The sequence below is a fragment of the Rana temporaria genome, chromosome 2 (assembly GCF_905171775.1).
Source record: "Rana temporaria chromosome 2, aRanTem1.1, whole genome shotgun sequence".
NCBI lineage: Eukaryota > Metazoa > Chordata > Amphibia > Anura > Ranidae > Rana > Rana temporaria.
Genome location: NC_053490.1, coordinates 240,588,993 through 240,733,171, shown reverse-complemented (window position 1 = coordinate 240,733,171; position 144,179 = coordinate 240,588,993). Strand labels below are relative to the sequence as shown.

The window sequence follows — 144,179 nt, the reverse complement described above, 5'->3', positions numbered from 1 at the left end:
GGGGAAAAGAGGGGGGGGCCTGGCGGTGATCCACAAGACTCACCTCTCGATCACCAAACCAGTCCGTCAAAACTCGCTTCCATTCATGGAAACCCTCACTCTGCAGCTGCAAACAAATCCCCAAGATACGGTCCATATGCTACTTTGCTATAGACCACCAGGCCCAAAAACGCACCTTCTCACGTCGTTGACGGAATTCATCTCCACATATAGCCTAAACATCAAACACCTTTTGGTGCTTGGGGATTTCAACCTCTGGGCCAACTCCTCGCTGGACCCCGTAGCCGACGCCTGCATCGACCATCTGGAAGGATTAGGTCTGCAGCAACTAATACAAGGCCCCACTCATGCCTCAGGCCTATACGCTCGATCTCATTTTCAAACAAGATTTGGAAATTGACGTCCTGGAAAATGAGCCGCAACCATGGACCGATCACCATGCCATCAAATTCACAATCACCAAAAACGCCAGCCCAAAAAAAACGACAAAACCGGTGACAACTCACTGGACTAGATCTCAGAAGAAGCTCCACTCGGAACTCTTCAAAACAACACTAGGGAACAAAATAAAAACAGCCACAGAAACACTTGACGCCATCAACAAGGCGCTACTGCAGTCAGCTGACTTAGTAGCACCAAAATGCAAAACTTGCATCCAGAAAAACAACTCCAGCTGGTTTAATGACCAGCTGACGTTGCTAAAGCAAGAGCGTAGAAGAGCATAAGCTGCGTGGAAAAGGTGCTCTTCAGATAAAATCCACACCATTTACAAGATAATAACAAAGAAATATCACAAAGAAATCTTCACGGCCAAAAAAAATCATTTCTCCAACATCATCGCAAATGCCCTTAACCGCCCCCGAGAACTCTTCAAGCTAGTCACTCAGACTATGAATCCTGCTTGTTTAGAGGCCCCCAATTCTGATTCACAAGAATTTTGCAATGAATTATCGGATTATTTCATTAATAAAATTGAAAAAATCTGTGAAAGTATTCAGCAAAATGGAACCGTCACCAACTCCCCCCCAAATCACAAACCTAATACCCACATAAATCCGCCGCAATCAACAAAATTCACTCTAAAACCCATTTCCATCGATGCCACTAAAAATATAATCAGGACTTTGTGTAATAGCACAGCACCCAATGATATCATCCCCATTAAACTGCTGAAAGAAAGTGCCGATATACTGGAACCAGCTATCACGCAGCTCATAAACCAATCATTCAAGGAGGGCATGGTGCCCACCTTGCTGAAACAAGGTACAATAAAACCAATTAAAAAAAAAACTACCCTTGACCCCAAAGACCCAAACAACCGGAGGCCCATAACAGCTCTAAATGTCTTCTCCAAGGTAATGGAGAAAGTAGTTGTACAACAGCTGCAACTGCATTTAGACACCCATAAATTACTCGATCCGTTTCAATCAGGCTTCCGTCCGGGTCACGGAACAGAAACAGCGCTGCTCAAAACATGGGATGACGCTCTAGAGCAGGGGTCTCCAAACATTCTAAACAAAGGGCCAGTTTTTGTCCTTCAGACTCTTGGAGGGCCGGACTTTGGCCAGTGGGGTTGGAAATTTTCCTGGCATTAGTGGAACTAAACATCTGGTATTAGGGGTATCATAGGGAGGAATAGTGCCCCATTAGTGGTGTTAGTGGGAGAAATGGTGGTCCACTGTCGGTGTCAGATGGCAGAATAGTGTCTTGTATCAGTGGGAGGGATAGTGCCCCAAGGGCCAGATAAAGGCAAGTAAAGGGCCGCATCCGGCCCTCGGGCCGCAGTTTGGAGACCACTGCTCTAGAGGCTGCAGACGAAGGAGAATCTTGTCTCCTGATACTGCTGGACCTAAGCGCGGCTTTTGACACTGTAGACCACGGACTACTACTGGCTAGGCTAGCTGAAGTAGCCGGAGTCGCTGAAGGTGTTTTACCCTGGTTCTCCTCCTTCTTGGAAAACCGATCACAAATAGTGAAACTATTTTCACTTCTGAAAAACATACGGTGTCATGCGGAGTCCCTTAGGGATCTCCCTTATTGCCCGTATTGTTTAATATCTATCTTCGCCCTCTCTTTAAAATCATCAGTAACCAGAAGTTACTTTACCACTCCTATGCAGACGACACACAATCTGCAACAAAAAGGATAATTCTCTTGGACTAGAGCAGGGATATGCAATTAGCGGACCTCCAGCTGTTGCAGAACTACAAGTCCCATGAGGCAGAGCAAGACTCTGACAGCCACAAGCATGACACCCAGAGGCAGAGGCATGATGGACCCCTAGCACCAAAGTCAAAAGTCTCTGAGTCATTTTCGATACCTACATGACAATGGATGCACAAATAGGGTCAGTAGTCAGCGGATCCCACCATCTGCTGCGCCTACTACGCAGACTCACGCCCTTTATCCCGAAAAAGAACATTGCAGTCGTGGTGGGAACAATCATCAATTCCAGACTCGACTACGCAAATGCCCTCTATCTAGGACTCCCCAAATACCAAATCACTCGTCTGCAAGTCGTTCAAAATACGGCCGCTCGACTAGTGACTGGGAAAAAACCATGGGAATCAATCTCACCTTCACTGAGATCCCTTCATTGGTTGCCAGTAAAAGACAGAATCACTTTCAAGGCACTCTGTCGAATACAGGCGTCTCAAACTGGCGGCCCTCCAGCTGTTGCAAAACTACAAGTCCAATGAGGCATTGCAAGAATGACAGTTACCAGCATGACTCCCACAGGCAGAGGCATGATGGGACTTGTAGTTTTACAACAGCTGGAGGGCAACCAGTTTGAGACCCTTGGTCTAATACATAAGTGTATTCAAGGCAACGCCCCCCAATATCTATGCGAAAAAATAAAAGCCCATAACCCCAATCGCATTCTGCGATCCAGCAATCAAAACCTCCTCCAGATACCCAAAGCCAGATACAAGTCCAAAGGAGATCGAAGATTTGCAGTCCAAGGACCCTGTCTGTGGAATGCACTACCAACCACCATCCGACTGGAGTCGGACCACTTGGCCTTCAGGAGAAAGATTAAAACCCATCTCTTCTGAGGTCAAGGGGTTCCTTACCCATGGAATGGATACAGCGCCCAGAGGCGATTCAGTTCGCATGTGTTGCGCTTTACAAGTCTCTCACTCACTCACTCGCTCACTCACTCACTCAGGGGGAGAACTCCAGCTTGTATTAGTAATCAGTGGGGGAATGAGGCATTATTTTCCTTTTGATTGCAAGCTCCACGAGCAGGGCCGTCCTATTCCTTCTGTATTGAACTGTATTGTAATTGTACTTTCCCCCTTTTTATTGTAAAGCACTGCATAAACTGTTGGCTCTCTATTAGACATGTGCACAACACAAAAAATATATATATATATTTTTTTTTTTCGTCTCGTTCCGTAGATTTGTAAAGATTCGTAATTTCGTAGGATGCAAGTTTTCCTATTTGGACCCGTTCGTATTTCGTAAGACGCAAGTTTTCCTATTCGGACCAGTTCGTATTTTAGTAACAGTTTTATTTTCGATGATACTGAATGATTCGTAATTCTGTCTAATTTATTTTCGTTGATTCGAAATTCATAATTTTGTTAGATAAAAATTTTCGTTTAATGGATTCGTAATTTTGTACTTTGCGGAAATACATCGTGGCGCGGTCATTTGCAATCTTGTATATTAGTTTCATTTTCAACACGCGGCTAATCCATATTAAGATAGACTTTCTTTTAAGCCCCGTACACACAGTCAGACTTTTTGCCAACAAACTTCAAAATGAGCACGTTTTCCAAAAAATCGGACCATGTGTACACTCCGTCGGACAAACTTTTTCTGTTTTCTTCGGACAAAAGTTTGCGCTGCAAACAGACAAACTTTTCGGCAACAAAAGTCCAGCCAACTTCTTTCGGACGAAAATCCACGGAAAAGTTTGTCCGATCGCGTGTACGAGGCCTTACACTGTCCAATGGGACTCAGCACAAAAGAGATAAGCTGATTGGCTAAGATATTAAGTAAGATACATCACTCACTAACTAAACTGCCCAGTGCCCATTCGAAAGAACGATTCGAGTACACAAATTTACGAACAGACAAAGAAACGGATTTAAAAAATACACAAATGAAAATACGAATATACGAATGAAAATACGAGTATGCAAAATTACTAACAGACAAAGGATTTAAAATATGGAATGCAAATCATTTGTTATAGATGTCATTCGTTCATTTGCTGTTTTCTTTGTTTCGTAATTTAGTAAGTTTGTCCAAACGTATGTTCGTATTTTCGCTTGTTCGTTATTTTGCTTATTCGTAATTCTGTCATTTTCGTATTTTAGTACTTTCAGCTATTCAAATGTTCGAATTGATCCGAATGTACGAATACAAAAAAATTTGTACTAAAATCCATTTGTTATGAACGGAATCGCACATGTCTACTCTCTATAAATCCTGTATAATAATAATACTAATTCTCAAAGTGATGCCAATGCAAGCCAGGACATTTTTCTCCCACCAATGTAATTGAAAGATTTTATTACATTAGTGGTATGTGAGAGAATATTACATCCTAGTTTAGTGTTGGTGAGCTTGAAAATATTTTCCGATTCCTCCAATGACTATCCATGTACTTTATGTGGGCACTACCGTATTTTCTTTTGACCACTAATCTAATAGGGGTATTATTTTTCCACTAACCACTTATGAAATTAGCAAAATCTGTGTCAGTTTTACGTTTATGGTCTTGTATAACTTACTTTTTACAGTACTGCTGCCATGCCACAAAAAGGAATGATAACTTTTTCCTACAATTGTTCGAGTGATACTCCGGCTGCCAGGTCAGTGAGAGAGGCCTGTCCGGGTACGCTAGTCCCACTCAAGCAGGAGTGGCACAGAGAAGTGTTACATGTGGGAGCAGGACTGTTTCCCTATTGCTACGCCTGAATTTGCTATTCTCTTTTCCTTCTTCAACTTTACTTTCCTCACCACAAGTTTTATTATTTTTACCCGGCTGGGTAATAAAGAGCACAGCAAAGAGCACCTGTTGCGGACATTCCTTTACTTCTACTATATGCACCATGCACCCCTAGGAATTCGGAAGAGCCACGAGGTAAATGTGCCACCCAAAACAACCAGCAGCTCCTCTGGGGGTAATGCTACATATTTATAAAGAATAACCTATCACTTGCAAAGAATTAAAAAAAAACAGCATTTTTGCGCACACATGACTAGATGGTGGAAGTCAACAGAATTTTGCTGTATTCACTAGACAGTGACACTGTATATCACTTAATGGGAAAGAACTTTCATCAGATTCTTACTCATCCTGTTGTGGGAAGATGACTCATGTGAAAGCACCCAGAAGTACCAAGTGCAATCAACGTCAATTCCTCCGAAAGTATATCTATCTGCAATTACACTTAACCATGGCACTCGACGAATTTAGTCTTTATGCATATATGGAAGAACAGCAAAAAGGGTCAATTTGCATTCCACAATTTTCATTAACAGGATAGGGGCTAGGGGCATTTCTGGGATTGTGAAAGACCTGAAGCACCCTTGGGCACCCTGAGGAGCATGGTGAAACTTTACTAACAGGGCAAGATGGTTAAAGCGGAGTTCCACCCAAAAGTGGAACCTCCACTTATCTGCTTCCTCCCCCCACCGGTGCCACACTTGACACCTTTCAGGGGGGAGCAGGTGCCTGTTTTTGACGGGTACCCTTCCCCACTTTCAGGAGACTCTGCCACTGCGCCATCCCTCGGAAGTTCGACCCGCCTCCTCTTTCCTTCGTCCCGGGGCCAGTAAGAAAGTGCAGGGTGCTTTGCACATGCGCAGTACGGAACCAGCTGTGAAGCTTCATTGCTGGGTTCCCTTACTATGAATGGCGGTGTCCCTTACTATGAATTTTTGGTATAGGGTGAATTATCGAAATCTGGAAGCCCCCTTCTCCCCTCTGGGGCCCCAGATCCTGCCCCCCCCCCATGTGAATAAGTGTAAGAAAAAGTGTAAAAAGTAAATAAAAACTCAACAACCTTTTTTGATGTTATCCTTTATTAAAAAACAAAAAATAAAGGAATGTCCCCTGAAGTAGATCCAACATCAGTCACAATGCCCGCCTCTACTGCCGACCTTAAAAAAAAAAAGAGTTCTGCACCCAACAAAGGCTTCTGCTAGGCCGTCTGACAGTTCTTAAATAACTAAGGGGCGGAGGCAGCCCCATGGCATCATTGGATGACCCCGCCCCTTGTGACATCAACGACCCATCATGTCAATGGCGTTACAGTGGGGGGGGGTTTCTTCCCCCTCCCCCATTACACTTCCTACTCAAGGACTTGCACAACCAAATACCTTTGTATGCAACTAGATTTAATACAGATGTGAAGGGGTATTAATAGTTTGCACTTAAAAAATATGTATTTCGAGTCTGCAAAAATCAAACAGAATGCAAAAAAGCAATCAACTTTTTATTTCAACATTAGTATAAACATGTTGTACAAGGTAATCAATGCAGATGTACAGTGGAAGGCCTGAGAGCCAGTGAACAACCTGTTTCTGGCATATGCCATCTGTTTTGAAGGCTGGGTATCACTGATTACTAACAGCATGCTGAGAGATAAACAGCTGTCATTTTGTGGGTTTTTAGTTTGGTAAGAGGCTGCAATTAGTGCTGGTGGGGAAATGTTAAGGCTGATTAGGGTCCTTGCCCATGGAAAACATATGACACAATTTGCAATGGTGGTGGAACTATCCTACAAATAAATTGTACATTTAGAAATAATTTAGGTAAGACCTGAGTCAGGAGTTATGCCGCGTACACACACATTTTAAATGACGTTTTTAAAAACGTTTTTTTTTTTCATGCCGAAAAATGATCGTGTGTACGCGGCATTATTTTTAACAACATAGGGAGAACAGACAACTTCTCTACATGAAGTAGCATGTTGTCAGTACTAGGATCCCTTTATGACCCAACAAAACTCACCTGACACAGACAGGGCCCGCGCAAGTTTGTGAATCGGTGTTAGTATGCAATTTGCATACTATACACAGATCACAATGGGAGCGCCCCCTAGCGGTTTTCGCTAGAATGCAGCCTAAAATCTGCGTGGCATAAGAGCCTTATGCCGCGCAGATTTTAGGTTGCAGTCGGCGTAGCGATGTTCCTGAATCAGGAGCATTCGCTACGCCGGAGCAAGTAAGCAATTGCGCCGTGTAACCTATGGTTACACGGGCGCAATTGCTTCTTGAATCTGGCCCAGTGCCTGCAAAGCGTCCTGAAACAGCCGCTGCTGTCTCTCCAGTGTGAAAGCCCCGAGGGCTTTCACACTGGAGCTGTGCGCTAGCAGGACGGTAAAAAAAGTCCTCCACCGCTCCTGCCCATTGAAATCAATGGGCACCGCGTCTATACCGGCGGCAAAGTGCCTCTGCAGAGGCGCTTTGCGGTGGTTAACCCTTTCTCGGCTGCTGGGGGGGTTACAAAATAGCGGCCGACGCACCGACTGCTCCAGTGTGAAAGAGGCCTAAGAATTTCCCCATACAGTACACGTGTCCCCATCAGTGACTCCCTGCCCAGTTCTGTCCCCAACAGAGTCTCTCCATACATCTGTGTCACCATCAGAGACTCCCTGCCCATTTCTGTCCCCAGCAGAGTCTCTCCATACATCTGTGTCCCCATCAGAGTCTCCTTACACAATTGTGTCCTCTTCATTTGTGTCCCCATTTACAGCCACCCCCACACATTTGTGTCCACATCCCTGCCACACACTATCCTCAAAGCCACCTCCCCACACCCAATAAATCCCCTCCTGCCCATTTGTATCCCCATCAGAGCCCCCACACTTGTGTCCCAATCAGAGGCCCTCTGCACACTTATGTCCCCCATCAGATCCCCCCATCCTTGTGTCCCCTATTAGAATCCCCCTCCCACATTTGTATCCCCCACCAGAGACTCCCTGAACAACTGTGTCCCCATCATAATCCCCTCTGAATATGTGTCCGCATTAGAGGCCCCCAAAAACACTAGTGTCCCCTACCAGAGTCCCCTCCCCACATTTGTGTCCCCACCAGAGTCTCCCTGAAAAACTGTGTTCCCATCTTAATCCCTCCTGAATATGTGCCCCCATCAGAGTCCCCCCCAAACACTTGTGTCCTCTATCAGAGCCCTGTCCTGCACAAGTATGTCCCTCTCAGAAGCTCCCTTCACATGTGTCCTCCATTACAGCTCCCTCCCTCCAAACTTTTGTCCCCCATCACAGTCCCCACCTTCTCTTGCATCCCCACCAGAGCACATTTCTTTCTCCATAGGTCTCCCTGCACCATGCTATACTTCCCCTGTAGACCTATACGGTGTGGGGCTGGTCTCCGTCACCCACAAAACACGAGGTAAAGCAAACCTTATTTTTCCAGTCCAAACAAACAGAGCTCCGCCTCCTCTTACTCAGGATCCCTCCCGAGTCTCAAGCCAGAGCCCTGCCGTGCTCTCTTCCTGGACATTTATAGCTAGATTTAGGTAGGGCGGCTTAACTTTATGCGGGCGTAGCGTATGTTATTTACGTTGCGCCGCCGCAATTTAGAGAGGCAAGTGCAGTATTCACAAAGCACTTGCTCCGTAAGTTGCGGCGGCGTAGTGTAAATTGGTCGGCGTAAGCCCGCCTAATTCAAATGTGGAAGCGGTGGGTGTGTTTTATGTAAATTAATCGTGACCCCATGCACCGTCCGTGGACGTATCCCAGTGCGCATGCTCCAAATCACGTCTCAAATAGTCAATGCTTTCGACGTGAACGTAACCTACGCCCAGCCCTATTCTGAATCGACTTACGCAAACTATGCAAACGACGTGAAATTCGACGGCCGTTCCGACGTCCATACTTAACATTGGCTGCGCCATCTTTTTGGTGGTTTATCTTTAGGCCTGAAAACGCCTTACGTAAACGGCGTATCTTACATGCGACGGGCGAGCGTACTTTTGTGAATAGGCGTATCTTGCTGATTTACATATTCTCAGCGTAAATCAGCGTACACACCCCTAGCGGCCAGCGTAAATAGACAGCTAATATACGACGGCGTAGGAGACATACGCCGGTCGTATCTTAGCAACATTTAAGCGTATCTTAGTTTGAGCATACGCTTAAATATACGACGGCGCGGATTCGGAGTTACGACGGCGTATCTACTGATACGCCATCGTAACTGTACCTGAATCTAGCTATTAAAGTCCACCTGATTGTGGACTCCAGTGGACCAGAACATCCAGACCGGAACCCAGCCTGCCACAGTGGCTAGAAAAAAACGGGGCGGATTTCGGTTCAGTCCCTGAGAATGGAACGAATGCGAGGTGAAATATAGTGACCATCGTGTATCTCACCTCGCATACCGTCACAATATATGCAGGCAGAGTAGTCTGGAGCGTGTATCCAACTGAATTTAGAGGCTTGCATTATGTTATGCACAGAGTGCAAAGTGTGTAAGGCACAGAGCTCAGGGGCAAGGAGTTTGTAAGTCATATAGCTAGATTCAGAAAGAGTTAGGCTGGCGTATCATTAGATACGCCGACCTAACTCGGAATCTGCGCCGTCCTAAGTTTAAGTGTATTCTCAAACAGAGATACACTTAAACATATCTAAGATACAACGGCTTGCGCTGTCGTATCTTAGGGTGCAATATTTAGGCTGGCCGCTAGGTGGCGCTTCCGTTGAGTTCGGCGTAGAATATGTAAATGCATAGATACGCCTATTCACGAATGTACGTGCGCCCATCGCAAGTATGGTCGTTGTTCCCGCGTCGAAATTTGAAAATTTTACGCCGTTTGCGTAAGTCGTCCGTGAATAGGGCTGGACGTAATTTATGTCCACGTCTAAACCAATACGTCCTTGCGGCGTACTTTGCCGCAATGCACACTGGGATATGTACACAGATGGCGCATAAAACATACCCCTCACATCCTCATTTGAATTAGGCGCACTTACGCCGGCCACATTTACGCTACGCCGCCGTAAGTTAGGAGGCAAGTACTTTGTGAATACAGTACTTGCCTATCTAACTGAAGGTGGCGTAGCATAAATACGATACGCTACGCCGACTTAAAGTTGCGGCGGTCTGTTTGAATCCAGCTATTAAAGTGCAAGGGTGAGGGATTTGCAATGCACAGATTGCAGGGGTTAGGATAGGGTGACCAGACATGCCCAGTTTCCGGGGACAGTCCCTGGATTAAGGACACTGTCCCCAGAGCTAGTCTGTCCCTGGATTTGTCCCCGGATTGCAGTGGCATGGAAGGGGGGCATCTGGTACTTTCGCCCAGGGTGCAACATTTGGGGGGAGCGCAAACTCATTACGGTGCCCCCCAAGTGTGCTATGCTGCCCCCCCACCCAGGGACTCCTGTAGTCCAACCTATCCCCCATGATCCCTCTGGTGTGGGAGGCCCATGTGTGTGTGAGAACAGCGGAGAGGAGGGGTGGTGCAGAGCGTACAGTGGCTATTTGAGAAGCTCTTGGCAGGGGATACTGAGGAGTGGCTGGGTGTCAGGAACATTACCTGGTGCTGGGGAGAGCCCTGCTCCGATAGATTATCATGGAGGCCTTGTTGAACGTTCCAAAGCTGCACAAAGAAAGTTGGCAAAGTCCCCACTCTAACTGACTGAACCCAACCCCTCCCAAAAGTTCTACACAAAAGTTTATGTGGTTCTAGAGGAGCCAGGGGGAAAGGGGAAACCGGGAAAAATAAAGTTCAAACGGAGTGAGGGCAAAGTCCTCACCCAAAACTTCTGCAGAGTTAGTAAACCATGCAAAGTCCGCATGTTTCTCACTTGTAATAACAGGGGTCAGGCAACCAAACGGTGTCTCCTCTTGAGGTAGTAGACTGCACAGTGAAGGTCTGGTCTTTTTGTCTGGGGTACCTCAACACGACCCGATCTCGGTAAATGTGTCGACCCCAACTCCAATCTTGATAGCGTTTCTCAAATCCAACCTTCAGATGGGGCAGCCTTGCATCGGCACCCCCAAAGACATAAGGTGCCTTTAAATGCGACCAGACAGCCTCCTGGCACCAAGCTTCCCGCTCTCGATCAATCTGGTAGAGGAGAGGGGGCGGCACATATGGGTATTCCTTTCCGTATTCAGTGGCGACCCGTTGGGCCACCACACGCTGCAAGTAAGCCAACTTAGGCAGGATCTGCGGGTCTCTGCATCCCGGCAACACCAAAGCGTCTGGTGCCCTTTTCAAAATAGGAGCCACAAGGGACACAGGGGTAGTGAGTGCGATAACAGACACAAAACTTGACTCACCAAATCCCCAGGTCAGACGCGGGACATCCCCGGACGGCTGTGATGACCCGCTCGGTGTGCTCCGGCCTGAGCGCTTCTTCTCCCCTTGAGCACCATCCAAGGTACTGGATTCCTTGGGGCCCTGCTGCTCCGGAATATGGTCACAGTCATCAATCATGGGATCATCTGGCAGTAGGTTAAAGTCTGTTAGACGCCACTCCTCTGCTGACAAAGAACCGCAGGGTTTGGCTGTTGCGGAGTCTCCCGGCCATTCTGAGGGACACTGGACAAGTAGGCCTCGGGAGGGTGAAGTGAATCCTTCTCCGGTAAGGGCACTCCACACGGAGACCGCTGTGGAAGTTGCAGTCGTCTCTGAAGTGGTCTCGCCTTGAGTGCTTGTCACGTCCGATGAGCTTGTCACACTGGATAGGACACTTTCTAAGTCCGGGTTTTCCCCAAGGCTTACCTCCAATGAGGAAGGTGGCGAGGTAGCCGAAGGTAGAGTCAGGGTGGACGACACTGAAATCACATCGGGGTCCCGGACTTCTGGCTCCACGATTATCACCAACGGGGAGGGTTCTGGCCATACTACTTCTTGTGTGGGTGAAATTGCCACAAACAAGTAGGTGCGGCATCGCTCCTCCAGTAGACAGAAGGACGAACTGTCCCTGAGTGGACAGGCGGACGCCTGTATCAGTCACAGGCACTCCGGTCGGCATAAATGTGCTGGAGACCCCCGGTGAAGTGGTGGGGGGCCTCAATCTCTGAGCGGCAACGCCCGGTTGCCGGAAGGCAGACATCATCATGCGATTCTCTTTCCCTCTTTGGCACAAAATCACACTGCAGTCTCACGCAGGGGAGGGTGGCTCCGCCCACCTGGAAGAACTTATCCGGACACATTGCAGGCGCGTGCTAGGCCGCACGCACGCCCAAGCATAGCGATGCAAGGTCAACTCCCTTGTTGCCGGACAGTACTAGTACACAAACACTGGACACACTTTTCGCTCCTTAATACATAATCACCCACTTTCTGGTTGCCAATGGTAACAGCTGAATCCCGGACGAGCCCCCACGTGTAGCGCTACCCCCGCAGGAGCCGCTGGTTTGTTTTTGGGATCGGCATATTGAGTTACCATGATATGGCCCAGGGGTGCAGTGGCAAAGACAAACAGTGAGCGAAGGTCCAGACAGTGAATAAAGGTTTTCTCCAATGCTTTATTTTCCAGGCCAACACAGCCAACATCAACATAAATTGGGAAGGATGAGGTTGATGAAAAAAGAGAGAAAGAACCTTGCAGTATCAGGCCTGGATATTAAATGGAGCAGTCAGTACTGCTCTGTATAGTACCAATTTGTAACTTGTCGCCACTCCAACTGAGTGGGTAAAGTGCTCCCGGACAGACCCCTCTTTGCAAGCCTGGCAGCCGAGATGTCACTTAGGATTTCTGCATTGGTCATCAGATGACAGCAAACATACCTGTTAGTACTCTGGTCACCGGATCCCCAATTGGTTTGTTCAGGCTCTGTTGGACGACCTGCCTCCGGGTCCTCCTCAAACCGACTCCCCAATCGTATGGCACCCAGCCTGGGATCCTCTCAATAGAACCGGGAACCCAGCAAGTCACTGGGGTCCCCTTGTACCTCCGGATGAGGGTTTGTGTAGTCTGCGGTTTTGGCCAGGAGGGCCGCGCCGGCGGAATCCATGGATGCGCGCACCCTGAAGGTGGATGCCACACCTGGAACGGGGACCCCACGAAGATTTTAGAACACATGACACCTGTCACAGATATACCCCTCCCCAGCATGCCTTGCAAGGGAGAAACTCCTCTAATTGGCTGTTGAGGAAACTCACTCTGCCAGAACCCCACTGGCACCAACTGCCAGCCAGGGATGGCACCGCATCCCTTTACCGCAAACTGACCCAGTGGACATTTCTGGAATGACAGAAGTCCCGAAATTTAAACAATTTGTGAATGGGAGAAAAGTAACTCTCCCATTCCCCATTAACTTTAGCGTAGTGCCCATACTGAAAGTAAGGGGGGGGCTACACAGGTATGTCATTGTAATGGTCAGGTAGGTTAGTGTAGTGGTCAGGTAGGTCAGTGTAGTGGTCAATATAGGAATCGGGTTTTTTGGATCAGACTTCCGTTTCCGGGGGGGAAGTGAAGTGAGCATGGAGGAGTGAGCGCAGAGAAGGAGAGCCTAGCGAAGGTCCGTGGTGTACCTGGACAGGAGAGCAGCAAATAGGCCCATATTCACCCGCCCTCTATGTTCTACAGAAGGGAGCGTACAACCAGCAGTAGACGCAGCGGACGCTGCATCCGATGCCACGGAGAGGAAAGAGCACTGTGAGAAGTGCGGGAGGGTCTGTGCCTAGCCATTCATATATCACCCGGTATATGACGGTGAAGAGGAGCGACGCGAAGCAGGAGGACGCACGTGGAGGACACGCTACGAGGAGGGAGTCCCTAACAGAAAGCATCCGACAAGACGCTGCAGAGAGACTAGCGTCGGATACCTCAGCTACTACTACAGCTTCAGCGGCGACAGGAAAGGTGAGCGGTGGACAAAAGCCGCTAGTAAGAACAAGCCTGACGGCATTGACTGCCCCAGCAGATAAAGCGGGAGGGGCTATACCTAGGCTGGAGGTCCAGGACGGGACAAGAAGTATCCCCATATCCCTTGAGGGCCAGAGGACAGCAGAGCTGACGGAGCGGACGAGTGAGCCCCCCCAACGCACGGCTGAGGTATTGTTGTCGGCTTTATCTATATTTCCTAACATACCAGAAGCATCAAGGAGTTCAGGGGGATTTATAATAGAATCTACAGAGACATCTGCAGAACTATTGACAGCAAAGACACTAACACTAACAGAGACACCTCCCGTACTAACTATACCTGCTACTACACCTGTAACTATACTTGCTGCACCACCTATCTTAGCAGTTAAGGGGGGTAATAGCAATACAAGTTTTACAATGGCTAAAGTAAATGCATACCCACGAGAGGAGGGGGGAGTGCAGCGTGATACACAGATCCTCGGTGACACAAGGAATATACATGGGATAGAAGCGACACCGGATATTAGCCAGCTAAGCAGGCTCATCCAGGCTCTCCCGACTAAGGAAGATATTCAGAAAATGTTATCGGTTATCACCAATACTTTGAAGGAAGAGATGGAGGAGGTCCGTGCAAAAGTGGTGATGGGTGAACAGAAAATGTGTATCTTGGAGAGTCAGCAAGGGGTGGTAGATGGTAGGTTGGCAGCCCTTGAGGAGAAATGTGGCAAGCAGCAACAACAAATGATCAGATTACAGTTAAAAGCTGAAGAGGCAGATAACAGAAGTAGGAGGAATAACGTACGTATAAAAGGGATCCCTGAAAGTTTTGAAGGCATGGCCATTAGGGAAGCGGTCTTATCTATCCTCAATAAAATCTTAAAAAAAAATCCAGAATCCCCAATGGAGCTGGATAGGATTCATAGGATCCCTACATCTCGGAACCCCGAACAGACTAGCCCCCGTGATGTACTATGTCGGATACATTTCTTCAGAATAAAAGAAGAAATTCTTAGAGAGGCATGGAAAGAAGGAAAGGTGTTATGGGAAGGGGTGAACATACAGTTATTCCCTGATCTGTGCTGGCAAACCAAAGCAAGACGTCGGTTGCTAAGACCACTACTGGAACACATACGTAGTCAAGAGGCGGTATACAGTTGGGGCTATCCGTTATCCTTAAATATAAAAAGAGAAGGAAGAACTTTTAATTTAAGGGAGCCCTATCAGCTCCCAGCACTGTTTGAATTTTTGAGATCAACGCCAGTAGATGTCCCTAATTGGTTGGAGCTACCAGGTCCAGGGGAAAGAGACGCTAGATAAACAGATGGAAAGAGATGGAAAGAGATGGACAGAGAGCGGACATAGGCCATAAGCCCAAGAGATAGAATGACGGACAAAGGAAAAGAAGAGAGAAGAGAAATATTTTTTTTTGGGAGCAACAGGGTAGAGCGCCCCCCTTGTTCTCTAGAAGAGAGAAAATTGTATTATCAATAGCCTCCAAGTAGGAGGGAGTCACATATATCAACTTATAATCCATATCCTAAAAAAAAAGGGGAAGAAAGGATATGCCAGTCTCGCTCTCCTTCTCTTTTTGGCGCCCGTTTGTGTTTTTTTTTTTTTTGGGCCCCTGTGTTTTTGGTATTTTCTCCTTTTTTTTTTTTTTTTTGAGAACGGAGAATTGAGAAGAATTCCTTTTCAGATTTGGGTTAATAAACTTTCAGGGGCGGTTACAGGTGAAAGGTGCCAAAAGTATTACTCCCCTTTTTTTTTTTTTTTTTTTTAGGCCCTTCTTTTGGGGAAGTTCAAATGTTCACATGCCGTTATAGGTCTATATATTTTTTTTTTATATTGCTCCGTATTCTGGGTATTTGATCTGTTTTTTTTTATGTGTATGGATATATATATATATATGTACCGGAAGGGCTTGATGCTAGATAGAATCTGCAATGATCAGATACCTGCCCCCATTACAGGGAGGGACAGGGGTAGGGGGGGGGGGAGGGAGGGATATATGTGGGCGTGTTTTTTGGGGGGGGGGGTTTGAAGAATCGGGGGGGAAAGTGGGTTTGTGGGTTGGTGGGGGATTATGGGGGGGGGTAACTGAGGGGGTTGGTTATCACGGTAATATTATAACAACTAATGAGGTAATAATAAATAGAGATTGAATATTGTAAGGGGGGGGGAGGGAAGGGGTTTTTTGATATTTGAGTCCAATGTTTGACATTTTGGTTATTGGGGAGGATATATAAGAATAACGGAACACAATGTATCACTTGATATCACTTGATTTAATGACTAGTTAAAGTCACTTAATAGTATAATAAAATACGCACTAAGGGTCAACACATTTAGGTGTGTACAGGGTTAATTAGGTCTACTAAGGGAAGGTTAAGTTTAACGGGTGACACGGGAGGGAGGGAGGGGGGTAGTACGGGAGAAGGATAGGGGGTAAAGGGGGAAAGGGGGGAGGGGGTGGGGAGGGGTCTAGCAGAGTGCCAACAGGTTGACCGGTATGATAAGGAATGAGGATAAGGAATGATAAGGTACAGGGAAAAATCAGATTAAAAGTTCAGGGGTTAAGGAAGTAATGGGTGTAGAATAAATCAATATCAGAAAGAGGGAGCAAGGGGATACAGGCAGTGGGGGAGGGGATAGGGGGGATGAGAGAAATAATGTGTGAAAGATCTGGTAGTTGGTGCTCGGAGATAATACACAGAAATTACCTTTGCAGGCCCAATTATATTTTTAGGAGAAGGGGGAGAGAGGAAGGAAGGGGAACTGAAGGGAAGGAAGAGGTAATCCTTGCCCTCTATATGTACTCATTGGGCCTTCTGCTATGGTTCTCTCCCCATATTCTCTATCCTCTCTTATTCTTTTTTTTTTTTTTTTTTTTTTTTTCTCTCCTTTTTCTTTGAGAAGGGTTTAAGGGTTTAAGGGGAGGTGGTAAAGTGGAATAGAGAAAAAGATTATAAGGGCCAATTAACGGGGTACACCCGGACCGATAGAAAGGCGTGAATCTCCCTGGTGCTCATACACTTACCCCCATTAGAGCGCCTCTCCTCCGTGAGGAGGGAAGTCGGAGACGCTAAATAATTTTTTTTTTTTTTTTTTTTTTTTTTTTCCTCTCTCTTAGTCCTATCTGGGATCCTAGGGGACCTATCAGATTGGTACATAAATAGAGAGGAGGGGGCGGGAGGTCCTGCCCACCTTTTTGCGGGGTTATTTTCTCTTTTTTTTTTTTTTTTTGGTGTTTTTATCCCTTCTCTCTCCTCCACACTCCTTACTCCCTTATCGGCCCTATCCCCACACCAATTGAGGGTTGGACGGGGAAAATCTTAGCAAAGTATTAAAATGGCAAAGATATCGGTAATGTCCTACAACGTAAATGGGTTAAATAACCCGGAGAAAAGATCTAAGTTGATGGCAGAATTATGGAGATCAAAGGCGCAGGTAATATTCCTCCAGGAGACTCACTTCAAAAAAAATAAAATCCCAAAGTTGGGAAATCACAGATTCCCAACTGTGTATCATAGTTCCTCACTGACAACAAAAACAAAAGGAGTATCAATTATGTTTTCAAAAACGGTAATATGGAAAGAGTCAAGTGTAATGAGGGATGAGGAAGGACGCCTTCTTATTGTGAAAGGATACATAAATGATCAGAAGGTCACTCTGGTTAATGTGTATTTGCCTAACGAGGGACAGGTTGCAGCGCTGGAGAAATACACAGACAGGGTGCATCAGAATATGGAAGGTATCGTAATAATGGCAGGTGATTTAAATATTGCTTTAGACCCTATACTAGATACATCTAAGGGAAGCTCGCACATAGCATACAGAAAATTAAGTAAAGCAAATAAACTGTTACAAGAGATACAGGTGGTAGATTGCTGGAGGACTACCCATCCACACGAGCGGGACTACACTTTCTTTTCAGCTAAATATAGAACCTATTCCAGAATAGATTACATATTTATATCCCAAAACCTGGTACAGGGCATAGTAGAGGCTTCTATTGGGTCTTTCTCACTGTCGGATCACTCACCGATAAACTGCGTATTGGAATTGGGGAAACCCGTAGCACGTGAGTGGCACTGGAAAATCAACGAGTCCCTTTTAAAAGATCCAGAGTATGAGGGAAAGATAACACAGGAGTTGGAGATGTTTTTTTCTAATAATGAGGTGGGGGAGGTGACCCCAACTTGTATTTGGGAAACACATAAGTGTTATATCAGGGGAGTACTAATATCAATGGGAGCATATAGGAAACGCCAGATAGGAGCTCAGATAGAAGGATTGATGGGAGAAATCCGTAGATTGGAAAAAATACACAAAAAGTCATTGGCAATAGAGGCAGAGGAGAAGCTGAAGAAGGTCCGAGAGGAATTGAACTTGTTATTAACCGACAAGGTAAAAGCTGCATTAAAAAGAAGCAAACGTGCGTTTTATGAATATGGCAATAAGCCAAGTAGGATGCTAGCGAGAGCACTAGGAGAAACAAGGGCCCACAACCATATAGAGGGAATTAAAACAACAGGAGACAGGATAGTCAAGTCTTCACGAGAAATTGCGAAAATATTTAGAAATTACTATGAGAGTTTGTACCAATTGAAGGAGGAAAAGAATATAGCAAAGATACAGATGAAGGAGGAAAGGACGAAAAAGTATATAGAGGAATCAGGAATGCTGAGACTACCGGAGGAAATAGGGAGAAGTTTAGAAAACCCGATCACAGCAGAAGATTTCACAAATACACTCAAATTGTTAAAACCAGGTAAAGCTCCTGGTCCTGATGGATTCACTCTTCTCTACTATAAGACCTATGCAGATAAGTTGATGCCAAGATTTTTGGAAGCATATAATTCGATAAGAGAAGGGCGGGAGATGCCAGAAGAGGCCCTTATGGCACACATAGCGGTTATACAAAAAGAGGGGAAAGATCCAGCGCAGTGCGCAAATTATCGTCCAATATCTTTATTGAATACAGATCTAAAAATTTTCACAAAAATCTTGGCAAATAGACTACTACCATATATTCCAGGTCTGATACACCAGGACCAGGTAGGATCTATTCCAGGAAGAGAAGGTAGAGAAAATACGCAGCGGGTGATAAATGCAATCCACCTAGCTGTCAGGGCCAAAGCGCTGTACTTCCTCCTTTAACACACCAGCGTAGTAGATTGGCTTCCCGGCGGCTAACTGGGCACTTTAGGCGTGTGCGCATACGCATGTGACCTCTCGGGGCCAATCACCAGCGTGACTGCCCTATTTAAACCAGCTCCTGTCAGTAGACAGATTGCTGGTTTATCGTCAGCTACTTCCTGAACCTGTGTCTCTGGAAACCATTTCCTGTTGGAATTCCGTCCGACTCACCTCTCACCTGGAACCTGACTTCGGATTGCTTCACCACTCTATTGAACTCTTCTGACCCCGACCTCGGCTTGTGACCTGGACTCTGTTGTTGTTTCTCCTGCCCTTGAACCTCTTGGCTTGTGACCCGGATCTGCTGTCTTCTCTGCTCCCCGAACCTTGGCTTGCACCCCGGACTTTCCAGTTTGTTTCTTGGACTCTTTCAGTACCGGTTATCCGGCTTCAGTATCGTTTGTTCCTGTTTCCGTCTGCAGTCACCCAGAAGCACCTGTCATCTACAACCGTCACCGGTCAACGCTTCTCCACTGGCACCGGTACCGCCTCGTGCTTCCGCCACCTGTTCCAAAACTCAGTGGGCGGGCGCGCTTGGTCGTAAAGGTGAACCACCCTCGGCAGTTCGGTCTCGGTGAGTACTTGATTCCTGATAGTATAAACCAGCCCAAAAAAAAAAATGTCCGAGACCGACAGGGTGCGTTCACCTTTCGAGACACTTTGCCAGCAGGTGTCCGCGCTTACCGAGGCGGTGCAGAAACTTCAGGAGGGATATGTCCAAGTCGATGGCCGTCTACAACAGTTAACTGGGTCTCCTGGGGTAGCACCCCCACCTGCTGCATCTGCTGTCGGGACTTCCTCATCACAGTCCATTCCCAGTTCAGCTGTCGGATTGATCCACCCGGAACCTCGGGTCCCTCCTCCGGAGCGTTTTTCTGGCGAACGCCGAAAATACCGGGCGTTCAAAAACGCGTGTACTTTATACTTAGACCTCCAGCCTAGAACTTTTTTCTCCGAGGCCGTGAAAGTTGGATTTGTTATTTCCCTCTTGTCCGAAGAACCCCAGGCTTGGGCGCACAGCCTAATGGAAAAACGAAGTCCGATCCTAGATTCACTGGACTCTTTCTTTGATCATATGGCTCAGTTATATGATGACCCGCAGCGTATGGCTTCTGCTGAGACCGTCCTCCATAATCTAACCCAGGGGAGGCGTCCGGTAGAGGATTATACCGCGGAATTCCGCAAATGGTCAGCTGACACCGGCTGGAATGACGCAGCACTAAAATACCAATTCCGCCAGGGACTCTCAGAAACTCTCAAGGATGAGTTGGCAAGAACCGAGGCTCCCGCTTCGTTAGAGGCCTTGATCCAGTCCGCCACCCAGCTGGACCGACGTTTACGAGAACGACGCACTGAGCGCTTCCAGACTTCACGCCCTGCTTGGGTTCAACCCAGGGTAGTTTCAGCTGCATCCCCTCCTGTGGCTCCTCAACACGGCAGTCTTCCAGACCCGGAACCCATGCAACTCGGACTGGTTCGAACTCCTCTCACCAGTGAGGAAAGACTGCGTAGACGCCAGAATAACTTGTGTCTGTATTGCGGTGCCACCGGTCATTTTCTTCGCACCTGCCCCATAAGACCGAGTAAGTTCCCGATTCAACCCGTTTTCAACCTTCATGTCTCAAATAGTTCTCAAACTCATCTTGTACTCTTCGTCTCTTTACAGCTACCGGAAAAGACCATCCGCCTCCCGGCCATCCTTGATTCAGGTGCATGCAGTAATTTTCTGGACTCCAAATTAGCCCTTAAACTCCACATACCCCTTCGCAATAAGGATCAACGCCTGCAAATACATTTGGCCGATGGCTCTCTTCCTAAATCGGGACTAGTCTCACAGGAAACTGTGCCTCTTCTAGCCATTACCGATTCAGGTCATCAGGAATTTCTACAACTAGATCTCATTCCTTCACCGCTTTTTCCTATTATTTTAGGACTTCCCTGGTTGAAAACACATCAACCTTGCATCGATTGGCTGAAGAAAGAGGTCAACTTTACATCTTCCTTTTGTGCCCAAAACTGCTGCGCACCCACGGTAGCCACCTGTTCAACTGTGGTAACCTCACCTGAACTTCCACCTCACGTCCCCTCTGTTTACCATGAATTTAAAGACGTTTTTGATAAACAGCAGGCTGACTCTCTCCCTCCCCATCGGCCTTATGATTGCCCGATTGATCTCTTACCTGGCTCTGAAATACCTTTTGGCCGCATCTTCCCGTTATCTGAAACCGAGCTTGCGGCTCTTAAGGAATACATCGACGAAAACTTACAAAAGAACTTTATCCGACCTTCTTCTTCTCCAGCGGGGGCAGGTATCTTTTTCGTTCAAAAGAAAGACGGCTCGTTACGACCCTGTATCGACTACAGAGAACTTAACCGGATCACCATCAAAAATAGGTACCCGTTGCCTCTCATACCAGAGCTTTTTCAGAGATTTCGAGATGCCCAGGTGTTTTCCAAATTGGATCTGAGGGGTGCCTACAATCTTGTTAGAATCCGAGTCGGGGATGAATGGAAGACCGCCTTCAGGTCACGGTTCGGTCATTTTGAATATCTCGTCATGCCATTCGGGCTCTGCAATGCCCCGGCCACCTTTCAACATCTGGTCAATGATATCTTTCGTGAGTATTTGGACGATTTTTTAGTTGTATACCTGGACGACATCCTCATTTTTTCCCCTTCTCTTGAGCTTCATAGGCACCACGTCAAGAAAGTTCTTACTATCCTCAGGAAACACAAATTATTTTTGAAAGCCGAAAAATGCGAATTTGAAAGAACGACGATACAGTTTCTAGGTTTTGTCATCTCCACCGGCGGGGTCGCCATGGATCCCCAGAAGATCAAAGCCATCTTAGACTGGCCGACACCAGTGGATAAGAAGGCAGTGCAGCGGTTTATTGGCTTCGCCAATTTCTACCGGCGATTTATCGTCGGGTTTTCTGCCATCGTGATTCCTATCACCAAACTTACCCACCAAGGCAGCCATTTTCACTGGTCGCAGGAGGCTCAGGAAGCTTTTGAGAAACTAAAAAAGATTTTTTCTTCAGCACCTGTCTTACGGCACCCTGATCCAAAGTTGCCCTTTACTTTGGAAGTGGATGCCTCTGAGACAGCCCTAGGAGCCATTCTTTCACAAAGGCAAGGGTTAAAGTCCCTACTCCATCCCGTGGCCTTTGCCTCCAGGAAACTAACAACTCCAGAGAAGAATTATGACGTAGGGGACAGAGAACTCCTCGCTATCAAATTTGCCCTCGAGGAGTGGAGGTACTTGTTAGAAGGAGCAATTCACCCGATTATAATTTTTACAGACCATAAAAATCTCGAGTACTTGCGCTCCGCAAAACGTTTGAGACCTAGACAAGCTCGATGGGCTCTTTTTTTTTTACGATTTAATTTCCATATTACTTATAGGCCTGGTTCGAAAAATGGAAAGGCGGACGCACTTTCCAGGATGTTCCCAGAGACTCCTTGCACAGCGGAACCAAGTACCATCCTGCCTTCCCGGAATTTTCTCTTGGTTTCTGAAACTGATCTGTTAAATTCCATCAAAATTGCATCCAGACAAATCTCGGACCCAGTATCATCGTCACTAAAGGAGCGCGATGGCTTATTTTGGCTTCAAGACAGGATCTACGTTCCCACCGAGATCAGGCAATCAGTTCTGAGCACCTTCCACGACCGTAAGTTAGCCGGTCATTTTGGGGCAAGGAAGACCTCTGAACTACTTTCCCGTTATTTTTGGTGGCCAAAATGGAAACAAGACTGTAAAACTTACATTTCTTCATGTGCAATCTGTCAACGCAACAAGGGTCCTAAAACCAAGACCTGGGGGTTACTTAAGCCTCTGCCAGTTCCAGAACGTCCGTGGGCTGATATTGCTCTAGATTTCATCGTAGATTTACCTCCATCGGAGGGCTTCACGACAATCCTGGTAGTCGTGGATCGCCTGTCTAAAATGGCACATTTTCTACCCATGGTTGGAACCCCTTCTGCTGCCGAAACGGCGAAAATTTTCTTCAAAGAAATCGTTAGGCTTCACGGGGTCCCCAAAACCATTGTCTCAGACAGAGGGGTCCAATTTACCTCTAAATTTTGGAGAGAGCTTTTCAGATCCCTGGAAGTCAAAACATGTTTGTCATCGGCCTACCACCCGCAAAGCAACGGGCAAACGGAAAGGACGAACCAAACTCTTGAACAATACCTCAGATGTTTTTGTTCCGCCTCCCAAGATGATTGGTCATCTCTATTGCCCACCGCGGAGTTTGCCTACAATAATTCTGTTCACACTACCACCAACCAAACACCCTTTTGGGCTAATTGCGGTTTTCACCCGGCCTTCCTGCCAGACCCTCTCCCGGAGATACCTGTCCCAGCTGCCCAGGAACGTATAACCACCTTACAGTCTAACTTTCGGAAACTCAGGGATGTAATGCAGCAAGCCCAAGAGGATTATAAGAAATTCTATGATAAGGGAAGGAAGGACTGTCCCTCTTTTGAAATTGGGGAAGAGGTCTGGCTCTCCGCGGCTAATTTGAAGTTGCCAGTTTCTGCCCGGAAGCTAGGTCCGAGATTCATTGGCCCGTTTAGAATCAAACGCAAGATCAACGAAGTAGCTTTTGAACTTTCATTACCCAACTCTTATAGAATCCACCCGGTTTTTCATGCCTCCCTCCTAAAACCTACCATCCCCGACCCTTTTCAGGGAAGGGCAGCTCTTCCTGCACCACCAGTGGAGATTGATGGAGAAGAGGAGTTTGAGGTCGAGGCCATTTTGAGCTGTAGAAAAAAGGGGAGACAACTCCAATACCTGATCAAATGGAGGGGCTACCCTCCAGAAGACAACTCATGGGAACCTTCAAGAAATGTGCATGCCCCTCGGCTAATTCGTGTTTTTCACCAGGAGCATCCGGAGTTGATGGCCAGTTTAGGCGTCCGGAGTCCGCCCCTTGGGGGGGGGCACTGTCAGGGCCAAAGCGCTGTACTTCCTCCTTTAACACACCAGCGTAGTAGATTGGCTTCCCGGCGGCTAACTGGGCACTTTAGGCGTGTGCGCATACGCATGTGACCTCTCGGGGCCAATCACCAGCGTGACTGCCCTATTTAAACCAGCTCCTGTCAGTAGACAGATTGCTGGTTTATCGTCAGCTACTTCCTGAACCTGTGTCTCTGGAAACCATTTCCTGTTGGAATTCCGTCCGACTCACCTCTCACCTGGAACCTGACTTCGGATTGCTTCACCACTCTATTGAACTCTTCTGACCCCGACCTCGGCTTGTGACCTGGACTCTGTTGTTGTTTCTCCTGCCCTTGAACCTCTTGGCTTGTGACCCGGATCTGCTGTCTTCTCTGCTCCCCGAACCTTGGCTTGCACCCCGGACTTTCCAGTTTGTTTCTTGGACTCTTTCAGTACCGGTTATCCGGCTTCAGTATCGTTTGTTCCTGTTTCCGTCTGCAGTCACCCAGAAGCACCTGTCATCTACAACCGTCACCGGTCAACGCTTCTCCACTGGCACCGGTACCGCCTCGTGCTTCCGCCACCTGTTCCAAAACTCAGTGGGCGGGCGCGCTTGGTCGTAAAGGTGAACCACCCTCGGCAGTTCGGTCTCGGTGAGTACTTGATTCCTGATACTAGCGCAGTCCAAAAAAAAGCCTTTAGTACTGATATCTACCGACGCAGAAAAGGCGTTCGATAGGGTGGATTGGAAGTTCTTGAAAACAATCATACAACATATTGGACTGCGAGAGGGGATGCAAAGATGGATTATGAGTCTGTACTCCCGACCGAAAGCGAAAATTAAGATAAATGGTATTATGTCAGAGCCCCTCGATATACGCAATGGGACGCGCCAAGGATGCCCATTATCTCCACTTATTTTCGTCTTAACGCTAGAGCCTTTTTTAAGGACACTAAGGATGAGAACAGATATTAGAGGGATCAGCGTGAAAGGGGGGGAACACAAGCTTGCAGCATTCGCTGATGATCTGCTGTTTTTTGTAACGGAGCCGGCATTATCTCTGCCTCCATTGCTAGCAGAGATAGATAAGTATGGTGCACTATCAAACTTTAAAGTGAACTATGATAAATCGGAGGCAATGGGGGTAGAGATGAGCATGGTACAACAACAACAACTGACCAACTTTTTCTCATTTAAGTGGACAAACTCTCATATAGGATATCTGGGGACTAAAATTCCGAAGAAATTAAATAGAATTTTAGAATTAAACCTGGCCCCACTTGCAAGACAAATTAAAAGAGACTTACTGAAGTGGGATAAGGAGGTATTCACGTGGTTCGGGAGGATCAATATCATAAAAATGAATGCAATGCCAAGGTTATTATATATACTACAGACACTCCCAACCAGAATACCTCAGGGATTCCTGAAAGAAATTAGAGCAAAATTTGCGGGATTCATCTGGGCTGGGAAACCTGCCAGAGTGAGAAGAGATATACTAACACTATCAAAAGAAAAAGGGGGGGTGGGTCTACCAGACCCACTGACCTACTATGAGGCAGTGCACTTGTCTAGAGCATTAGACTGGTGCAGGGCCCAGAAGGACAAACCTTGGATTCTTTTAGAACAGGAAATGGCGGAGATCCCATTGGAAGGTCTAATTTGGCTCTCCAAATCAGTGATACCACAGACAGTCAAGAGACATCCAACGATAGGGACGACAATTAGTATAGTCAAAAAAATATTCAGAAATTCAGAAGGGAAAACAGAAGTAAACCCGATGACACCAATTTTGGGGAATCCAGCGTTTGTCCCGGGCCTGAGGGACTCGGCGTTTAGGAATTTAAAAAACCAGGGCAAAACCAGAGTGATACATTTTTCAAGAGAGAATCGAGTAATGTCAAATGAAGAAATAGAAAGAGAACTGTCCGAGGCTCTAGACCCATATAGGAGAAGACAGTTAAAGGGGTTTCTCCGATCAATCCAAGGACAAACAAGGGTGAGAGTAACATTGTCGGAATTTGAGAAATTGTGTCTTAAGGGAGAACCGGTTAGACACTCGCTCTCACTGTTTTATTCCATAATAAATGAATTAAAAGCCCCACAAGAGATAAGTTTCATCCAAGCGTGGGAAAGAGATCTAGGGGTAACTTTTACGGAAAACCAGAAGAAAAAAATATTTCAATTTAATCATAAAGCATCATTGGCATCTAAATTTCAGGAGGGAGGATACAAGATCTTGAGTAGGTGGTATAGGACACCGGAAGTTTTAAACCAGATTTTCCCAGAAGTGACCAATCTCTGTTGGCGTTGTCAAAAAGAAGAGGGAACCCTGTTACACATTTTTTGGAACTGTGAGAGAGTTAAAGATTTTTGGAAAATGATATCGGAAGTGATAGAAGAAATAACTGAGATGTCTCTAGGTGAGGATCCGGCGACGTACCTGTTGTTGGACATTCCGATATCAATAGAGAAGTATAAAAAATCCCTAGTAAGGCATTTACTGGTCACAGCTAGAGCATGTATTCCAGCCCTCTGGAAGAACACTTGCCCCCCAGGAAGACCACAATGGATGGCAAAAATTGCAGAGATGCAACTTATGGAGAACCTTACAGCGGCTCTGAGGGAACAAGAAGAAGAGGTGAGGGAGATATGGGCACCATATGTTAGATATAGGGAAAGAGAAGAATAGGAAGGGGGAGAGGGAGTGTGGGGCAGAGAGGGGAACCCACCTTTTTTTTTTTTTTTTTTTTTTTTTTTTTTTTTGATGTTTTTGTTTTTGTTCTGGGAGGCTGCTATTAATAGCAGGAAGGGAAGTTGGGAGGGTGGGAATGAATGAGAGGTTTTTTAGGAATAACTGGGGTATCAATGTCTCAAAGGAAAAGAGCACACGTACATTTCGTGGGATCTAAAAAGGAAGAAAGTCTAGATCCATTAGCAATGACTCTGAGGACTGTAAATAAAGGTAAAGATGGTCAGGATCAAGAGGTGGGTTTGACAGAGAGTGAAAAATGCAAACTATGAAGTTGATTGATGTATAAGATGTGTAGGATGTGATAATAACCGATGTATGAGGCAATGTGAAGTGTTTGAAAAATGGTAAAAAAAAAAAAAAAAAAAAGAATTTATAAAAAAAAAAAAAAAAATATAGGAATCGGGTAGGTCAGTGTAGGAATCAGATAGTTTAGTATAGTGGTCAGTATAGGAATCCGGTAGGTCAGTTTAGTGGTCAGTGTAGGGATCAGGTCAGTGTAGGAATCAGGTAGGTTAGTGTAGGAATCAGGTAGGTAAGTGTAGTGGTCAGTGTAGGAATCAGGTAGGTCAGTGTAGGCATAAGGTAGGTCAGTGTAGTGGTCAGGTAAATCAGTGTAGTGGTCAGTGTAGGAATCAGGTATGTCAGTGTAATGGTCAGGTAGGTCAGTGTAGTGGTCAGTATAGGAATCAGGTAGGTCAGTGTAGTGGTCATTGTAGGAATCAAGTTGGTCAGTACTACTGTACTAGTGGAAGGGACTCATGGAGTGCTAAAAGTCTGGCGTGTGTGTGAACATTTCTTGCCTTGTCCCAGGTGCTGACAACCCACGCTACACCACTGACTGCATATATGATTTGAGGAAAATATGCGTATAAAATAGTTTACCATTGGCCAATAAAAAACAATGGCCCGGATTCACGTAGCACTTACACCGACGTATCTTGAGATACGCCGCGTAAGTGTAAATGTGCGCCGTCGTATCTGTGCGCCGTGCCCACAGAACTAGATACGCCTGAAAATAGGCTTCCTATGACCGACGTACGTTTCCTACGCCGTCGTATCGTGGGCGCATATTTACGCTGGCCGGCCGCTCCCATTGATTTACAATTCGAATATGCAAATGAGTGAGATACGTCGATTCACGAACGTACTTGCGCCCGGCGTAAGGCTTACGTCCGGCGTATAGTTATTCCCCATCTATGAGGCGCAACTCATGCAAAGGTATGGACCAGGGAACAGCCGTCGTATTTTACATTGTTTACTTAGTAGTATGTGAATATGGATGGGCGTAGGTTACGTTCACGTCGTAGGCAGTGATTCGACGTATCTTAGGGAGTATTTTCGACGTGATTCTGAGCATGCGCACTGGGATGCGTCCACGGGACGAAGCATGCGCCGTTCGTTCGGCCCATCATTTGCATGGGGTCACGCTTCATTTAAATGGATCACGCCCACTTCCACCTACTTTGAATTAGGCTGGCTTAGGCCTACGAATTTACGTTACGCCGGCGCAACGTTGGGAGCATTTGCTTTGTGAATTCCATGCTTGCCTCTCTGCGTTGCGTCGGCGTAGCCTAAAAGAGATACGCCACGGCGGCATATATATGCGCCGATGTATGTGAATCCGGGCCATAGAGTGTAGGGGTTAGGATTTGTATGGTACAGAGTGGAGGATCAGGTGTGGTGTGTGAGGTACAGAATGTAGGGGTTAGGAGTGTGTAATGCAGAGAGCGCAGGGGGCTTGTGTGTTACATATTCTTGACATCATACAAAGTGCAGTGGTTTGAAATATGTAATGTACAGCACTGTGGCCAGGGTATGTAATGTCAGAGGGCTGCAGCTATGAGAATGTAACATACACCATAGCATATGTAACTTACAGTCCTGTGTACTGAGTGCAAAGTTCAAGTATATTCCCCCTGCATCTATTTAGTCATCCCAAACGCAAAATTGCCTCCCTCTCTCCTACCAGGAAAAAAGTTTAATGACAAAGCACAAATTCCTCAAACAAAAAAATACCCACTGTGACGGTATCGGTATGATATCCCCGTCAACGTTCCCTTCTTCCCATAACGAAAATCACCCCAATATTCCACGAGGAGGGATATCCCTGGAATCGCCCAGAAAGCCACACATGAGACCAGCTTACTGCTTGAACAACACAGACTTTAATGTTATAACACACAGCTTATATGTCATTTCCAAAACTGTTACAATGACAAATCTCCGCCCCCCTCACACTGGGGCTTCCATACAGATTATAGGTAGACACGACGGGGCCGATGCTGAAACACATTTTCTTTAGACAATGACATCAATGACGCTGAGCACTAGCTGTACTGAATACATCAACCAGACCGCTCGACCCCGCATATAGAGAGATAATTACCACAATGAAGCAATCAGAATAATTAACACAAGCCACTTAAACCCAGCTCTCCTTCACACAACACAATAGATCAATTAACCTTTAGAAATAGTGAGGGGACATTAGCACATCAATAACCTGGCTAGCAGGGAGCAGTAAACTGAGACATATAGGCAAATGTATCACAATGGCCCCCCTTTTGCTCCCTGCTCCGGCAAACCCGGTTGGACCTTCCCTGGTCCAGTAGGGTTGACGGGTTCAGAGCTATTAGTCAGAGGTTAACTCCGTTTGGCATGACTGACCTCCCTTGGCAACTGCTTCAGACTCCGGTATGTCACCGGGTCGTCAGATCACACGCCGGTCAGTCCCCAAGTCTTTGTGCGATCTGCAAAGTCACCAGAAGTCAGTGTGAAGACAGCGAATGGGTCTGTGCGCCGCCGTCTAGGTGTCCCGCTATGGGAGGGGGCAGGTTATGGCTCTGAAGTGACAATCCCAGGAGATTCATAAAAAGAAAAAGTTATATTTGTTGTAGCACTGGTGCTCAGAGTCCGGGGGGGGGGGGAGAGAGGGGACTCAGAGCCCCATAAGGTCAGCCACCCCCTGCTCCCTCCGCAGCCGCCGGTTCTCCTCTTGGAGCTTCTCCAGCTCCATCTCCAGTTCATGGAGCCTGGGGGGGTCAGCCTGCTGTGACCTCAGGTGGTTGTTCTCCTCCTCCATGCGGCTTATGCACTCCTCCAGCTCTATGTACTCACGGATCAGCTCCTGCTTGCTCATGTCCTGCAGGCTCTCCACGTGGTCCTTCATCATCAGGAACTGGGTGGTGGTGTAAGGGGCCACCGGTGGGCCCTTGGCGAACATCTCGGCACGCATCTGGGACGCCCGCTGCGACTCCCTCTCCTCCAGTCGCTTCTTCTCCTCCCAGGTCAGCTTGTTATACGGCTTCCAGGACCTCTTCTTCTTGAAGGGTGGCCGGCGGTGCCTCTTTCTGCCCAGCTCCCTCCAGGGCCCCTCCGGCTCAGGGCTGTCGCCCATGACCAGCTGACAATGGTGTTCCCTGTTGTCCGTAATAACAGATTGTACCATGAGGGCTTCGTAAGGGGTGCCCAATGGTTCTTCCTGACCCAGCTCCTTTGGATCCCAAGCCGAGTCTACACAATGGGCTGCTGCTGGTGGGCGGTACCCAGGTTGAGACCAATTTGACCTGGTGTTGTCATTCATGGGGCAATTCTGCTTGAAGTGACCCAGCTGTTTGCACCGGAAGCAGCGTTGTTCGTTGCCCTCCTGGCGATGATAGCGAGGGCTAGATGTCACCGGTCTGTTAGGAGGTTGGTATCTAGCGGTTGGTGGGTGTGAGGGCACCGTTTGTGGTGGAGGTTGTTCCTGTGGTGTGACCTGGTTCGTCTTGCGAGTATCTGCATATTCATCCGCCAACTTCGCGGCCTCTGGTAGAGTCATGGGCCTGCGATCTCTCACCCAATCCTTGACGTCCGTCTGGATGTGATTGTAAAATTGCTCCAGGAGCATTAGTTGCAAAATGTCCTCTGCGGTGGTGGCCTGGCTGCTGTTAGCCCAGTTAGAGGCCGACCGGGACAATTGGCATGCCCATTCCGCATAAGAGTCTTTCGTGGTTTTGCGTGAGTCCCTGAACTTCTGTCGGTGGGACTCTGGGGTTACTGCATAACGAGCCAGGAGCACTTCTTTAACCCGGGCGTAGCTATGGATATCCTGATCTGGCACGGTCCGGAAAGCATCAGAAGCTTTGCCTGACAGTTTGCCTGACAATATTGAAACCCAGTCTCCTCTAGCTATTCGGTGCAGGTTACATTGTCGCTCAAAATCCGCCAGGAAGTTATCAATCTCACAGTCCTTTTCATCAAAAGCTTTAAAAGCGCTAAACGGAATCTTCCTTGCGTCTGCTGTGCTGTACTCACTGTTCGTAGAAGGTGCGGCTGCTTGTTGGACTGCTGCCAGTTTTAACTGTAGCTCTGCGTCCCTTATTTGTTTATCCTTCTGTAGTTCTGCGTCCCTTATTTGTTTATCCTCCTGTAGCTCTGCGTCTCTTATTTGTTTATCCTTCTGTAGCTCTGCGTTTACTAACATGTCCATCACTTTCAGTACCACATCTGGCGTTGGGTTCGGGCCGAACCACGCTAGCTTCTCTCTCATTAGCTTGTTGGCTGGCGATTCCTCCTCCTGAATCACTGGTGTCTCCATCTCTTGTACTGCTGGCGTTGCTGCAATCCCGTCCTCCTGGTCTAGCTCCATTGATTCTGCTATGATGACCCGCTTGGTTTTGTTGCTAGCAATCCTTCCACGAACTTCCAGTAGTTCTTCCAGTGTCTGCTTGGAATCCGGGTGTGAAGGGGAATAGAAGGGAAAAATCCCACCGCTACCAACCAATTGTGACGGTATCGGTATGATATCCCCGTCAACGTTCCCTTCTTCCCATAACGAAAATCACCCCAATATTCCACGAGGAGGGATATCCCTGGAATCGCCCAGAAAGCCACACATGAGACCAGCTTACTGCTTGAACAACACAGACTTTAATGTTATAACACACAGCTTATATGTCATTTCCAAAACTGTTACAATGACAAATCTCCGCCCCCCTCACACTGGGGCTTCCATACAGATTATAGGTAGACACGACGGGGCCGATGCTGAAACACATTTTCTTTAGACAATGACATCAATGACGCTGAGCACTAGCTGTACTGAATACATCAACCAGACCGCTCGACCCCGCATATAGAGAGATAATTACCACAATGAAGCAATCAGAATAATTAACACAAGCCACTTAAACCCAGCTCTCCTTCACACAACACAATAGATCAATTAACCTTTAGAAATAGTGAGGGGACATTAGCACATCAATAACCTGGCTAGCAGGGAGCAGTAAACTGAGACATATAGGCAAATGTATCACACCCACCATGGCAAACATCTCATCCCTCTAACCCACAGGTGTCAAACACAAGGCCCGCGGGCCAAATCCGGCCCTCCAGGCCATTTCAGGTGGCCCTCGCACCTCTCCTACAGCTGCAGGAGAGCTCCAGCCCTCTTCTAGTAGGGTGACCAGACATCCCCAGTTTCAGGGGACAGTCCCCTGATTGAGGACACTGTCCCAGGACCAAGTCTGTCCCTGGTTTTGTCCCCAGATTGGATGTAATAGGGGGCAGGGGCAATTTCAAAGAAAGTCAGTGCAGAATTAAAATCAAAAAAATAGAATTACTCACCCCCTGCCCCGCTGTGCCTAGTAGCATAGAAGGGTTGTATTGTTTCCATTATCTGTGCCCCTTTCTGATTATCATGTGCTGGTCGGAGCGCAGGGAATATTTCTTCAGTTTCGGGTGTATGCCCATTCAGCTCCGCTCGCATGTTCTTCTGCCTTGGCTCAAATCCCGGCCAGCCACCTGCCTATCTCCTTGCCTTCCCTGACGGAGTGATCTGCCTCCGCTCCCCATCCAGTAAGAGTAAGACTTGACAGGCTGTGAGGCAGGCGGCAACGGGCAGAGAGTCGCCGATTGTTGCCATTACTAGTAAAGAAAAAATATGTCCCCGGATTTCATTTTAAAAATCTGGTCACCTTATCTTCTAGTCCTCCTCCAGACCCTTACTTTCTTCTTTCAAGCAATGTATCCAACTTCTTCCCAACAGCAGCATAAAGAAAGAAGGGTGCACTGTGATGTAACAGAGAGTGGGGGACTCAATTTCTGATGGTGGGGTGGCTATTGATATCTAATGTAAAGGGAAGGGGATGCGCCGGACATCTAATCTTACAGATACAGACAATCATAATGCTGATGCGGCCCACGGTGAAATTGAGTTTGACACCCCTGCAACCTCATCCTTCCCCTAAAGAGGACGGAAGTGTCCATTTAATGTGAATAGAAAATGATGCCATGATCACCAGGGAATTATTCTTTAATACAGTAATTACAGAGATAAAGGCAAAATGTTAGTGACATTTGGGTGTTCTCTATATGTGGAAGTTGTGGTCAGATCCGTGTCACTGGTCTCTTGTGCTTCACATACAGTAAAGCGGCTATATTGAATGCAATCATGAATTCATGGAATGTTTTTAAGTCATTTACACATAAATAGCAGCAACAGGAAGTCAGAGTGACTGTTTCAAAATATAGTCCAGCTTGCATGTTTCTCAGTTTAGTTGCTTTATAGTGCTGCAATGAGAAGTAGCTTAAAAAGATTGGAGTGGACACACAAAAAGGCTTGGCTAAAAATATTGTAAGTTATTATTTTTTTTTTCTTCCTATTGGCTACATAAAATGTATGTTTATATAGGTACTAATGTCAATGTTTGGAATAATCTAGTCTTTATATTCTTATCCGTCCGAAGATTAAGAAACACAGTTTTGCGTGCTTTGCGAAATCTGTAGTTTTAATAATGAGTATATTAGTTTGCTGTATGTTGAAATTTCCAGAGTTATTATATCTTTTCAAAGCATTTTTTTAGGCTCAAAGAAAGTTAAATATGTTTATACAGTGGATATAAAAAGTCTACACATAAAATGTCAGGTTTCTGTGATGTAAAAAAATGAGACAAAGATAAATGATTTCAAAAGTTTTCCACCTTTAACCACTTAAGGACCGGACCAATATGCTGCTACATGACCCAAGGGGTTTTTACAATTCGGCACTGCGTCGCTTTAACAGACAATTGCGCAATCGTGCGACGTGGCTCCCAAACAAAATTGGCGTCCTTTTTCCCCCCACAAATAGAGCTTTCTTTTGGTGGTATTTGATCACCTTTGCGGTTTTTATTTTTTGCGCTGTAAACAAAAATAGAGCGACAATTTTGAAAAAAATGCAATATTTTTTACTTTTTGCTATAATAAATATCCCCCAAAAACATATATAAAAATTTTTTTTTCCTCAGTTTAGGCCAATACGTATTCTTCTACCTATTTTTGGTAAACAAAATCGCAATAAGCGTTTATCGGTTGGTTTGCGCAAAATTTATAGCGTTTACAAAATAGGGGATAGTTTTATTGCATTTTTATTAATTATTTATTTTTTACTACTAATGGCGGCGATCAGCGATTTTTTTTCATGACTGCGACATTATGGCGGACACTTCGGACAATTTTGACACATTTTTGGGACCATTGTCATTTTCACAGCAAAAAATGCATTTAAATTGCATTCTTTATTGTGAAAATGACAGTTGCAGTTTGGGAGTTAACCACAGGGGGCGCTGTAGGATTTAGTGTTCACCTAGTGTGTGTATACAACTGTAGGGGGGTGTGGCTGTAGGAATGACGTCATTGATCGAGTCTCCCTATATAAGGGATCACTCGATCGATGCAGCGCCATAGTGAAGCACGGGGAAGCCGTGTTTACATACGGCTCTCCCCGTTCTTCAGCTCCGGGAGCGATCGCGACGGAGCGGCTATAAACAAATAGCCGCGCCGTCGTCCCGGATCGCTCCCCAAGGGAACCTGACCGCCGCATGTAGCGGGGGGGGGGTCCCGATCGGACCCCCGACCCACGTCTAGGCAGGCACGTACAGGTACGTTGATGTGCCTGTCTGTGCCATTCTGCCGACGTATATCTACATGCGGCGGTCGGGAAGTGGTTAATGTGACCTATAAAATGTATAACTCAATTGAAAAACAAACTGAAATCTTTTAGGTGGAGGAAAAAAATAATAATAATAATAATAATATGGTTGCATAAGTGTGCACCCCCTTAAACTAATACTTTGTTGAAGCATATTTTAATTTTATTCCAGCACTCAGTCTTTTTGGGTATGAGTCTATCAGCATGGCACATCTTGACTTGGCAATATTTGCCCACTCTTCTTTGCAAAAAAAATCTGTCAGATTACAAGGGCATCTCCTGTGCACAGCCCTCTTCAGATCACCCCACACATTTTCAATGGGATTCAGGTCTGGGCAATTCCAAAACGTTAATCTTTTTCTGGTAAAGCCATTGCTTTGTTGATTTGGATGTATGCTTTTGGTCGTTGACATGCTGAAAGATGAAGTTCCTCTTCATGTTCAGCTTCCTAGCACAAGCCTGAAGGTTTTGTGCCAATATTGACTGGTATTTGGAACTGTTCATAATTCCATCCACCTTGAGTAATGTCCCTGTTCCAGCTGAAGAAAAACAGCCCCAAAGCATGATGCTTCCACCACCATGCTTCACTGTGGGTATGGTGTTCTTTTGGTGATGTGCACTGTTGTGTTTGCGCCAAACATATCTTTTGGAATTATGGCCAAAATGTTTAATCTTGGTTTCATCAGACCATAATACATTTTCCCACATGCTTTTGGGAGACTTCAGTTGTGCAAAATTTAGCAGGGCTTGGATGTTTTCCTCGGTAAGAAAAGGCTTCAGTCTTGCCACTCTACCCTTTAGCCCAGATATATGAAGAATGCAGTAGATTGTTGTCACATGTACCACACAGCCAGTACTTGCCAGATATTCCTGCAGCTCCTTTAATCTAGCTGTAGGCCTCTTGAGAACCTCCCTGGCCAGTTTTCTTCTCGTCTTTCCGTCAATTTTGGAGGGACGTCCAGTTCTTGGTAATGTCACTGTTATGCCATATTTTCTCCGCTTGATGATGACTGTCTTCACTGTGTTCCAGGGTATATCGAATGCATTGGAAATTCTTTTGTACCCTTCTCTTGACTGATACCCAACGTTGTATCCTGGCCTAGGCCAACAAGGCCCAGGCTTAGGGCAGCACTTTGCAGGGGGGCAGCACGGAATAGGTCCCCGCCAGCTTGCGCTACACTGTTAGTGTAGCACCATACTTATGGGGCTGACTGGGCTAAGAGGCTAATTAGTCTAGCGTCCCCATAAAGCGGCTGTACTGCTTCCGGTATGCGGGGGGCTGGCATTCCGCAACTGTGGGGGGCTCTGCTTCTAATTTTGATTGTCCCATCATCCTGGACCACAAACCTTTCTCACTGTGCTATATGTTTTCTGCTGCACCATTGGCATGGTTATATTTTCTTAGTCCTCTCCATAACATTTTAGAAAGTTGTGCTTAAAGTAGAACTATAGGCAACACTTTTTTTTCATTTTGGATAGAGTAAGGGAGGGTTATAGCCCGTCAGTTTATTTTTTACCATTCATGTCCCATTGCAGAGATTTCCCTTCACTTTCTGCCCCATAGCCAAACAGGAAGTGAGAGGAAATCTATGCAAATTAAGGTAATCCATTGCCCCCCCCCGCCCCAGGCCCTCGTAACTAGTGTCCCCACTCAAAAAATTCAGGGCGGGTCTTAAACAGCAATGGGTGTGGCCTTGACAGGGGGTGGGTCATATTTAAATTAGGGGGTGCATGAGTTTAGTCAGGCCTAGGGCAGCACAAAACCTAAATACACTACTGCTGATACCATTTAACAATGAGATCCCTCTGATGCTTTGGAAGCTCTCTGCGGACCCACCAAGGGATTTCATTTTGTTTTTCAATTGAGGTGTACAGTTTATAGGTCACATTAAAGGTGGAAAAAGTTCTAAAATTATTTATCTTTGTCTAATTTTTTTACATCACAGAAACGTGACATTTCAACAGGAGTGTGTAGACTTTTTATACCCACTGTATAGTATATACTGTATATAGTAACAGAGCATAAGACAATACTATTCACTGTCTAAAAGCAATCAATCAATGACACATCTTATTGCTTAGTAACTTTAAAGGATGATCCTGCCTTTCACTCATAGACCTCTTTCAGATGAGAGGTTCGATCGGGTCCTGCTGTCTATTCGTATAGCCAGACCCAATTGAACCCTCCATTCTCCTCTATGGAGCAGTGGATGTAAACGGTGTGTCCATTTACACCTGGCTACCTCTGGGTCTGATGCGATCCAGCAAAAAAAAAATGGAAGAGTATCTGTTCCCCTCCTTCTAGCCGGATCGGATCAGAGGGCAGTTGGGTTTAAACCGACAGAGCGGGCACAGACCTGTCATCCAGCCTTTCACACAAGAGGTCTGATAGGGTCCGGCTGTCCATTTAAAGCCAGACCCAATCGAACCCTCCATTCTTCTCTGTGGAGCAGTGGATGTAAACCATGCATGTCAATGGACCCAGACCGTGCGGCTTGGGAATGAGCCTGCAAAAGTGCCCCGATAGAAAGTGTCTTTGCATGGGGGAACTTGCCATAGAGGAGGAGCCTGGAGCACTGGTGGGAAACCTCAGAAGGGGGGGGGGGGATCAGGGCTGTGCTGTGCAAAACCATTGCATGGAGCAGGTACTGTATGTATGACATGTTTACTATTTTAATAAAAAGGTAAAAAAAGTGCATTTACATTTTTTTTTTAGGACCCTGGAAAGCATTGCACCAGCTATCACAGGTTCGCTGGTGCCATGCAGGTCTCCTGCAGACTGTCAGTGTAAGCTGTCTGCCTGTACATGACAGGGCCGACATCTTTCCCAGAGTTACTTCTGAGTTCGTGGGCTCTGCGCTGTTATTGGCGGAGCCGCAAAGACGTCACTCCTGTGCATGCGTGCAGGAGCCGCCGGTCACGGCACGGGCCCTGAAGAAACAGCCTGATTTGGCCGTTTCTTCAGTGTGCAATATCTCATAACGGTGCAAGTTTAGGAGATATTTACCTTGCCTCCAGGTACGCCTTAATCTAGGCTTACCTGTAGGCAGTGCTTTAAGTGGGCCAGAAGAGGTGCCGGTACTCTATTAGGCGCCGGTGCTCCCCCCCCAATACTGAACATGAAAATACCCTTGGCTGTGTGTGATGGGCACAGTGGCTGCATTAGATGGGCACAGTGGCGACAATTGATGGTGGCACAGTGGCTGCGTTTGATGGGCACAGTGGCTGCGTTTGGTGGCACAGTGAGGCTGCAATTAATGGGGGTTTTTTTTAGTTAGAGAAGGCAAGCTCAAAATAACTCAAAAATATTTTTTTCTGCCATTTTTTTATTAAAAAACTGATGGTCACCTCAGTCCAACCCCCCCTCCCTCCAATACAGTCAATTCTTTTCTTACTTTCTTCTGTTGCAGTCCTGAGTCCAGGATCCAGACAGTAGCAGCACTAGGAACTGTAGACGCAGGCTGAGCTGAGGCTCCTCGTGACTTGGGCTTCTTTCCTTGCCGCCGACACAGCTCCCTGCGCGAGTCCTCCTCTCACCTCGCCTCCGGCGTGACGTCACGCGGCGCACGCCGGGGAATGAACCAACTCTCCTCCATGGGGGGGGGGTCGAGGAAATGCACAGGACAGGAGTGACAGGACAGAGGAAAGGGAGCCAGGAGAGCACTCGGCAGCAGTGAGTCGGCTCCGGCGGGGCGGCATACAGTTTCTATTGTGACTGCGCTGCCTGTCTGACACACATTACCGGCCCGCAACTCGACAAGCCCACCGGCTGCGTTCCGGTACTGTAAACCCACGTACTGGGCGCACGGAGAGGTGCTGGTACTCTCCAGGGCCATTTTTGGAAGTGGCGGTACTGAGTACCGCCGCGTTCCAGCCCAGTTAAAGCACTGCCTGTAGGTACAATTACAGAGGAAGACTTTACTTCCTCTTTAAATATAGTTTATTGCAATTGTGCTGTTTTGATTTTTTTTCCTGGAGTTCCACTTTAAAATAGAAATCAAAGGTAAAACATTAGTGTATAGATATAAAAACATTATAAATACCCCCCCCCCTTTTTTTTTATAAGTGATTACATAAACTCTGTTCTCATCTGCATAGAGAGGTTAGAGTACAGAAATAGCAGCACACTAGTTTTCCCACTAATTGGGCTGTTCGGGAGGGGGGGATTGTCAGCACAAATCTGATCATTTGAGGAGAGCAGACTGGGTTCCTAGCACTGCTAGAGAACTGGCCATGCTGTGCTCTCAGGCCTAGTGTGGTCACTTTTTAATAGGGAAGCGTGACTGTCAGGAACACCAGGGATGTCACACAAAGGAAGCAATACAAAGAGAACAGGATACTTTCTCATACAAGTACATGGTACAGCAGGCCCATATCAGGAATATGAAATGTTGGGTTTAGATATGCTGATAACATCTAAAGGAACAAGTAATACTTAACTTATCCCTTGCTCCTGTATGCTTTCTCCATCTGTGCTTGTACGCCTATCTACTCTGTGTACCAGTGGCGGCTGGTGCTCAAAATTTTTAGGGGGGCGCAAACGGAAAAAAAAAATTGCAGCCTCACTGTGCCCATCAAATCCAGCCACTGTGCCATCAATTGTCACCACTGTGCCATGCCATCAAACGCAGCCACTGTGCCATCAATTGTCACCACTGTGCCATGCCATCAAATGTAGTCACTGTGCCATGCCATCAAACACAGCCACTGTGGCATCAATTATCACCACTGTGCCATGCCATCAAATGCAGTCAATATGCCATCAATTCGCACCACTGTGCCATGCCATAAAACGCAGTCACTGTTCCATGCCATCAAACGCAGTCACGGTGCCATGCCATCAAACACAGCCACTGTGCCATCAATTGTCACCACTGCGCCATGCCATCAAACGCAGCCACTGTGCCCCTCAATTGTTGCCACTGTGCCAATTGTCACCACTGTGCCCTTTAATTGTCGCCACTGTGCCCATTGTTGCCACTGTGCATGTCATTGTGCCCTTTAATTGTTGCCACTGTGCCCATTGTCACCACTGTGCCCATTGATGCCACTGTGCATGTCACTGTGCCCTTAAATTGTTGCCACTGTGCCCATTGTCACCACTGTGCCCATTGTCACCACTGTGCCCATTGATGCCACTGTGCATGTCACTGTGCCCTTTAATTGTTGCCACTGTGCCCATTGTCACCACTGTGCCCATTTTTGCCACTGTGCATGTCACTGTGCCCTTTAATTGTTGCCACTGTGCCCATTGTCACCACTGTGCCCATTTTTGCCACTGTGCATGTCACTGTGCCCTTTAATTGTTGCCACTGTGCCCATTGTCACCACTGTGCCCTTTGTCACCACTGTACCCATTGATGCCACTGTGCCCTTTGTCGCCTCTGTGCCCATTGTCGCCGCTGTGCCCTGTAAAATGCACTCACCTTACTCCTTCCATGTCCCTCGATGTCTTCTCCCGCCTTGGTGACGCTTCAGCCAATCAGGTTACCGATAACCAGAATCAGGGAACCTGATTGGCTGAGACGGCCGTCAGTCTTATCCAAGGAACGCACCCCCCGTACGTTCCGAGGATAAGACATCCGGGAGACGAGGGCTGTAATAGGAAAGCCTATCAGAGCCAGCGGCACAGCCAACCAGCTGCCGTTATTCAGTTAGCCGGCAGCCAAGGTCCGGCCATCTGAATAGACCAGCGGCAGCTGGCCACAATAACATACATTCATGCAATGCATGAATGTATGTTATTTGCAAGAGCCAGAGGGGGCGGCGCCATCTGAATAGACCAGCGGCAGCTGGCCACAATAACATACATTCATGCAATGCATGAATGTATGTTATTTGCGAGAGGCAGAGGGGGCGACGCATTTTAAGGAAAAAAAAATTCTTAAAGGGCCCGTTTTTTTCATATTTCAAATAATTTCAGATCTCCTTTATCCAGTTGCAGAACTTGGACTTGCCCGCAGGCCCGGATTTACTCCCTTTGCCGCCCCAAGGCCGGGTCCTTCAATGCCGCCACCCCCCCCCACACACACACACAAACACAATCACGTAGGGGGCCTTCATCCAGACCGGCCCAGGGCACAACACATCAGGGTACAGTGCACATCAGGCATGGTATAGAGCTTAGCACATCAGGGCACAGTACATCAGGTCACAGCACATCAGGGTACAGGGCACAGCACATCAGGGTACAGGGCACAGCACATCAGGGTACTGAGCCCAGCACATCAGGACACGGAGCGCATCAGGGCACAACACGTACAGGGCACATCACATCAGGGTACAGGGCACAGCACTTCAGGGCCCATCAAAGCACAGGGCACACCACATTGAGGCACAGCACATCGGGGCACATCAGGGCACAGGGCACATCAGGCACGGGGCACATCAGGGCACATGGCACATTAAGGCACATGGCACATCAGGGCATATTGCACATTATGGGGCACATCGTTTACCAGCCAGCATGCAGAGTAGCGCAGGAAGCGTGTGTAATAAGTTCTCTCTCATGTCACTCTGCTCCCCGGCGGCCTCTCCTCTATTCTCGTCCATCCCAGATGATATCACAAGCAAATAGGAATGGACGAGAAGAGAGGAGGGGCTGCCGGGGATCAGAGTGACATGAGAGAGAACTTATTACACACGCTTCCTGCGCTACTCTGCATGCTGGCTAAATCTTGATCTACACGTCAGGCGCCAGCTGTCGGTGATTGACGGGTATATCACCGAAGACCTCTGATGCAGATTATGCGGCCGCTGTAACCGGCCCACTGAGCCCATTGGCCCACCGGTCAGTCCATCCCTGCCCCTTAGGTTGTCTTTATTGTAAAACGGATGGAAAATGCACTACAAAATACAGCAAAAATGGGGATTGACTGCTATCCCCATTTTTGCTGTATTTTGTAGTGCATTTTCCATCCGTTTTACAATAAAGACAACCTAAGGGTTTTTTGGAGTGCAGCTGTCCATTTTCTAGCCTCTACATTTTGCCTTGTGCATTGCCGGCACCCTTGATCTCCTGAGAAGTCATTGATTGTTCAGCATACCCACCTGAAGCGGTAACTCCCTTTTCCTGTTTGCTTTGGACTTTCCATCCCTGCCCCTTGTTGCCACGGCACCGGCACTGCCCCTGCACCCACTGCCGCCCCGAGGCCTGGCCTCGGTGGGCTTGTCTGGAATCCGGCCCTGCTTGCCCGGTATGTACAAATAAATTTACTACGTACCTTGACCATACCTACACTAGTATTTTGTGTTTTTGGGACCTGTCTGCCAAAATGTCCCAGTCTGTGTCTCAGGATCTCAGGAAGCAGTTTCTCTATGAGCAAACCTTGTACACAATGATATTGTTGACCTGTAAAGAGCATGTTCTATGTCATATTTTGAGGTGTATTTAATAATTGATTATTCTTACTGTCTTTTACAGCGGAAACGTTGATAGCGATGCCATGGTATAGGCAGTACTTTTGGCTTCTGTTGTTCGGAGGCATTATCATTTTAGTGGCAATCATCTCCTTCGCTGTAATTTGTGCGTGTACAACTCGGTTATCAAAAAGTAAGTTCACACTGACTGTCCCAGTTGCATACACTGTATATACTCCAGTATAAGCCGACCTGAATATAAGCTATAAAAACCTATAAGGCCTCGAACACACGACCGAACATGTCTGCTGAAACTGGTCCGCGGACCAGTTTCCGCGGTGATGTTCGGTCGTCTGTACGGCCGACCGGACAATTTTCCGGCGGATCGGACAGTTTCCCAGCGGACAAATGTTTCTTAGCATGCTAAGAAACATGTCCGCTGGAAGCCTGTCTGTCGGACATGTTCGGTCGTCTGTACGACTCACCGGACATGTCCGCTCGGCCGAAAGCCCTTGCATGCGTCGAAGTGATTCAACGCATGTGTGGAAGCATTGACCTTCCAGGGTCACGCACGTCGCTGCGTCATCGGCGCGGCGACAGCGGGCCACGTCACCGCGTTCGCTGACCGCGGAAAATTTGGTCTGATGGTGTGTACAGCCATCAGACCAAAATCCGCCATTTTCATCGGACATGTCCCGTCGTGTGTACGAGGCCTAATAAGGCTTACCTATAGGTAGTGTAAATATCTCCTAAACGTGCGTCGTTTAGGAGATATTTACTGTACATGCAGCCAGTGACATCACTTGCGCATGCACTCTGAAGGATCGGCCACCGTTATGTTCCTTCGGAGACTTGTGACGTAAATGGCGGCTCCCACGCCCACGAATACACAAGAGTAACGTCATTGCGGCTCCGGCCGGTCACAGAGCTGGAGTCCGCGAACCTGGAAGCAAAACGGGTGAAGATGGAAGCACCTGCAGCTCTGACATCTCAGTGCTGGAAGGGCTTTGTTTTAAGGTGAATTTAACATAATGCGATGCATACTAGCACATTATGACATTACTTTGCAGGGTAAGAAAAAAATAATAACATCCAGCAGTTTACAACTGCTTTAAACTCAAAACCAAAAATTGTATATATTGCAGCTTAAAGTTCATTAGATGTAATGGCTGCATTAGTTTCAGGCTTTTATCCTCTGTTGTCACCTGGTGATATGGCCAGTACACCTCCTGTGTTAGAGTGCCTCCACTCTTGATGAAGGAGCAACAGGGGCACCTTTGGACAGCAGCATTGTCAGTCTGGGGGAGGGGAGTGTCAGATGTACTAGCAGATTTAGATTTAGACCAACAAACTGAAGCTGAACCCCAGCTAATACTTTATAAGCGGTTGCAGACATAAATCTTTTTCCTTTTGGGATAAAGGTTTTACATAAATAAAGTAATAAAACGATCATTGTAAAGACCCCTGCCTGTGTTAAATGGATTGTCTCATCCCTGTAAATGATACATCTGCAGAACAGCTTGTTCTTTTTAAAACCGAAAACTTATGGACCGATGGACCATTTTCATCGGACGAACCGATCGTGTGTGGGCCCCATCAGTTTTTTTCCCATCGGTAAAAAAAAAAAATAGAACCTGTTAAAAAACCGATAGAAAAAAACAATTGTCTGTGTGGAAGTCAATCGGTCAAAAATCCATGCATGCTCAGAATCAAGTCGACGCATGCTCGGAAGCATTGAACTTCATTTTTCTCAGTACGTCGTAGTGTTTTACGTCACCGCGTTGGACACGGTCGGATTTTTGACCGATGGTGTGTAGGCAAGACTGATGAAAGTCAGCTTCATCGGATATCCGTCAAAAAAATCCATCGGATTAGATTCCATCAGATATCCGATCGTGTGTACAGGGCTTTACTGACCAAATTACCAAATGAAAATGGAAGAAAGCAAGCCTAAAAAAAGAAAACAAATACTGCTATGATAGCTAAGAATTGGTAGGGTGCAATATAATAAATGTTTGCTTTTGGATTTAATACCACTATAAGATCCTGACAAACCCAGCACAAATACATTTAACATATCCAATCTGTGATCTGTGGTATGTCTACTCACCACTCATTTCTTAACGGCACCTTTCATCCAAAAATAAAGCAGCAGTAAAGAGGAAGTGCTTTAATGTCCTGTTTTTCTGTGTATTTCTCAAGTACTTTAACCACTTGCCTACTGAGCACTTTCACCCCCTTCCTGCCCAAGCCATTTTTCAGCTTTCAGCGCTGTCACAATTTGAATTACAATTGCGCAGTCATGCAACACTGTACCCAAATGAAATGTTTAAAAAATTTTCCCCACAAATAGAGCTTTCTTTTGGTGGTATTAGATCACCTCTGCGGTTTTTATTTATTGCGTTATATACAAAAGAAGAGGGACAAGTTTGAAAAAAACACAATATTTTTTACTTTTTGCTATAATAAATATCATCTTTTTTAAAAAAAACTCATTTTTTCCTCAGTTTAGGCTAATGACTTGGGGGAGGTGACCGATCTGTGTCCCTATGTACAAGGGACACACCATCGGTCTCCTCTCCCTGACAGGACATGGATCTCTGTTTACATACAGAGATCCATGGTCCTGCTCAGTTACTGGGCACACGCATCGGGTCCCCAGTGACACGGCGGCGCGTGCCCCCCCTAGAGTAAGGTGACCAGATTTTTTTAAATGAAATCCGGGGACATATTTTTTATTTTTACTAGCAATGGCGGAAATCAGCGACTCTCTGCCCGTTGCCGCCACTGCCCACCTCACAGCCTCTCAAGTCTTAGGCCCCGTACACACCATAGAATCCATCCGCAGATAAATCCCAGCAAATGGGTTTCAGCGGATAGATCCTATGGTGTGTACACGCCAGCGGATCTGTTTCCGCGGATATATCTCCCCTGGGATGGATTCCAGCAGATCGAATATTTGCTGACATGCAGAACATATCCATCTGCTGGAGTCCATCCCAACGGATGGATCCGTAATGATTCGACGCATGCGACGGCGCGACACGTCATCGCCAGAGGATTTCGGCGCGGATTTCAATGCGATGGTGAGTACACTCCATCGCATTAAAATCTGCTGAAATCCTCTAGAGGATTTATCCGCGGAAACGGTCCGCTGGACCGTATTCGCGGATAAATTCTATCGTGTGTATGGGGCCTTACTCTCCGGGCCCCGGCTACTACTGGGTGGCGAGCGGAGGAAGTCCACCAGGGAAGGCAAGGAGATAAGCTGGCAGACGGCTGGCTGGGACTTGAGCCAAGGCAGAAGAACATGCGAGCGGAGCTGAATGGGCATGCACCCGAAACTGAAGAAATATTCCCTCAGCTCCAACCAGCACATGATCATCAGAAAGGGGCACAGATAATGGAAAAATACACCCCCCTAAGCTAGTAGGACTGACGGAGAGGGGGTGGTAATTCAGAATTTTTTCGGCAGTATGCAGGATTGAATGGTATATACTTGTTTTTAGGGTGAACCTCCACTTTAAAGAGGCAATAAGCATGCACATAAGTCATCACTCATACATGTTTCCTAACAGTCCCTGATCGTGCGGCGCTGTCCTGCATTTTGAACCTGCTCCTACTGTCAAGTGTAAAAGAGTGGTAGAAAGGCTCACCATTGTAGACTGTGCACACAGATGAAGTCATGCATATGCAAATGCTAAAGGAATTTGCATATGAATGACTTGATGTATTAATGGGCTTACCACAGGATTTGCTGAGTTTTAACAGCAAGCTGATGGAAGCTTCTACTTGGCTCCAGCCAGGAGGTTTGAGGTCTGTACTGGAGGGAGGGGGTAGGTCTGTACTGGAGAGGGAGGCTGTACTGGTGGGAAGGAAGGAGGTCTGTACTGGAGGGTTGGCCTATAATGGTGGAGATGGAGAGGGGTTTCTGTACTGCTGGGGTGAGAGGGGGGTCTGAACTGGTGGGGAGGGAGGGGAGCTCTGTACTGCTAGGGAGAGATGGGGGTCTGTAATGGAAGGGGGTCTATACTGTGGGGAGGGAAGAAATCTGTACTGAAAGAGGATTGTACTAGTAGGGTGGAAGGGGTTTATATTGAAAGGTGGGTCTGTACTCGTGGGAAGGTAAAGGTCTTTACAGTAGGAAGGGTCTCTGCTAATGGTGACTGGGGTAGGAGGCGGTTGTTACTAGTGGGGAAGGAGGAGGTCTGTACTGGAAGAGGGGTCTCTACTGGAGTGGGGGTTTGTACTGGTTGGTAGAGAGTCTGTACTGGAAAGGGACATTCTACTGGGGAAGAAGAGGGCTTGTGTTTTGAGGGGGAGTCGGTACTGGTGGGGAGAGAAGAGGTCTGTACTGGAAGAGGAGTCTCTACTGGAGTGGGAGTCTGTACTGGTTGGGAGAGAGTCTGTACTGGAAAGGGACATTCTACTGGGGAAAAAGAGGGCTTTTGCTGGGGGGGAGTCTGTACTGGTGGGGAAAGAGGAGGTCTGTACTGGTAGGGAGGGAGGAAGTCTGTCCTGGAAGGGGGATCTGTACTGGTCAGGAGGGAGGAGATCTGCACTGGAGGGGGCTGTACTAGTGAGGAGGGGGGGGGGTCTTTTCTGGGGGGATTCTATCCTGCTTGGGAGAAAGGAGGTCTGAACTGGAGGGGGGTCTATACTGGTGGAAAGGAAGGTCTCTACTGAGAAATATGTTGGTAAAAAGGGTACTCGATATAAAATGTGTGTGTTTTTATATAGGAGTATGATAAACTTTGAGCTATGGGCTATAAAAATCTAGCCTTATATGGTGATACTAGGATTTTTTTTACATATATTCATGCATAATTAAGCTATATACAGTGTTCTCAAAAAAACATCCAGTGTTAAACTATATATAAGAAGGCCAATTTGGTGGCCTGAGTTTATGGGAGGAGCCCGGAGGGTATTTAAAGCGGGGGTTCACCCTAAAAACAAATTTCTAACATTACATCCAGCTCACTACCGACATTGTTAGTATGCCGATTTTTTTATTTATTTTTTGCTGTAATACCTTGTAAAGCTATTTTCTTAGCCGGCTTCCGGGTAGTGCCTCCCGCGGGAGTGGGCGTTCCTATGCAGCAGTTAGTGATTGACATGATGACAAACACTACCCCCCCGTCGCATAAGGAGCGTCACGAGTTGCCGAAAGAAGCCGAACATCGGTGCGCAGGCGCAGTATAGCGCCGACCCGACGTTCGGCTTCTTTCGGCAACTCGTGACGCTCCTTATGCGACGAGGGGGGGTAGTGTTTGTCATCATGTCAATCACTAACTGTGGCATAGGAATGCCCACTCCCGCGGGATTCACTACCCGGAAGCCGGCTAAGAAAATAGCTTTACGAGGTATGTACAGCAAAAAAAAAAAAGATCTGCATACTGTCAATGTCGGTAGTGAGCTGGATGTAATGTTAGACATTTTTTTTAAGGTGAAGTCCCGCTTTAAGCAGCCCACTCACACATGCTCTTTGTCGGTTCAGTGTGCAGTACTACACGTCACTGGGCTGACTTTTCCCAGCTCACCTCATGTTCGTGAGTCTGCGCATTAAATCGCATTCAACACCCTCCTGCCCTTCCCATTTTTAGGGCACTTCTCAGCATATCCTTCTTCAATTAACTACCCATTACTTACCTTGGGTTTGAGATAACAAAATCTTTTTAATACTGTCAATATTGTGTTTAGTTTAACAATGGTACTTTTTTCAAACACTGGGTATAGCTTAACCACTTGACCAATGGGCACTTAAACCCCCTTCCTGACCAGACCAATTTTCAGCTTTCGGTGCTCTCACAATTTGAATGACAATTACTCAGTCATACAACATTGTACCCATTTGAACTTTTTGTCCTTTTTTCACACAAATGGAGCTTTCTTTTGGTGGTATTTGATCACCTCTGGGTTTTTTATTTTTTGCGCTATAAAAGAAAAACGACTGAAAATTCTGTAAAAAAAAAAATATCTAGTTTCTGTCATATTAGCAGGTTATTTTTCACACACAGCATATGCATACCACAAATTACACCCCAAAACACATTCTGCTATTCCTCCCGAGTATGGCGATACCACATGTGTGAGACTTTTACACAGCATGGCCACATACAGAGGCCCAACATGCAGGGAGCACCATCAGGCGTTCTGGAGCACCCAGGCCAATTCTGACATTTCTCTCCTACATGGAAAAATCATCATTTATTTGCTAGAAAATTACATAGAACCCAAAAACATTATATATGCTTTTTTAGCAAAGACCCTAGAGAATACAATGGCGGCCATTACAACTTTTTATCTTGCATGGTATTTTCGCAGAAATTTTTTGAACGCGTGTTTTTTAAAAAAAACTGTTTTGTGCTTAAAAAAAAAAAACAGTAAAGTTAGCCCAATTTTTTTTCATAATGTGAAAGATGAAGTTACGTCGAGTAAATAGATACCCAACATGTCACACTTCAAAATTGTGCACACTCATGGAATGGCGCCAAACTTTGCTACTTAAAAATCCCCATAGGCGACGCTTTAATTACTTTTATTGGTTATATGTTTTTAGTTACAGAGGAGGTCTAGGGTCAAAATGATTGCTCTCGCTCTAACGTTCACAGCGATACCTCACATGTGTAGCTTGAACACCGTTTTCATATGTGGGCGGGAAATTATTGTTCATTTTACTTTATTTACTTGATTTTGACACTTTTTTTCCCCAAAAATACATTTTTTTATCACTTTTATTCCTATTGCAAGGAATGTAAACATCCCTTGTAATAGGAATATAGCATGACAGGTCCTCTTTACAGTGAGATACGGGGTCAATAAGACCCCACATCTCACATCTAGGCTGGGAAGACTGAAAAAAAAATTATCCTGGCTTCGATCGTAGCAGTGAGTCTGTAAAAGCACCGGAGGGTGGCAGGAGGGGGGGACGTATTGCAGAGTATTGGGGTATTGCGGAGTATTGGGGTATTGCAGAGTGAGTATTGGGGTATTGCGGAGTTTTGGGGCATTGCAGAGTATTGGGGTATTGCAGAGTATCGCGCATGGTATTGCAGAGTATTGGGGTATTGCAGAGTATCGCGCAGGGTATTGCAGAGTATTGGGGTATTGCAGAGTATCGCGCAGGGTATTGCAGAGTACTGGGGTATTGTAGATTATCGCGCAGGGTATTGGGGAATTGCAGAGTATTGCGCAGGGTATTGCAGAGTATTGGGGTATTGCAGAGTATTGCGCAGGGTATTGCAGAGTATTGGGGTATTGCGCAGTGTATTGCAGAGTATTGGGGTATTGCAGAGTATTGCGCAGGGTATTGCAGAGTATTGCGCAGGGTATTGCAGAGTATTGGGGTATTGCAGAGTATTGCGCAGGGTATTGCAAAGTATTGGGGTATTGCAGAGTATTGTGCAGGGTATTGCAAAGTATTGGGGTATTGCAGAGTATTGGGTTATTGCAGAATATTGGGGTATTGCAGAGTATTGGGGTATTGCAGAGTATTGCGCAGGGTATTGCAGAGTATTGGGGTATTGCAGAGTATTGGGGTATTGCAGAGTATTGCGCAGGGATAGCTGAGCTGGGATGGATGGATGGCTGGATCTGTGACTGCAGTTGTCACAGATCCAGCCCTCACTGCTGCTGCTGACACCCCGCGCCCCCCCCCCCCCTCCTATCACACTGTACCGATCGGTACAGAGAGGAGAGGGAGGTTTGTTTACAAGTGATCGCTCTGTCATTTGACGGAGCGATCACGTGGTAAACGGCCGCTATCATCACCGCGATCCGTGATGCGCCGGGTCTTCTAGACCCGGCGCTCACGGATGATTCCAGGAGCGCGCCCCAGGGGGCGCGCGAGTGAAGCATTCTGGGAGGACGTCCCAGGGACGTCCTGTCACAGTAACTCGACCGCGCTGTAGCAGTAAAATGCCTATGGCGCGGTCGGCAAGTGGTTAATTATGCACGAATATTCATGAATATATATGTAAAAAAAAAAATCCTAGTATCCACCATAAAACTGTGAGGCCCCGTACACACGACCAAGTAACTCGACGGGCAAAACTCATCGCTTTGCTCGTCGAGTTCTGTGTGAAGCCGCCAAGGATCTCGGCGAGCCAACTTTCCTCATTGAACAACGAGGAAATAGAGAACATGTTCTCTATTTGGCTCGACGAGGAACTCGTCGACTTCCTTGGCCGAAAGTGTACACACGGCCGGGTTTCTCGGCAGAATTCAGGTCCGATCGAGTTTCTGGCTGAATTCTGCCGAGAAACTCGGTCGTGTGTACGGGGCCTAAGGCTAGATGTTTGTAGCCCAAAGCTTGAGGTTTCTCAACCCCTATATAAGAACAAATACACTTTGTATCGAGCGCCCTTTTTGGAGAAGGTTTTGTTTGGTTGACCAGAGCACGCACTTGGTGACGTAGGGTTTTATTAATCATTGCAATGGGTGCTTTCACACTGGGGGGGTGCGCTTGCGGGACGTCCGGAAAAGTCCTGAAAGCAGCATCTTTGGGACGGTTTGGGAACGCTGTATACAGTGCTCCCAAATATACCTGCCCATTGCAATGAATGGGCAACGCTTCCGAAAGTGCCTAAAAAGCACTTCGGAAGTGCCACAACACAGGAGTTTTGTTTGAGGTTAAAAGTGCTCTGCTTTACTGCAAATGCACTGGCAGCCCCAGTGTGAAAGGGGTCAAAATACCACTTTCTCAGAGGTAACGGATAAATGCTGGAGGTGCCAGGAAAGCAAAGGAACGATGTTACATATATTTTGGGACTGCCCAAGGTTGAGGAGTTTTTGGTTAGAGATTAAAAGAGCTCTTCAGCTCTGTTCAAAATATGAGATTCCTGAAGATCCAGAATTCTACCTTCTACATTTAAATCAAATATCAGAAAAAGACTACAGGGAAACAATTATACGCCACCTCTTAGATGCTGCAAAGGCATGTATAACAAAGATGTGGAAGTCATCAAGCCCACCAACAGTGGAGATGTGGATTGGTAGAGTTAAGGAAATAAGCAAATTAGAAGAGCTAGTCCTGACAGCACAATATCAAAAAGGAAAATACTTAAGAACGTGGATACCCTGGAAGACCTATACGGACTCCAGAGGAGAGGCTTAAGGAGGGTTGGGTCGAACGTTATAGAAGAAGATCGAGAACGTTAAAGTGGTATGTGTATAGCTATTTGGGAAAATACAGAATTGTAGAGAGGGGTTGGGGGCGAGGAAACTTTTGACTTTTGATTTTCGACCCTTTTTCCTTTTCATTTTTTTTTTTTTTTTTTTTTCCTCCTTTTTTTTTTTTTGTTTTTTTTTTGTTGTTGTTGTTTTGTTTTGTTTTTGTTCTGTGTGTTAGTGTTTTGTTTTTCTTGGATGCCCCTCCCGGGAATCTGGGGGGGGGGGAGAAAGATATGAATGAAAGAGATATATGCCTGACTTTGACCAAAAGGTAATAGGGGATGCATAATGATAGATAGGATTGTGATTATCGGGTTATATTATTGTTTTTGTATTTTGTATTGTATTATTTTGCTTTATAATAAAAAGAGTTAAATTTAAAAAAAAAAAAAAAAAAAATACCACTTTATAGATTGGACCCTGGCAACTGTATATTCTTGACAGAATATAGTATATATTCTTGACATAATATAATATTGTGTACACTGTTGAACAGAAGTACCCCTGGACATCACTAGTCAACTCCACCAGTGTGAGTTCTTCGCTATTGTACAGTATTAGCCACTTTTTTTGAATAGAAACACAATGGGGGAGATTTGCTAAAACTGAAGAGTGCAAAATCTGGTGCAGCTCTGCCTAGAAACCAGCTTCCAGTTTTTATTGTCAGAGCTTAATAGAATGGAAAAAAAATTAACTTTTCGGATTCCATCCCCCCCCCCCCCCTCTGGTGTGACATTTGGTACCTTTTCAGGGGGGAGCAGATACCTGTATAATACAGGTATTTGCGCCCACTTCTGGGCATAGATCGCCGCAGTATCCACAGCGATCTACACCATGTCTGGCCTCTCCTCCATCTTCCCCACTCTTCTTCTAGGAGACACACAGCTCACAGAAGACATCAGAGACCAGTGAGATTGCACAACGTGACTCGCGCATGCGCAGTAGGGAACCAGGAAGTGAAGCCGCAAGGCGTCACTTCCTAATTCTCTTACCAAAGATGGCGGCGCTTCCACCCAAGAGCCAAGGACAGATCGGCTTTGCGTGCCAACATCGCAGGCGCCCTGGACAGGTAAGTGTCCATATATTAAAAAGTCAGCAGCTACAGTATTTGTAGCTGCTAAATTTTATTTAATTTTTTTCGGCAGAACTCCGCTTTAATTGAACAAGCTGAAGTTAAAAACTGGCTACCATGCACAGCTGCACCAGATTCCAAGCACTCCAGTTTTAGTAAATCTCCCCCAATGTGTTAAAATGACATGTTTGAAATGAAATAACATTTATTTGTAACAAAACTCTGAAAGTGAATCTAGAGCACATGCTTAAAGTTTCATTATTTTTAAAGGTGTTTTTCGGATTCAGAAGTCTCTCAAGCGAAAGAAAGGAGATACATCTACAATAGTCACAGAGTAAGTTCTCCGACTAATAAGGTAGTTTGAATTGCCACAATTGACTTGCTCTGTCTGTAAATGTTTGTTTACAAACCTATAAACAATCGTATACCAGTCTATAGAAAAAGGTAAGAGGACCTGGAAGTAAAATGACCAAGTCAGGAGATGCATTGCAGAACCTACTTCCTAAAGGGGTTATAAAGGTTCAATTTTTTTTTTCTAAATAGTTTCCTTTAAGCTAGTGCATTGTTGGTTCACTTACCTTTTCCTTCCATTTCCCTTCTAAATGTTTTTTTTCTTTGTCTGAATTTCTCACTTCCTGTTTCTCCTCAGTAAGCTTGCCCCCATCATCCAAGCCATTCTGGCTGGGGGTTAGTCAGGAGGAATCAGAGGGCCCTGCTCATTAGAGCTTACAATAGGTTTAAGTCCATTTCCCTAATTGCTTTGCAACATTGTTTCGAACTGCTGTCAAAACATATTCTAGCACCCTACGATTCATTAAATTTCACAAGTTCTTCCATACAAATACAATGTGAGCCAATGACGTGGTCACTACATAACATGCAGCCACATGTACTGCTATTGCAAAGTTACTTAATAGACCATTTCCTCCTTTTTCGCCCACTCTACAGTACTGTGTACCGTGCACAATCACAATGAGAAGAAAGTAATGCAATTTTCCAGTTTTGAAAACATTCTGCTCACAGTATGAGGAAGTATCCTCAAACACATGACTCTCAAGCAATCCTTTGGTGTTTAGATTGCTATGACTAATACAAATAACAATGTGACTTAAAGCAAACCTGTCTCCAACCCTCCCTTTGTACCTTAAAGCGGAGGTCCACACAAAAAGTCAACCTCCGCTTTTCGGAACCCTCCCACCCTCCGGTGTCACATTTGGCACCTTTCAGGGGGGAGGAGGGTGCAGATACCTGTATAATACAGGTATTTGCTCCCACTTCTGGGAATAGACTCCTGCGGAAGTCACGCCCCTCCCCCCGCTGTCTTCTGGGAAACACACTGGTCCCAGGAGACAGCGGGGACCAGTGAGGACGTTCCATGCCGTTCGCGCATGCACAGTAGGGAACCGGGCAGCGAAGCCGCAACGTTTCACTTCCTGATTCCCTCACCAATGATGGCGGCGAGGGAAGCCGAAAGACGAGCGATTGCTTGGCTTCAGCTGCCGACATTGCGGGTGCGCTGGACAGGTAACTGTCAATTTATTAAAAGTCAGCAGCTGCAGAATTTGTAGCTGCTTGCTTTTAAAAAAAAAAAAATTTGGGTGGACCTCCTCTTTACCAAACCCACAACAGTAAAATCAGTCTATATATGCAGTAAAGCATGCTTGTTATACTCACTGTGGAATCTAAGAGGTTAATCCTTTGCATTGTGTAAAAATGCTTTTTGATCCTGTTTTCTCTGATCATCCCCTTCTCTTCCACTATCCCCAATCAATCTCCTGATAAGACAGAGCCTTTGGAGTCACTCTGTACATGCTCAGTTTGATGTGTATTACTTTTTCTTGGGAGGGTGCATGTGATCAGCACAGAGCCAATCAGCACTGTCCAGACAGAGGGTCAGGGGTCCTGCAGCCACATATAACAGTTATAGGAGAATGAAAAATCCTCCTACAAGCTTTAACCAGACACTGATAGAGGTCACAAGACTGCTATATATTGCTGATGAGAAAAGATATTTCGTTTATATTTACTAAAATAATTGCATTTCCATGTTCTGTGTACTGTGGGAGACCAGATATAGTGAATGCAGGGTCCTGGGTTTAGTAACACTTTAGGAAGCTGTTGCTGCAATAGCGACAGGTTCTTAAAGTGGCGCAGTAAACAATAGCAAATGTGCTGCATATGCCAGTAATGTTTCCAACTGGCACAAATGCTTGCTTGAATTTGGCGCAGGTAGTTCTTAAGAAAACTACCACCAGAAAACTTAGGACTTTATTGAATTCCCCAAAATGTGTTTTTTACTTGTAGCGCTCACCCCCGAAGGAGCCGCTGAATTATCGGGTCTTCTGTCTCACCTCTGTGACACACCACAAACAATGAATCCACAGCACACCAGCACACCTTGTGAAGTTTTATAACAGATTTAATGACTGTGGGATAGAGCAAAAGCCCTTAATGTCTCCCCACTCTAATATAATACAACTAATAACAGAATGAGATAATACGTTTAGATTGAATGCGATGAACAGTAATATATCTATATACTTAGCAGTATCGACCCCACCCTAAACTACTGGCCAGTAGTACTGTCCTAGGCTAGCCAACGTTGGGGCCCTGGATGTATGACAGTTGTAGGAAATACACTTGTTGCAATGGCCAAAGGCCGCTCACCACTTTCAGTGTCTCTTAGGAAAGGAGGATGGCTGTCTGCGGAAGCGAGTGTCCCTCTCGACTCAGACCGACGTCTGTGAAATGGATGCAGTCTTTTAAAGCCTCTGGCAGGACATCTCAGATAGTCTAGGGGCCGTCTGGGGAATCTGGCAATAACCTCCGTCAGCTTCACTCACTCAATTGGGCAGGCTGGGTTACTCCGGTGGCTGGATCGGCCCTGCGACCAGGCCTCAGTTCGATCGCTCCAAACACAGTCTCTCCCTGTTTCAGTAGACGAACATCAGTCTCTCCAAACACTACTGCATAGAGCCTGTGTCTCAGTGGCAAACACACAGCTCTGATACAAGCTGTCTTAAATCCCCTGCAATGCAGATCTGTCTTTCTCCCTTCACTCCTTCCTCCTCACTCTCCTCTCTCCCGGAACTTCCTGTCTCACAGCCTCCTGGGAAATGCAGTTCTCCAGCACCTTGGTGTAGAAATGTATCTCTATGTCTGTTCTGTACTGCAGCCTCCAAATCTGTGCTCTCTGGCTCCACCTGCTGCAATATATATATATATCTACATCCTCTTAAATGGCTGAAAATCACAACAGGGCTACATTCTCCCCCTACTTAAAGTCTTTGGGGTCCCCCCCAAAGGGTAAACTGTATTTGTAAGTTCTACAGACAATATATACAGTATGAAAGGCACATATAAAGTTTATACTAGACCATCTGAATACCTTTACTGCGCATAGATAGATGCAGTCTATGACAACGTCTAGCAAGTGGAGGGGGCAGAGGAACACTCCACCAAGGTGTGCTGATGGTCGGGATTGGACACAAGTCCTTTGATACCTCTGTGGTTAGGGTGGACACTTTGGGTGATCTGCGTACAGTAGTGATAGCTTCCTCTGTGCTGTTCCCTGGTGAGTCATAAGTGAGTCTCTGAGGAGGTCGCACCAGTCGTTTGGACCTTGATTCTAGAAACCCGGATGGGCCTTCATCTGCTGAGTCCTCTTCTACTTGCTGTGTTAACTGAGGGAATTCAGTTTCCTTTTCAACTGGCTGAACAGGGGCATCTTCTAGCACTGAGGTTTCCGGCAAGAGACTTTCCACTTGAGAGGGTACAGAATTATCCTCGTTTGCTTGAGGCACAAATTCAGGGGCATCTGGTCTCAGATTGCTCAAATCCGGCTCAGGAGTCATAATAGTTGGATGAACATCCATAGGTTCAGATGGCCACATCCAACTCGGACACACATCTTCCTCATCGCTGTTGTCCTCACTTTCTCTTGTAGAAGGTGGCTGTTGGGACCGAGTAACAGGTGCTTGACGGGAAGTGGATGGAATGGGTGAAGGAGACTCATCTCTATCTGGTACCCGCACAGCTTCATTCAGAGGTAGGAGATGATTCCGATGCCAATTCTTCAGTGGCCCGGTCTTTCCCTCTGGTCGAATCTGGTACACTGGCAGGCCAGGCAATTGTTTACAGACGATGTAGATCTGAGAACTCCATCTATCAGCTAGTTTGTGTCTGGCCAAAGCACCCAAATTTCTTAATAGAACTCGATCACCTGGCTGTAAATCCTGTACCCGAACCCTCAAGTCATAGTTCCGTTTGTTTCTTTGTTCTCTACTCCCGGATGTCAAACGGGCCTTCTCAAATGCAGAAGCCAGGTTTCTCCTCAGTCTATCCACATAACCCTGGTGAGAGGCAATAGACGTCTGGTCAAGGGAGAGGCCAAAAGCTAAATCTACTGGCAATCGGGCTTCTCTTCCAAACATGAGGCGGTACGGTGAGTATCCTGTAACATCACTTTCTGTGCTATTGTAAGCATGCACAATGGTAGAGATATGCCGACTCCAGTGCTGTTTTTCCCTGATCGACAGTGTTCCCAACATATTGAGTAGAGTCCGATTGAATCTCTCCGGTTGTGCATCACCCTGGGGGTGATAGGGGGAGGTTCTTGACTTCTGAATCCCCAATAGATCCAAGAGCTGCCTGATGAGTCGACTTTCAAAGTCTCTGCCTTGATCAGAATGGATCCTCTGAGGTAGACCATAATGAACAAAGAACTTTTCTACTAGGACTTTGGCTACAGTAGGAGCACGTTGATCTTTGGTTGGAAAAGCTTGAGCATAACGGGTAAAGTGGTCTGTCACCACTAGGATATTTCCCTGTCCACTAGTGTCAGGCTCTAAGCACAGGAAGTCAATACACACCAGGTCCATAGGCCCTTGACTCTGCAGATGGCTCATTGGAGCAGTCCTAGAAGGTAAAGTTTTCCTCTGGATACATCTTAGACAGGAATGGCAGTAGCTTTCAACTTCGGATCTCATGCAGGGCCAATAGAATCTGTCTCGGACCAGTTTAAAAGTTCTCTCTGCTCCTAAGTGACCATGGTCATCATGCAAAGCTTTCAGCACATTTTCTCTATGCTTCTCTGGGAGGAACAACTGCTGCTTTTCTTCTAAGTCATGCGAGGGGCCCCTTCGGTAGACTACCCCGTCTAGCAGTTTCAACCGTTCCCACTCTTTGTGGACCAGACGAGCCTCTTTTGGTGAATCAGTTAGTAGGAGCCCTCTTTGACCTGCTTTCATTGCTCTCAGAGTTAATCCGATCAAAGGATCTTCAGCCTGATCTACTCTCAGGTCCTTCTTCGTGAAAGTAGGCAGGCCTTCACTCCTCAGCTGTGTAGGGTTACAATACATTTTAGGGACACCGGCAGCCATGACTCCTATGGCCTCTGCTCCAATCATTCCTTTGGTTCGGCACTCCACCCCTTGGCATAGGGCTTGAACTCCATCTGGAGTCAAATGAGTCCACTCTGTTTCTGGGACCCCTGTGCTATAGGGTCTCCTGGATAAGGCATCCGCGTCTTGGTTATTGACCCCAGGGCGATATTTGAGGCTGAAGCGGAATCCTGACAGGGCAGCCAACCACCGGTGCCCAGTGGCATCCAGTTTGGCCGTAGTGAGAATGTAAGTGAGTGGGTTGTTGTCAGTTCTGACCACGAAATTGGCCCCGTACAGGTAGTCTTTTAGTTTGTCCACCACTGTCCACTTCAAGGCCAGGAACTCCAACTTGTGAGTGGGGTAATTCTTCTCAGAAGGGGTGAGACCCCGACTCACATATGCCACCGGTCTCAGGAGGCCATCATATTCCTGGTATAGTACTCCTCCTAGCCCTTCTCTGCTAGCATCCACATGTAGTTCATAAGGCTTGGCAGGATCAGCGTAGGCAAGGACAGGAGCCTGTGTTAGACTTCCTTTCAATTGGAGGAAAGCTCTTTCACATTGGTCGGTCCATTCCTCCTGGATTGATTCACGAGGCTTCCTAGTTCCGTGGGCTGATGAACCCGGCTCAAAGGGCATCGATTCATCTTCTGCTCCTTCCATTCTTAGAAGCGTGTTCAGAGGCTGAGCTATCTTGGCAAACCCCTCTACGAACCTCCTATAGTATGAGCAGAATCCTAGGAAGGACCGGAGTTCAGTAATATTACGAGGTCTCGGCCATGAAGCCACAGCTTCCAACTTCTTAGGATCAGTTGATATGCCTTCTGCTGAAACAACATGTCCCAGGTACGTGACTGAAGGCAGACAGAACTGACACTTCTCTAAGGAAAGTTTCAATCCTTCTTCATGCAGCCGCTTCAAGACCTTTTCCAACCGCTGCTCATGTTCTTCCAGTGTTCTTCTGAAGACTATTAGGTCATCCAGATACACTAGTACCTCGATCAGGTGCATGTCTCCCACCGTCTTTTCCATTAGTCGTTGGAAAGTTGCTGGGGCTCCTGTGAGGCCTTGGGGCATTCTATTAAACTCAAAGAATCCCAGTGGACAGATGAAAGCAGTCTTCTCTTTATCTTCAGGATGCATGGGTATCTGGTGATATCCACTTCGCAGGTCAAGTACACTAAACCACTTTGCTCCGGACAGACACTGTAAGGCATCTTCTATTCGAGGAGTAGTGTATTGGTCGGGAATGGTTCTTTGGTTGAGTGTGCGGTAGTCTATGCACAAACGGATGGAACCGTTTTTCTTGCGAACTACAACGATGGGTGAGGCATAAGGACTCCTGGATTCTTGGATTATCCTGGTCCTTTTCAATTCAGCCAGCTGTTCCCTTAGGTCATCTAGATCTCCCAATGGGACTCGCCGTGACCTTTCTCGAAAGGGCTTGTCATCTTGGAGGCGAACGCGGTGCTGAGTGCTCCTAGCACACCCCACATCAAACTCATCCTTGGAGAATAAATCTTGCCACTTGAGGAGCTGAGACTGAATTTGCTTCTTCCACTCAGGCGAGATAGGGGCATCTTTAGGATAGAATCGTTCAGCTGGGATCTCTCTGTCTACTCCCTCTATCAATTCAGTGGGTGAGAGGGGTGTGGCAGTGGCCACTTGTCCAATCGGCATCCGTGCCTTCAAGGTCACTGGGGAGTCTGACACATTGCATACGCTTACAGAGACTCTCCCACGGGCCCGCTGTAGAGCTCTGGTGGATATTATCTCAGGCACCAATTCCACTCCAGATCTCTTCATATTTCTGGGATCAGTTTCCAGGACCACATAGGGGCCTGGTTGTGACCAATTCAACTTGACTGAGGCCCGGAAACTAGTCATTTCTCCTGGCTGTAAGACCTTCTCTGCTCTTTCTAATCTCCAAAGCCGTCCCACTTCTGCAGGGGCCCTCTGTTCTTGAATAATACGCTGGTAGATTGGCCGCAACATCGGGTGCATCTCCTCTGAAGTAGAACTCTCTTCCGTCACTAATGGAGTTATAAGGCGTCTCACCAAGTCAGTATTTGTTCCCACAATCATAGAACTTCGATTAGCTCCTGGTGGGCGGGGACATACAATGGCTAAGGCGTCACAGACCCCTGGTTGTCCAACAGTTGCCGAACTGAACTCCAGCTTCACTTGTAGACACCCATCATATGGAAGCTTCTGAGTCCCAATACCCCAGATTTCGAGATCCTCTAACTCCATCAGGGGTAGATGCTTCAAATGCTTCTGGTAGAAGTCCCGGTAAATCAGTGTTACTTGAGCACCTGAATCGAGGAGAGCCTTCGTGTAAACCCCTTCTACTTGAACTGGGATAATGGGTGAAGGGCCTATCAACTGGTCAGGGAACTTCTTCGGAGTAGTAGAAGGCATAGACCCAGTCGGCTGCACTCTAGCCCTCTTCCTCGCTTGTGGTGGTTGTTTTCTTCCCCCTTCCGGGTGTTTAGGTTGTGGGTGTGCCTTGCCTCCCTCTGACACAGGACCAGACGCCAGGGGAGGGGATCTTTTTGTCGTAGCAGGTGAGGCTCTGGGCAAAGACTTGGGCCTCTTATTGGTATCCTGGGAATCAGAGCAGTCTTCAGTAGTTGGGCACCCAGTTTGCTCCCTCACTGGGGCCCTCTGTAGTTTCCCCGACGGTCGATAACTTCCTCTTGCATTCGATGGGCTCGGACAGGTATTTCGGTAATGACCCACTCCTCCGCAATTATAGCAGATGTTTGACGGTTTCTTGATAGGCACCACCTGAGTAGTAGATTCAGGAACTGGTTCTGAAGTGACTTTTTCAAGGGGCGACTTGATACCTGCAGACAATAGGGTTAGCATTTGCATCAGCTGGGAAACTTGAGCCTTTAATTGCTCCACTTCTGAATTCCCATTCGACACATTGAGCGTTCGAACCTCAGCAGCAAATGAAAATCCTGAGCCCTTCTTTTTCTCCTCTAGGATAGCCTCTTCCTCCCTTACCATCTTAATGAGATCAGAGTATTGCAAAGAGGTACCCCCTTGTAAGGTCTTCAACTGGATCCAGATGGGATCGGAACTCAGAGCGCCTCTCAGGATCTGTTTCATTCTAACTTGATCCATATCCCTGGCTTCTATTCCTTTCTTTAGTACAATCTGGTATAGCATTTTGTTTAGTCGTCGAATATACTCGGAAAGCTGCTCATTTTCCCGTTGAAACATGTGTTCAAATAGGAAGATTAGATCTGTAGCTTTCTCTGTGCGCCCAAACTCATCTTGTAGCATGCGAAGATAGTCATATGCTGTACAAGACTCCTGACTGAATTTCAAATTTCGGATGGCTTCTGCTGCAACGCCTTTCAGACTTTCAGTAATGCGTTGTTTCTTTTGAGCCTCTGGAACATCCCATTCTTCCAGTGCTTGCATAGCCTGTTCCATCCAGGTTTCATACTCTTCTTCTCCAGGAGGTACAGGCTGCACTCCAGAAAAAATTCTCAACTTCCTGTAGCCATAGTTCACAGATGGCGAGGACATTTTTCTAACGCTCTCTACCAGTTTTCCTATGTCCATGAAGAAGGAAGCTGGGGGGTAGTTAGTGGTTGGTACAGAAGTGGTAGTTACTTCCACTGTGTCTGACATGGCCTGGCTTGGTCCCTCCAGACAACTTGCTGAGGTGAGTAGAGGGAATAACCGTGCTTTAACTTCTCCGGCTAGCTGGATGCTATCACCCTGGAAGCAGGTTGGGACTCCTTTCTTCCATTCTAGTAGGGCATAGGTATGGGAGACTTTTTGATCTATTTTCGTGTCTATTACAAACACTTTCTGGTCAGGTGCTAGTGTAGTTACTGCTTGACGGATCTGTTCCTCTGTCCATTTGTCAGCAGGAATGTCCATTACTATACTCAGCCCTAATTGGCCATTTTGTTCTTTGCACCACTCTGCTGCGGTGTTTGGATCCATTGCTGGCTCGTTTGTGCGGTTATCACTTTGCGAGAGGTATCAGAAGAAATCCCGGACGAGCACCCCACGTGTAGCGCTCACCCCCGAAGGAGCCGCTGAATTATCGGGTCTTCTGTCTCACCTCTGTGACACACCACAAACAATGAATCCACAGCACACCAGCACACCTTGTGAAGTTTTATAACAGATTTAATGACTGTGGGATAGAGCAAAAGCCCTTAATGTCTCCCCACTCTAATATAATACAACTAATAACAGAATGAGATAATACGTTTAGATTGAATGCGATGAACAGTAATATATCTATATACTTAGCAGTATCGACCCCACCCTAAACTACTGGCCAGTAGTACTGTCCTAGGCTAGCCAACGTTGGGGCCCTGGATGTATGACAGTTGTAGGAAATACACTTGTTGCAATGGCCAAAGGCCGCTCACCACTTTCAGTGTCTCTTAGGAAAGGAGGATGGCTGTCTGCGGAAGCGAGTGTCCCTCTCGACTCAGACCGACGTCTGTGAAATGGATGCAGTCTTTTAAAGCCTCTGGCAGGACATCTCAGATAGTCTAGGGGCCGTCTGGGGAATCTGGCAATAACCTCCGTCAGCTTCACTCACTCAATTGGGCAGGCTGGGTTACTCCGGTGGCTGGATCGGCCCTGCGACCAGGCCTCAGTTCGATCGCTCCAAACACAGTCTCTCCCTGTTTCAGTAGACGAACATCAGTCTCTCCAAACACTACTGCATAGAGCCTGTGTCTCAGTGGCAAACACACAGCTCTGATACAAGCTGTCTTAAATCCCCTGCAATGCAGATCTGTCTTTCTCCCTTCACTCCTTCCTCCTCACTCTCCTCTCTCCCGGAACTTCCTGTCTCACAGCCTCCTGGGAAATGCAGTTCTCCAGCACCTTGGTGTAGAAATGTATCTCTATGTCTGTTCTGTACTGCAGCCTCCAAATCTGTGCTCTCTGGCTCCACCTGCTGCAATATATATATATATCTACATCCTCTTAAATGGCTGAAAATCACAACAGGGCTACATACTTATATGTTTGGAATTTCTCAGAATCAAAATGGGATCTAGCTTAATAGGAAGGTTACAAATATGAATGTTGCTAAAGACATCAACTTCACCTATTACTGTATGCAGTCATACACATTTTACTTTCTACAAGTTCCTAGCTATATCTGAATTGCCTGGAAATATACCAATGTGGATTATGAATACCTTTTTTTTTATCAGCAGTTAGAGCAAACTTGTGACTTCTATCTGTGTCTGGTTAAAACTTGTAGAAGGAGTTTTCATTCTGCTCTGACTGTCCTATTAGAATGCAGGACCCCTGACCCTCTGTCTGGACGGTGCTGATTGGCCCTGTGCTGATCACATGAAAAAAAAAACTCTCTAGCAATACACACCAAACTGAGCATGTGCAGCTTTTCCCCCAGCCTTTGTTCTATCAGGAGATAGATTGGGGACAGTGGAAGAAGGGGAGGAACAGAGAAGATAGGATCAAAGAGCCTTTTTACACAATACAGAGGATTAACCCTCTAGGTTCCACAGTGAGTATAACAAGCATGCCTTACTGCATATACAGACTGATTTTACTGTTGTGGGTTTAGTAACACTTTAACCCTCTTTGAAAAAACTGAAATGTTGGGAAAGGGTGCAAGGCTGCGGAAAGGAGACACACGCTTTTGAATATATCCTAACTTGCTGAAAATGTTGTTTGATTGGTCAGTGAAACCATGTCTTTCTTCTTTTCAGAAATAGCATAAATTACTCGTCAGGGCAATCTAAAGTCAAATTACCAAATCGGACAGAAAGAGATTTTGGTAAATATGTATTATTGGATGCCTGGGTATAACTCATATAAAACCTGCTCTTTTACAAAGAAGAGTAGTGTTTACATTAATTCTGTGTTAAGAGAATTTGGAATAATGATGTGTTTAAAATATGGAAAATAAAATGTAAGAAAATCCATTGAATTGAAAATATTCTCAAATATCAAATTTTTTATTGTTTGTTTGTTTTCAGTCCTAACTCCACAGTTTTTTTCATGAAGATTTATGGTCCCTTTTAACTTAGAGTAATAGAGATGTTTAGGTGTTTAGGTCTTTGGGACAAGGACTGAAGTGGAACTTTACCCATAACAACTTGATAAAAATAATTTTCTTTAGCAAGGAACATCCACATTAATAATTCTGCTACCAAAATGACTGTGTGCTGTACATTGCATCCAGCATTGCTCCTGTTTCTTCTTGCTGGAGGCTGCCATTTTGATGAAGCCCAGAGCACCTGAACAGCAGTAAATCTTTAGGCAGTTAGCAGATCAACCTCTACAAATTCAGCACAGTGCCTAAAAATAGAGAGCAACTGAGCACGTGCAGAGCAGGATGAGACAGTGTATTGCTGAATTGTAAAAGTATAGACACTTATTTTTTATATTATACATAGCTATACCCAGGGATGGACTGGCCATTGGGACTACAGGGAGTTTCCCGGTGGGCCGATGGCTCAGTGGGCCGGCTTCAGTGAGAGCGGACCGCTGCCCCCCTCCGCTCCTCTGTCTCTCCCTTCCCGCAGCGCTCACCCCCCCCTTCCCGCAGCGCTCACCTGGGGGGAACAGAGAAGCAGGGGGAGGACCAGAGGAGCAGGGGGGACGACAGAGGAGCATGGGGGAGGGGACAGACAGCTGTCTCAACAGCTATGGCCTGGGAGTTTCTCACTTCTAAAGTAGAACGGCTAGTGGCTAGTGGCTAGTGAAGGGGGAGAGGGGGCTTGGGTGGCCGGGGGGGGGGGGGTTCGGGATTTGTCCGGTCGCCATGGAAGAGACCTGTCAATGTGGGCCAGTCTGGATGAAGTCCAGGGCCAAATGTTTGTCCCAGTCCAGCCCTGGCTATACCTGCAAAAGGAGCCAGCCTGAAGTAGTCTAGCAGGAATTTTCTGACTAAAGTTCCACTTTAAGTTCATTAAACAGGGTGGGATTTGGTTGTATTTGATCATCTATGGGTTCGTTGCTCTAAAGCACACACTTTTATTTTCACCAGCTGTTTCTGAAATTCCCATTACAGTCATGCCACCCAAAATATATGCTGTGATACAAAAGGGGTCTCCACAGTTGCCTCCACGGGGCTTATGTAAGTATTAATATATTTGTTTTATTTGGGGGTTGAACAACAGTATTAGTTTGATTATATACTTTCTTTGTGTTTGTTAAGCATAATGCCAAGAAAGAAAATACAAATTCAGGTATACCTAACCCAAATGACGGATATTCCTATGTATCTTATGATTCTGTAGGCAGCATTTCACAAATGAAAGTGATTGTAATTGATGTAAAAACAAATGAGACAAAGATAAATAATTTCTGAACTTTTTCCACCTTTAATGTGACCTATAAACCGTACAACTCAATTGAAAAACAAACTGAAATCTTTTAGGTGGGGGGAAGTAAAAAAAAAAAAAATAATAATAATATTGTTGCCTAAGGCCCCTTTCACACTAGGGCGGGAGCAGCAACGGCAGTAAAGCACCGCTATTTTTAGCGGCTCTTTACTGACAATTTTATGGCGCTATTCGGCCGCTAGTAGCCGAGAAAGGGTTAAAACCGCCAGCAATGCACATTGCTGGCGGTATAGCCGTGCGGTGCCCCATTGATTTCAATGGGCAGGAGCGGTGAAGAAGCGGTATACAAACCGCTCCTTCACCACTTCAAAGATGCGGCTAGCAGGACTTTTTTTACCGTCCTGCTAGCGGCTGTTTAGGGTAGGTTTGCGGGCACTATTTTTAGCGCAATAGCGCCTGCAAACTGCTCCAGTGTGAAAGGGGTCTAAGTGTGCACACCCTCTTATAACTGGAGATGTAGCTGTGTTAAGTAATCACATTCAAACCCATATTAAATAGGAGTCAGCACACAACTGCCATCATTTAAAGTGCCTCTAAATAACCCCAAATAAAGTTCAGCTGTTCTAGTAGGTCTTTCCTGACATTTTCTTAGTCACATCCTACAGCAAAAGCCATGGTCCACAGAGAGCTTCCAAAACATAAGAGGGATCTCATTGTTAAAAGGTATCAGTCAGGAGAAGGGTACAAAGGAATTTCCAAGGCATTAGATATACCATGGAACACAGTGAAGACAGTCATCAAGTGGAGAAAATATGGCACAACAGAGACATTACCAAGAACTGGATGTTCCTCCAAAATGTATGAAAAGACGAGAAGAAAACTGGTCAGGGAGGCTGCCAAGAGGCCTACAGCAACATTAAAGGAGCTGCAGGAATATCTGACAAGTACTGGTGTGGTACATGTGACAACAATCTCCTTCTGGCCAATCATGGCTCTCACAGCACATCGTGCTGTGATTGGCCAAAGCATACAGGTCAGGTGCATGCTTTGGCCAATCAGCAGCTGTTAATGCAGTGCATTATGGGGCGCATCGCAGCGGGTGAACTTCCCACGAGCGTCCAATATGTTCGTTAGTTCTACGAACAACGAATACCCGATGTTCTAGCTGAACTTACATTCGACTCGAACATCGGGACCGTCCCTAGCCTAGTACAGTGGAACCTCGGATTGCGAGTAACGCGCTTAATGAGCATTTCGCAATACGAGCACTGTATTTGAAAAAAAAACTAACCCGGTTTGCGAGTGTTGTCTCGCAAAATGAGCAGAATACAGGCCAAAGCGTTGTGCAGTACTGCATTTGGCCTGAGGTGGGGAAGTGCCGGAGCTGAGCGGAGCCAAATGTCACTCGGAAATGCTCAGAAAGACACGGAAATACTCAGTTTGCCGAGGTCAGCCGAGGTGTCCTCGGGCCTTTTCCGAGGCTCTCCGGTGTCCCCCCACCTCTGGCCGCATGCGGTATTGCATGCCATTGAAGGCAATGCAAAACAATTTTTTTTTTCCATTGACTTCAATGGGGAAACTCGCTTTGATATGCAAGTACTTTGGATTCCGAGCATTCTCCTGGAACAGATCATGCTTGTAATCTGAGGTTCCACTGTATTATAAAGCCATTTAGAAGGTCCCTTTTATCTTGAAATAATAGAGATGTTTAGGTCTTTGGGACAACAATTGATGTGGAACTTTACCCATAACAACTTGATAAAAATAATTTTCTTTAGCAAGGAACATTAATAATTATTCAAAATGAGTGTGTACTGTAAATTGCCTCCAGCATTGCTCCTGTTTCTTCTTGCTGGAGGCTGGCATTTTGCTGAAGCACAGAGCACCTGAACAGCAGTAAATCTTTAGGCTGTTAGCAGATTGACCTCTACAAATTCACCCCCACTTTAAGTTCACTAAACAGGGTGGGATTTGGTTGTATTTGATCATCTATGCTCTAAAGCACACACTTTTATCTTCCCTAGTTATTTCTGAAATTCCCAGTCCAGTCTTGCCACCCAAAATGCATGCTATGATACAAAAGGAGTCTCCACAATTGCCTCCACGGGGCTTATGTAAGTATTAATATATTTGTTTTATTTGGGGTTTGTACAACAGTATCAGTCTGAATATATACTTTCTTTGTGTTTGTTACAGATCCTAAGCATAATGCCAAGGCAGAAAATACTAATTCAGGTATAACTAACCCAAATAACAGATATTCCTATGTATCTTATGATTCTGTAGGCAGCATTTCACAAATTAAAGTGATTGTAAAAGCAGACGTTTTTTTCATCTTAATGTTATATTGTAGATTGAGTAAAAATAGGTGTTTTACAAATATAACAAGGAAGCGTCAAAGAAGCTCCCCTGAACATGGGAAGTCCAGACCCACTGAGGCATATAGACAGAATCTTTCATATAGAGGCCTGTTGATAAGATGGACTATCAGGAGTACACCAGATCAAATAGGCATCCTCCATAGATCATGACCTCATGGAGGTATTCTGCATTCCTTGTCACAAGGGCCTGGTATGGATTTTTGGGGGGACCCCACACCATTTTTTTTTTAATTCTGTCATAGGGTTCCCTTTAACCACTTTAATAAGCCTTGTACACACGACCGAGGAACTCGACGGGCGAAACACATCGTTTTCCTCGTCGAGTTCCTTGTTAGGCTGTAGAGGAGGCAAGTTTCTCCATTCCCGTCGAGGAAATAGAGAACTTGCTCTCTTTTTGGCTCGTCGAGTTTCTCAACAGTTTCCTCGACGAAAATGTACACACGACCGGTTTCCTCGGCAAAAAAATATCTCCCAGCAAGTTTCTTGCTGGTTTTTGGTCGTGTAAACGGGGCTTTACACTGTATTACTCTGCACTGCACTATATACTCTGCACTGTATTATATATACTACACTCACTGCACTTATACTCTGAACTGTATTATATATACTACACTCACTGCACTTATACTCTGAACTGTATTATATATACTACGCTCACTGCACTTATACTCTGAACTGTATTATATATACTACACTGACTGCACTATATACTCTGAACTGTATTATATATACTACGCTCACTGCACTTATACTCTGAACTGTATTATATATACTACACTGACTGCACTATATACTCTGAACTGTATTATATATTCTACACTGTCTATGCTATATGCTCTTTTTTTTTATATAAATGTTTTTATTTCCCACAAAGATGTACAATTTTCCAATGCGCAAACCTTTTTCTTTCTTTGTTCAGTACAATCTTTCCACATGTCTGTGACATGCGTAGGTAATACATAAAAGTTCCTAGTTAATTATAGATACTACTGCTATGTAGTAATACATTTGTTTTTTGGGGTATCAACATACCTTTTGCGATTATATATATATTTGAGGGAAGTCATATCGAAAACCCGGCCCAGCTGGGTGGCACGTGAAAGAGGGAGATGTGCTCTGCCGTGTTACACACAGATGCGTTAAGCCAGCAATCCCAAATGTTGTTATATTTTGCAGGGCACCCTCTATTAATGTAAATCATTTTTTTTATAGGGAAGTGTGACATTGATGTCAGTCTTCCAGTCAGATAGGCTAGGGGGAACATAGGGTTTGAGAATTGCATCTATGGTTTTTAAGTATTTTAGCGGTAGATATACAGGGGTGTGCCACAGTATGTATAGAATTTTATGGAGGAGCTCGAACATCGGGACTGTCCCTAGCCTAGTATTATAAAACCATTTAGAAGGTCCCTTGGAGTAATAGAGATGTTTAGGTCTTTGGGACAAGGATTGAAGTGGAATTTTACCCATAACAACTTGATAAAAATAATTTTCTTTAGCAAGGAACATCCACATTAATAATTCCGCTACCAAAATGACTGTGTGCTGTACATTGCCTCCAGCATTGCTCCTGTTTCTTCTTGCTGAAGGCTGCCATTTTGCTAAAGCCCAGAGCACCCGAACAGCAGTAAATCTTTAGGCTATTAGCAGATTGGCTTCTACAAATTCAACAGAGTGCCTAAAAATAGAGAGCAACTGAGCACATGCAGAGCAGGATGAGACAGTGTATTGCTGAATTGTAAACAGTATAGACACTTATTTTTAATATTTTACATAGCTATACCTGCAAAAGGAGCCAGCCTGAAGTAGTCTAGCAGCACATTTTCTGACTAAAATTCTGGGAAAACAGGGTGGTTGTATTTGATCATCTATGCTCTAAAGCACACATTTATCTTTCCTAGCTATTTCTGAAATTTCCAGTACAGTCATGCCACCCAAAATGCATGCTATGATACAAAAGGGGTCTCCACAGTTGCCTCCACGGGGCTTATGTAAGTATTAATATATTTGTTTTATTTAGGGTTTGTACAACAGTATCAGTCTGAATATATACTTTCTTTGTGTTTGTTACAGATCCTAAGCATAATGCCAAGGAAGAAAATACTAATTCAGGTATAACTAACCCAAATAACAGATATTCCTATGTATCTTATCATTCTGTAGGCAGCATTTCACAAATTAAAGTGATTGTAAAAGCAGAAGTTTTTTTTAAATCTTAATGCATTCTATGCATTAAGATAAAAAACCTTCTGTGTGCAGCAACCCCCCTCACCCACTTAATACCTACCTGAGGTCCCTCTAGATCCAGCAATGTTGTGTTGCAGGAGTGTCTCGACTGCCGTGACTCCCCCTCCCCATTGGCTGAGACAGGAATGTGGCACGATTGGCTCCCGCTACTGTCAATCAAAGTCATTCAGCCAATGAAGAGAAAAAGGGGATGGGGCCAGGCCACGGCTCCATGTTTGAATGGACACAGGGAGTTGTAGCTTGGGTGCCCTCATACCAAGCTGCTTGCTGTGGGGGCACTCAACAGGAAGAAGGTGCGGAGAGCACCAAAGAGGGACCCGAGAAGAGGAGAGTCTGGGCTGCTCTGTGCAAATCCACTGCAATAGAGCAGGTAAGTATAACATATTTATTATTTTTAAAGCAGAGCTCCACCCTAAAGTTGAACTCCCGCTGATTGGAACCCTCCCCCCCTCCGGTGTCACATTTGACACCTTTCAGGAGGGAGGGGGGTGCAGATACCTCTCTAAAGACAGGTATTTGCACCCACTTTCGGCCACAATCTGCGTCACCTCCTGCCCCCCCCCAATTGTGTTCTGGGAACACGCTTGGAGCGCTTCACTTCCTGGTTCCCTCACCGAGGATGGCGGGGGGGGGGGCAGCAGAGTGACGAGCGATCGCTCGTCCTCTGCTGCGGACGGCGCTGGACTCCAGGACAGGTAAGTGTGCTGATATTAAAAGTCAGCAGCTGCAGTATTTGTAGCTGCTGACTTTTAATATTTTTTTTTTCAGTGGACATCCGCTTTAACTAAAAAAAACAAGACTTTAGTATCACTTTAACTATTCTGATGCAGCTGTAGCAGGTAAGAAATTCAAACGGGGAACTGTAGTTTTTATTGCATTTTAGATAAAACTGGATATGCATACCAGGCAGGAAACAAACATTTTCAGAAGGGGTCTACAAAACCATCCCAGTACATTTCCCTTGATATAAACATAATTTTAAATGCCTGTAAATTAAAAACCTTGTTTTGTCTACTGCTTGTGGTTATGTATGTATAGGTAATAATGGGTCTATTTTAAAGAACGTAACATTGAAATATTAGATTTGAACAAACGCTGGCAGTGCAAATCCTCTTTACCCTCTATCTTATAATATCGTCTGAGAAATTGGGTGCCACAATATTTCCATCAGTCTCCCTAGCTCAGCTTGCACTTTTCTTATCTATATTGTTGCACTGTAAAATGAAAAGAAATAGGACCTTGTAATAAATGCAAAAAGTGGGAGGCCCTGGAAAAAACTCCTCAGTTGAATTTCTCTTCCCAAAGTGATAGAATCCAATAGTTCAGGGGTCTCCAAACTTTAGAAACAAATGGCCAATTTACTGACCTAAAAGCCTGGTACACAAGACCGAGGAACTCGACGGGCGAAAAACATAATTTTCCTCGTCGAGTTTCTTGTTAGGCTGTCGAGGAACTCGACAAGGCAAGTTTCTCCATTCCCATAGAGGAAAAAGAAGAGATGCTCTCTTTTTGGCTTGACAGGATCCTCAACAGTTTCCTCGTCGAAAAATGTACACACGACCGGTTTCCTCTGCAAAAAAAAAATCCCAGCAAGTTTCTTGCTGGTTTTTGCCGAGAAACTCGGTCGCGTGTACGAGGCTTAAGACTTTATGGGGGCCTGACTGTAGCCCCGGCATCAATGAGTGGGAGTAAACAATGCCATAAGCTTTACGGTCAGTGGGAGTAAAAAATAAATAAAAATTACATCATTGGTGGAGAATTTGTTCTCCATCTCTGGTGTCAGTGGGAGGAATAGTACCACATTGTTGGCGTTATTAGGAGAAAAAGTACCCCAAGCGCCAAATTTGGAGACCCCTGATATATATAACACAATAAATCAGTATAACCCAACAGGTTATTTTGAGAAGGGACTGAACCAAACAAAAAGCACTCTATCCACATCAGTGTATAGCATAGAAGATAAGAAGATTATTACAGTATTTGTTTTAGTACAATGGGCAGAGACATGTAAATCACTCTTTTATCCCCTAACATCCAAATGCACATCCAGAACCATTGTTGTATAGTGCAAACATAGCTTAGTATAAAAAAACAAGAATTCCCCTTGGGTTCGGACTTTGAAGGCACTTGAACTCATATAACAATAGTAGAGTAGAAATGTAATTTTTATTCATAGCACATGATTAAAAATAGTAACATGGTTTCTGTTAAAAAAAAAAAAAAAATAGTAACATGGAATGTACATAACAAAAAGCAACTAAAAATACACCAACTGTAACACAATTGACAATACAGAAGAGATATCCTTCGCCCAATGTATTTCAGAGTCTGTTTTATCTCCTTCCTCAGGAGTAGGGAAGATATCAAATCTAGTCACTTCAGTCGTGTATATGCACACATTCCAAAATGTGAGCATATACACGAGAGTTCCTGCTTCCTTCATCTCCATCAAATGTCTAGCATACTATATTGTAGATTGAGTAAAAACAGTTGTTTTACAAATATAACAAGGGAGTGTCAAATAAGATCCCCTGAACATGGGAGGTCCAGACCTACTGAGACCTATAGACAGAATCCTTCATAAAGAGGCCTGTTGGTAAGATGTAATATCTCCTGATAGATTGTATTACAGGAGTACACCAGATCAAATAGGCACTCTCCATAGATCATGACCTCATGGAGGTATGCTACAATCCTTGTCACAAGGGCCTGGTATGGATTTCCGGGGGGGGGGGGGGGGCACACAGTTTGTTTTCTTAATTCTGTCATAGGGTTCCCCTTAACCACTTAAATACGCTGTAAAACTCTGCACTATATACTCTGCACTGTATTATATATACTACGCTCACTGCACTATATACTCTGCACTGTATTATATATACTACACTCACTGCACTGTATACTCTGCACTGTATTATATATACTACGCTCACTGCACTATATACTCTGAACTGTATTATATATTCTACACTGACTGCACTATATACTCTGTACTGTACTTTATATACTACACTGACTGACTGCACACTATACTAACTACCTGCCTAATTCTATTCACTCACTATACACGGACGCCATGTAAGCAGCAGCCTTATATAGTGCGGGCGTGGTCTTAGCCCCTGAGACATGATTGGCCAAAGACTAAACCAGGTCAGGTGTATGCTTTTGGCCAATCAGCAGCTGTCAATGCAGTGCATTATGGGGCATATGGCGACGGGTGAACTTCCCACAAGCGCCCCATATGTTTGTTTGTTTCATGAACTTCGAACATCGGGATAGTCTCTAGCCTAGTATTATAAAGCCATTTAGAAGGTCCCTTTTACCTTGAAGTACTATAAATGTTTAGGTCTTTGGAACAAGGATTGAAAGGGAACTTTACCCATAACAACTTGATAAAAATAATTTTCTTTATCAAGGAACATCCACATTAATAATTATGCTACCAGAATTAGAGTTTCCTGAAAATTGCATCCAGCATTGCTCCTGTTCCTCCTAATGGAGGCTGCCATTTTGCTAAAGCCCAGAGAACCTGAACAGCAGTAAATCTTCAGGCTGTTAGCAGATCGGCCTCTACAAATTCACTACAGTGCCTAAAAATAGAGAGCAACTGAGCATGTGCAGAGCAGGATGAGAATTTTTAAAATATAGGCACTTATTGTCAATGTTTTACATACTGTAGCTATTCCTGCAAAAGGGGCCAGCCTATAATGATCTAGCAGGACTTCATTTTCTGACTAAAGTTCTTCATTAAGTTGATTAGACACGGTGGTATTTGGTTTTATTTGATCATCTATGGGTTCGTTGCTCTAAAGCACACACTTTTATCTTCACCAGCTGTTTCTGAAATTCCCATTACAGTCATGCCACCCAAAATATATGCTATGATACAAAAGGGGTCTCCACAGTTGCCTCCACGGGGCTTATGTAAGTATTAATATATTTTTTGGGGGCGGTTTGTACAACAGTATTCGTTTAATTATATACTTTCTTTGTGTTTGTTACAGATCCTAAGCATAATGCCAAGAAAGAAAATACAAATTCAGGTATAACTAACCCAAATGACAGATATTTCTATGTATCTTATGATTCTGTAGGCAGTATTTCACAACGTAACTATTTTGATGCAGCTGCAGCAGGAAATAAATTCAAAAAAGGGGAACTGTGGTTTTTAATGCATTTTAGATAAAACTAGATATGCAAAACAGGCAAGAAACTAACATTTTACGACAGAGTTCACAAAACAATCCAATCACATTTCCCCTTGATATAAACATGATTTTAAATGTCTGTTAATATATTAAAAACATTGTTTTGTGGGCTGCTTGTAGTTATGTATGTATAGGTAATAATGGGTTGATTTTAAAGAGCGTAAAATTGACACATTATATTTGAACAAATGCTGGCACTGCAAATCCTACTTACCCTCTATCTTATTATATTGTCTGAGAAATTAGGTGCCACAATCTTTCCATTGGACTCCCTAGCTCAGCTTACACTTTTCTTATCCATATTGCTGCACTCGCTGTAGTGAACAGGGTCCTTGTAATAAATGCAGAAGGTGGGAGGCCCAGGGAAACAGGCTACCAGGATCTAGACAGCAGTTGCTATTTAGTAGGTGATTCAGCTTCCAAACCTCTTTTGACTCCTCAGTCAAATTTCTCTTCCCAAATTGGTAGAATCCAATAGTTCAGGGTTCTCCAAACTTTAGAAACAAAGGGCCAGTTTACTGACCTTCAGACTTTATGTGGGCCAGACTGTAGCCAGTGGGAGTAGGAAATGCCCCAGCATTGGTTGGTGGGAGTAAACAATGCCATAGACTTGGCGGTCGTGGGGAGTAAAAAAAAAAAAAATCAATGGGGTCAGTGGGAAAAATGGTACCCCAAGGGCCAGATAAAGGCAAGCAGAGGGCTGCAGTTTGGAGACCCCTGATATAGGTCATTAAATTATATAACACAATAAATCAGTATAACCCAACAGGTAATTGTGAGAAGGGATTGAATCAAACAAAAGGCACTCGATCCACATCAGTGTATATAGCAGTGATGGCGAACCTTGGCACCCCAGATGTTTTGGAACTCCATTTCCCATGATGCACATGTACTCTGCAGTGTATTTGGGAATCATGGGAAATGTAGTTCCAAAACATCTGGGGTGCCAAGGTTCGCCATCACTGTTATATAGCATAGTAGATAAGAGGATTCTTACTTGTTTCAGGACAATGGACAGAGACATGCAAATCACTCTTTTATGCCCCAACATCCAAATGCACATCCAGAACCATTGTTGTATAGTGCAAACATAGCCTAGTATTATAAAGCCATTTAACCCTTTCACACTGCGGCAGTTTTCAGGAGTTTTAGCACTAAAAATAGGGAGGCCTCTCATGCCTCCCCAGTGTGAAAGCACGAGTGCTTTCACACTGAGGCGTGCATTCCTACACTGTCCCTGCCCATTCGAATGAATGAGCAGCACTTCTGAAGCACCTGAAAAGAGCTTTGGAAGCGCCGCAACACGGCGCTTTTAACTCCTTCTTAACCGCTTCTTGGGGGTTAAAAGCGCCCCTCTAGCGGCCGAAAAGGGCCGATTAAACAGCTGTAAAGCGGCAAAAAAAAAATTCTAACATTACATTAAGCTCCATTCCGACATTGACTGTACACTGATCTTTTTTTTTTTTTGCAGTACATACCATTATATCTTTATTCCCGCCCCCTCCCCGGCTTCCGGGTATGAATCCCGCGGGAGTGGGCATTCCTATGCACAGGCTAATTAATTGACGTATGACATAAGCTTCCCCGCGGCACATACGGCCGCGTCACGAGTTGCCCAAAGAAGCCGGACTGCGAGTCGACTCTATACGGCGCTATACAGCGCCTGCGCACTGACGTTCGGCTTCTTTTGGCAATTCGTGACGCGGCCGTATGCCCCGGGGGGAAGCTTATGTCATAGGTCAATCAATTAGCCTGTGCATAGGAACGCTCACTCCCGCGGGATTCACTACCCGGAAGCCGGGGGAGAAAATAAAGATTTTTTTTGGGTGAACCCCCGCTTTAAAGCAGCCTTGTTGTAAATTGCATACAGCTGTGTTTCAGGCCTCAAGGAAGGCAATAAAACAGTCCCCACATTGTAAGCTTTAAGAAAAAAGTAAAAAGAAAGATTTAAAACCTCAGTTTTAATTGACCCAAAAGCATAGTAGTTTCCAAGTAAATTAGTGAAGGTACTTGAAACCAGAGAGAACAGATAGAGTAGGAAAGAAGAGACAGTAGTAGAACTGGGACTTGCATACATTATATGTCAGGATCATCTACAAAGAATTAACAGTGGAATAAAAAAAAAACTAACAGCAAGTTTGGTTAATAATAAATAATGCTGTGCAAAGATAGCACAGGATTTGGATGCATTTGATCATCTACAGGTTCACTTCTCTAAAGCACACTTTTTTTTTCACCAGCTATTTCTGAAAATCCCATTATAGTCTTGCCACAAAAAATAAATGCTATGGTACATATGGGACCTCCACGGGTGCCTCCATGGGGCTTATGTGAGTATTATTGTATATAATGTTTGGGGGGTTTGCACAACATTACCAGTCTGCATATATATAATTTCTTTGTGTTTATTACAGATCCTGAATATAATGGCAAGTCAGAAAATACAAATTCACATACACCTAACCCAAATGACAGATATTCCAATGCATCCTATGATTCTGTAGGCAGCATTTCAGGCTATTCTAACTACTCTGATTCAGCTGCAGCAGGTAAGAAATTCAAAGAGCTTACATTGTGTTTTTTTTTTTTTAAAAGATAAAGAGATTTAAAGAAATATGCCTATACTGAAATAAAATATACAGTAATTGCTGACATTGCTGAGTATCCTTTAAAAATGGTAGCTGTAAACAAAAATGAACTATTTCAGTCATAATTCCTAGTCTACGTACTTGTTCTTGGCCAGTCAATCAGAACTACTAAAGACATTTGAGGTGACAGCTCACATATCCATTTTAGTAAAATGTTTCTGTTAATGTGTTTCGTAGCATTTGGTATTTAAAAGGAACATTAATATTGAGCCAACTTTGAAGAGTGTACTTAAAATTTAAGCCTCAATCTTGTTATATCTCTTGAGAACTTAGGTTTGCTATACATTAGTAGATTTGCTATAAAATGTTCATGTTTGTATAAATATTCATGTAAACATTCCTACAAAAATGATTTGTATATTCAATGAATGTCATTTGAAAGTACATCGAAATGTTGTTTTCTTTAACCATTTGATTTTGTAATAAATGTGATTTTCCAAAAGAAAACCATATACACTGTTAGAAATGGCTACTTTAAGAAAAATAATTTCTCCTGCTCCTTTGAATATTATCATCACGTTTAAAAAAATTCAAGGTCGATGTTCTCCTTTATTCAGTTGCTGTGTTTATGTGTTTGAAATAAATGTTGGTTTTCTTGATGTAAACCAAACTATTTGTATGTAGAGCGTAGACACGACCTACTGTCCCTTTCTGGTATAGCTTTAGCTGCTTGTTTTAGTTACATATTGTAATTCTTTAGAACGGGTTAATAAAGTTGTTAGGAACTAGTGCATTCTGGGAGATTCTCTAGAGGAAGTGAGTTAGCCGCCATTTTAGGAATGCACATCAAGACAGTAAGGCTGTTTCTTCAATCTTTTGCCATCACCCCTCAGCAAGCTTAAAAAGTGAGTTCCTGTTATCTCATTTTGTGTTTATAGAGCATTGTTTCTTTATCATATGCAATATTGTACTGATTGATGTTTATTTTATCAATTTGTAGTTTCACCTGACTTGTTTCAATAAATCTAAGATCAAAGAAATATGGCATCTAAAGTTTTATAGAGCAAGCAGGTTTAGCTCTCTGTCCTAGAGACAGAATAGTGACATTTGTAAGCTGAGGATTGAAATGAGGTGAAGATAAGCTGACTTTGGAAGACTGTACAGCCTGGGGCTATGCAGTGTCCATACAGTTAGATGCCTTCGATGAAACGGGCCTTTATCAGGTGAAGCAAGCAGCCAGGCTACACAGACACACTCTGTCATGCAGCATCCCCGCACTTGACACTGCAGCGGTCTCTACACAGCAGGACAGCTTCCCCACTGCAACCACGTCTCACAGTCAAGCATCTTCTTACAAAACACGATCCCAACCAAGCTCATCCAAGTCATCTGTCACAAATGCGGCAGAAATCGCCTGTTGGAAAGCCGAAGCAGCGAGGGCCAGGGCCACATTTGCAGACCAAGAGTTGCAGATGAGAAGAGAAAAGGCTCACCTTGATGCAGAGAGTGAACGACAAAAAGTATGCCTGGAGGCTGAACAAGCTCAGAAAGAGGCATCTCTGAAAATGTAGCAGGCTATCCTAGAAGCTGACATGGAGACGCTAGCAGTGGACCGAGACACTGCTGCCGCCATTGCAGATGCAGAAGCATTAGAGGCAGCTGCCTACTGGGACTCAAGAGTGGGTAGCAGCATACTGGGTCCAGAGGAGGACCACCAATATCCCATGCAGGGGGATCTGTGATAAGGGGAGTCTGTGATATGGAGTTTGTGGTTTGGAATTAAACATAATGGTATGTCATATATAATTCTGCATATAGACAAGGTGCTGTTGCATGTATATCTGACTTTGTGATAAATATAATTTTAGTTATAATTATCATGATATAAAAAAATGTATGTGGGGACCTTTTTGTGGGGCGTAATTTTTTTTTGGGAGGGGGGCAGCATTTAATTCTTGGACCCAGGCAGCACAATGTCTTGAGCCAGCCCTAAAAATGTCAGTTTGTGTTTACTGTGGAAAGATTGCAAAATAAAGTTTATAATTTTTACCAGGAGGGACATAGTAAAAAGAAAGATTTAAAACCTCATTTTTAATTGACCCAAAAGCATCCCAGTTCCAAGTAAATTAGTGAAGGTACTTGAAACCAGAGAGAACAGATAGAGTAGGAAAGAAGAGACAGTAGTAGAACTGAGACTTGCATACATTATATGTCAGGATCATCTACAAAGAATTAACAGTGGAATAAAATAAAACTAAACAGCAAGTTTGGTTAATAATAAATAATGCTGTGCAACGATAGCACAGGATTTGGATGCATTTGATCATCTACAGGTTCACTTCTCTAAGCACACTTTTTTTTCACCAGCTATTTTGGAAAATCCCATTATAGTCTTGTCACAAAAAATAAATGCTATGGTACATATGGGGCCTCCACGGGTGCCTCCATGGGGCTAATGTCAGTATTATTGTATGTGATTTTGGGGGGGTTTGCACAACATTACCAGTCTGCATATATAATTTCTTTGTGTTTATTACAGATCCTGAATATAATGGCAAGACAAAAAATACAAATTCACATACACCTAACCCAAATGACAGATATTCCAGTCAATCCTATGATTCTGTAGGCAGCATTTCAGGCTATTCTAACTACTCTGATTCAACTGCAGCAGGTAAGAAATTCAAAGAGCTTACAACAAAAGGGGACTGTCGTGTGCTTTTTTTTTTTTTTTTTTTAAGATAGAGATGAAGAGATTTTTAAGATAAAGAGATACTGAAAAAAAATACACAGTTACTGCTGACCATCTTTAAAAATTGCTAGCTGTCACTGGTTTTCTTTACCTTAACTTTAAACAAAAAGGAACTATTTCAGTCATAATTCCTAGTCGATATCCTTGTTCTTGGCCAGTCAATCAGAACTACTAAAGACATTTGATGAGATGACAGCTCACATAGCCATTTTAGTAAAACGTTTCTGTTTGTTAATGTGTTAAAAACCTTGTTTCCTGGAGCGTTTGGTATTTGTATATTTGTATGGTTCAGTGCAGGTAGCCCGCTGGTGCACTGCGGTACACCTGCGTGTAGAACCCTGGTATTAGGCAGGGTTGCTAACAAATGTAGTTATGCTAGGTGGTAACAAGCCTGGCTAATTAGTAGATGTATTCACTCACTTTTTGCCCTAGGCCTGAATCTGGTGCATTTCTCTCTTCTGTCAATAGGTAGCACTGCTGCCTTTGGCATTGGAATGAAAAGACCACAGTGAGTGCAGGTTGTGAATAGACAAAATTACTCAGCCAATTCGAGTAGCTACTTTGCATGCTGGCATAGACTATTTAAAGGGAATGAGTCAGGTGATCAGTGTTCTTTTAGCCCCAGGCTGAGGCCTGGAGGATGTGTGTGAAGCAGCAGCTGAAGGTTAGGCCTGAAGCCTGGGGCCTAGCCACGTGTGTAGAGGCTCAGCCCGAGGGGAGCCTGATCATTGCAGAGGTTCAGCCAGACTGGGAACTGAGTGTTGCCAGAGGTGAAGGAAAAGCAGTTGCCACATGGGACGACCACTCCTGGTACCAGAGGCAAGTGAGAACCAGAGGTCAGAGATAAAGGGGACACAGTCGCCAGCAAGAGACAACTACTTCTGTAATCAGAAGTCTGGTTTGTGAAGTCTGAAGAAGTACCAGAGCAGCCTTTTTCACTAGCTTCATTGTTCAAGTCAGGGACCCAGCGGGTGAGCGTGGGTGACACCTGAAGAGGATTCAGCGGACTCAGGGGATCCAGCGGGTGGCTGGGATCTGAAGGTCTGGTGGGAAGACTGGAAGCTCACTGAGTAAATCTACAGTAAAAGTCTGTGAGATGTGAGTGAAGATCTGCAACTGGGGACATTATGAGTTAAGTGTGCGGCTCTACATTGAAGTTGAAAAGTTCAGTTTCCATAGGAGACAGTAGTTCTACAAATACAGGGCTGCAACCAGCTTAAAGGCCCTTAACCTGTATAGCTGTCTGCCTATTTTGTCTCAGAGACTGCCAATTGCTATTGCATGTGCCTAAAGCCCTGTACACACGATCAGTCCGATGAAGCTGACTGATGGTCTGATGTGTCTACACACCATCAGTTAAAAAACCGATCGAGTCCAACGCGGTGACGTAAAACACAACGACGTGCTGAGAAAAATGAAGTGCAATGCTTCCAAGCATGCTTCGACTTGATTCTGAGCATGCGCGGGCTTTTAACCGATGCTTTTGCACGCTAACCGTCGGTTTTGACCTATCGGTTAGGCGTCTATCGGTTCAATTTTAAAGCAAGTTTTAAAATTTTTGACCGAAAGATAACTGACCGATGGGGCCCACACACCATCAGTTTGGACCGATGAAACGGTCCTTCAGTCTGTTTCCATCGTATGTACGCGGCCTGCGAGTGTTCAGGCCCTAACCCTCTCTCCCCCAGTTCTTGTTACGAGACAATAAATCTCTTTTGTTTGCATTCAATAAGTGACTGGCCCCAATTCTTCCATCTTGCATTACACCCACTATACCTAGTAACCCACTCTACAAAGAAGGATGTCTCCTGACTCTGGAGGTCACCATTAGGCCTCTAGGGGTCGGAGCCAATGCTACATTTGGTGCCCAAAGTGCGGCAAAAACGGTATTCCTGCAGTGGTCGTCCCTAGCAAATGGCTACAGCAACAGCTACATCGATATTTTGTTTGGTTCCATGGGAAGGTGGCAAGTAACATCTTTATTCTGCATAGACTCTGTTATTATCCATTTCAACTATGTGGAGAAGAACTAATGTGTCTCATTGCTCATGGGAGAGTGTCAGCCTGGTCTTTTGTCCCTTTACACCAGTGCTGCAGGGGTTAAGGCAGATCATTACAGTTTTTGGCGCACCTTGTGAGGAAGAAGGTGGGTGCTGAAGTTCCTGGAGAGCATGTGGGCCAATCCCTTGGCAGGGGAGGAGCAATCGCTCAGCAGGGGAGGTGAAGTAGACGCTGCTGTGTACACCGCCATTAACAGTACAGGTGTTGCTATTGTAGCGCTACCCCCGCAGGAGCCGCTGTTTGTTTCAGGATCGGCTTTCTAGGTTACCTTTTTTGACTTGGTCTAGGGGTGACTTCTGTGAGTGTGAATAAAGAGCAAGTATCCAGACACAAATTCAATTTCAAAGCTTTATTCCAAGGCCCAAACTGGCCAACATCAACAGGGCACACGACAGGAAAAAGGCTGATGAGCATAGAGGAACTTTAGTATCAGGCCTCTGGATTTTAGGAGAGAGCAAGCCTGCTCTCAGCAATGATGCAGATCAATTCGTCGCCACCCAATCAGGGTGGGTAAAGTGCCCCCGGACAGGCAGTTATCTCCGGCCTGGCAACCGGAGCGTCACTTGCAAAAAATCACTGGGAGGATACAGGCCTCTGCCACAGGCCTGCCTCCGGGCCTTTGCCACAGGCTAGACAATTTAGGATTTAGAAAAGTCAGTTTGAGTAAATCCTCCCAGTTAATATAATCAATGTCACCCACTGACAGCCTGAGCATACCTGTCATACGGTGCGGTGACTGGACCCCCGGTGGTTCGTCTAGGCCTTCTGGACAACCTCTGGTTCCAGGTTTTCCCGAGCCAATTCCCACCGCACAGCTTCTAGCTTGGGATTCTTTCAACAACAGTTTGGGACCCGGCTTGCTGGGGTCCCTCTCTAATCAAGGTGCATGATGCACAACCTCGGCATGGCAGGACACGGTGGCGGGGCCCATGGATGCGCGTAACCTGAAGGTGGGTACCGCACCTGGAACTCGGGCCCCGCAAGAACAACCCGCCAAAAAGCGGCCGCCACAGATATATCCCCCCTCCCAGCATGCCCAACGAGGTTAAAACCCCCCTGATTGGCTGCTGAAAGGAGGTGGATCCCCCAGAACCCCTCTAGTGCCAACTGCCGCCCAGGGGTGTCAACGCACCCCTGGCGCGCAGACTGACCTACAGGACAGATTCTGGAATTGGCAGCAGACTAAATTTCTATAATTTGTGAATGGGAGTGATTAAGCCTCCCATTCCCCACTAATTTTGGTGTAGCGCCCGTACTGAAAGTAGGGGGGCACTACACTATACTGTTATGAAGCAGAGAGTATGGCGCAGTTTGGAGTCTCGGTGTCGGACTGGAAAGTCTATGCTCCGGCCATCGGTCTACCCCCACGAGACCTACAGATCAATTGGGACAAGTGTGTCGCCATTCCAGCTCAGGAATCTCCTGAGAACCCTGCTGCTGTCGCTCGGCTTACTGAAGTGGCTGCTCCTTCAACCATTGTAGCTGCTCCAAAGTCCGATATCCCAGTTATCTCCTGGGGCTACAGTTGGGTCCACTTGTGTTCTCTGATGATGGAACCTCCTGGGGAGAAGACGACTGAACCTGGTGCGAGTGAGGGCAGTGTGCCTGTGGGGACTGTAAAACCTGTGGCCTCTAGGGGAGCAGAGTTTGAAAAGTCTGCTACTGTTAGTTGTTAAATGCAACTTACTCCTGGCTGAAGAGTATTCCACTGAATCAGATTCCAATATTCTGTCTGATCGGATCTCTGAACCATATTTCGCATACTATGTTGTGGCCTGAGAGGTCGTCTGAAAGTGATGCTGAGCAACAGTGTGAGCCTACAGAGGAGGAAGTTCTTTCTACTATCCAAGTCTCCAGCATTAGAGTCATGCTGGCCTGCGCATGGAAATTGCCAACGTGCCTCCCTCTGAAAAGGAACATGCTGATTTGAGGTTGTGAACTTACAGCGTGTTCATTTCTTCATTAAGTGAGGAATGTATTCAAAACGTTTAGTAATGTGGTTAAATATATCAGTGTTGTGAGTGGCGTAATAAAAAAATATTATGTACTGTGTTATATGTTTTGTAAGATAATACATTTTTTTTTACAGCTTTTTCTAAAGAACGAGAATATTTGGAGGTGATTCCAGATGTTGACGATGGGGGCTATGATGATGTGGAAATAATCAGTTCAGAATCGGACATCAGCTATCGTTGGAATAACAAACCCTAAAAACACAGACTTTTCACTACTCACTAATAAACTGAACTTGTACGAGTGGAATCTTACCTAATTGCACACATGAGATGACATTTGTATATGTTTTGTGTAGATATGAAAATGTACAATAAATTAAAATATACTGAATACAATATCATAGTTACATAGTTAGTCAGGTTTAGAGTTGAGCGGACACCTGGATGTTCGGGTTCGATGGGTTCGGCCGAACATCGGAAAAAAGTCCGGGTTCGGGACCCGAACTTGACCCCGAACCCAAACCCCATTGAAGTCAATGGGGACCCGAACTTTTGAGTACTAAAATGTCTCTAAAAAAGTCATGGAAAGGGCTAGAGGGCTGCAAATGGCAGCAAAATGTTGGTAAGAGGATAGGGAAATAACTTAAAATAACATAAAATACCTAAAAATAACAAATTAAAAATCTTGACCTAGGAGGACGAGGTCCATATGGAGTATGGGTGTTTTTTGAATAGCAAAATAGAAGAACAGTATCTAAAGTGTTTATCTCACACGTACAGATATGGAGGAAACACTGCAAACACTGAAGGAAACACTGCAAACACTGGAGGAAACACTTCAAAAAATATTTTTTTTCCTTTAATGGGTGTTTTTTGAATAACAAAATAGAAGAACAGTATCTAAAGTGTTTATCTCACACGTACAGATATGGAGGAAACACTGCAAACACTGGAGGAACACTGCAAAATATATTTTTTCCTTAAATGGGTGTTTTTTGAATAGCAAAATAGAAGAATAGTATCTAAAGTGTTTATCTCACACGTACAGATATGGAAGAAACACTGCAAACACTGGAGGAAACACTGCAAAAAAAATTGTTTTCCCTAAATGGATGTTTTTTGAATAGCACAATAGAAGAAAAGTATCTAAAGGGTGTATCTCACAGTAACTTATGCAGTGCTGGTTTAATTTGATTTCTGAAGCAGGACTGACTCCTACCTATTTCACTTCCTAAAAGCAAAACCAGGCAGGAACCTTTCCCTAAAGTATCTAAAGCAGATATCTCACAGTAACATATGCAGTGCTGGTGTAATTTGATTTCTGAAGCAGGATTGACTCTGATTTATCTCCCTAAAAGCAAAACCAGGCAGGAACCTTTCCCTAAAGTATCTAAAGCAGATATCTCACAGTAACATATGCAGTGCTGGTCTAATTTGATTTTTGAAGCAGGACTGACTCCTATCTATTTCTCTCCCTAAAAGCAAAACCAGGCAGGAACCTTTCCCTAAAGTATCTAAAGCAGATATCTCACAGTAACATATGCAGTGCTGGTGTAATTTGATTTCTGAAGCAGGATTGACTCTGATTTATCTCCCTAAAAGCAAAACCAGGCAGGAACCTTTCCCTAAAGTATCTAAAGCAGATATCTCACAGTAACATATGCAGTGCTGGTCTAATTTGATTTTTGAAGCAGGACTGACTCCTATCTATTTCTCTCCCTAAAAGCAAAACCAGGCAGGAACCTTTCCCTAAAGTATCTAAAGCAGAGTGACTTGCACATATGTAGATCGCTGAGTAATTTGATTTCTGAAGCAGGACAGTCTGACTCCTATCTAATTCTCTCCCTCAGAGCAGCAGCAGCGCCAGCCTTTCCCTACACTATCTAAAGCAGAGTGACGTGCTGTACTGTGTGCCTCTAGCTTATATAGAGGCGGGTCACATGCTGCACTGGCCAATCACAGCCATGTCATTAGTAGGTATGGCTGTGATGGCTTCTAGGTCAGACGACGAGTTAAACGAATGTTGATTGGCTGCCCTGCAGCGCGCCATTACATTGCCGAACACCGAACCCGAACTTACAGCAAATTGTTCGGGTTCGGGTCCGGATACCAAAAATTCAAAAGTCCGGTACGAACCCAAACTTTACAGTTCGGGTTCGCTCAACCCTAGTCAGGTTGGAAAAAAAAAACACAAATCCATCTAGTTCAACCATAAAAATAAATAAAATAAAAAATATCATAAAATGCCATATTCCTTCCTGATCCCCCGAGAGGCAATCAGATTTTCTCTAAATCAAATTCATTACTGCATGCTACTGTTTACAGTTCCTTGAAAAAGTATTCATACCCCTTGAAATTTTTCACATTTTGTCATGTTTTAAACAAAAATGTGTATTTATTACGATTTTGAAAATGACAAATGATATTCCATTTTTTTTCCAAATAAATATCTGAAAAGTGTGGTGCGCATTTGTATTCAGCCCTATTTTTACTCCGATACGCCTAACTAAAATCTAGGGGAAACAATTACCTTCAGAAGTCACCTAATTAATAGATTTTTGTGTCCCCCGGGGTGGGTTGCTTCTCTGGACCGTGTTCTTGGCCACTTACCTGACACAGCATCCACGTTTTGTGACATATTCCATATACATCGTTTAATAAATTATGTGCCTATGTATGGCTCCTGAGGAAGCGGACATCAAGTAACCACGAAACATGCAACATGTAGAGTTTATATACACTGCACAATATTTAATGTTTTGTATACATCATTGTTAATACAATGTTAATGATAAGCTGATTTACAATTTACAATTTGATTTACAATCAATATTTTATTGTAAATGTGTAGAAACTTTTACTTTGTAATAAAAATATTTTACATTATAATTTTGACTGTCTATCAGTTGCTCATACGATGCCATTATAGTCCAATACAACCTCCCTTTCTTTACAATACGTTTTTGTTGTTGGAATGGTGTTTCTCAACCTATTTCCAGTCAAGGCACCTTTTTAAAATGATGTACAATCTCAAGGCAGCCCACTCTAAAATGTAAAAAACTAAACTAATATTTTTACTAGTTGCAGCAGCATCCACATATGTAAACTACCCAGCAATAGGGGTGGTTTGTTCCTCCACCTTTGCAAACTGGCACTGACTAGCACTCTAACTTTTTTCTTCTCCCTCAGTTTTACTCCTTTCTTGCTAATGTGACCCCAGTGCTGATGGAGAGGGACAAACAAGGATACTGTGCAGGTGCCCAATGTCCTGCTCAATTAATGACATCATTGGTTGTTACGATGCCTGTGGCTGTGTGAAACAAAACTTGTTGGCTTGTTGACAATTTTTGGGCATTTTGCCAATGTACCCCTGAAGGACCCAGAAGGCACTCTAGTTAAAAAGGGTTGGTTTTTGATATGCAGTACTTTTAGTTTGTAAAGCTAGAACTGTCTGTAAAGCTCTTCCAGGGGGTTGGTTCTTTTTTTTATTAAATTCTATATTTTATTGTTTTTTAATCGATTTTATACAAACAGACATACTTCAATTGCATACGTATCACATACATTACATATCTCAAATCGATTCTGCAATAGAAGGAATTTACAGAGCATTTCAGTTCCAAAATTTTTCCTTTTCTAGATATACTGACGGTATAGATAATCTTCATCGTCCTTCCTATTTATCAAACCGGCACAACAGAAAACAAAAACAGAACAAAAACAAACCAACCAAAAAAAAAGAAAAAAGAAAAAATAAATATTCCTGTATTCCGCCTCCGGGTTGGTTCTTTTTATAAATCTCTATATTAATTTCTCTTTTTTTTTCCATACAAAAATATACATTTCACATCTTACATTTATCTACTCTCTCCGGGGGTTCCGTAAAATTTCACTTAACATTCATTTCATCTAATACAAATATAATTTATACAACATTTATACATTCAATTCTCCCCCTTTATTCTATGGTGTAGTTTATCCTCTCTTCATATCCTATTTATCCTGAAGCCATCATGGTATTCTCTATCCAACTTGCCCACACTCTTTCGTATATCTCTCCATATCTTCTATTACAACATATTACTCTTATTACATATTACTATTCTATTACTCCCTATACAATGTACCATCGAGGGAGCTTCTACTTTCTTCCAACTTAACACTATCTTCTTTCTTGAGTAAAATAGTAATAGGCCCACCTGTGTTCTCTTTCCTTTAGAGGTCATATTCTTCCCTATTTATCTTAATAGGCAGATCTCCCAAAGATATTGATGTTACTGTAGCAATTATTCTCAGGACCTCCCTCCAAAATACCACTATCTTCAGGCAAGACCAAAATATATGGATGAAATTTCCTGGAATGTCTGCACATTTCCAAAAATTTTGAGGATTTGATGGGGAGATCTTATATAGCTTATATGGTGTGTGATAGTTCCTATGTATTATTTTAAATTGTATTAGATTGTCTCGGAGTGATACTAATATCTGAAATGGGAACCTCCATATCTCCTCCCAATTCTCTTCTGCTAGATTTGGGACATCTCTTATCCAACATTCACATAGTTTGCTGATATCTGACAGTGTAGTCCTTGATAAATAAGTATACAGGGTTAAAATTGACTTATTTTCACTTCTTTTGTTTACCATTTGCTCCAAACCCAGTTCCATTAATTGTGGGGTCCCCTCAGGGAACTGAGCTAATAGAGCATGGGCAAGCTGCATATATCTGAAAGTATAACTCTCGGGTATATTCCAACACTGCCTCATTTCTGCAAATGAGAAACATTTTTCCCCATGTATTACTTGTGATAATTTTTTTAACCCCAAATTGAGTCCGTTCCCCTGGATCTTGACTAGAATCTAAATGTGGCAACTTGGGGTTTCTCCATAGTGGAGTATTTGGGGATAGATTAGTTTTCGAATATCCCTCTTTTGCTACGGCAGCTCTCCATATTTTTACTGTTGTTGTCATTGAAGGGGTCAGATACTGTCTAGATTTTAACCCCCTATACAGAAATCCTTGAAGTGCCTCCACCGATTGGACCACTGCTGCTTCCAACATTGTGGTGGAGTCAAACCCATCAGGGTTCAGCCATCTCCCCACCGTCACTAACTGCGTAGCACTTATAAAGGTCTGGGAAGGCCAGCCCCCCTGTACTGCCGGTCACATAAGTGTACTTAATTTAATTCTAGCTGGTTTATTTGCTCATATAAATGCAGAAAACATACCATGCAGCTGCGCAAAGAAACTTTTAGGCAGCCATTGTGGAGAATTTCGAAACAAATACAAAAATTTAGGAAGAATCTTCATCTTTACTAAATTTATATGTCCTAATAACGACAGCGGGAGCGCTTCCCATACCTTTAATTTTAATATTTTCTTAACTCCTGTATTACTGGATCCAAGTTCAACATTCAAAAATCTTCGACCTGTCGAGATATTATTATACCAAGGTACTTAAATTCCGTCACATGTTTCAGTGGTAGATTTGGGGCAGCAGTATCCTGTGCTCTTTGGTCAATGGGAAATAATAGAGACTTACCCCAATTTACTTTAAGCCCTGTAAATAATGAAAAAGTATCTAATAATTCTAAGGCTCCTTCCAGAGATAGACCCGCATCCCTCAAGAATAACAGCATATCATCGGCATACAGGGCTACCCTCTCTTTCAGCCCCCCCACTCGGAGTCCTTGAATATTCGGAGTCCTAAGAGCCTCTGACACTGGCTCTATTGCTATTGCGAAGAGTGCTGGAGAGAGAGGGCAGCCCTGCCCGTGCCGTGCCTCTGTATAGCTGAAAAAAAGATGATAGCTTTCCTCCCAATTTAATCGCTGACATGGGTTTCCTATGAATTGTTTGTATCCATTTAATGAACAATAATGTGAATCCCATCATTCTGAGTATTTCCCACAGAAAAGGCCATTTGATTGTATCAAAGGTCTTCTCTATGTCTAGAGAGGCCACCGTCCTGGATCCTTCCTGGATATGGCGAGCATGTATGTTTGTATATAACCTACGTAGATTATCCACTTGAGGACTGCCTAACGCCGATATACGTTGGCAGAATGGCACGGCTGGGCACAATCACGTACCTGTATGTCCTCTTTAAGTGCCCAGCCATGGGTCGCGGGCACGCGCCCACGACCCGGTCCGAAGCTCCGTGACCGTGGCCGCTGGACCCGCGGACCCGATCCCCGCCGGAGTCCCGCGATCAGTCACAGGAGCTGAAGAACGGGGAGAGGTGTGTGTAAACACACCTTCCCCGTTCTTCACTGTGGCAATGTCAGTGATCTTCTGTTCCCTGATATAGGGAACGACAATCACTGACGTCACACGTCCAGCCCCGCCCCCCTACAGTTAGAAACACACATGAGGTCACACTTAACCCCTACAGCGCCCCCTAGTGGTTAACTCCTAAACTGCAATTGTCATTTTCACAGTAATCACTGCATTTTGTTAGCACTTTTCCCTGTGAAAATGACAATGGCCCCAAAAATGTGTCAAAATTGTCCGATGTGTCCGACATAATGCCGCAGTCACGAAAAAAATAGCTGATCGCCGCCATTAGTAGTAAAAAAAAAAACATTAATAAAAATGCCATAAAACTACCCCCTATTTTGTAAACGCTATAAATGTTGCGCAAACCAATCAATAAACGCTTATTGCGATTTTTTTGACCAAAAATAGGTAGAAGAATTGGTATCGGCCTAAACTGAGAAAAAATAATGTTTTTTATATCTTTTTTGGGGATATTTATTATAGCAACAAGTAAAAAATATAAAATTGTCGCTCTATTTTTGTTTATAGCGCAAAAAATAAAAACCGCAGAGGTGATCAAATACCACCAAAAGAAAGCTCTATTTGTGGGAAAAAAAGAACAACAATTATGTTTGGGAGCCACATCGCACAACCGCGCAATTGTCAGTTAAAGCGACGCAGTCCCGAATAGCAAAAACTGACCAGGTCCTTTACCTGCATAATGGTCCAGGTCTTAGGTGGTTAAAGCTCCATATTTTCTATAGAATTCCACCAGAATTCCGTCTGGGCTTGGTGCCTTTTCCCCTGAAAATGTATGTATAATTTCCATGATCTCCTTACTTGTAAATGGGTAAACCAATGCCTCCCTCTCCCTGTCCGACAGCCAACCGAGGTCTACCTGGTCCAAATGGTCCGTCATAATCTCCGTGCGGAGGGGAGAAAAGATGCATATATCAAACTATAATACTCTTTAACCACTTCAATATCGCACATAGTCATATGACGTTCACAAAGGGGATCTCCCATCCCGGGTGGACGTCATATGACGTCCTGGACTTTGTGCGGTGATATCTGAATGATGCCTGCAGCTAGAGGCATCATTCAGATATCATTGTGTTCCGGCGGCGATCCTGCGCACATAAGAATGATCACAGCGGCGGTTCTGCCGCTTGATCGTTCTTATAGGTGGTGGGAGGGGACAACCCCCCTCCCGTCGCCATCCGGTGCTTGTTCCGGGCTCTCCCGTGCCATCGGGGGCCCTGAGAAAGGATCGCCCAGCGCCTAATAGGATGCATAGAGACCAGATGGTCACCAGTCATCTCTATGACCGTCGGAAGCCCGGGCGCGATGTGATGACGTCACGCCCGGAGACCCCGGAAGTAAACAAAGCAGCAATTGCGGCTAGTAAGCATGAGATCGGTGAATTTTTTTTCACAATCTCATGCTTTCCAGCCTGGAGGAGAGATGCGGGGTCTTATTGACCCTGCATCTCTCCTTAAAGAGGACCTGTCAAACACCTTTCCTATAACAAGGGAATAAAAGTGAACAACATTTTTTTTTTTTAAAGTGTAAAAAATAAATAAGTAAAATAAAAAATAAATAAATAAAAAATAAATTTAAAACGCCCCTGTCCCCGGTAGCTCGCGCTCAGAAGCGAACGCACACGTAAATCCCGCCCATGTATGTAAACGTTGTTCAAACCACATATGTGAGGTATCGCCACGTGCGTTAGAGCGTGTGCAACAATTCTAGCACTAGACCTCCTCTGTAATTCTAAACTGGTAACCTGTACATTTTTTCAAAGCGTTGCATATGGAGATTTTTAAGTAACGAAGTTTGGCGCCATTCCATGAGTGTGTGCAATTTTAAAGCATGACATGTTAGGTATCTATTTACTCGGCGTAACATCATCTTTCATATTTTACAAAAAAAATGTGCTAAATTTACTGTTTTGTTATTTTTTAATTCATGAAACCATTTTTTCCCCAAAAAAAGCGTTTAAAAAATCATTGCGCAAATACTGTGCAAGATAAAGCAAAAGAATGATGATTTGTACATGTAGGAAAGAAGTGCCAGAATAGGCCCGGTATGGAGGTGGGTATAAAAGCCCTGTATTGAAGGGGTTAAAAGTCTCCAATATCTCCTCAGGTCCTTTTAATTTAATTCACTTACTGATATAGTTGCAGCTTGATATTCTTGTTGTGTTGTGTTGTTGACCTGACGAAGGGCTTTGACCCGACACATGTCCAAAGATTGTAGCAGCAAAAGTTTTCTCGTTCCAGCCTGTGCTATCTTGCGCACTGCACACACCTCCAGAGACCGCGCTCTAGCTACAGGATTCTAGCAGCACTTTGTCTCTACTGGCCAACCATCAACCAACCATCAACCAATCCCGCACCAGCATCTTCCAAGCTTCGTTTCCACCCCTCCAGTCTGAATCGGTGAGACGTCCCGATCAGGTGAAGTTGAGCGCGCGTTCTGTCTCTCCACAGTGCACCTCGAGGACAGCCCCACCAAACTCAGGGCTGACTGATTCCATCCTCCACCCGAGTGTTCATCCATCCACTCCGGTCCGGGTAAGAGTGTACTACTCAGACTCCTTTTGATGTTCCACATCATATTGTTGTTCCCCCGGTGTGAGACGCCGTGCCTGTGTGATAGGCATTTGCCTATTGGAAGTGCTTTTGTGACAGTTTTGTGTTCAACATTCCAGTTGCCTGCCAGTATTTGGATTATCAACATTGAACATTCTGCAGTCAAAGCTGGTACTATTGAAATATTTCTCAGACAATAAATACATTTTTAATCACATTATTGTTTGGACTCCAATATTGACTCTGATGAAGCACTTTTCTAAAGGATCATTCTGTTTTGCTTATATTCTTGTTGTGCTAATCTCGCCAAAAATCTCCCACTTTTTTCCCTTTCATCGGGAACGCAGACCTCTAAATGCCGGTAAGGTAAGCTTGCTATATTTCTGCCTTTCCTATGTATCCTATCTGTCGGTTCTCAAGGAAACCAGACCACCATCGTACCTTTCTGGTTGGGTAACGTGTGTGTAAATGTGTTTGTGTCCCCCTTCACGGGTTGGACTGTGTGTGGATAGGGAGAATCCTCTGCAGTTCCCTGCGGGCGACCTGGCTCAGAGGCGCATAGTAGGGTCAGATTAAACCCACAAAGAAGAGACAAGGAGGGTCTCTTAGTGAATGTTTTGTCTATTGTCATAAACCCCTTCTATCCACATAGATAAGTGGAAACTATTCTTGTAAATCTGCAGATGTGCTGTACTATTTGTTTTAGAGACAAGAGGGTATAGGCACAAGTAGGAAAGAGAAAAGACTGGCTAGTCATTATGAGAATGGAGGGTGAGAGACTCTCAGAAAATGCCCAAGATGAGCGCTAAAGAATATATGATCTGAAGGTACGGTTCCGCCTATACTGAGCCCCTAGATAAATGGGTAGAATGGACAAAAGGAACAGCTAATCCTTTAAAATCTAAAAGGACTTTTGATGTACAAGTATGGCAAACTTTTCTGCATGGCTATGGCCCACTACTGTGCAGTGAAGGAATGTGGAGAATAGCTTGCACATGGTAGACAGAAGTTAAAGTAGCAAATTAAACCGGCTTGACAGAGATGTTTAATAAAAGTACTGCCCAAATTTACTACATTTGGCCAGAAGACTGTAGAGGCGGAACACCCCACCTTATGTGGCTGCCAGTTTGGCTTTATAGATCAATCTACAAAAGCACACGAATCAGATTACATAAAACACAAAAGATCAGCTGGGCAATATAGTAGAAACAGAGGTTTAACAGCCCCATATCAACCTACCAAGAGGGATTTGGCCAATATCTTAAAAACAGATGATTGACATGAATCAAAAGGCACATATACAAAACTAAATCCGCTGGGCCATATTCTGAGAGAAGTTACGATGGAGTATCTCAGGATACTCCATCGTATCTCTCTTTTTTGGCCCGTGTATCTATGCGAGTGATTCCTAGAATCATTTTCGCATAGATACACTTAAGATCCGCCATGTGTAAGTCACTTACACTGTCGGATCTTAAATGTAATTACGCTGCCCCGCCGCTAGATGGCATTTACGTGAAGGTCTCATTTGTTTATGCAAATGAGCCTGCTACGCCGATTCCCGAATGATTTCGCGTCGCGTACCCGTCGCTAACGTCGTTTGCGTAAGCGGAAACGTACTCCTGCTATATGAGGAGTAAGTTTCCACATGTCCCACGTAGGCCATGTTACGGATAGCGTCGGGTCCGCGTCGTGTTTTTCCGTCTGCTACGTCGTTTCCCTAAGTCGTTCTTGAATACGACTTTACGTCAATGACGCACACGTCGGCGTCATTGACGTTTTCCGCCGAGAACTGGAGCATGCGCACTGGGCTTTTTTAAGCCCGGCACATGCGCAGTTACTTAGAATCGGGGGCGCGCTTAATTTGAATAGAAGCTGCCCCCTTGAAGATACGCGTGGCTACGCCGGGCCATTTACACTCCGCCGCCCCAAACTACGAAGCAAGTGTTTGGGGAATACAGCACTTGCTCCTGTAGTTTGGGGCGGCGGAGTGTAAATGCCTTACGCGCCGCCCGCGGACATTTAGAGAGAATATGGGCCGCTGAACTTAAGGCTTTGGCCAGAGAAAGATGGATAGTGTCTGAACTTCCGGAGCAAACCATAATTTTCAAATTGTGGCAGCAAGATGAAGAAGGAAGGAAAGGAGAAGCCACCCCTTCTGCCCCTGTCACAGAGCAATCTGTTGCAGTTTATCCTGTCAGAAACCAATTTGTTTTTGAGGTTAATGCTATTGACAGTAAGTCTCAAATTAAATGGCATGTACCTTTTAGTCCCCAAGAAATGAGAGCCATATTAGAGGGAATAGGAGATCCTAGAAAGAATCCAATTGGGTTTGCAAACAAACTTAGTGCTGCACAGGTGACCACTGTACCAACAGATGGTCCACCAGCTCTGATGAACCTATTATTCTGAGAAAACTAGGAGAGAGCTGAACAGGATGCCGTTTCTATTTGCCAATGTAGCAGGAGCTGCCAGCAATCAGCTTAAGTAACGCAGAGAAGATTGGTGTCAAATATACAAAAGGCGGGAAATTTTATGGAATTTCACTGTATTGTTCATTTAACCACTTGATGTGTCCGTCATAATGTCGCAGTCACGATAAAAATCGCTGATCGCCGCCATAACTAGTAAAAAAGATTATTAATAAAAATACCATAAAACAGTCCCCTATTTTGTAGAAGCTATAACTTTTGCGATTTTTTTTACCAAAAATATGTAGAATACCTATCAGCCTAAACTGTGGAAAAATGCTTTTTTATATATTTTTTGGGGATATTTATTATAGCAAAAAATATTGCATTTATTTCAAAATTGACGCTCTTTTATTGTTTATAGCGCAAAAAATAAAAATCGCAGAAGTGATCAAATACCACCAAAAGAAAGCTCTATTTGTGGGAAAAAAGGACGTCAATATTGTTTGGGAGCGACGTCGCACGGCCGCACAATTGTCAGTTAGAGCTACACAGTGCCGAATCGTAAAAAGTGGCCCGGTCTTTAACCACCAAAATGGTCCGGGGCTTAAGCGGTTAACCATAAGAAAGAGACTCCATTTTGTTCACAATATTGAAATGTGTTCTGTAACCTTCACTTAACACACAGACACAACTACTAGACCTAGAAGCTCTTTCTGTCTCAACCCCCCCCCCCCCCCCCCCCCCGAAGGTTTTACTTTGCAATTGTTCTACTCGCTAGCTTTTAATAACATATTTCTATTTGTTCGTTTTTAATAACATCTTACACCACCCCTTTATCTATGTATAAAATAACATGTAATAATAAATTTGGTCAGAACGGACATTTTAAAAACAGTGATTGCGTCCTGTAAATCTGTTCCTGCAGTTCATATACATAAATCCACACATGACAGTCTAATTGCATAGTGAATATCCCAGCGATTTATAAGCGTACAGAATCAACAGACACAGTATGAAGATCATCCCCAAATAAAATCACGCCTCTTACCAAAGATTTGTGATCTCAAACTATAGAGATCTCATTCGCTTTCTAAGTGTCCATAAAACCCTGTAGTTAAAAGGAGGGAGGGTAATTGGATTTTAGCATACTATGAAGTGTCTTCCTCTTCCTACACATTTGTGTGAACAACCAATTCATGATCTATTGAACACCGGTTGAGATCCTTGGATTTTTACAGGGTTGAGGCTGGCTGCGGATAATACTCCTCCCTCCTTTCAACTACCTCGTGGCAAGCGAATGAGAGCTGTATAATTTGAGATCAAAAATCTTTGGTAAGAGGCGTGATTTTATGTGGGGACAATCTTCATATGAGCACCCTTTCACGCTGTGTCTGTTGATTCTGTACACTGATAAATCGCTGGGATATTCACTATCCAATTAGACTGTCATTTGTGGATTTATGTATATGAACTGTCATGAAGGACTTCTATATTGATAATTGGTTGCTATTGCATTTTATATATGCTTTTTACTTCATACGAGCACCCTTTTTCACCGTGTCTGTTGATTCTATATACTGATAAATCACTGGGATACTCACTATGCAATTGGAAATTTGGAAAAATTGGAAATTTGTGGAAATTTTACATCTTTCATGTCCCTTGTAAAATACTACTAGAACTAACTGCCTGATGCTGGAGATGATATCTTCTCTGTAATTTGAATACCTCATCTTGTGTGACATGTTGTATGCTGAAAAAAATGTTTAATAAAATAGAATGTTATTTAAAAAAAAAAAAAAAAAAAAGAAATGTGTTACTTTGCTGTTAAGTCTGCAAACTTTTTTTTGGTAAAGGTGAACTATGCCTTCAAACTATCTATAAAATACTCACCCTATACCAATTAAATGATATGTTTAGGGGCTGCCCTGCAAGATTTGATAAAAGTTGGTATGCATGGCAGCTTGTTGATGACCAGCAACCTTTCCCCCCTTCTTGAGAGCAACGCAGTTCTCCTACACCTGTATGCCTTTGATATCCTTTCCTCCCTCGCACCTCCATTATAGCACTCTGCTTGAATATTTAAAAGGAATGAAAACACATGCCATTGTTTCTTGATAATCAAAAACTTTTATTACATTACTCTTTTATTGACAACTGTATTATTTTAATAATGTTAATACACTATCTACTGTTATGTTCCACCCCTTCGTGGTTATTGCTGAAGTTTTTCTGTTTGCCTGTAAGTTCAAAGACTGCACTTAAACCCTTCATGTACTATAAGTCACGTAGTTTTATATTGTACTTTCCTATGAAACAAACTGTGTAAAAAAATACCACGTTGTTCTTTCTAAATAAAAGTTTGTTGATGAAAAAAAAAATCATAAGAGTTTGTATTTTTCAGATATATCCTGTAAAAAAACAAAAACAGATGTCTGTATATCAATGTTTTTCAGTTTGTGCCTTGACTATCCTAGGCCCATCCTAGGCTTCATCTTAGTCAAATAATGTAAAAACAAAAAGGAAAACAAAACAGTGTATGCTTTGCAAATGGATAAACGAACTAACACAAAGCGCTCTATAACATTTATGCTGGTATACAGGTTAAAGAAATACATAACGTTATCAAATAAATGTATACAGTTTAGGCTTTATTTCATGAAAAGCACACATTTGTTAGTCTTGTGTGTGAAGTAGAAAATATGTAGCCAAGAAAAAGTGGTATATACACATAAAATCATATTTATGTGTAGAAATTTTACAAATATTGTAATAAATGTAAATATTATTTATATACGGGCTATACTTAATCATCTGGCTTTAAAAGTGTTAAAAGAACTGACAGTATAAATATTGTCTGCTGTCTTTGCTCTATCATTTTTTTATGTAGTTGTACTATGTGTTCTTTCTGTACTAGGTTGTTAAAAACAGTTGGGTATGAAAGACTTGGCATAGCCATAGATGATGTATTATCTAAAACTGAACATGCTGCAGGGCAACATCGCCCTCTATTTCCAGAGTGTTTATTTGATTAAGTGGCACACGATGATTAAAATTACACACATGCTTCCCATTAACATTCACTCTGAAAGCATGCTGTTCACAAACGATTTCAATCTGTAAAAAAAAATAGGAGGAAAATGTGGTCAGACAGCTCCAGTACTGGCTTATCTACAGGAAGAACAAAGTTCCCTTAACATAATATGCATCTTAAGGGCTCTTTCACACGTGCGGAACGTTTTTTAGATTAGTTTTTTATCATCAGTTGATCCGTTTTTCATCCGTTTTTCATCCGTTTTTCATCCGTTTTCATTAGAACTTTATTTTTATTACATATTTTGATGAAAAACGGATGTTAGCGGATCGGATGTTAACATCCGTTTTTCGTCCGTTCCGTTTTTTTTACGGAAGAAAAATAGGGTTTTCTTCCATTCAAAAAAACGGAGCTTAACGGAGACGGATGTTAACGGACGTTAGCGGATACTCATCCGCTAACGTACGCTATCCCATTGGAAAGCATTGCAATCCGTAAACGGACGTATGAAAAAACGGACGAACGGTCCGCACGTTTGAAAGGACCCTAAGATGGTTGTACAAGTTACAATTTGGCTGTACAATCTACTCTAGTCTTTTCAAAAACCATATAATGAGGGCTTTCCTAGGATTTCACATTCAGGTTGTATAATGTAGTGCGAGCTTACGCAAATAAATAATAAAACATAATTGTAAACAATCTACAGTTTGGTTACTTAATAGTTTCTTTAAAACCCTTTTGCTGCCAGAGGTATTTTTTTTACAATTTTTGCACACGATATAATGCACACTTTATGAGAGAATAGGCTCACACAAAAGGAACTTGCATGCTACATTTAGGTGTCCGGACACATTTTTGACTAAATATTGCACGCAATCCTGTAACTATCAATTCACTATACCAATCTGAACAGGCAATAAACTCAATTCACAGAAGGAAATAAATAATGAAATGCATGTGGTAATTAAGTAGTGGTCCAGGAATGCGGTATGTGTGAAATGTGTACTGGTTGTTAACAAGGGGGCCCCCTGATCCCACCCCCCCATGTGAATGGGTATGGGGTACATGGTACCCCTAACTCATTCACCTCCAAAAAATGTGCAGTGTAAAAAAACACATTAGACAGTTTTTGACAAGTCTTTTATTTAAAAAATAAATGTCCCTGATGTAGATCCATTGTCAATCACGACGCCCTCCACAACCTCCGACCCGAAAAAAAAAAAAGAAAAAAAAATGTCCACTCGCAACGAAGGCTCCTGCTGTCTGACAGTTCTTAAATAACTAAGGATTGGGGTCACCTGGTGACATCACTGGGTGACCCGCCCCCTTGTGACGTCATGTGAAAAAAACCTTAAGGCCTGGCATGGATTTTGGGGGAACCCTACTCAATTGTTTTAAAAATTTTGCCATGGGGGTTCCTGTTAAAATCCATACAGGGCCCGAAGGTTTTTTTCACAGTTTTTAGTTTCCGGCAACTGCTTTTTTTACTTTCTGCTTTCAGCGGGAAACTCTGCTGATGACTCATTGGTTGTTAAGGATGCGGCAGCCGCTCGCTCCCTAGCAACCATGTTGTTTAGTGGATGTTAAGGATACGGGTGGCTGCCCGCTCCTTAACAAAGCCTATGTTACATTACCGCATGTTTTCACTATTAAAATACAGCATGACTTCATAAAATAACTCATGCAGTATTTTAGTAGCGTTTTTAGTGAATGGCAAAAGACTTTTTGAAAACATACAGTTTTGTGAATGGGGCTTAATATTTGTTAAAACATTAAACAATATTTATTTTCAGAAAACAGAGACCCCGGAGAATAAAATGGTGGGAGTTTCAACTTTTTATGTCAAATGATACAAGCACAACTGTTTATTAAACCCATAATGTTAGTAAAAATACACTTGTTCATTTCAGTACACAAACACAAAATAATCCCCAATTTTTGGTAAAAAATTAGAACACTAATGCCACCTATGGACACCACTGAAGTTGATGCACAGATCGTACTTAATAAGCTTCTTGCCAAAATCAGAGTGTGCCTGTTTCCCTCCTCACAGTGCCCCCATACATCAGGTTCCCCTCATTAGTGTGCCTTCATACTTCAGTGTGCCCCCATACATCAGGTTCCCCCATCACAGGGCCCCCATATATCAGGGTCCCCCATCAGTGTGCCTTCATACTTCAGTGTGCCCCTATACATCAGGTTCCCCCATCACAATGCCCCCATACACCAGGGTCCCCCATCAGTGTACCTTCATACTTCAGTGTGCCCCCATACATCAGGTTCCTCCATCATAGTGCCCCCTTACATCAGAGTTGTGCCCCCCTCCCCTTGTACTGGAATAAATGCAGCTTTTCCTTCCGCTCTCCAGTCATGTGATATATCGCATAACAAAGATAAAGAGGTAAAGAGGAAGAAGGACAGTTTGCCCTCATTCTTCATCAGAATGACAATGAAAACTTTTTCAGTCTCAGCACAGGCTCTCTATCTCCTCCTGCAGGCTGGAGGATGGACAAAGCTGAATCCTCTCTCCAGCAGAAGCCTGCCGCTGCTCCTCCTGATAGAAGTGACTCTGCAAACACTCCTGTCAGTGAGGAGCAGAAGAGCGGCCACATCTCCAGCACCCCCCCCCCCCCTTTAAAAACAACACAACACTTGGGGCAGGAGCCCACTCACCCTCTTTCCTTATCCCAGCCCTGTCTTTAAAGAGGTTGTAAACCTCCATATAACATTTGTACCTATAGGTAAGCCTAGAATAAGGATTACCTATAGGTACTGTAAATATTGCCTAAACATGCGCCGTTTCGCAGATATACACTGTTTACTGTGCGGATGTCATTGGCGCATGTGCTCTAAAGGAACGGCCCGCCTGTGCCGTTTCTTCAAGAGCGCGTGCCGTGACCGACGGCTCCCGTGCGCATATGCAGGGATGATGTTACGCGGCTCCGGACAGTCACACAGCCAGGGTCCGCGGCCCCGGAGGAAAGACTAGCAAAGATGGATGCAGCCTGCAGCGGGGACGGCGCAGGCTTCATTTGCAGGTAAGTGTCACATAATGTGCTAGTACGTGATGCATACTATCACATTATGCCTTTACTTTGCAGAGAAGAAGAAAGTTATTATACTAGCTGTTATTGAACTTACCACAAAGCCTTGGCCAGCAGCAAAACCTATTCCAAAACTGGGCATTTGACGCTCCTCATTCCCCCAACTATCATTCAGTTTGCTGTTACGAACGATGGAGTGTTCATCAAATCTTGGATTGAAGTGAAATGCAGTTCCACCATTGAATTTCAGGTTGACATGAAATCTGAAAGATGTTTACAAATAATAATTGAAGATCTATAAAGAGAAGGGAGATAGGGTTCTACTGGAGTGTAGTGAAGCAAGCAGTCACTGGCTGCAACTCCTTGCAAAATGCTCATTGTAGTTGCAAGCCTGAACAAGCTAATGTATTACCTCTTGGGATGTCCAGTAACTGCTCCACTTATGACAATGACCTTGCTAGGATATAGGCCACCATGGATGTTCGTCTTATACGGAATTGCCTAGTTGTAAGAAAATAAATACAGCTCAACTAAGTTAAAAAAATATCAGCAGAGTTATTGTACCATGTCAGGTATAAATAAGGCAAAGATGCTGGAGGTAAAGGAAAAAGTTGACTGTGAAGCTTCTCATTTATCCAGATCATGGTAAGTACTGCATGTACTTTTTACTACAGGAGTAGTAGTTTGTCACATTCACCCCGATTTGTTTACGTTGAAGATGTTTTGACACTCATTGCAATAGCTTGTTCAGCTCAAATGAGTGTCCGAAAAAAAAAAAAAACAGCATTTAAAGCGCAACTCCATCAGCTTAACGTAGAAGTCCACACTAAAACTAAAATCCCTGTATCTACAGACATCTAACACTAACCTATCTAGTCCTGTAAATGAAAAATCAGCATACATACCTTTTCTGCAGCCAATCCGACCTGATCCCATGCTGAGCTGTCATCTGTGGCTTCACTATGGAGACGGGTGCAGAGGACACGTCAGACAACGGAAGCCCCATAGTAAGTCTATGGGTGGCGTCACTTCCCATTCATTCCACAGACGTTGTCTGAGTCCTCTGCAGAGCTTCTGCCACTGGAGACTGGACAAGAGTGGCTTCAGAAAAGGTATGTATAGTGATTTTTCCTTTACAGGGCTGGATAGGTTAGTGTTCGAATGTGGAAGTCTGTAGATGCAGGGATTTTAGTTTTAGGTAGGACTTACACTTTAATCTAATCACCATGATATCATGTAATTTATCAAGGTACAGTAGATGTTGACTGTCCAAGAACATGACAGGAGGTATTAAAGTTTATAAAACTGGCCTGTTTGATTTTCATAATGAAGTAACCATTGTGCCATGAAATGTAGAAGTGGTGATAATTGCTCAAATTGCATGATTGAAGGTGTGAACTGTTGTCTAATTGCCAGGTTAACCACTTGCCAACCAGCCGCCGTCGTTATATGGCGGGAGAATACCTCTCCTGCGCAAATCGCCATAGCTGTACGGCGGCTCACGCAGGCGCATGTTGCAGGCGGGCTCATGCCTGCTGTGTGAGCGGGTCAGGTGGAATTCGATGTCTGCCAACGACCCTGCGATCACCTAGTACAGAGGCAGAATGGGGATCTGCCTTTGTAAACAAGGCGATTCCCCGTTCTGACAGGGGACATGACAGAGATCTACTGTTCACAGGGATCGGGAACAGTGATCTCTGGCATGTTCCCTATCAGAGCCATTTTTACATTAATAAGTGCATTTTTATAGCACTGATCAATGTAATAATGTCACTGGTGCCCAAAAAGTGTCATTTGGGGTCAGAAAAAAAATAAATAAAAGTCCCTAAATCTATCCCTTATTTTATAGACACAATGGGACAAATCCACAAAGAGAGTACACCGGCGTATCTACTGATACGCCGACGTACTTTCAAATTTCCCGCGTCGTATCTTTGTTTTGAATCCTCAAAACAAGATACAACGGCATCTGGGTTAGATCCGACAGGCGTACGTCTTCGTACGCCTTCGGATCTTAGATGCAATACTTCGGCGTCCGCTGGGTGGTGTTCCTGTCGTTTTCCGCGTTGAGTATGCAAATTAGCTATTTCCGCCGATCCACGAACGTACGAGCGTCCGACACATTTTTTTACGTCGTCTCTAGTCTGCTTTTTTCGGCGTATAGTTAAAGCTTCTATTTCGTGGCGTACTCAATGTTAAGTATGGCCGTCGTTCCCGCGTCTAATTTAAAAAAAAAATTTGTTTGCGTAAGTGGTCCGTGAATCGGGATGGACGTAATTTACGTCCACGTCACAAAAAATTACGTCCTTGCGACGTCATTTAGCGCAATGCACGGCGGGAAATTTAGGAACGGAGCATGCGCAGTTCGTTTGGCGCGGGGACGCGCTTCATTTAAATGAAACACGCCCCCTACTCGCCCATTTGAATTACGCGCCGTTACGCCGCAAGAGATAGACTACGCCGCCGTAACTTCCGGCGCAAAATCTTTATGGATTCGAACCAAAGCCGGGTAAGTTACGGCGGCGTAGCGTATCTCAGATACGCTGCGCGGGTGCAGATCTGTGTGGATCTGCCCCAATAACTTTTGCGCATACCACTCAATATATGCCTATTGAGATTTTTTTTTACCAAAAATATGTAGAAGAATATATTTCAGCCTAAACTGTTGAATAAATTATTTTTTATATATATATTTTTTGGACATGTATTATAGAAAAAAAAAGTAAAAAAAATATAATTTTTTTTTCAAAATTGTGAGTCTTTGTTTGTATATAGCGCAAAAAAATTAAACCGCAGAGGTGATCAAAAACCACCAAAAGAAAGCTCTATTTGTGGGAAAAAATGTTTTGTTTGGGTACATTGTCGCAAGACCGCGCAATTGTCAGTTAAAGCAACACAGAGCCTATTGCAAAAAATGGCCTGGTCATTAAGGGGGCAAATCCTTCCAGGGCTGAAGTGGTTAAAAATGTTAAAATGCCATTATATATGGATGAAAAATGGTATTAAAGACCCAACGCTGTTTAGTGATGGTTGTTCCAGATTGATGTTCCATTAATGATCTTTCATGCCTTTTTTTATTTCGCAAAATGTGTACCTCCTTGTCCTTGAAAGAATATCTGTTATCCTTAAAGTGACCCTATTGTGAAAGCATTTTACTAATACAGCTGTCAACTATCAAAGAACGCAGGATCAATGATGCAATTTGAAAATTATTAAATGTAAATATGATGAATATGATCTTTTTAATATGCAGCATGTCGGGGGGGGGGGGGGTAAATGTCCTGCACTGGACATGGTAACTTATGTATTAATGTCCTGTGCACTGTGCAGGACATTTACCCCCCTCCGCCGCTATGCTGCATATTAAAAAAATCACAGACAGTCATCAAAGTTAATAATCTTCAGACTGCATCATTCTGTATGCAGTCTGAAGATTATTAACTGTGATGACTGTCTGTGATTTTTTTAATATTCAGCATGGCGGTGGGGGGAGGGGGTAAATGTCCTACCTACACAGTTGCACTGGTCATAGTAACTCATGTATTAATGTCCTGCACTGTGAGTTACCATGACCAGTGCAGGACATTTACCCCCTCCCCCCATGCTGCATATTAAAAAAAAATGACAATGTCATTAGGGGAAAGTTCTTATCTTTATTCAGCAGTTCTGAGTCCTGACAATCTAATCTCCCCACGTCCTCTTCTATACAGATACCCTGGTTGAGTAATGTAATTGCCGAGAACCTCTGCACAAGGATTACTCCGCCTGAGCCCGAAAACCATCAAATAGTCCCTGCAGAGTAATCCTTGTGCTGCTGATTCCGGCAATTACATTACTCAGTGTATCTGTATAGAAGAGGACATTGGGGCTCAGATTAAATTGTCCGAACTGCTGTATAAGGATAAGAACAGTCCCCTACCAACTTTAACTACTAGTGTTCCTCCACCAGCTAAGCCACAGTACACTTTGAATCATGTGTCCGGGTAGAAGGCGGAAGGAGACCCGGACACATGATTCAAACCCCGTACTGTCCGGATCAATCCCGTACAGGTGGCAACCCTAGGTAAATGTCCTGAACTGGTCAATGGTCATGGTAACTCATGTATTAATGTCCTGCACAGTGCAGGATGCTGTGTAATGTAAAGGGGTCCAGTGATGCAGGGTGCTGTGTAATGTAAAGGGTCCAGAGGTACAGGGTGATGTGTAATGTAAAGGGGTCCAGTGATGCAGGGTGCTGTGTAATATAAAGGGGTCCAGAGGTGCAAGGTGCTGTGTAATGTAAAGGGGTCCAGAGGTGCAAGGTGCTGTGTAATGTAAAGGGGAACAGTGATGCAGGGTGCTGTGTAATATAAAGGGGTCCAGAGGTGCAAGGTGCTGTGTAATGTAAAGGGGTCCAGAGGTGCAAGGTGCTGTGTAATGTAAAGGGGTCCAGATGTGCAAGGTGCTGTGTAATGTAAAGGGGTCCAGTGATGCAGGGTGCTGTGTAATGTAAAGGGGTCCAGTGATGCAGGGTGCTGTGCAATGTAAAGGGGTCCAGATGTGCAAGGTGCTGTGTAATGTAAAGGGAAACAGTGATGCAGGGTGCTGTGTAATGTAAAGGGGTCCAGTGATGCAGGGTGCTGTGTAATGTAAAGGGGTCCAGTGATGCAGGGTGCTGTGTAATGTAAAGGGGTCCAGTGATGCAGGGTGCTGTGTAATGTAGAGGGGTCCAGTAATGCAGGGGGGGGGGGACACGTTTAATCCCCGCTATAACAGGCTAATTTTTAAGTTGATCATTTTGTACGGCCCTCGAATGATGTTACAAAAATCCAAATGGCCCTCTGCAGAAAAAAGGTTCCCCACCCCTGCTTTAAGGGGTAGGAAAACAATTTTTCTACATTGTAAAAATGCAGGTTGTCTGAATGGAGGATGAGGTACAGCAAGCGACTGACTGTGATATCTGTACTGCAGCTGGAACTATACGTTTTAATGGCAGATGCTCGGCACCAAAAAGAGACTGCGGACTGAATAAAAGTACAGTAGGACATTTAACTAACAATTCAGCAGACAGAGATGGGCACACTTTATTAGAGGTAACTTTAATTTTTACTGTGCAAATCTACAAAAAAAAACTACTGTGCAAATCTAAAAAATCGTTTTGGGCTGTACTTCATTTGTAAAGATCAGTTTTTCTGGCACTCCAGCAATTTTTATTTTGAGTTAGGCCCCCTATAACACCAGGCAGACTCCATTTTGATCAGCAGGGGATCCGTCTGCTGATTCCCTGTTGATCGGAGCAGGGCGGGTGGATGACATGTTTGTGTCCACTCAGTTTATGCAGAGCGGACACGGACAGTGCCTGCTCTGTGGACCGGATATGGCCCCTTTCACGCGAAAGGTCCAATTAGGTACATTTTTCATGCAGACCTGATTGGACACCCCATTCACCCCTATGGACTGCTAGGTTTAAACCCACAGTCCACCCCTATGGACTGTGGGTGTAAATGGATTCTATTTACACCCACCTACCTCCGAATCCGATCTGCTAAAAAAAATCCATCTCCTTCCATTCAGACGTATAGGATCAGAGGGGCAGTCGAGTGTAAACGGACAGCTTCTGTTTCTTTTTGTGGATCAGATCGGATCCGGAGGTAGGTGGGTGTAAATAGAATCCATTTACACCCACCAGTTCATAGGAATGAATGGGGTGTCCAATCAGGTCCGCCTGAAAAATTGACAGGCGAACCTGATCGGAGCTTTTGTGTGAAAGGGGCCTTAAAGGGGTTGTAAAGGAAACATTTGTTTTCCCTAAATAGCTTCATTTCCTTAGTGCAGTCCTCCTTCACTTACCTCATCCTTCCATTTTGCTTTTAAATGTCCTTATTTCTTCTGAGAAATCCTCATTTCCTGTTCTTCTGTCTGTAAGGCCTCGTACACACGATTGTTTTCCTCAACAGAATCCATCAAGAAACTTGGTGGTCGTGTGTATGTTTTTCATCGAGAAAACTGTCGAGAAACTCGACGAGAAAAAAAGAGAACAAGTTCTCTTTTTCCTCGACGGGAGTCTCAATTTCCTCGTCGGACTGGTTTTCGACGAGAAACACGTTCGTGTGTATGCTAAGAAACCCGCGCATGCTCAGAATAAAGTATGAGACGGAAGCGCACCTTTGGTAAAAGTAGCTTTATAATGGAGATAACACATTTGTCACGTTGTAACAGTCTGAAAAGTGCAAATTGTCTCTTACCAAACTTTTACTTAACACGCAGTAACATGAGATTAGCAAATGCAGCCCCAAGGGTTGTGCCAGTGGAATCGAACTTCCCCTGCCGTTGTATGTGTTGTACGTCACCGCGTTTGAGAACTAGGAGATTTGGTCTTGACAGTGTGTACGCAAAGAAAGCTTGTCAAGTTTCTCCACAAGCCTGACAAGGAACTCATCGAGGAAAACGATGTTTCATTTACGACGAGTTCCTCGGTCGTGTGTACGAGGCCTAACTCCACACTGTAATGCAAGGCTTTTTTCCTGGTGTGGAGAAAGCCTCTTGAGGGGGGAGGGGGCGAGAAGCCAAGTCAGGACACTCTCTACTTTGCAGATAGAGAAAGGAGCTGTGTGTTAGTGGGGGTCGTGACACTCCTGCTCACCCCCTTCCCCCTCAAGAGGCTTTCTCCACACCAGGGAGAAAGCCTTGCATTACGGTGTGGAGTTACAGACAGAAGAACAGGAAGTAGGCATTTCTCAGAAGAAATAAGGACATTTAAAAATCAAAGGATGAGGTAAGTGAAGGAGGACTGCACTAGGGTAAAGGAAGCTATTTAGGGGATTTGTTTTTCCTTTACAACCCCTTTAACCAATAAATGGTATCTTTTGAATGAAGAAATATAAATGTACAGTATAAAGTACTTACAAAATGAGTTGAATGTTGTTCTGCAGCAGGAAACGGCTGGAAAAAAAAAATAGAAATTCAAATAGCAGTATTAATGGAAATAACTGTTAAAAAAAAAGAAAGTTCTTTTTGACATGTTTTTTGATGCGTTCCAGTGCATTCTGATGCATTTTCGGATTCATTCCAGATCCAGATGCTTTTTTATTTTTTTTGTTTTCCTGTTTTTTTCACTGTGCTGGGGTCCAGTCTTTTGATGCACGTAGGTGCGTTCCGGTGGGTTTTTGATGCCAAACGCACTGGAACTGCAAGCACTGGTGTGAACTATGACACAGAAAACCATGTAACCTACTTTCTATGTGTTTTGGATGCAGAAAAAGAAGCACTGGAATGTATGTGGTGTGAACATTTGGCCCGTCCCTGCTGAACCAGCCAAATTTTGATCTGCCTGTACCCACCCTGATCCTGGTGTGTTAGCTTTGTGAATTGAGCCTTATGTCTACACTGAATGCTCTATAAAGTAATTAGCATTAGTGTTTCTGATTTAGGGCTTAGTCACACTGGCAGCCAGGGGGGGTAAAAGCAGGCAGTTGAGCCCCAAACTGCGTACCAGCATGCCATTTAAGGGCTATATGCATGCCATGGCATGTAACTACATGTTGCATTTAGTGGATGGTACTACCACCAAATACGACCCACTTAAGTGTGTGGGGCCACACAGTGGTTTAGCCTTTTTGAGGTTAAAACAGGCAGTGAGACAGTGACATATTGCTTCCTCTCTACTTGTCAAACACCCTCTGAAAAGTGATCCACCATGGTTCGCTTTGTCAGAGGAGTGAAAGTAGGATGGATGTAGGACCAATGTAGGATAAATGTAGGACCAATGTAGCAGAGCAAAGTAGGATGAAAGTAGTGTAGTAGTGTGAACCCAGCCTCAGGCTGGGTTCACACTATACTACACGACTTACATCCTACTTTGCGCTGCTACATCGGTCCTACATTTATCCTACATTGGTCCTACATCCATCCTACTTTCATGAACAGGATACTACTTTGGTCCGACTTCAATGATATTCAATGGGTTGAAGTAGGATCAATGTAGGACCAAAAGTAGTACAGGGAGCATTTTCAAAGTCGGACCGACTTGTGTAGGACCAGTTAAGACAGCTCTCATAGGGAAACATTGATTTTCACACGTCATGCTACATGAGGCTCCCAATGTAGGACCGTTTGTCGGACAAGTGTGAACCCAGCCTCAGCCCTTTTTAGCCGGCTTTGAAATCGTGTTCATCTAAACTCACACAATTTCAAAACCGCATTTCAGTATGACTTCGGGGGCATCTGTACAGGTTCATGCACAGATGTCTATTGAAATCACCCTCAAAGTCACTAATAGTTGTGCAGGCATAGGTGTGCGCAGCCTATTGCATTAGGGTGTGCACCCAAAGCTCAGACACACATGCCTTTCTCTGCAGCCTTAGCTGCACTGAACAGCGAATGAATGGAATAGTGCTCTATGCTTCAATTATAAAGGAATGCAATGAGTGAGTGTGTTCATTTAGAAAAGGAAGGGGATAGTAAATTACATATTTACTAGCACGTTCCTCCATTCTCCATTCTGAAAACCCGCCCCTGCAGGAGCCGAACGGAAAAGAGGAGAGAAGCCAGCAGCACTGCAAGAGGTAGCAATACAGGGCAAGCCCAGGCAATAGGGGGGATCAGCACCACACACAGGGATTAGGGTATGCCCAGGCACAACTGGCACACCCCCTACGCACACCTATGAGTGCAGGAACTACTTTTGGAAATCGGTGTGGCGCCGCAAAGTCGGCGTTGCACCAATTAACCACTTAACCCCTGGTTAATCAATATTTTTAACTTTTTGCTGTAATAAATATCCCCCAAAAATATATAAAAAAACTTTTTTTTCCCTCAGTTTAGGACGATACGTATTCTTCTACATATTTTTCATTAAAAAAATCGCAATAAGCATTTATTGATTGGTTTGCACAAAAGTTATAGCGTTTACAAAACAGGGGGTATTTTTATGGCATTTTTCTTAATATTTTTTTTTACTAGTAATGGCGGCGATCAGCGATTTTTTTCGGTACTGCGACATTATGGCGGACACTTCGGACACTTTTGACACATTTTTGGGACCATTGGCATTTTTATAGCGATCAGTGCTATAAAAATGCATTTGATTGCTATAAAAATGCCACTGGCAGTGAACACTAGGGGGCGGGGAAGGGGTTAAGTATGTCCCTGGGTGTGTTCTTACTGTGGGGGGGGGGGGGGGGGGGGCCTCACTAGGGGAAATCACTGATTTTCTGTTCATACATTGTATGAACAGAGGATTAGCATTTCCCCCCCTGACAGGACCGGGAGCTGTGTGTTTACACACACAGCTCCCGGTCCCCGCTCTGTAACGAGCAATCGCGTGTGCCCGGCGGCGATCGCGCCCGCCGGGCCCGCGCAGGGAGTCGGGGGCGAGCGCGCGCCCCTAGTTGCCTGCGAGAGAGCCGGCGTAGAGCTACGGGCTCTCGCCCAGGAGAACCAACCTGCCGCCGTAGAATGACGGCGGCAGGTCGGCAAGTAGTTAAGATGCTCCTTTTGCCAGCAATAGACTCTGATTTGACCTGTCAAATCGTGCTAATGTGAACCGGGGCTTATTGTCAAAGCTTAATTGAACAAGCTGAAGTTAGAAGCTGATTGATTACTATGTACAGCTGTGTGCACCGGTTTTAGTAAATCTCCCCCTAAAGCCCCATTCACACGAGCGTTTTGTAGCTTAAAGCCTCAAGCCACGAAACGCTGGAGGGGGAAAAATCTATTATTCTCTATGGAGATGGTTCACATTTCCACTCCAAAATGGCAGAAGCCAAACGCCTGAAGCTCAAAAAGTTCCGGAGCTTTTTTGTAGCTCAATTTGGACAGATTTGGGCGTTTTTCTTCTTTTTACATTGGTGACCTGTACAAAAATGCAGCAAAAATCGCAGGAAGCCCGCTGACAGCTGATGACTCATCGGTTGTCAAGGACGACTTTATACGGCCGCAAGGTGGTTCTCAATCTCTAACACGGCCTGCGCGCGCATCCAGCGGCGCGGGCGCGCGTCCGACGGCGGTGCTCGCCGCATCGCTGAGATGCCGATGCGAGTGCCTGGCGGCCGTGATGTCCGCCAGGGACTCGCGATCGGCAGCTACAGGGACAAGATGTGGCGCTCTGTGTGTAAACACAGAGCTCCACGTTCTGTCAGGGGAGAGAGGAGACCGATCTGTGTCCCTTGTACATAGGGACATAGATCGGTCACCTCCCCCAGTCACCCCCCCTCCACCTACAGTTAGAACACAATTTAGGGTACACATTTAACCCCTTCCTCACCCCCTAGTGTTAACCCCTTCAATGCCAGTCACATTTATAAAGTAATTAGTGCATATTTATAGCACTGATCGCTGTATAAATGTGAATGGCGCCAAAAATGTGTCAAAAGTGTCCGATGTGTCCGCCATAACGTCGCAGTCACGAAAAAAATGCTGATCGCCGCCATTAGTAGTAAAATAAAAAATAATAAAAAATAATAATAATTGTGTCCCCTATTTTGTAAGCGCAATAACTTTTGCGCAAACCAGACGCTTCTTGCGATTTTTTTTTTCCCCCCAAAAAATATGTAGAAGAATACGTATCGGCTAGACTGAGAAAAAAAATGTTTTTTTTAAAAAAAATGGGCTATTTATTATAGCAACAAGTAAAAAATATTGTTTTTTTTTTCAAAATTGTCGCTCTATTTTTTTAATAGCGCAAAAAATAAAAACCGCAGAGGCGATCAAATACCACCAAAAGAAAGCTCTATTTGTGGGGAAAAAAGGACGTCAATTCTGTTTGGGAGCCACGTCGCACGACCGCGCAATTGTCAGTTAAAGTGACGCAGTGCCACAAGCTGAAATTTCACCTGGTCAGGAAGGGGTATATGTGCCCAGTAAGGAAGCGGTTAAAAAATGTACCTGCATTTTTGAAAAATGCTTCGAAAAATGCATTTGTGTGAATAGAGCCTAAGTGCCTCCAGCCACTGTGCACTTTGCTTAATAAAGTTTCATGGCACAATGGGCTGCACCTGGCTATTGATTTCAAGAGAGATTTAGGCGGGGGGACATACCAGATAATACAGGGACAGCATTCTATGTGACCGTAGCATTACTGAGTAAACTTCCCAAAATCCTTAACGTAGCACAGAAGGTGTCTCAGATATACATTCTATTGAGGGTCCATTACACCCCGGTCAAACTTTTCAAAATGGGCAGAGTTCCTGACCCGATGTGTAACAGATGCAGGGTAATGTCTGGCGATCTGATTAATCTGCTCTGGCGCTGCCCCAAGCTCCACAGGTTTTGTACGGGGGTCCTGGCTACACTTAATTCGGTGTTCCAGACCAACGTTCCACTTGACCCGCTGTACTGTCTGCTTGGAGTTTTGGAGGGAGTGATAATGGAGGAGTTGACTCGAATGGCATTTACTAGAGCGCTATTCCAGGCCAGGAAGACCCTTCTCCTGAATTGGAAATTGGAGGCGCCTTTCCACGATTAAGTCCTGGTTGACACACATGGGCAGAATGCTTATAATGGAGAAGTACATTTATCAACACAGGGGAAATGCGGGGAAATTTGATAGGCTGTGGGATGCATGGCTTGCCACACCTGGCTTGAGTCCTACGGAACTTGTTCAGATGAGGCTGCTGGGGGGTACTTAGTTTTGTGAGTTACTGGTGGGTGGGGGCGGGGGGCTTGCTGCTAGATATGATCACTACTTGTTATGTTCTTGACAGAGAGATTCATTGTTAGTGTATTTTACTTGTTATGTACGATATGTCATATTGTCATTCCCTGTATGTTTTGTGAGCAATAAAAACTTTTTTGATTTAAAAAAAACTTCCCAAAATCTTAGCAATATTTCTTATATTGAGCAAAACATACACATATTTTAACCTCAACTTTCTCCAACTGCCTAAAATTGCTAAGGTGATTCATTAGTATATGGCTTACGTGATGACTTATTAAATAATTTGCAATATATATAATCTTACATTGCTTCCAGGAAATGGCTGTGGGGGGAATGCTGGCTGAAACAAAAATGACAAAAGTACAAAATACTATTAGTATACTGTGCATAACCCTATGTTAGATATTTATAATACGAGCAGAATCCAAAAATAGATAATAATAGTGTATGTATAGTATAGTAAGCATTGTTTAGCATCAATATAGGTTCAAAAACCCCCCAAAAAAAAAGGCTGGCTTCATAGGTATGTGTTGCGCTAATGTTAATGTAAGCCCCTCTGTGTGGTGAGTTGCACTATGATACATTCTAAATGATGCTCCAATGCACAACTACTGTGGATCCTGACAGACCTGCGCTGCAGTCCACTGCCATACCATATGTTGTGTTAAATACTTAATCTAGGTAAATTTTTCACTGCTACGGCAGTCCTTTCAAAATGTAATGGGTTACCTTAATGCAATGTATACTGATACTACTCACTTAAAGAAAATTTACCTAAAGCCGAACATTTTTTAAATAGAGTTGGGAATGGTTAAAACCCCTGTCAATTTTTTTCCCTGTGTGTGACCCATTGGAAAGATTTTCCATCACTTCCTGTCCCAGACACAAAACAGTAAGTAAGGAAAAATCTTTTAAAGCGGAGGTTCACCCTAAAAACAAGTATATAACATTACATTCTGCATACTTCCAACATTTACAGTATGCTGTTTGTTTTTTTTGTTTTTGCTGTGCATACCGTATTATTGCTATTTTCCACCCGGCTTCCGGGTGCTCACTCCCACGGGAGTAGGCGTTCCTATGCAGAGGCACAGTGTCATGTGGGACTTCGCCCAGATGATTGATGTCTTGAGAAAAACTTCCCCTCGGTGGATAAGGCGCGTCACGAGTTTCCAAAAGTAGCCGAACTGCGAGTCGGCTCTATACGCCGACTAGGAGCCATGTAGAGCTGACTGCGCAGGTGCCGTATAGAGCCGACTCGCAGTTCGGCTGCTTTCGGAAACATGTGACGCGCCTTATCCGCCGAGGGGAAGTTTTTCTCAAGACGTCAATCATCTGGGTGAAGTCCCACATGACACTGCGCCTCTGCATAGGAACGCCTACTCCCGCGGCAGTGTGTACCCAGAAGTCGGGTGGAAAATAGCAATAACACGGTATGTACAGCTAAAAAAACAAAAAAAAACAGCATACTGTAAATGTTGGAAGTATGCAGAATGTAATGTTATATACTTGTTTTTAGGGTGAACCTCCGCTTTAAAGGTTAGGGGAAATTCCTGTCTTTAGAAGAGGGGTTCCCATTAAAACATTTCCACACTTTTTCTGTTCCAGGGACAACTATACATTACTTTTGTCACAAGTTGAGGTGTGGACCCAGCTCTACTGTATAGCTGCTTCCTGTGAGAGTAGAATGGAATAGGTAGCTGGTGTCCCCTCAGGGACCCCTTGACAAGAGTTTGGGCTTAGCTGCTGGCCACCCACAGGTCACTCAACAGATATTTATTTAGCAGACGCAAAGGAGCGTAGGTTACGGGTAATCAGAAACAGGGGCATAAGAGTGTTGGGCAACACTGGGTAGCTGGAAGCAGGAGGAGGCTTGAAGCTGCAGGTGCAGTGGAGGCACAGTGAGGGCTTGAGGCTGCAGGTGCAGGGATGATGCAGAAGAAGCTAAGTCTGTGGGTGCAACAGAGACCTTAAGCTGTGGGTGCAGAGGGGCATAGCAGAGGCTCAGACTGTAAATGCAGTGGAGATTGTGGGTGCAGCATAGGCTGCCAGTACCGTGGAGGATGCAGGTTTCATAGAGACTGAGGCTTGAACTGCAGTGGAGGCTTGACTGTGGGTGCAGCAGAGACTTATATCTTAAGCACAATTAAATATGAAATGCTTACATTGTACATTCCTCCACCTGGAAATTGTTGAGGAGCAAATCCTCCCTAAAAAAAAATACATACAATATTATATTTATTTATTAAATAAATGTAAATGAATGTAAGAAGAACTAAGTTAATAATACTGTTAGCGATTGTATGTCAAAAGAAATGCAGAAAGGTACAGACACTTACCCCTGGAGCTTGTATATCAACACAAGATAAACTGACACAGCCATGTATTGACAGATTATTGACTCGTTGGATGGGAATTCTGTGATCATACTCCAAAACGTGATTTCTGTTCACAGAAACCTGGAAGGAAATTGCACTTTTGTTAGAGACAAAATCACAAACATTTATTTGCAGGATTATTAGCTGTATTTTAATGTTGTTTAAATGTTCAGTTTTTTTTTAAAACAAACATGTTATACTTACCTCCACTGTGCAGTTTGTTTTGCACAGAGTGGCCCCGAACCTCGTCTTCTGGGGTCCTACGGCGGCTGTCTCGGCTCCTCCCTGCAAGAGCTAACCCCCTTTGGGAATCTCTCTCCCGAGGGGGTTACCTTGCAGGCGCGCTCCTGTGTTATACACTCCACCCCCCGGCGGCCGCGTCACTGGATTTGATTGACAGCAGCGGGAGCCAAAGGCTGCGATGCTATCAATCTATCCAATGAGGAGCCAATCAGCCATGGAGAGAACGACGTGGGATCGCATAGGATGCATTAAGGTGAAAAAACACAAAGCTTTACAACCCCTTTAAAGTGTTCTTTTTATAAAACAAAAAAAAAGTGTATCTGCTGTCCGTATCAGGTAATCTCTGATGAGATTATACATTATAGTGTTTTATGATTTATTATTGATGAAAAGACATTCCTGTTACTTTGTATTCCATATAATAAAACCTGACCAGGATGCTGAGACGTTCTCTTGATATCAGCTCCACCTACTGGACCTAATGGGTATTGCACCCTTGTCTGCTTCTCATTGCAATTATCACATGCTATCACATTTTCTGTCTTGTCACAGATGAGTAAGACAACCCTGATACATACTAGTATATATTTTCCAATGCCTGACCACCATGTTGAGGCTTTTTTTCTTAATACTAGCACAAGACTTAATGTGTTTTTTGCTTCCTGAGATTTATTTAACATCCCCAAGGATCTGTTTAGAAATATAACCCCTTTATAGGCAATTTTCCTAGCAGACAGGACTTCCCCTGGGCCCCGTTTCCACTCTCCCCACACAGACCAGCTTTGAGATCTTATATAGGCCCAATGGAGCTAGAGGAGGATTTTTTTTTCTACACTGTTTGTTTTCTGTGCTTGTGTTTTTCCTTTTTCTTCTATTTGCCTTCAACTTCTTTCTCATCTTCTGACCCTCTTCACGTCTTTCCACCTACTTTTATGTTATTTCAGGCAGTCCCTTTTATTATTTTTATTATTATTATACAGGATTTATATAGCACCAACAGTTTGCGCAGCACTTTACAACATGAGGGCAGACAGTACAGCTACAATACAATTCAATACAGGAGCAATCAGAGGGCCCTGCTTGTTAGAGATTGATATTGCTTCACCCATTAGGTACATTTTATGGCTAAAAAACATTTTGTTGAATGCTATAGATCTTAATTCTGGTCACAAACACTCTCAAATATTTTATAACTTGCATTAAATGAAAACTCATATTCTTCTTCTCCAGGATACTCGTTTCTGGACACTAAGGCACCATACTACTAATAACAGTATTATACCAAATACCTCTTTAGCTCTAACCCTCTCAAAGAGACTTAAGCCTCGTGCACACAGTACGATTGTTGGCCAACCAAGCGTTTTTGTCAAAAGGGGCGTGTGCCAGGATCTTGTCTTGCATACTAACGGTCGACAATTGTTGTGCCACAAACACAAGGAATTTCAGCTCTTGAGTGCCACCCTTTGGACCCCTTTTGTGTGACAGACAAGTGTACTGACGATAAGAAAATCAGACAACAGACCGTTGTCCGCCGAAAATTTACTCTGCCATCCAACATTTGTTGGCCGAAAGTTGGACAACAATTGTCAGAAAAAGCCTACTAACGGTCAGATTTTAGGACAACAGTCTGTCAACAGATCAACAGCCTTTCCCTTGCCAACAATCGTATCGTGTGTACGAGGCTTTAAAGGGGTTGCCATTGGCCTACACACTTTCCTACCCTGAAAAACTATTGCAAAATGTAAGCAGGTAAGTCTTTCTAAAAAAATGTTTGACTGCACACAAGAGATACACTATAGTCAATACAGTATTTACTTCCTTAATCAGGGTCAAATTCTCATCATCTAATATTGGGAGAGGGGATCTCACTACTAGACATCCCTTCAGGCAGGTCTCAAATATCCTACTCCGTTAACACATTTAAGAAACACCATAATCTCCTACAGTTTATAGATGTCTGGAACATGCAACACCATAGTGCCCAGGATATTATTCAACAGTACAGAATTCTTATAGCAGAATTGATTTACTAAAAGTGTAAGTCACAAAAACACTCCTGTTCTATACAATGAATACATACTTTGTAGTCCTGTTGTGTAACCAGTATGCGGATCTCAAAGGGTTGTCCTCTGTGAAAAGGCAGCTCCCGTTTGTGTTCTTCCTTTCCCCAGCTTTTCTCCTTGGTATTGCAGACAATAAGGCCACCATCAAATCGAGGATTGAAATGGAAAGCAATGTCTTCATTTACACATTGGAAATTTACAGCAAACCTGTAAAATCATTAAAGAAGTGATCATATCTGTGGGAAAATATTTACTTTATACAGGCTAGCTCCATAAAAAATATATTTTTTTCATTCATAGGTATGTGCTTGAGCTGAATGACATACACATGGATTACCCCATCCATAAGGGGATGCTTACATTCCTATTCAAAAGAAATCAATAATTAGATCGAACTCTGTTGAGTGGGAATAGATGGAAAATAAATTCGACCAGTTGCTGCTGAACAGACATGTGCAGAATTATTTTATTTTTTTTACTTTCGTTGAGTTACTAATTTTGTTTTGTTGTATTGGTAATGAAATTTGCTTAGTTGAGTTTCATTTCATTTATTCATTTTCAAATGAATAAAGTACTGATATGAATTTATTGTGAAGAATAGCTGGGTCTATTCTATTTAAAATTCTAATTTTGGAAAATTTATATATTCTGTTTTATTCTATTATTTTCAAAATTCGGAAGATATGTTCTTTCCTTTTAATTCTACTTTCATTGAAATTAAAATTTTGATATTTGAATTTCGTAAGATGGCTATATTCGGTCTATTTTATTTTATTCTGCTTTTTTATCCTCAAATCTATTCTTTTATTTTCTATTCTAGTCCTATCTATTATTTTCTTTTTTATTCTATTCTGTTTTATTCTATTCTTTTGTATTCCTTTCTATTCTATTCTATTCTATTTTCTTCTATATAGCAGCCTTAATAGGAATCATCATCTTTTTTCACTTTTATACCTTACTGTATTTATTGCAATATGTTTCCGTTTTGCATTCAAATATTTTTTTTTATTCAAATTCATATTCAAATTTGGATAATTAATTTCATAATCATTTATTTTGGATTAGTTGAAATTAATAACTATTGTGATTCGGAAATTCGGATACATCCAAATCTCTGAATAACAACAATTTAATCTGAAAATGTCTACTGTTGAACCAGCTTGAATTTTGATCCATCTACAGCTTAACTTCAAGGCCAAGAATGGATGTGTAAAATAAAGCAGCAAGATTAGGGTTCCCTTATAATTGTCAGTTCTGGTGGACAGAAATCAGATGCACAGATTTCACTGCCATAGTTACTCAGATAAGAAAATACAGCAGCCTGTTTACTAAAACCACGTATAACTGGAATATTAGAGAATACTGAAAATATTTTTCTTTAATACTGTGCTTTTGATCAGTTCTTGTAAAAATTAATGAGTTTTCTGTAAGGCCCGTTTCAAACTGGGGTGGGGGCGGCGTTCGTGGTAAAGCGCTTTACCGTCATTTTTGCAGGGCTTAGTTTTACCCCCGCTAGCAGCCTAAAAAGGGTTAAAAACCACTGCAAAGTGCCTCTGCAGAGGTTCTATGCCGGCTATACGATTTCAATGGGCAGGAGCGGTGGAGGATCGGTATACACACCGCTCCTTCACCGTTTAAAAGATGCTGCTTGCAGGACTTTTTTTACTGTCCTGCTAGTGCACCGCTCCAGTGTGAAAGCCCTCGGGGGATTTGTCTTTTATGCCTTCCTTTTTCACTAATCAATAAATATATTTAATTTGCCACCTCTGGTTCTATGTCTCTAATACATACTCACACAGGGCTAGAAACAAGTCAATGTTTATTTAAAACAAGATGAGAGCAGAAAAAAATCCTGTCCATGATAATATCTATGCATATATGGCACTCTGTATAATACCATTGTGGATAGATTGTTGTGGTACAGCAAGCTGGAACCACACAGATGTGTTCTTAAAAATGTACAATCAAAATTTGGCCCTGAAGAACATGCTGAACCTTGTACTGCTGCCTTATGTATTTTAAGGGACCTTTGCATATTGTTTGTATAGTTGTAATGTTCCTCTGTGTTCTCTTTGTTATACTGCTCCAGAGTGTTCTCATCCTCCGTAAAAAAAAAACAAAAAAAAAAGACAAAAGGCACCAGACTGTGATTCAATAGTTCCTACAATAGCAGCACATATTTATGTCCCCAGTTTTGGAGTGACTGAGATATAACAAATGGTAACTGGTTACATCATCAGATCATATTTCAGGAAGTGGTGAAAGCCACCAATCGTATAACTGCCAGTCACCATAAGTAAAGCAATGAGGATATGAGGTAATCAGCAACCTACAGTAGTAAAGTGGTTGAAGAAGAATTTCCATATAACAAAAAGTATCAAAGTGCTTCTAGATTATTACTACTTACTTACTAGGGTTGTTTTAAATAAGACTATATACAACAACAAAAACTTTTTTTCCTTTCTTTTTTCACATCTCATAAGCTCTGTAAACCTTGTACTAGCATGAAACCAGTGGGATAGATAGTTAGCATAGTTAGTACAGTGGCTCCTCCTTTTTTTTCATTCAGCCCTTCTGGGTTGAATAAAAAAAAATAGTAGTGTGTACTAGGCTTTAGGATGACCTTTGTTCATGTCAAATACATAGATTAGCTAGTCCTGTGAAAACAGAATGAAACTGAAATTACTCTTTAGGGCCGGTTCCCACTTCTGCGATGTCAGACATCGCATGTGATTTGCACCGCACACTGCTGTGCAAATCACATGCGATGTCTGTGCGATGGGAATTTAGCCATACAGATTGTATGGTTGAATTCCCATCGCATTCGGACCAAACTCGTGCAGGACCCTTTTTTTGGTCCGCTCCATAATCGGATCGCATGGGTGTTCACACCGTTGCGATCAGATTGCTGTCCGAATAGACAGTTCGCACTGCAATATGCAAACTGATTTGGGGGTGACATTAACTTTGTATTGACACTCCCAGCAGTTCGCATAGAGCAGTGTGTACTGCCTGTGGGTCAGGTGTGATGTGGGAACCTGTAGTGGATTTGAAGGGTGAACCGAGCCTTAGATAATCAGCCCATCAACCTTCAAAATAAACTAAAAACAGGAAAATTATAAATTATTCCAAACCTTTTGACTAGATTGCATGCCAAAGTCAGTGGAAACATACATGCATGTTGGTATGACACTTATAAGGCATTTTGTCTTCTAAATGGCATGTCTGTATTTCATGTCTAAATGGCAATTGTATTTTATTTGCAAGTTTATTTCCCCAGGGTTAACACTGCAAATTGTTGCTTACAGTATTAACATTTTTAATAATACCATGCACAAAAAAAAAAAAGTCAGCTTTCTCACATATGATATATCCCAAAACAAAACTGGACACTACTCTTTAGTTAGTTCTCTTACTTATTACTTCTGGTTAGAGCAGACTGACTAAATTGGCTGCTTATTAAATGCCAATGTAAATGGAGTATGCCTTAGCAATGGATTGGTTACTATTGACCCTTTTTTTTATGTTTATCACAATGTGGCTAATCTGAAAGAATGTTTATGCTAGCTGCTAGCCGTGTAATTTTTCTGATCGCTCTCGACATACAATGCAGTTTAATAGAAAGCACATGGTAAACTTGCTTTTATGGAATGTTTTACATTCTCTATAAAATCAACTTTAATATTACACTTATTAGTACCACATCCTTACTGCTGATATGTACTTTAATTTAGCTTTGACCTTATATATTCTCCTAAAAAAATTAATGATTTACTGTACTTCAGTCACAGCCTGTAAGTTTTTTTCTGCAATCATCTGACAAACCATCTACTCATTCCTCGCCGTAGACCAAGCATTATTATAATGTTTGTCACCAGCCAGCATTACATACATACCTGTCACCTGATGGAAGGACAGAGCCACTGATTATCACTAAAGTCCCATCATTCAGGCCGCTGTGAAAATGTGTGTTGAATGGAACAGGCTAAAACACAAAGATGACATTTTTGTGATATGATATATTGTATCCTAAACAAGTACAGTATATTGTGTATTTGCATCTTGAGACAACATTACACATACAAATGCACACATATAACCCTTTCCATTCTGAATAATTCATTATTTCAAGTTGTCTCTCAGCTGAAAATACCATCCTAGCATTGTAAAATGATCATGTATTACATAGAAATAATATTTGAAAATGGTATTGCTTCTTTCTCCAATAGGGACGTTGTTATTTGAATGGTTGTTTTTATGCAGTCTGAAGCACCATGCCTAAAATGTGATGACAGGGCTAATCTATCCAAAATGTAGATGCAGTCAGCTATTATCGTTTTACATCTTGAATCCTCCAACAGCAAAATCTATCTGTCATAATTGTCCGTTGCTGGAAGTTTGGGGTATTCCCTCCTACATTTGTGTTCCAGCCATTCAAGTTGCTTTCTCTGTAATATAAAATAAAAATCCAGGCAGGCACGTGGGAACCCTTTATGTTGTCCACACGAGATGTGCAGAGCCAGGAGTTCAGTGTACAGATATCAGTAATACAGTCACAGAGAGATACAAGAAAACATCTTAAAGTACAACTAAAGGCATTTTTTTTTAGTTTTGGATAGGGGGCAGAATTAGGTTTTTATTGCTGTCTGTGTCCCCATTCGGGAGATTCCCCCTCTCTATTTGTCCTGTTTACCATTATAATTGAAAGTGAAACTAAAAGAAAATCAAAAATTTTGGGTTGTCCCCAGAAAAGTAATAGAGGGTAAATCTTCCATTGGGGACACGAGTTCTGGTGACCCGGGGGTCGCCAAATAATTCCCTTAATTGCAGGGATTTCCTCTCACTTCCTGTTTGGCTATGAGACAGGAAGTGAAGGGAAATCTATGCAATGGGACAAAGATGGTGGAAAAATCTGACAGGGTTATACTTATGTAGCACCCCCCCCCCTTTTGAATTAGTGGGGCGTTACGCTAAAGTTAGTGGGGAATGGGAGATTTCAGTTGCTCCCATTCACGAATTGTTAGTTTGTGCTGTTGCCAGTTCAGAACTGCCTCTTGGGTCAGTCTGTGTGTCCAGGGGTGCGCTTCCACCCCTGGGCAGCAGTTGGCGCTATAGGGGTTCTGATGGAACCATCCTTCCCCAGCAGCCAATCAGAGGAGTTTCCCTCTTTGGGCATGCTGGCGGGGGGTATATCTGGAGCACCGGCCATTTTTTCCGGGTAGACTGCGGGGCCCGAGTTCCAGGTGCGGCATCCACCTTCAGGTTGCGTGCATCCGCGGGCCCCATCCTCATGGCAGGCCTGTACGAGGATGTGCACCTTGCGGAGCTTTCTTTTGACGAAGAAAGGGACCCCAGCGGCTTGCTGGGTTCCAGATCCTAAGCTGGAGGCTGAACGGTGGGGGATTGGCTTGGGAGAACCTGAGTACAGAGGTTGTCTGTGAGGCCTGGACGAACCACCGGGGATCCGATCACCACGCTACATGACAGGTACTTCTTTTTTTTTGCTGTCAGTAGGTGATCCTATAGAACAAGACTTACTGGGAGGATTCGCTATCCTTACACTTTAATTATACTGAGAAAATTGACTACGCCTGTGGCAGAGGCTTTGTTTCCTCCCAGTGATCTGATTATTGCGAGCGACCCTTTGGCTGCCAGGTCCGAGTTAATTGCCTGTCCAAAGGGCACTTACCCACCCCGGCGAGGGTGGCGACGTTTTGAACGATCTGTGCTGAGAGCAGGCTTGCTCTCTATGCTTTTTGATATCCAAGGCCTGATGCTACAAGTTCTTCCTACTCATCAACCTTTTTCTCCACTGTGTGTCATGTTGATGTTGGCCTTGTTGGGCCTGAAATAAAGCATTGGAAACTCACGCTACCGGCTGGACACTTGTTCTTTTACCCACACTCACAAGTATTACCTCTAGAGAGAAGAATTTGGTAACTTAATACGCCGATCACAAATTAACCAGCGGCTCCTTCAGGGGTAGCGCTACACTTATTACCCTTCCTTGCCTTATCCAAAATGAAAAAATAAATAAAAATGGTGCCTATAGTACTACTTTAATTTAAAATGTATTCATTTAGGCACATTTCGCCATTTAATAAACTGCTCAATTTCCTATGTCATTTTCATCATATTTGGACACAAATAATCTGGCAGACTATTGTAAATAAATGTTGCCAGTTTCCTTCTTGTAAAATCTCATATAATCCTGTATTCTCAATGTAGATCTGGAGGAGGATCATCAACGAGGTAAAGTTTTTATTTTTCTGCATCATATCTTTCTAAATGAATAGGTGAAAAAGTGGGCCACGTTTTGATGTAATAGAAGTTATTAGTGTAATTTATATTGTCTTTAAAGTGATTGTAATTATTATTATTATTTTTTTTTTTTTAAACAAACATATTATACTTACTGTGTTATGGTGTTTCACAGAGCATCCCGATCCTTCTCTTCTGGGGTCCCCCACTGGCATTTCTGGCTCCTCCCCCTGCTAAGTGTCCCCTAGCAAGCTGCTTCCCATGGGGGCACTGGTGCAGGCTTGGCTCTGAGCTGTGCAGTGTGTGTCCATTAACACATAGATCGCGGCTCTGCCCCACCCCCTGCTCTCTGCTTACTGGCTGTGATTGACAGCAGCTGAAGCCAATGCCTCTTGCTGCTGCCTCTGTCCAGTGAGAAGTGAAAGAACCGCTGCTCTCGTGCACATCGCTGGATTGAGATTGGTCTCAGGTAAGTATGAGGGGGGTTGAGGGGGGAGCTGCATACAGAAGGTTTTTTACCTTAATGCAGAGAATACATTAGGCCATGTTCACACCATAGGTACATGAAAACTCATGGGAAAACCATGCAGATTTTGCTTGCAGAATCACAAATTTACATCAGTTTCACATCAGTTTTCATTTGCATTTCAGTGAGTTTTTATCAGTTATGTGCCTAGTATTGATGTCATGTCAGTTATTAACCATGCAGTAAACTGCATACACGTTGCAGATTCCTGTGCAGAGATAATCTGCACGTGATACCAGTGTTGTCGTGCGAATTAGATCAGATAAAGAACAATTGTTCTTTTTTTTTGTGCCCTAGAACGTGTGCAGAAGAACTCAGGTGTCTGCACGTGATGTGAATGAGCCCTTAAGGTAAAAACCTCATAGATAAAACATGGAAAAATCAATACCATGGAACATTAAAATGTTTTGTACTGCTGGATGCCTAATCCAAAATTAAAGGGGTTGTAAAGCCAGAAGGTATTTGTATCCTAATGCATTCTATGCATTAAGAGGAAAATCCTTCAGTGTGCAGCAGCCCTTCTTGGCCCCCCTTATACTTACCTGAGCCACATCTCTGTCCAGTGATGTCCAAGAGTGTCTCGGCCGTCCAGGACTCTCTCTCCTGATTGGCTGAGACACAGCAGAAGCGCCATTGGCTCCCGCTGCTGTCAATCAAAGTCAGTTAGCCAATCAGGACTTTCATAGTTAAGAAATGTGGCTTTGGTAGCAACACACATTTATACAATAAATGTTCTATACTTGCCTAGGTACGGTTAATATCTAAATTTAGTATAGCCAGTTCCAGCTGTATTTTAATTACATGAGATGAGACCAAAGATTCTTCTTGGTCGACAGACCCCTGATAAAGTATATGAATGAGGGAGTCCACTTGCACACACATTCTGAAAGAGAGGGAGGACTGTTTTGGGATATTTTAGCACGTGGGCTGATATCCAATGTGCATAGAGCTGGCAAGGGATAGAAGCAGCATTAAAGCGATGCTACCGAGCGGAGGGGAGTATGTACCGTATTTATCGCGGTATAACACGCTCCCGCGTATACCGCGCACCCCTAAAGTTGTCCCCGAAATTCCTGTAAAAAAAATGTTAAATGATTTTATTACTTACAGTTTTGGTGTCTTCCCAGCGTCCATCGTCTGGTCCGGCGTCCGTCTGCGGCCTCGATGGTGTCCTCCCGGCTTCTCCAGCGCGCGCCTCAAGTCGAGTCCCCGCTTCCCGCGCTCAGTTCGAACGCCTCCGCCGACATATGCCGAGTGCAGTACACTCGGGTACATTCGGCAAGGCTCGGCTTAGCTCGCGCTCACGCTCCGTGACGTTTATGCGTGAGCACGAGCGAAGCCGAGCCTGGCCGAATGTACCCGAGTGTACTGCACTCGGTAAATGTCGGCGCAGGATTTCAAACTGAGTGCGGGAAGCGGCTATCGGCGTATATCGCGCACCCACGATTTTCCCCTTATTTTAAGGGGAAAATAGTGCGCGATATACGCTGATAAATACGGTATGTCTGTTTTTTTTAGTACTCCAAACTACTCCATTAATTCACTTCTATGCACTGCAGCCGAGTTGCAGAATGGTGCAGGGAGAGCTGTAACTTCAGGTGATCTCATGTGTGCAAAAGGCCTAAATCTTGCAGTTCAGAGAAGAAAGAGAAATTCAGCTTAATTTACATATCTGTAGGCCAGCTGCAGCTCCGACTATGCCTAGCCTAAAAAGTCAAATTTTGAGTGATTAGTGCCATCCAGCATATAAGCTAGGGTGGATGGTATGTTGAGCGACCGTCCCGTCCCCCCTCATTCCAGGAATGAGCATGGTGCTGCTGTATTACTCCACAGATCCCCATGTAGTAATGGGGTGGGAGAGTCTACTGTGTGGATTAGTGGAGGACAATACAGCAGCACCATACTCATTCCTGGAATGATGAGGGTGCGTTCAACAGACCAGCCATCCCAGCTTATGTGCAGGTCACCCCTGATCGCTCAGTATACTACTTCATTGGCTAGGCTTAGAGGAATGACAGCTAAGTCATGTAATCAAAGCTGAATTTCTCTACATTGCACCATCATTTGTAAACTACTGGGGCCCCTTGGCTGCACTACAAATGTTATCAAAGGAGAAGTCCAGCCAAAGCTTGTTTGGCTGCACTTTTCCTATATAGGAGTGCAGTTTCTTTTGCTCTCCTGTGACCCATTTTCAGCATAGAGCGGGCTGAAGTCCACTCTCTACTGACGTCACCAATGTCAGTCCAGGCACCGTGTCACCGTAGGTGCCTGGACTGACACCCATCTCAGCCGCTCAGCGGGTGGCTGAGAGACTGAGCTGGTCGCCCCCTCCACAGCTCAGTGCTCCAGTGAGCGAGGAGCAGCAGAGCAGAGAGCTGTGACTGACAGTCTCCATCTCTCTGCTCGGGAAGCTGTGAGAACCGAGTGATCGGCAGTGTTCGATCGCTCAGTTCTCAGTGTAGAGGCGCTGGGGGACAGATGCTGTGTCCACCTAGGCAAGTATAAATAAAAAATAAAAAAACAACGCATGCTTCTCTTTTAACCGCTTAAGCCCCGGACCATTTTGCTGGTCAATGACTGGGCCACTTTTTGTGATTCTACACTGCGTCGCTTTAACTGACAATTGTGCGGCCGTGCGACGTGGCTCCCAAACTAAATGTATGTCCTTTTTTTCACCACAAATAGAGCTTTCTTTTGGTGGTATGTGATCACCTCTGCGATTTAGATTTTTTGCAATATAAACAAAAAATAAGCGACAATTTTGAAAAAAAAAAAAGATTTTTTACTTTTTGCTATAATAAATATCCCCCAAAAATATATAAAAAAATATTTTTTTCCACAGTTTAGGCTGATACGTGTTCTTCTACATATTTTTGGTAAAAAAATCGCAATAAGCGTTTATTGATTGGTTTGTGCAAAAGTCATATAGCCAGATTCAGAGAGGTTTACGCCGGCGTATCAGTAGATACGCCGTCGTAACTCTGAATCTGCGCCGTCCGAAATTTAAGTGTATTTAAGTGTATTCTCAAATTGAGATGCACTTAAATCTAGCTAAGATACGACGGCGGGCGCCGTCATATATTAGCTGTCTATTTAGGCTGGCCGCTAGGGGCGTGTACGCTGATTTACGCCTAGAATGCGTAAATCAGCGAGATACGCCTATTCACGAACGTACGCTTGCCCGTCGCAGTAAAGATACGCCGTTTACGTAAGGCGTTTTCAGGCGTAAAGTTAGTCCAACAAAAAGCTGGCCTAGCCAATGTTAAATATGGACGTCGGTCCGGCGTTGAATTTTGAAATTTTTACGTTGTTTGCGTAAGTCGTCCGTGAATGGGGCTGGGCATCATTTACGTTCACGTTAAAACCAATAAGTCTTTGCGGTGTAATTTGGAGCATGCGCACTGGGATATGCGCCGTTCGTAAAAAAACGTCAATGACGTCGGGTCACGATTCATTAGCATAAAACACGCCCACCTCTTCACAATTTGAATTAGGCGCGCTTAGGCCGGCACATTTACGATACGCCGCCGTAACTTAGGACGCAAGTGCTTTGTGAATACAGCACTTGCCTCTCTGACTTACGGCGGTGTAGCGTATATGCGATACGCTACGCCTGCCTAACGTTAGGCTCACGTGCCTGAATCTAGCTAATAGTGTCTACAAAATAGGGGACTGTTTTATGGCCTTTTTATTAATAATTTTTTTTATTAGTTATGGCAGCGATCAGCGATTTTTATCGTGACTGCGACATTATGGCGGACACATTTGACACCATTTTGGGACCATTGTAATTTTTACAGCGATCAGTGCTATAAAAATGCACTGATTACTGTAAAAATTACACTGGCAGTGAAGGGGTTAACCACTTGCTGGCGCTGCAGGGGTTAAGTGTTCCATAGGAAGTGATTCTTACAGTTAGTGGGCGTGACTACACGTGACTGATGACCGTTCCCGATCACGGGGAACGGTCATCGGTGACAGTGTCACTAGGCAGAATAGGGGAATGCCTTGTTTACAAAGGCATTCCCCCGTTCTGCTCTTGCCGACCGCAATCGCAGGACTCCAGGAAACCGCGGCCGCACTTGAGAGGTTCGCCAGCGGCACACGCGCCCGCTGGGTGGCAGATTCAAATGGACGTACCTGTACGCCAATCTGCCTGTCCGTGCCATTCTGTCAACGTAAATAGGCGTGCAGCGGTTGGCAAGTGGTTAAGCTAGGTTGTTGTTTGTGCTTTCTCCAAAAAAAAATAATCTTCGATGGATTGATTCTCAGACTGCGGCTAAGCAACTGCTGCCAAGTGTTCACCAGGTGATCCTGTATTTTCAGTGGGACCACAGGTTGTGGCGTGGCCCTATTGACAATGTCAACAGCCCTCTATGCTGGTAGGGTAGGCTTTAGGTGGGCAGATAGGCCCCCTGTACAAGAGGCCTTGGCCTGGGTTCACACTGCTGCGACTTTGATTCCGATATCCCTGCGTGACTTCATCACGGCTTGCATAAACCTTCTTCAACAGAAGTCAATGCACGTCGTATTGAAGTCGCAGCAAAAGTAGTGCAGGCACCTTTTTCTAAGTCGGAACGACTTCAGTCACATCGATTTAAATGGTTCCATTGCAGTTAATTGGGGTGCGACTTGTAATGCGACTTTGAGCTCCATAGCCGCGGCACTGCGAACTGGGCCTTACAAGGGGAAACTAACTCTTCAGGATAAATTCAACATACAAAATAGCAAGGAGGGGGCGACTGGATAAAGCTGGCTACACATTATACATTCTTGTTCAATTATGTAGTGTAAGGGCCTGCCTGAGTGCACACAAACAGAAAGTGTTTAGGTGTGACCTCATAGTAGATGGTTTTGCTAAATGTAAAGGAAAATTGTATAATGTGACACAAAAGCAGAACCCCACAGCATGACCATAGGCCAGTGATAGTACATAGCACTGTATTGGGAGCACAGCCCCATTCTACACAGCTCTGACTGGACCTGCCTGCCAACACCACACATCACATGACTGACCCCAAACAGGGGACACAGACTCAGCCACACACAGAGACATGTATACAGGATGGATATGACAGAAACATGACAGCACATAGTGGCCCCCGGGCCAGGCACAGCCTGCACTTACTGGGTTGTAGGTAGGTCCGTGGGACATGATGAGAAGGCTGTGTGGAGCAGTAAAGCGTATTAGCTCTGTTAGAATTGTCCCGGAGCCTGGGTTAGCACTTTATAACGGTGTAGTGATGTCCCGCCCATATGAAAGAGAGACAGTCCCTGAGACTTCCCCTCTGACAGGATCGTGTATTGTGAGGAGAATTATCACACAGCGCCGTGCTCACTGCTGGGTCATCGAGTGTGAGGGCTATGCAAATGCTGATCACCTCATCCTCACTATACACAATAGTCAGTGTGTAACCACCATACCCAAATACAACACATCACACACCTTCTATTACTTGACACACAAAACACTACTTTTATTCAGTCATATGTCCCATAACTCCCATTTCACAAAATATACCATAATATACCATTTTGTCTCTGCTATTATAAAGGCTTGCAAAGATTTCTTTTTTAACCACTTGCTTACTGGGCACATATACCCCCCTCCTGCCCAGGTGAAATTTCAGCTTCCGGCACTGCGTCGCTTTAACTGAAAATTGCGCGGTCGTGCGACGTGGCCCCCAAAAAAAATTGACGTCCTTTTTTCCCCACAAGTAGAGATTTCTTTTGGTGGTATTTGATCACCTCTGCGGTTTTTATTTTTTGCGCTATAAACAAAAAAGAACAACAATTTTGAAAAAAAATACAATATTTTTTACTTGTTGCTATAATAAATATCCCAATTTTTTTATAAAAAACAACAACATTTTTTTCAGTCTAGGCCGATACGTATTCTTCTACATATTTTTGGTAAAAAAAAAAAATTGCAATAAGCGACTGGTTTGCGAAAAATTATAGCGCCTACAAAATAGGGGACAGAATTATTATTGTTTATTATTTTATTTGTTACTGGAAATGGCGGCAATCTGCGACTTTTATTGGGACGGCGACATTATGGCGGACACATCGGACAGGGGGGTGACTGGGGGAGGTGACCGATCTGTGTCCCTATGTACAAGAGACACAGATCGGTCTCCTCTCTCCCTGACAGCACGCTGTCAGTGTGAGAGCCGGCTTCGTACGCCTTCGATTCGTAGATGCAATACTTCGGCGTCCGCTGGGTGAAGTTTGCGTCGTTTTCCGCGTCGGGTATGCAAATTAGCTTTTTCCGACGATCCACGAACGTACGCGCGGCCGTCGCATTCTCTTACGACGTCTCTAGTCGGCTTTTTCCAGCGTATAGTTAAAGCTGGTATTTTGCGGTGTATAGATAGACTTGCCATGTTAAGTATGGCCGTCGTTCCCGCGTCTAAATTTGAATTTTTTTTTTTGAGTAAGTCGTCCGTGAATAGGGATGGACGTAACTCACGTCTAAGTTCAAAAAATGACGTTGTTGCAACGTCATTTCTCGCAAAGCACGGCGGGAAATTTCGAAACGGAGCATGCGCAGTTCAATCGGCGCGAGGACGCGCTTCATTTAAATGAATCACGCCCCCTAATCGCCGATTTGAATTCCGCCGCCAGAAATACACTACGCCGCCGTAACTTTCGGCGCGCAATCTTTCAGGATTCGAACCAAAGCCGGAAAAGTTACGGCGGCGTAGCGCATCTCTGATACGCTGCGCCTATCCATTTCTATGTGGATCTGGCCCTATATATATACATACATTGTATATATATATATATATATATACACATACATATATATATACACACACAATCAACAAATTGACTGCGGAACATTGTGCTTATTCTAAACTGTCAGGCCGCGTACACACGACCGGTCCAAACCGATGAAAACAGACCAAAGTCCAGTTTCATCGGTCCAAACCGACCGTGTGTACGGCCCATCGGACTTTTGTCCTTCAGACCAAAGTTTTAGAACTTGCTTGAAAATCGAACCGATGGACGGCTGACCATCGGTCAAAACCGATGGTTAGTACACAAAAGCATTGGTTCAAAACCCGCGCATGCTCAGAATCAAGTCGACGCATGCTTGGAAGCATTGAACTTCTTTTTTTTTCAGCACGTCGTGTGTTTTACGTCACCGCGTTCTGACCCGATTGGTTTTTGAACTGATGGTGTGTACACACATCAGACCATCAGTCTGCTTCAGCGGTGAACCGATGAAAACGGTCTGTCGGACCATGGGAAAATAGACGGGAAATAAATAAAACTCTTTAAAACCTTAAAATATAAAAACGAAGCAGACACTTATTGGATATTAAAGGCCGCGGATGTTTATTATTGGTTTTAAATAAATAAATAAATAACTAACTAATGGGTAATAATAAATAAAGATAATAATAAATATATAAATAAACTTTAGCAAGCCTAGCCACTACGGCTCAGGCTGCAACAAAATTACCCACTACAATTTAAACAAAGCACTCAAGCAAAGAATAGCATAAGCATAGTTCTTCAACCTCTTTTTTTTTTATTATTATTATTATTATTTTTTTTTATTATTATTATTATTATTTATTTTTTTATTATAAAATATAAACTTTTTTTTAACAACTCATCCCCCTCTGCAAAAACACAAAGGTGACCCGACCACATAACAACAACCGCGACATAAGAAACAAGGGGGGGGAACACCAAAGTTCTTCTGTCCTCTGAGGCGACTGAGCTTCTAGCTGACGGAACCCTCTTTAAATAGCCCCAAACTCAGGCCAGTTCTAACTAGTTTCAAACACTTTGCGTGGGCTTCCCCTGTTGCTAGCTAAATGACCTGACTAAACTGGATCTAAGGGTCCTTTCACACTAGCGGACCGTTTCTGGGTCCGCTCCGTGTGTCCGCCAAAGCTCAGCGGGGATCACCGCTGAGCTGTCGGCGGATAGGGCGGTCCCCGCACACAGTGCAGAGACCTGTCTCTGCTCTGCTCTCCCCTATGGGGGATCGGCTGCAGACGGACCGTCTGTCCGTCTGCATCTGATCCGTTCCGCCGAACGGAAGAAAAATAGGGTTTCTTCCGTTCGGAAAAGCGGATCCCGACTGACGCGGACGCTAGCGGATGCTCCATCCGCTAACGGACGCGATCCCATAGGGATTCATTACAAGTCCGTTAACTGACTTGTAATGAGCGGATGAACGGTCCGCTAGTGTGAAAAGACCCTAACCTGTCAATCTCAAGCGGGCTTTCGCAGGTCACTGAGAGGTCACTCTACCTTGCCCCCTCAGACCTGTGAGCCCGCCTAAATCAACCCCTTAAGGGAACTAGACTCCAGGGGAAAACTGAACCCTATCCTCCCGCCATTTTCCCATGAGGAAAAGGGGGGCTAGAGGCTGCCATTCCCCTTTTCCTTTCATTCTCATCGGATGGACCGGTCGTGTGTACGCGGCCTAACTGTTATGTATGTCAACTTTGGATACTTGATTGTATACTTCTTTGTACTGTTTCTTTTTCTTAAAACTTAAAGGATCACTTAAGGAAAAATTTTTTTTGCTGAAATCACTGTTTACAGGGTATGGAGACATAATAGTTAACTGATTCCTTTTAAAAACGATTAAAAAGAGATAAAAATCAATCATATAATGTGCCTCTTAGATGCAAAAACGAAACTGAAAGTAGTTTAGTCTTTGCATGTTATTTTATGCCTCTGTGCTGGACAGTGCCATAGAGAGTCATGGCTAGGAAAACGAAACTAAACTCTCCCATGACTTTTTTTCATACGGAGCCAGACAACCAGGAAGTGTCCAGAACAGAGCAGTTTTACAGCAACATCAGAGCAAAAACGAACAATGAGGACATGAAACCAGGACTGCAGTAAGGTAAAGGAAGCTATTTAGCTAAAAAAAAAAAAATCCTTTAGTGACCCTTTAATAAACTCTTGAATGTTAAAAAACACACATATATATATATATATATATATATATATATATATATATATATATATATATATATATTCACACACATACATGTTTAGATTTTATTTATATATATATATATATATATATATATATATATATATATATATATTAATTCATAATCTATATATATATATATATATATATATATATATATATATACACACACACAGTATATATATATTATTTCATAATCTAAAAAAAAAAAAAAAAAAAATATATATATATATATATATATATATATATATATATAAATATGTATAAAAAATCTAAATATGCATGTATGAATATATACATATACACACATAGGGCTGCTGTTAGAAATCACGGGGCCCCGTACATTTAAATGTTTTGAAAAAAAATATTTGAAAATTTTTATTAAAAAAAATCATTTTTTTCCCAAGAATTTTATTACATTTTACAAGGGTTTAAAACAATAAAGGGTAACAATTTGTTATTTTTTTTAATGAGACAGGGAAGCTGGCAGCTGTGTCCGTGTCTCTCCCTGCAGCAGCTGAAAGTTGTGGGAGGGAGAGAAACCGGGTTCACATTGGGCATCCTGTATTTGCCCCTCCATCCGACCGCACTGATTTCCTCTGCTGTATGGGCCCCCCTGTGAGCCCGGGCCCCCTACAGGAGGACTGGTGGTCTCCCCCTATCAGCGGCCCTGTACACACACACACACACACACACACACATATATATATATCAGTGGCGGTTCGTCCATAGAGGGCGCTGGAGCGCCGCCCCCTCTGGCTCTCACCGCCACTGAGTGAAATAACATAGATTCATGCATTGCACGAATCTATGTTATTTTCGCCGCTGCCGCTGTTATTCAGATGGTCGGCGCTCAATGTCCGGCCATCTGAATAACGCCAGCTGGTTGGCTGTAGGGAAATGTCTATCAAAGCCAACGGCTCCGATAGGCTTTCCCAATACAGCCGGAAGCTTATTCTCGGAGCGCACAGACTGTACGCCCCTTGAATAAGATGACAGGCGTCTCAGCCAATCACGTTGGCCGGTTCTGGCTACCTGTAACCTGATTGGCTGAGACGCCTGTCAGTCATCGAGGGCGGGAGAAGACATCGTGGGACGTGGATGCCTGACTCCAGTAAAGGTAAGTGCCGGGCAGGGGGGGGGGGGGAAACGCAATTTACAGGGCACAGTGGGGACAATTGGCACAGCGGCGACCATTAAAGGGCACAGTGGCTGCGTTTAATGGCATGGCACAGTGGTGACAATGGATGGCACAGTGGCTGTGTTTAATGGCATGGCACAGTGGTGACAATGGATGGCACAGTGGTGACAATGGATGGCACAGTGGCTGCGTTTAATGGCATGGCACAGTGGTGACAATGTATGGCACAGGGGCTGCGTTTAATGGCATGGCACAGTGGTGACAATGTATGGCACAGTGGCTGCGTTTAATGGCATGGCACAGTGGTGACAATGGATGGCACAGTGACTGTGTTTAATGGCATGGCACAGTGGTGACAATGTATGGCACAGTGGCTGCGTTTAATGGCATGGCACAGTGGTGACAATGGATGGCACAGTGGTGACAATGGATGGCACAGTGGCTGCGTTTAATGGCATGGCACAGTGGTGACAATGGATGGCACAGTGGCTGCATTTAATGGCATGGCACAGTGGTGACAATGGATGGCACAGTGACTGCGTTTAATGGCATGGCACAGTGGTGCGAATTGATGGCACAGTGACTGCATTTGATGGCATGGCACAGTGACTGCGTTTAATGGCATGGCACAGTGGTGCGAATTGATGGCACAGTGGTGCGAATTGATGGCACAGTGACTGCATTTGATGGCATGGCACAGTGACTGCGTTTAATGGCATGGCACAGTGGTGCGAATTGATGGCACAGTGGCTGCATTTGATGGCATGTAACAGTGGCTGCGTTTGGGCACAGTGAGACTGCAATTTTTTTTTTCCTTCGCGCCCCCCCAAAAATTTTGAGCACCAGCCGCCACTGATATATATATATACACAGTGTAAGTATTCATACCCCTTAAAGTTTTTCACATTTTGGCATGTTACAACCAAAAATGTATATGTATTTTATTGGGATGTTGGGTGATAGACCAACACAAAGTGGCACATAATTGTGAAATGGAAGGAAAATGGTAAATGGTTTTCAATTTTTTTTTACAAATAAATATGTGAAAAGTGTAGTGTGTATTTGTAGTCAGCCCCCCTGAGTCAATACTTTGTAGAACCACCTTTTACTGTAATTACAGCTGCAAGTCTTTTTGGGGATATCTCTACCAGCTTTGCACATCTAGAAAGTGAAATTTTTGCCCATTCTTCTTTGCAAAATAGCTTAAAGCGACACTAAAGATTTTTTTATTTTTTTTTTAAATAACAAACAAACATGCCGGAGGTGGGGAGTACATGGAGCCGCAATGCACTTACCCTGGGACCTCGGGAAGTGATTAAGAGGTCAGTCCGACAATTTCTTTCACCGCTCCAGGTGAGTCTCATAGGTCATCAAGGGTAGTTTGAACCACCAGGGTGCCGGCAATGCTGATTGTAGCAAAAAAACGAAAAGAACTCTGGACAGCCGCACTCCAAAATGACTTAAAATAAAGTTGGTCTTTTAATGTAAAAAGTACATACAGGCACTGCAAACAACGGGTACAGAATGGCCGACGCGTTTCACACTGCAATTCAGCGCTTAGTCATGGCTAACATAGGTTCACACTGAAAAAACATATATACCCATACCACCATCATGTGAGAAAACATTCGCCAATGGCGAGGCTGAATCAATTATACAATTAAACAGTTGATTGCATACATATTAAAACCACTTTATATGGAGCAGGTGATGTAACCTATCTTGCAATTAACATGTTGAAGTGAAGAAAAAAAGAGACAAAAACAAAATAAAAACATACATATGCATGGAACATGTAAATAGACAAACCACACCTATATGTATCTTAGGGTCTCAAAATAGGTAAAATAACCAATTGTGACTCATGTGTGACTCCACTTAAAGTTATATTTATGTGTATATAAAATGAGAAACAAAAAAACAAAAGAGAAAGAAAATATATAAATAAAAAATAATAAGTGAATAAAAATAAAAATAAAAATAAAATTTCATTTATTGTGCTTTGTGAGAGACACAACTAATGTGAAGATGTATATATGGACACTCCTGTGTAAAATTGTGAATATACCCATCGAACTATGTCCTGGGAGTGAAGATTGAAGTGTTTCTAAATCTTTTACATTTTATTTTATTTTTTATTTTTTATGTGTATCATTTTACATATTTATTTTTTTTTTTTTTTTATTTTATATTTATCTTTTGTTATTAAGTTTTTTAAAAAAAAATTTTTTTTTTTTTTAAAGTTTTTTTAGAATTAATTATCTGGTGTTTTACTATATGTGTTATTCTAAGACAAAGAACGAAAATTAAAATATTAAATATAAAGGATTGTCATAATCCAAATAACAATTAAAAAAGATTGGCTTCTGTGTATTAGTGTTGATACCAATATCTTAAATTTCATTTTCATTCTTATATGTAATATATCAACTGTGACTTAGTGTTAATAAGCATATAGTGGAAGTCAAGATGTAATCCATCTATTTTATTTTATCTTATATGGTAAACTCGAGAAGATTGCTCCAGGTCCTGTGTATCAAACCGAAAATATAAACATATGGAGATCGCAACTGTCAAAGCCTCTATGTGTCTGGTTATGGGTTGAAGACACAGTACTCATATAGTGTGAAGGTTAATTGTCGGGAGACAAAATACAGGCTCTCCAATACTGGGATCAAAATCCAGAACACAAAGGCATGACTCTCCAAAAGGCTGTACAAGTGTGAATAGAGTTAATATCCTTCTCATGGACAGAAATTAAATAAATATAGAACAAGCTCAAAGAGTTTATCATAAAGAACAGAAAGGAAGAGAACATCCCCTGTACATAAGAGTTGACAATAATTTATGACTGATGGTTGACATGACCATAACTTGGTCGAGATCGCGATCCGGTGTATCATGTCCATAAAACACACAAAATGTGTGTGTATGGATATTGAGTCGACAGTGATATAACACTGTAGGACACTATAGATGATCGGTTTATCATAGGGACCCTGATCGTGACTCTCCAGAAGGCCGAAATGTGAAACCGTTAAGGGCAATAATGCTTAATGTATATTATCCAGCATATGTGAAACTAAGCTGAAAATTAGATCATAAATTTAAGAAAGATGTGGTTATGATGTATGTTATAGAAGAGGACATATAGTCCCCAAAAAAAGAGAGAAAAAAGAGAAAAAGAAAGAAAAAGAAGAAAAAAAGAGAAAAAGAAAAAATGGTGATGGATATAATGTTCCGTAAAATTGGGCTTCAAAGAAGCACCGTTGGAACCGAAAGGGGGAGGGGGGGGGGGAGGATATAGATCGTTAGTATCAGGACACAACATGAGAAATATTCCCATGTGGTGCAAAATGTTATAAAATAAAATATGTGAAAACTAAAGATTGAATGTCGATTAGCAAAAATATGGTAGATGAGGTAATCCAGACACCATAATGATGATTATGTGTCTGGCCAACTAGACTAAATGAAAGTCCATAGTAAGTGTATCAGTTAGAATAAAATTGACATCCAAAATGAAGTGGCCATATCTGTGAATACTATAAACACTGATATGTACCGATCCATCCCCTGTTCCCTCCTAGCAGAACCCCTCTGTATCTCAAGACGTTTAATGAGGAACCCGGTTAATGATGGGTCTACATAAAGGTGAAGTGCAGCAAAATGATGCATGTATATCGGACCCACATGAAAACTGGTCCTTCTATGTTCCAATATGTACCTGTGTAGTGCAGTGTCATTGACACTGTACAACTCATATATTGAAAACCTAGTATATTAAGGCAGTATTGTAAATAGATAAAAAACGGTCACTATGTAAAATAATATAATATAGGCATGTGGAATGAGGAAAAAGGAAAAAAGGAGAGGAATAAATAGTATAATTAGAGAAATACAAAAGGAATAGGCAAGGAGAGGGCATGTATGTCCACGAGAGGAGGGAAGGAGACAGAGGCGGGGAAGGAAGGCGATGTTCAGTCATGATAATGAGAGACATCCCAATCAAAGTTAAGTCCCCGCGGCTGTCTGCAGTCAAGATGGAAGATCCAAAAAACTTCCCGTTTACAAAGAGGCTTAAACTTATCTCCTCCTCTGGGTGGACACACTACCCTCTCCATACCTTGTATGGATAAACTGGAAATGTTTTTGTTGTGTAAATTGTTCCAGTGTTTAGCCACGTTAGTGTTGTGGTTCTTCTCTATGTCGTATAAGTGATCACTAAGTCTATCCCTTAATCTCCTTATGGTTCTTCCAACATACTGTACATGACAAATACTACACGAGATGACATAAACTACAAATTTTGTGTTGCAGTTTACATACTGTTTAATTTTAAAATCTCTGCCATTGGAACATGACTGAACCGTGTTGCCAGTGCCTATTAAAGGACAATATCTGCACCCATGAGTGCCACATTTGAAAGTGCCAACAAAGTTAAGCCATGTAGGGGGGGCAGATTGTGAGACGTATAGGCTGGGTGAAAGAACACCCCCTAAAGTGGGAGCTCTACGGCTCACTGATTTGATACCCTCAGACAGAATAGACGCATAAGTGCTGTCACTGTAAAGGACAGGTAGGTACTTATTCACAATGTGTTTAATCTTATGGTACTCTGTGCTATAGGCTGTGGAAAAAAGAGGGGCAAATCTGTGAGCCGAAGACCCAGTCTGGATGTCTTTCACTCGTTTTTTGGCCAATAATGAATCTCTAGATATAGTGTTGACCCTACGTAGGGCTTTGTTAATGACAGTTGCTGAATAGCCTCTGTCCCTAAATCTAAGCGCCATTTGGTCTGCCTCTTTTAAAAAATCATTGGGAGAGGTGCATAGCCTTTTCAAACGTAAAAACTGTCCATATGGGATGCTATTGATGGTGTGTGTCGGGTGGGATGAGTCAGCTCGCAACAAAGCATTGCCTGCTGTACTTTTCCTGTAGAGTCCCGTGGAGATACTGCCATTAGCTCCTGTGAGCGTTACATCCAGGAACTCTATGGTGGTAGTTTGTAAATTACCCGTGAATTGCAGGTTCAGTTTATTATCATTGAGATATGTCAGCCATTCGTTCAGATCCGCAAATTCATCAGATACAATAAGTAGCAGGTCGTCTATGTAACGACAATATAGGATAGTATCTAAACGGCGGGGGCTGGTATCTCCAAAAATGCGGGACTTTTCCCACCATCCCATGTATAAGTTAGCCAGGGATGGTGAGAACTTGGCCCCCATCGAAGCCCCGCATCTCTGGAGGTAGCAGACCCCGTCAAACATAAAAAAATTATGTGTAAGTAAATAGCGTAAGGCTGAAATAATAAACTCCTGTAGGGCAAGCGAATAGCAACCCGACTGCTGTAAAAAATAGGACACCGCCTGTAATCCCAGGTGGTGTGGGATGCTGGAATAAAGGCTGCACACGTCAAAGCTCATCCACCTGTATCCGTGCCCCCAGGGAACCCCTGTTAATTTGCATAGAAGATGCTTGGTATCCCTAAGGTACCCCGGGAGAACGGATACTAGTGGCTGCAGCTGACCATCCACCCACTCACCGAGTCGCTCATTGAGCGATCCGATGCCGGCCACAATCGGTCTGCCGGTCAGGGGTGTAAACCCCTTGTGTACTTTAGGCAGATAATGAAAAACAGGTAAAATAGGATGTGGAGGAACAAAAAGTTTGCTGTCAGACTCTGAAAAGATGCCGGCAGATACGCCCCTATCTAAGAGACATATTAGATCTTGGGTGAACTTAACGGTGGGGTTGTTGTTAAGGCATTCATATGTGGAAACGTCTAACAGTTGTCTCATGGCCTCAGCCTTATACATACAAGAGTCCAGAACCACAACTACACCCCCTTTGTCCGCATTCCTTATGACAATGTCCCGGTTAGAGCTTAGTGCTGTCAAGGCTTCTCTCTCGGAGAGTGTTAAATTGGAGGGGTGCGGGGTACCATGACATCTGTGTGCCAGGTGAGTAAGATCTCTCTCCACTAGTTTTTGATATAAATCAAGCTCACTGCCCCTGGAACCCAGTGGATAGAACCGAGATAGTAAATTAAAGGGTATTGGGGTAGGGGCATCCGCAGGATCCAAGAGGCAGGGATCCGATTCTGTGAGTAGATCAGTGAGATCTAGGAGACAACACACATCTTTAAACAAAGTGGGAGAAGAGACTGACTCACCCGACTCCAGACTGTTAACCGATGCGGTGTCCTCCTCAGTAGATGAAAAAAAATGTTTCTTAAGCGTGAGCTTTCTGGCAAACTTGTTGACATCCAGGATAGTCCCAAACAAATTAAAATGATTAGAAGGGCAGAAGTTTAGACCCTTGGATAAAAGTTGTAGTTCATCCGTGTTTAAATCTTTCTTAGAGATATTAATGACATTATCGGTCACTTCCTTCTGGTTCCTCGCAAGGCATATGGGGTGTGTGTGGTTTTTATTCCCCTTGCCTCCCCTTCTGGTCTTTTTATGGTGGGTTTTCTTTTCTTGGTGTCTTTGTTCCCATGAGGGTGTCCATCCGATTGTGGTTCCTGATCCGGCTGTGAGTTAAGGGTGGTGTTGGGGCGATCTGGAGATGACTCTGACCCTGATGTGGCTAGGGTGTCATATGCCACATCGTTTTCAATATCAGAGAAACTGACCTTCTTGATTCTGTTTTTCCGGGGACGTCTAGACTGGAAGGGAAACTGTGTGCGTGTGTAGACTTTATTATTTTCATAGTCGGCACGATCTCTTAATTGCTTTCCCTTTTTCGTATCGATGACGAGTTTTTCAAGTTTGTCCAGTCGTTTGTTCAACTTTCCATCCAAATCAACAAAGTCGGGGTGTGTTTGCATGGTTGTGAGCTCCTTTTGAACAGATGTTATTTCCTCTTGAAGTGCGCTGACTTGCTCCAAATTGGATTTAATAAGGATATTCATAAGGGTGAATGAGCATTTATTCAATGTGTCAGTCCACTCCTGTCTCAATATCTCGTTGGATAACTCTGTGGTGGGGAACTTTTTAATGCGCAAACCCCGAGGTATTTGCTGTAGAGTAATATAATCCGAAAGAAAGTGAGTGTCCCAATACAGTTTGATCTCCTTGGCCATGGACTGTTCCAAACGTCTGAACATAGCCAGGAGGGACGTACCGTTATCTTGGCTGGGTGCCGAGGTGGTGTAGGTCCCCAATCGAAACGGGTTTTCTGTTGAGGGTTTGAGGGTTCTGCTAAAAACTGCATCCGAAGCCGCAGATGAAGATGTACTTGGTTCCATAAGAAAGACTGGTGATTCCAATGTGTCAACACTGAATTCCCGTAGACAGAGACTCCCGAGCTGGTGATCCGAGGATGCAAAATCCAGATAAGACAAACAGACAATTTCTTTCACCGCTCCAGGTGAGTCTCATAGGTCATCAAGGGTAGTTTGAACCACCAGGGTGCCGGCAATGCTGATTGTAGCAAAAAAACGAAAAGAACTCTGGACAGCCGCACTCCAAAATGACTTAAAATAAAGTTGGTCTTTTAATGTAAAAAGTACATACAGGCACTGCAAACAACGGGTACAGAATGGCCGACGCGTTTCACGCTGCAATTCAGCGCTTAGTCATGGCTAACATAGGTTCACACTGAAAAAACATATATACCCATACCACCATCATGTGAGAAAACATTCGCCAATGGCGAGGCTGAATCAATTATACAATTAAACAGTTGATTGCATACATATTAAAACCACTTTATATGGAGCAGGTGATGTAACCTATCTTGCAATTAACATGTTGAAGTGAAGAAAAAAAGAGACAAAAACAAAATAAAAACATACATATGCATGGAACATGTAAATAGACAAACCACACCTATATGTATCTTAGGGTCTCAAAATAGGTAAAATAACCAATTGTGACTCATGTGTGACTCCACTTAAAGTTATATTTATGTGTATATAAAATGAGAAACAAAAAAACAAAAGAGAAAGAAAATATATAAATAAAAAATAATAAGTGAATAAAAATAAAAATAAAAATAAAATTTCATTTATTGTGCTTTGTGAGAGACACAACTAATGTGAAGATGTATATATGGACACTCCTGTGTAAAATTGTGAATATACCCATCGAACTATGTCCTGGGAGTGAAGATTGAAGTGTTTCTAAATCTTTTACATTTTATTTTATTTTTTATTTTTTATGTGTATCATTTTACATATTTTTTTTTTTTTTTTTTTTTTATATTTATCTTTTGTTATTAAGTTTTTTAAAAAATTTTTTTTTTTTTTTTTTTTTTTAAAGTTTTTTTAGAATTAATTATCTGGTGTTTTACTATATGTGTTATTCTAAGACAAAGAACGAAAATTAAAATATTAAATATAAAGGATTGTCATAATCCAAATAACAATTAAAAATGATTGGCTTCTGTGTATTAGTGTTGATACCAATATCTTAAATTTCATTTTCATTCTTATATGTAATATATCAACTGTGACTTAGTGTTAATAAGCATATAGTGGAAGTCAAGATGTAATCCATCTATTTTATTTTATCTTATATGGTAAACTCGAGAAGATTGCTCCAGGTCCTGTGTATCAAACCGAAAATATAAACATATGGAGATCGCAACTGTCAAAGCCTCTATGTGTCTGGTTATGGGTTGAAGACACAGTACTCATATAGTGTGAAGGTTAAGAGGTCAGTCCGCCCCCTGGCTGAAGACAACTATTTCTGGTCATAAACACGGCCCTGGGGACTCCGATCAGGGGACATTTGCAACCCACTCCCACACACACATTAGGCGGTCACGAGGCCCCAGGGAGCGTGAGGCCTTAGGCGGCCGCCTAATTTGCCTAATTAGAAAGCCGCCTCTGCATAGGGCATTCTAACTTTTATCGGTACTGTTGATTCATTTTGAGGACAAGACTTGTTACAAGGACAGTTGCGCAGCCAGAGCCTTTCCCTAGACAGGAAGAAGGCTTGACAATGTTTAAGAGAGGTGATGGGGGATCTAGCATTACATGTGAATGTAACGGACAGGTCAGGGAACGTTAACCTAGATATTGTAATGCATTGTGGACCCTGTTGGTGACCTTAGAAGAAGGAAAGCATGGACGATTGTGTCAGGTAAGAACATGTTGTTGTTGTTGACCACGGTCATGTAGTGCAAGCAAAAGAAATGTTCATTTAACTTTCCAGCTTTAATGTCAGGGAGATGGTGAGGCTTCGGTATCATGTGACCTCTGTGATTGGCTCTCACAGCAGTCATATTATGGGAGGCCTCACCTGTCTCACTGGCTCCCGATCAGAACCCATGACCGAGACCTGTCAGCGACAACTCACTCAATGTGTGGGAAGCATGCAGGCCACCATGGCTGCATATGTGCAGGGGCTGGGAGTTAAAGCTCACTTTTCTTGATGCATATTTGTGCAACATGGTCGGCACAAGGTTAAAATATCAAAAGATAAAGACATATATACCCACTTCGCTTCACCAAATAAGTGGCAAAATTAAGTATATAGACAACTTTTCATAAAAACAAGAATTGTGTTAAAGTAGGAACTGTCTGTTGTATAGAAAAAACAAGGTGCCCTTTAGAGTGCACCCACACCAATGAATGCACACTTAGCATGTACACAGGAGAACAAACACCATATAGCTCAGTGGTCTCCAAACAGCGGCCCTTTGCTTGCCTTTATCTGGCCCTTGGGGCACTTTTCCTCCCACTGACACTCACAATGGGGCATCATTCCTGTTACTAACAACAACAGGGCACTATTCATTCTTCTGACACTAACAGTGGGGCAAAATTCCTACCACTGAGTCACGATGGGGCAGAATTCCTACCACTGACACCGACGATGGGGCACTATTCCTTCTACTGACACTAATGATGGAGCATTATTCTTCCACTACCATCAATGATGGGGCACTATTGCTCCCACTGACACCAACAATGGGGCACTATTCCTCCCACTGAAACCAATGATGGGGCAATATTCTTCTACTGACACCAATAATGGGGCACTAATCCTCCCACTGCCACAAACAATGGGGCACTAGCCATCCTACTGAAATCAATGAGGGCGTACTATTCCTCTCCCTAATGCCGAAGATGCATTGTTTACTCCCATTGACACCAGAACAATTTCAACTCCCAACGGCCACAGTCTGGCCCCAAAAAGTCTGAAGGACATTAAACTGGCCCTTTGCTTAAAAAGTTTGTAGACCCCTGATATAGCTCAAGAAATCTGAAGAGCTTTTGTATTGTTAAGGCTGGGTACGCACACTCAGTTTTTTATCGTTCAACCCAGCGGCGGCAGTGACAGATCACCATATTAACACAAGCAATGTTAGTGTGGCGATCTACCCCGCTGTACCATTCTGTTCTGACAAGGGGACTGCCCCCTGCCAGAACACATTGATTAGCGCCCACAGCCATTGGCTGCAATTGTTGATCGGCTACTGGTTGGATGCTGGTTTTCCAGCATACTC

The 144,179-nt window shown here is 43.9% G+C and overlaps 2 protein-coding genes across 7 annotated transcripts; one reads left to right on the top strand and one right to left on the bottom strand.

The window, feature by feature from the left end:
* Nucleotides 1-33,220: 33,220 nt before the first annotated feature.
* LOC120926585 lies at nt 33,221-83,602 on the top strand. 6 transcript variants are annotated; one of them, XM_040336679.1, is made up of 15 exons: nt 33,221-33,333; nt 42,092-42,220; nt 52,541-52,604; nt 63,384-63,451; nt 64,691-64,756; nt 66,989-67,078; nt 67,161-67,199; nt 69,246-69,335; nt 69,418-69,456; nt 73,426-73,515; nt 73,596-73,634; nt 76,040-76,129; nt 76,214-76,348; nt 78,927-79,061; nt 83,290-83,602. In XM_040336679.1, exons 2-15 carry the CDS (start codon nt 42,109-42,111, stop codon nt 83,409-83,411), a joined length of 1,179 nt encoding a protein of 392 aa, XP_040192613.1. In that variant the 5' UTR covers nt 33,221-33,333; nt 42,092-42,108; the 3' UTR covers nt 83,412-83,602. The 6 variants fall into 6 exon arrangements, with proteins under 6 accessions (XP_040192613.1, XP_040192614.1, XP_040192612.1 ...); XM_040336680.1 differs by having other exon boundaries at nt 64,667-64,756; nt 73,450-73,515; XM_040336678.1 differs by having other exon boundaries at nt 33,223-33,333; nt 64,667-64,756.
* Nucleotides 83,603-96,532: 12,930 nt separating this feature from the next.
* LGALS9 (galectin 9) lies at nt 96,533-128,823 on the bottom strand. The gene is made up of 10 exons (XM_040336677.1): nt 128,732-128,823; nt 120,713-120,801; nt 116,834-117,023; nt 114,472-114,591; nt 114,298-114,342; nt 112,440-112,475; nt 107,386-107,421; nt 100,913-101,001; nt 100,598-100,763; nt 96,533-97,539 (listed from the first exon to the last, which is right to left on the bottom strand). Exons 1-10 carry the CDS (start codon nt 128,756-128,758, stop codon nt 97,396-97,398), a joined length of 942 nt encoding a protein of 313 aa, XP_040192611.1. The 5' UTR covers nt 128,759-128,823; the 3' UTR covers nt 96,533-97,395.
* Between the last annotated feature and the right edge of the window lie 15,356 nt (nt 128,824-144,179).

Excerpts from the sequence above, each read along its gene's own strand:
- LOC120926585 (XM_040336678.1), top strand. The coding sequence starts at position 42,109 with ATGCCATGGTATAGGCAGTACTTTTGGCTTCTGTTGTTCGGAGGCATT. Across the intron at positions 67,200-69,245 it reads GGCAGAAAATACTAATTCAG|CTATTTCTGAAATTTCCAGT; the intron begins GTATAACTAACC and ends TATCTTTCCTAG. Across the intron at positions 76,130-76,213 it reads GGTGCCTCCATGGGGCTTAT|ATCCTGAATATAATGGCAAG; the intron begins GTGAGTATTATT and ends TGTTTATTACAG.
- LGALS9 (XM_040336677.1), bottom strand. The coding sequence starts at position 128,758 with ATGTCCCACGGACCTACCTACAACCCA. Across the intron at positions 120,802-128,731 it reads ACGGACCTACCTACAACCCA|CCTGTTCCATTCAACACACA; the intron begins GTAAGTGCAGGC and ends TTTGTGTTTTAG. Across the intron at positions 100,764-100,912 it reads GTTACTGGACATCCCAAGAG|ATTTCATGTCAACCTGAAAT; the intron begins GTAATACATTAG and ends AACATCTTTCAG.